At 39.4% G+C, this 135406-nt stretch overlaps 1 protein-coding gene across 1 annotated transcript; it reads right to left on the minus strand.

Moving 5' to 3' along the window:
- Positions 1–13481: 13481 nt before the first annotated feature.
- Positions 13482–83992, minus strand: PRRX1 (paired related homeobox 1). Its single transcript, XM_082864607.1, has 4 exons — positions 83296–83992; positions 28204–28379; positions 23322–23503; positions 13482–13743 (listed from the first exon to the last, which is right to left on the minus strand). Exons 1-4 carry the CDS (start codon positions 83534–83536, stop codon positions 13605–13607), a joined length of 738 nt encoding a protein of 245 aa, XP_082720733.1. The 5' UTR covers positions 83537–83992; the 3' UTR covers positions 13482–13604.
- Between the last annotated feature and the right edge of the window lie 51414 nt (positions 83993–135406).

Genomic DNA, 135406 nt, shown 5'->3' on the forward strand with positions numbered 1-135406 from the left:
CTCAAGATTGCTTTGGCCATTCGGGGTCTGTTGTGTTTCCATATAAATTGTTAAATTTTTGCTTCTAGTTCTGTGAAAAATGCCATTGGTAGTTTGATAGGGATTGCATTGAATCTGTAGATTGCTTTGGGTAGTATAGTCATTTTCACAATGTTGATTCGTCCAATCAAGGAACATGATATATCTCTCCATCTGTTTGTATCATCTTTAATTTCTTTCATCAGTGTCTTATAGTTTTCTGCATGCAGGTGTTTTGTCTCCTTAGGTAGGTTTATTCCTTGGTATTTTATTCTTTTTGTTGCAATGGTACATATGAGTGTGTCCTGAATTTCTCTTTCAGATTTTTCATCCTTAGTGTATAGGAATGCCAGAGATTTCTGTGCATTAATTTTGTATCCTGCTACTTTACCAAATTCATTGATTAGCTCTAGTAGTTTTCTGATGGCATCTTTAGGATTCTCTATGTATAGTATCATGTCATCTGCAAACAGTGATAGCTTAACTTCTTCTTTTCTGATTTGGATTCCTTTTATTTATTTTTCTTCTCTGATTGCTGTGGCTAAAACTTCCAAAACTATGTTGAATAATAGTAGTGAGAGTGGGCAACCTTGTCTTGTTCTGATCTCAGTGGGAATGGTTTCAGTTTTTTGCCATTGAGAATGATGTTGGCTGTGGGTTTGTCATATATGGTCTTTATCATGTTGAGGTAAGTTCCCTCTATGCCTACTTTCTCTAGGGTTTTTATAATAAATGGGTGTTGAATTTTGTCAAAATTTTTTCTGCATCTATTGAGATGATCATATGGTTTTTATCCTTCAATTTGTTAATTTGGTGTATCACATTGATTGAATTGCATATATTCAAGAATCCATGTATTCCTGGGATAAACCCCACTTGATCATGGTGTATGATCCTTTTAATGTGCTGTTGGATTCTGTTTGCTAGTATTTTTTTGAGGCTTTTTGTGTCAATGTTCATCGGTGATATTGACCTCTAGTTTTCTTTTTTTGTGACATCTTTTTCTGGTTTTAGTATCAGGGTGCTGGTGTCCTTGTAGAACGAAATTGGGAGTGTTCATCCCTCTGCTATATTTTGGAAGAGTTTGAGAAGGATAGGTGTTAATTCTTCTCTAAATGTTTGATAGAATTCGCCTGCGAAGGTATCTGGTCCTGGGCTTTCGTTTCTTGGAAGACTTTTAATCACAGTTTCCATTTCAGTGCCTGTGATTTGTCTGGTTATATTTTCTATTTCTTCCCAGTTCAGTCTTGGTAGGTTGTGCTTTTCTAAGAATTTTTCCATTTCCTCCAGGGTGTCCATTTTATTGGCATATAGTTGCTTGTAGTAATCTCTCATGATCCTTTGTATTTCTTCAGTGTCAGTTGTTACTTCTCCTTTTACATTTCTATTTCTATTGATTTGAATCTTCTCCCTTTATTTCTTGATGAGTCTGGCTAAAGGTTTATCAATTTTGTTTATCTTCCCAAAGAACTAGCTTTTAATTTTCTTGATCTTTGCTATCATTTCCTTCTTTTCTTTTTCATTGATTTCTGATCTGATCTTCATGATTTCTTCCCTTCTACTAACTTTGGGGTTTTTTTGTTCTTCCTTCCCTAATTGCTTAGGTGTAAGTTTAGGTTGTTCATTTGAGATTTTTCTTGTTTCCTGAGGTAGGATTTTATTGCTATAAACTTCCGTCTTAGAATGGATTTTGCTGCATCCCATAGGTTTTGGGTCACCATGTTTTCATTGTCACTTGTTTCTAGGTATTTTTTGATTGCCTCTTTGATTTCTTCAGTAATCTCTTTGTTATTAATAGTGTATTGTTTAGCCTCCATGTGTTTGTATTTTTTACAGATTTTTTCCTGTAATTGATATCTAGTCTTATAGCATTGTGGTCAGAAAAGATACTTGATAGTATTTCAACTTTCTTAAATTTACCAAGGCTTGATTTGTGACCCAAGATATGATCTATCTTGGAGAATGTTCCATGAACACTTGAGAAGAAAGTGTATTCTGTTGTTTTGGATGGAATATTCTATAAATATCAATTAAGTCCGTCTTGTTTAATGTGTCAATTAAAGCTTATGTTTCCTTATGTATTTTCATTTTGGATGATCTGTTCATTGCTGAAAGTGGAAAGTCCCCTACTATGATTGTGTTAGTGTCGATTTCCCCTGTTTTGGCTGTTAGCATTTGCCTTATATATTGAGGTGCTCCTATTTTGGGTGCCTATATATTTACAATTGTTATATCTTCTTCTTGGATTGATCCCTTGATCATTATGTAGTGTCCTTCTTTGTTTCTTGTAATAGTCTTTGTGTTAAGGTCTATTTTGTCTGATATGAGAATTGCTGCTCCAGCTTTCTTTTGATTTCCTTTTGCATGGAATATCTGTTTTCATCCCCTCACTTTCAGTCTGTATATGTCCCTAGGTCTGAAGTTGGTCTCTTGTAGACAGCATATGTACGGTCTTGTTTTTGTCGACATTCAGCCAGGCTATGTGTTGTGGTTGGAACATTTAATCTATTTACATTTAATGTAATTTTCTATATGTACGTTCCTATTACCATTTTCTTAATTTTTGGGTTTGTTATTGTAGGTCTTTTCCTTGTCTTGTGTTTCCTGCCTAGAGAAGTTCCTTTAGCATTTGTTGTAAACCTGGTTTGGTGGTGCTGAATTCTCTTAGCTTTCACTTGTCTGTGAAAATTGTAATTTCTCCGTCGAATCTGAATGAGATCATTGCTGGGTAGGGTAATCTTGGTTGTAGGTTTTTCCCTTTCATCACTTTAAATATGTCCTACCACTCCCTTCTGGCTTGCAGAGTTTATGCTGAAAGATCAGCTGTTAACCTTATGGGGATTCCCTTGTATGTTATTTGTTGTTTTTCCCTTGCTGCTTTTAATGTTTTTTCTTTTTATTTAATTTTTGATAGTTTGATTAATATGTGTCTTGCTGTGTTTCTCCTCAGATATATCCTGTATGGGACTTTCTGTGCTTCCTGGACTTGAATGACTATTTCTTTTCCCATATTAAAGAAGTTTTCAAGTATAATCTCTTCAAATATTTTCTCAGTCCCTTTCTTTTTCTCTTCTTCTTCTGGGACCTCTGTAATTTGAATGTTGGTGTGTTTAATGTTGTCCCAGAGGTTCTGAGGCTGTCCTCAATTCTTTTCATTCTTTTTTCTTTATTCTGGTCTGTGGTAGTGATTTCCATTATTTTATCTTCTAGGTCACTTATCCATTCTTCTGCCTCAGTTATTGTGCTATTGATTCCTTCTAGAGAATTTTTAACTTCACTTATTGTGTTGTTCATCATTGTTTGTTTGCAGTTTAGTTCTTCTAGGTCCTTGTTAAACATTTCTTTTATTTTCTCTATTCTATTTCCAGGATCTGGGATTATCTTTGCTATCATTACTCTGAATTCTTTTTCAGGTAGACTGCCTTTTTCCTCTTCATTTGTTTGGTCTGGTGAGTTTTTCCTTGTTCCTTCATCTGCTGTGTATTTCTCTGTCTTCTCATTTTGCTTAACTTACTGTGTTTGGCGTCTCCTTTTTGCAGGCTGCTAGTTCATAGCTCCCATTGTTTTTCGTGTCTGCCCCCAGTGGGTAAGTTTGGTTCAGTGGGTTTTGTAGGCTTCCTGGTCGAGGTTACTGGTGCCTGTGTTCTGATGGATGAGGCTGGATCTTGTCTTTCTGGTGGGCAGGACCACTTCTTGTGGTGTGTTTTGGGGTGTCTATGAACTTAGTATGATTTTAGGCAGCCTCTCTGCTAATGGGTGGGTTTGTGTTCCTGTCGTGCTAGTGATTTGGCATGGGGTGTCCAGCACTGGAGCTTGCTGGTCATTGAGTGGAGCTGGGTCTTAGTGTTGAGACAGAGATCTCTGGGAGAGCTCTCTTCCATTGATATTATGTGGGGCTTGGAGGTCTGTGGTGGATAGTGCCCTGATTTCAGCTCTCCCACCTCAGAGGCTCAGGCCTGACAGCCAGCCAGAGCACCAAGACCCTGACAGCCACATGCCTGGAGAAGGTGGGCTATGAGTTGGGTGTCAGCCCTTGCCCTGTTGTAGCTCTGTCCCAGCTGTCTCCAAATGTCACCCAGATACATTGGGTTATTCTACCATTCCTAAGAACTTGTACATGCCAGTCTAGGATTTGTAGATGTCCTCCTGATACTCTTCATTGAAATACCTTGCATTCATGGTAGTGAGAGATATGCTAATAGTGTTGGTTCTCTTCAGTTCAGAGACTGGGACAGTCTGAGCCTTCATGTGGCCAAGGCAGGAGCAGCAGGCCAACGGTCCCAAAGTGATAACATGTCAGATTCCAAGAAGGCTTTCTGCAGTGCCTGAACAGTATTCCCAAGCAGCCGCTCTCCTCAGCTACAACACTCTGACCGGGGAACTCAGTGGGACCCTCAAACGAGATTTTCTGTCGGCCCTAGAGCCTGAATGCCAACCCAGGCAAGAAGGTGAGCAGAGCGTCTCCCGGCCCCATCTCACCAGAAGAGCAGACACCTTCATATTTTTTAAGAAATGAAGTAGTTCTGATTTACTTGAAGCACTCAGTGTGCCCCTTCCAATCCTATGCCTTACCTCCTTACTCAGAAATTGCCTTTTCTGAAATAGTATTCTGAAATTGTTTTTCATTTCATCTTTTTATTTATTTATATGTATGTGTATTTTTACCACATACATCTGTGTTTATAAACAATATATGATTTTAGTGTGCATTTTTAAACTTTATATAAAGTGTCATATATCCTTCTGCAACTTTTATTTTTTCTTCTCACAGTTATGATTCTGAGAGGTCCCCAAGTAGATATGTGTAGCCATTTCTCATTTATTCATTTTTTATTTCTGAATAATATTCCATTGTCTGAATATATCACAGTTTTGTTTAATCTCTCTTTGATGGACATTTTATTTGTTTCCAATATTTTATTATTGCAAACCGTGCTATAATGGACATTTCTGTTCACATCTTTCTGTGCACATGTGTGAGTTTCTCTAGCTGTCCAGGATCGCTAGCCTTATTTTACCTCTGAGTAACTGAGTGACACTAAGCAAATAAATATGTGACTCTAAGAAATAGTTTTCAGATGTCTTCAATTTGTAGATGACCTGGCTATCTTACTTTCAAGAATGCTGCCTTTTTATAACTAGAATAACATTTTGAGATATTTTCCAGGAACTCCAGAGTGTCCGGCACTAATTTATTGAAAGTGATATTTAGTGTACTCATTTACTACAATATTCAATTAATTAGGTATTATCCAAAGGGCACAAGATGCTATAAAACTATATAATATTCAAATATCCAGTATGGGAGAATAAGAATGTGTGCTCATGGAAAACAGTAAGTCAGTGAGTTACAAGGATCTTGAAATGCATGTGATATTGAAGGAAGGAAGAATGGAAAGGGAGGAGAAAGGGGGAGGAGGTATTAGGTTGGGCTGAGTTGCAGTTAACAAATAAACCTTGTCATGTAATAGATTGACAGAACAAAACTTTATTTCCCCACCATATAACACTCCAGAATGTTTCCAGGTCAGCAAGAGTTGCAGCGTTGCTTCCTGAAGTCACTTTTCCAAGTCCCAGGTTGACTGTTGCTTTACCATCCTTAAAATGTGGTTCCCAATGTTGATCAGAGGCTGTCATATCAGGCAGCCAGAGGGAAGAAGAGCAAAGGAAAGCATAGATGGGAGCTATGAGCCAGGACTGAAGTTGTCAAATACCACTTCTCTCATTCCATTGTCTGAAAATTAGTCACAAGACCACACCTTACTGCAAGGGATGCTGGGGCATGAGACCTACCCATGTGCACAGAAAGAAGAGTAAATGGACTTTGTTGAAATGCTAGCTGTCTCTTCTACAAGAATGAGGAAAGGAATTGGTATGATTTTAACTGAAATATTTGCAGCAAACATTTGCCAACATTAGTGAGAAGAAAGAGTTAATACCAATTGAGACGGAAAGCAATTTACAGTCAAAAATGTTTCTCTCTCCTTCCTTGCTCGGGACAACCTGTCTGTGTTATCTTTATCTGCCTACATTTCATTTCCTTCTCTTTCATCTGGTAACAGCAGGTCCCCAATACTCAATCCACATAGTTTTGGGGAGGATGCCCCTAGCAAAAGAGAATAGAGCTTCGTATTAGTCAGAGCCCTCCCCCCACCCCACCCCCCAAAAAGCACAGATGGAGGTAATGGCTGACATGCAGGTATTTTATTTGGAAAATGATCCCAGGTAGCAGGATTGAGGAGCTTAGGGAATAAAAAGGAAAAAAGGGAAACCAACACAAGAATCCATTATCAAGGTGGCCACCACTGCTATGGGGACTGATGTCCAATAATTGTATGCCTGAAAATGAAAGTGGGGAGCATTTATACATTGGCTTAGTTTATGTTCTGTCTACAAGACTCTGGAAATATGCTGGGGACTGAGTGTTTCACTAGTGACTAGAGGTAGAAGTGAGGACAAGAGGAGTTGCACTGATGCTCAAGTGGTACCTGAAAAAGGCAGACACCCCTGGTCTGGAGGCTCAGTACACCTCCACCCCCAGGGCACAATGATTGGGTCATGAGTGTGCGTACATCAAGCCAGGCCATTAAAGTCCTCTCCCAGGACATTTATAACAGGAGCTGGTTTCTCAGATCTTTCTGCTAAAGCTGAAGGGATGTAAGTCTGCCTCTGCCAGCCGTCACTTTCCTTACTCCATGGAGAAAATTTGCCTGCAGAGATGAGAGACAGAGGGTTCTGGTGATGTCAAGTCTCTTCTGGTAGCTGAGCTTCTCAGAGCTACCCTGATTCTCATGGCTCCTCTTTTCTTCCTCTGGCCTACCTCCCATCCATCTAATAAACACCCTAATTAAACTGCCTCAACCTAATTTCAGTTGGGTTTCTGCCACTTGCAGCAGAAATGTACTTAACAATATAGAAATGGGTAAGTAAAAGAGGAGTGTCATTTATTAGGGGCCCTCAAATCTAGAACTACATGACCTGAGGTATTCTGTACAACCAGGAGGATCTCAACCCATTGCCAGATCTCCAAGACTCCCGAGGGTCAGACCATAGCAAACTCTGTGAACTGTAACAGAAATGTCCCCTTTTTAAGCAAAGTCAGGAAGTTTGGAACACAGTGGAAAGTACATGGGCTTAAGAGGAGCTAAAGCGATAACTGAAATCTCCCTTCTCGGCCCTTTCTCAAAGCTCTCTGCTGTTTTCTCTCCCCATAGACCTGATGTAAGGTATCAAACCCCAACCCATGTAAATCACAACAAATTGGGATGTTGGTTGATAGGGGGCAGATTAGCTCTGTTCAGAACTCTCCTGTGACCCTGTCCCAAGGAAGATTTGAAAGAAGACTTCAAGCTGAAGTCCTACAGATGCATAGAACTCTGAGTCCTATTTCTAAGAGAAAAAAAAAAGTGGGGTCAGGATGGGTTCAGATTCAAAATTTATGACGCAAAAAGCTTTCTGGCACTGATTTCTAGTTAATGGAGTCTCCAGAAATTAAATCAAAAGGCAGCCAAGCCAGGTCTCTCATCCATGGGGGTGCTAGAGCCATACCCAGGCAAGAGTACAAATGAAGGTCCGCATAGTTACGTCCACACGCTTATATTATAAATCAGGCTAACAAACCGCTAAACAATTATGTTCCACTCTCCTCCATTAATGAATCCCTCCATAATGACCAGAAAAGCCAGGTTCACATCCAGAATTCTCAGACTGTTTGCTTTGTAATTTCTTTCAGAGCATGGCAGTGTAGGGAAGGGCCAGGACCTAGCCCCCAGCCTGTGGCCTACCCACTTCCCTTCTCACCTCAGCCCCATCCCACACCAAAAGCAGACATGCGCACACAGGTGGCAACTGCAGCACACATATCCTAGGACAACGTACAAACCCCATCCCCCAAAAACAGTGGTCCCAGGAAAAGAGGCCTATGGAAACCCTGAAAGCAGGTTCCAGATCATTCTGACAGGAAATTCCAAATCCCAAGTGCCCGAAGGATGGTCTACAATGAACGGTGCAGATTCCAGGTGGGCACATCCATCTGGCCCCCTAGACTATTTGCACAGTCAGAGGAGTGCTAGTGAGACCCAAGGCAGGGTGTGTGGACTTTGCCAGGTCTAAGGGTATGGGCCTCATTACAGTGTCTGGGATCCCAAGGGCTACTCTGGCTCCAGCAGTATTTTTCTGGGTTCAGTGGGCAACCCTAGTGTCCTTTAAGTAAAGCTCTTTGTAATTTGAACTAGTGCGATAGGTTTCTGCCACCTGCCACTGAAAGGATCCTTATTAATACACTTTCAATGCCAAAAGTCTCAAGCAAGTGGTCTACAGCCACTGCTTCCATTTTTTAAAGCACTTCTTCTTACCGTAACTTGCCAAAATGTACCTTCTTCTTTCAGCACTCTAGTACACTGTACTCTAGAAAATCACTAATCCAATGGCCTTTTCCCCACCCCCAGTTAGCTGGTCTGTTCTACAGCATTTGAGTATATTAAGCATTCCCTTCTTTTTGAAAACTTCTCTTTCCTTAACTCTGGGATAACAAACAAGCTGACCTCTCTCCTATTTCTCAAAAAGCTCCTTGTAAATTGCTTTCAGTAACTCTCTCCCTAATTGGAGATGTTCTTCAAAGTCCTGTCTTTCTCCCTGGGCTAAACTACTTCCAAAAGCCACTTATTAAAATATTTATTTGAGTCACAATGACACTTTCTCTTCTCGAAGAACTTATTCACACTTGTACCTCAAGGTGTCACCTCCTTACAGATGAATCCCAAACTTCTATCATCCTTGACCTTGGTTCCGAGCCTTACTTCTTCACTTACTGGACACTTATATTTCAGTTTTTTGTTTTGTAGTTTTGTCCATGCCACTCAGCATGTGGGATCTTAGTTCCCTGAGTAGGGACCAAACCCATGCGCCCTGCAGTGAAAGCGTGGAGTCTTAACCACCGGACTGCCAGGGAAGTCCCTGCATTTCAGTTTTCAAATGGTACAATAATATAATACGTCTAAAACTGCAATTATCTTCTCCTGTAATTGGGTCTCTCCCATTTTTGTTGATTTTTGTCGGTTTTGTCAGTGATTCATCCCCCTAGTCCCCAGGTTTCAAATCAGGGTTGTCTTTGATTTGTCCGTTCTCTTTCTCCCATCATAAAGTCCTACTGATTCTTTCCTTGCAAGATACTTCCTATCCATCCTTTGTTTTTTGTTCCCCTTCTCTCTGTTCTGCTTCCGGTTTCTGTTCTGCGCTAGTTTACCTTTATTCCTTTACCACAATCCTGCTAAAGAAGTACTTTTTCATGGCATTTTTTTTTCCTGCTTTATAATTTTCAATGAATCTCTATGGCCTGAGGAAAAGTCCACACTCCTTTGTCTGACACATAATACCTTGCAAGATGAAGGCTCAGCTTCAATCTTCAGTGTTTTCTTCTACTCCACTTGAAAATAAACTCTCCATCCCATCTAGGCCCATCTTTTTTTTTTTTTTTAAACATCTTTATTGGGGTATAATTGCTTTACAATGGTGTGTTAGTTTCTGCTTTATAACAAAGTGAATCAGTTATACATATGTTCCCATAGCTCTTCCCTCTTGCGTCTCCCTCCCACCCTCCCTATCCCACCCCTCCAGGCGGTCACAAGGCCCATCTTGCCGTGCTCCTGAAACAAATTCCTCATTCTCGTATCCCTACCTTCATCCTTTCTTATGCATACCATTCCCCCTACCTGAAAGCCATCACTTTCCCTTCTCCTGACCAAATCCCTGCTGATGAAACTCAAGTCCCAGTTCCTCTGTGAAACCCTCTCCCATTCCAGTTCACAGTGTTTTCTTGCTTCCTCTTCTGAACTCCCATCTGCTCTATTTCTTTGACACATTAATTTATTGTCTTGAACTACTGCATAAATTTGTTCATGCTGTAGTTGCCTTTTAAATCATATTTTAATTTGTATGCAAAAACTCGCTTCCTATTTCGTTTTTCTATATCACGCCTCCACCAGTTACCACACACAATGCTATAACAATAGGTGCTTAAGAAATGCTACTTTGTTACTTCTCTTTTCTAAAAGAAAAGGCTGTGCTTTATATAAAATCTGTTTTGTCTAATGATATCTGTTATTGTGGATACTAAAGGTGTGGATGAAAAATAGCAAAACTCTCCTAAAAGATCCACTTTACACTTATCCATTATACTAAAAAAAAGTCCCCTCTTTCTCCCACCATTTGTCTTTGTTTGTGAGAACAATAGATTATTTCCCTTTTTTAGAAAATATTATTACACTCTGATAAAAGTTCTCTTGTTCATAAATCCCTCTTACCTTCACTCTTTTCTGAGTGCAATTTTAGATCTCAGCAGATGTGTTTTTGAAGGTCAAAGAGAAAAGAACCAGCAGACTCAGCAGACATAGTAGTATCCTTCTTTCTTTTTATTGAAAAGGAATCATTTCTATTCTAGCGCAAACAATGTATATTTTACATCATAAAGCAAGATATAATTTACATATTACATTTCTTATGAGATCTTTATACCCTAAATGTCATTCCCTTTTTTATCCGGTCACTTCTTCCTGCTTGATTTAAACTGCCAAGTACCCTACAAATCAGCGCCTTATTTTGGTGGTGGGGGGGACTGGGGACACAGACAGTTTGTATGTAGTCATCTGTTATCTGGGTATAGATGATAAGGAACAGGGATATGCCTTTGAATTTTGTGTCCCTGAGGCCCTCTGTTGACACCTGGTTTAGGAGCCAGAAGGCTACTCCTCCAAATCACATATCAAACTTCTATTTTTTTAATCAATAACGAATGAACAAAATTGAGTGCTTGTACCCTGTTTACATTTCTCCATCAGATGCTTACATAATAGGTGTCTGTGGTATTGATTCACTAGCAATAAAAGCTCCTGTGGCAGACAGCATTGGTTACTCTACGATATTCCTGGACAGCACTTGCCCAGGTGTTGGGTAAAATTGCCTAATTTCATCCAGCACTGGGGTTATGGGTTCAGGCTTTTCTCTTCACCACTGGAAATGAATGTCAGGATGCAAGTTTCAAATGACCTTGTTTTACATGATCCTCTATCTCTTTACTCCCTCTTCTGAGATTTCCCCCTTTTTAGCAAAATCTTTTCACCTATGATGTCTCTTCCCTGCACTATATAACCCAAATCCTCTTTTAGCTGTTCTCCCCAAACTCCAAAAGTTCACCAATTTCTTGGACTGCACTCATTTCACAAAGAATGTTTTAATCTGTTAGGATACACTGTTCCTTTGAAACTTGATAATCTGCAGCAACTAGTGGGACAAAAGAATTAGTTGAAGAATACTTTAGGAAGCAAGTAATGTGTGTTGTTCAGCCAGCCTACATAAACCATTCAGTAAGAAATGTTTTAATAGTATGTTAAGAGAGAATCAGCTGATGAAAGCAAAATGCATAAGATGGGCTTCCTTCTTAATAAAAGAAGTTCAAAATCAACATAGGAAATACATTTTCAGATTGGTGGCTGTTTGACTGAAAAAATACCACCATTAGCTTAATCTGATATGCCAGGGAAAATAAAAAATCTGTACTGAAAGTGCATCTTAAATCCCAAATCCTTGCCTGTCACTCAGAGTTGGCATATTTGGCCAAAATCAATCTAAACCTTTTCAAATTACTGATAAAAATTATTAGAAATCCAAGTTGGTCAGGATGAAAACATAAGTCAAAGATATGTCTGTTCTGTGTGTCTTAAATTATTCTTTGGTCAAATGATGTGATTTTTTGAGAGGTCTGCAAATATAAACCTATTTCTCATTTCCAAATACAAGGTTATAAGTATTTACAGCAAGGTAGCATTTCCTTGCTAGAAAACAAGGCTTCTGGGTACAGCAGCCTTCTATTAACATGGTATACTTTTATATTCCCTTTCCTCCCATGGCTACAAAGTGCTGGACATACAGAGAATACAGGAAAGAATGAAAAAGCAAATGATTAGAGCCTCACAACACCCCTGTGAGGTAGGTAAGTATTGTTAAACCCATTTTACAAAAAAGGTAAACCAAGGCACAGCATGGTAACATGGTTTGGTCAAGTTTACCTGACAAGTTACAAAAGCACGGGTGGAAACAAAGAGAAAGAAACAAAGAAGAGGTCAGTCCTGGCTCCCAGCCCTAGACACGAAACTTTATTTCAATATATTAGAAGATAAAAATAGCCCACAATTGCCTTTTAAATTTTTAGAATTTAGATAAACCTTTAAGTATTCCACCTAAAGGCGTATCTTTCAGATTTCTGTTGAGTGGAAAAAGGACAGATGACGAAACGGCTTTCCCTCTTCTAAGTGTAATTCGCGTGATAGATCAGAATGTATCAGCATTCCACCAGAGTTCAGGTGCCAAACTCAAGGACATTTTCATAGCCTCAAAAAGTTTCTAATTTATTTAAAACCCTAATGTGAAAATTAGACCTGTTTTCAAACAGCTGCCCTATCAGTTGCTCTGTGGCCGTAATGAGAATTTTGTGTAGAGAAAGAAAGGAAATGAGATCCCTAATAAAAAGTCTTATCACCGTAGAAATAAAGACACTGGTGATGGTGTGAAATTTGCTCTTTGTAGTGTTTGAGAAACTGCAAACTCAAGCTTGCAAGAATATTTTATATATATATAATATATAAATATATACAGTATATATATAAGTGTGCATCTGACTACCCTTAAGGCACCAAAGAGATATAGGCCATGCCTTTCACAACTTAGTCTTTGTTTTCCTAGAGAAATGTCTCTCCCTCTCTCAAGTGAAAAATGTATCTTCTATCAAATAGCCCATGACAGCAAATCATTCAAGAAACAACAAATATCTTTAACTTAGGATGGCTGATTGATTGGATAGGGGTGAGGGGTGGTAGTGATGGTAATATTATCCTCTATAGTTTAGAGCTTAAATCTAGAGCTTAGATCTAGAACTTAGAGCTTAGAATTAGCCAGACATAGCCAATCACACTGGATCAGACAGGCCAGTGACCAGATGTTGTATACAATTCCTTTTTCTTTCCAGTAGCTGATGGAACAAGCTTACCATGACCAACAGAGATGGAGACAATGAGAAAGGGAATTATGTCTGGCACAGATTCTTCAGAAAGACTTTGGCTTTTCAGAAGGTCCTAGAGCTTCTGTACAGAGAACTAGGAAGAAGGATAGTGTAAGACACTGAGGTTCAAACAGGTCAATGAGGAGACTATAGGCAATTATTCTGAATATATATACATATATGGTTTCTTTGGCTGCTGTAGATTCTTTTAAAACCCATACAATCATGGGGGTGGGTGGGCTGAACTTAACTGAAGAAGCTCAGAGTATATCAAGCAAAGCATATGAATAGAAGGAAAAACAAAATTAACACACACAGAAACAAGTGGTGGTGGTATCCCAGAGGGAGGAGGAACATTTGTTAACTAATTTTCATTTTGCTCCTCTCCTGCTTTTCTCTGCCATGGTCCCAATAGTTTATTTCTGTGTTTGTTTGTTTGTTTTTATTTTTTTCCAGCAGATGTAGAAATGACAGAGCAGGATAGGTGTCTTATGGTTTTTGATTTCTTCTTAGGCCTGTTTAATTATTTTTTTCCTCAGTTGACTGTTGGCACCTGGTTCCTCTGTAAACTATATTCCTTGGCCTTCAGTCTCAGGTTGGCAATGCTGTTGGCCATGTTGATGCCCTGTGCAGGGCTATTGTTGGCACATGTGGCAGAATAAGTAGCCATGGCGCTGTAGGGACAAAGGAGAGAGCAGGGAGAATAACAGGCATTAGTTTCATAAAGCTGCAAGTCTGTGCCCCAGATGGGTACAAGTCTCAGGATGGGGGCAGGTAGGGGCAGGTGGGTTGGACTACATGACCTCTGAGGTCCCTTACAGCCCCAGATTCCATTAGTCTAAGGCCCTTGGAAAAGGGTGGCAGTGTTTTGAAGGGCAGGGAAAAGCAGTGGAGCGTGGAACAAGACGAGGGGAAAAGTATTTTCTGTGTTGGATACAGTGAGTAATGATTTATTTCTGGGGTGAGAGAAGAAAGCTGCTTATGGTGGATAACAGGTGTTTCATCAGTTGACCAGTTAAAACAGTGTTTAATCTTGTCCTGCCTACATCACCAGCTTGTGGGAGTGAGGAGGAAGAGAAGGAGGCAATTGAAAAGAAACTACGGGGCATTTTTCATTCCTCATTCTAGGTAGCTGACATTAATCCTAACATATTTTAGATAATCACTGAATACCATATTAAATAGTGTACTTGGAGAACCAGTTAAATAATCTAAGATGACTTCTCTGCCTTTGTTGATCCACTGGTTGATAGTACCAAGCACTGCCAAATCAAGAGGTTTCCACTCCAATTGGCCTTGATTTTATAACTTATTCAAAAGTACTTGAGCAGCTTACACTGTCTTTTGGGTCAGTTATTTTGGAAATGTTTAAATCTCTTAGATAAACTAGCAAATGTTCCAGTTTCGGTATTCCTGACCTCAGAGGTAACTGTTTCTGACCGTTCTTATTGCTGAGAAAAACCCAAAGTTGTTTTTCATTGTCAGAGACTGTAATTAAGACCTAGGAATACCACTGGGCAGAAATTTGTAATTGGTGGTTTTCTGTTAATTGTATCCATGAATTTCTTTTAAAGGAAAAGTAAAGGTTTCTTAGACTTGGATGCAAATTATCCATTACTTGATACTAAACAGCTATAAGGGAACTCATTTTAATTCAATGAAAATATTCCTAGTTGTTTCTAAGATTAACAAAATACCTTTCATCTGAGGGCTGAAATGAGATAGACTTATAAATGGAATGACATGTGCTCTTCTGGTGCCTGCATTCCTATGCAATTTTGTCAGCCACACAGGAGTTTGTGGTTCTGGGGATCAAGTGACAGACCAGAAAGAAAAAACTAAAGCTACTCTACAAATAGAGAGACTGTATCATTAATACTTATTTGGGACACCACATAGACAAGATTTACGTCAAGACTTAGAGTCAAGACTCACAATAGCCTATATCAGCTCAGTTACTAGCAATTAACCCAGGAAAATTGGGTTAAAAAGTATAATTAGGTCTTTCCAGAAATATAATCCTTAATTTAAGACCCTTATAACACTGGTATGTGTATGAGTGTGAGTGTCTATGGTTGTGTCCTATGGCAGGGGGAAGACTCAGAAGCGTTCCAAAATAACCCTACACTCTTCTATTTCATTGTTGTGTGTTTCACTCTTACTCATCTCTGGGTGCATGATCTTAACTGTCTACACAAAGTTAGATTTATCTATAGCACCCTGTACTTATTTCAATTCCTCATACTATAAGCCCCATAGATGAGATACCACATCTGCCTTGTTCACCACCGTGTCCCCAGATAGAACTACCACATATCTAGCACGTATTTGGCATTCAAGAAAGTATTTAATGAATAGATAAGTAACTGACAAATATCTAGATATTGTATGATTAAACTGATTAATGCTCAATATCAGTGATCTCTGTCATCCTGCTGTGAGTAATGATTTCTAAAAATATTTTACCAACATGCTTTTATTTTAAGGAACCAGTCCTTCCCGTTAATTTTGCTATCTTAATCAAATGTGCCAAATCAAAAGGGACATGACCAAGGCAAGACTGATGATTGCATATTCTTAATCCACCATAAATGGCTTTTAACAGTAAAAAGTGAACAAATATTGGTGCAGGTTAGACTTATAGAATAGACTATTACTTCTACTACTGTCTACCAAAAGACAAAGACAGAAAGAGTCCCAATTCATGTAGGTTTCAATTAGGAGTGAGATAAATAGTCAGAACAACCTGTTAAAATGGGACAAGTTTTTTTCTTTGTTACAATATACCAAGAAGTCTCATTTATTTTCAAAACCCATATACATATTATCATTTAAGTTCTGTATGAATTACATGCTTCCATTCAAGACCCTACCAGAAATATATGCAAATCCATAAATCCCATACTCAAGAAATTTCTAGGATATACTGAAATCTAAGATTTCAAAGAAATAAAAGATCTAAGTAGCTGAGAAAAAAGATAATTGGATTTGGAAAATGTACCTGTGTTATAGATTATGACATCAACCAAATCAGCCTTTCTCAGCCAGATTTCTGTGAGAGAATTAAGTCCTAAAGATGGTACATAGTATAATTTTAAATGCATAGGAAAGAAGCTGAGATTTTGAGTTATCTGTATTATTTAAGTACTGAGAATAAAATTAAATGGCTTCTGAAAACAGGAGGCTGAAACTTCATGAGAGAGCAGAAAGAAAACAAAAATTCTCTGATGGCAAACTGTAGATTGTCATAGAGTATTGTGCTTTTACATATTTGGCCCAATTTCTCGGGGGATATGTTTTCCCTCCTTTGAGATTCTGGACAAGCAAAGTCCTATTTAATAGAGATTCTCTCTTTTTGTGATGATCAAAGGTGTGGCCACTTTCCTTAGCAGACAAAGGGAATTAGAACCATGGAGAATTAGTTTACTGAAGATGCTGTTACTGTTTTCTAGAAATGTCTACTGTATTTGCGATTTCAGTTTTATCTATTATATAACCATTTTGCTGCAGTTACTTCATAATTTGCTAGTATCATCTGGTTTTCTAGTCTGAAGACTTGGTATGGTAACACATATCTTGGAAACACTGAGATTTTCTAACGCAGGCCAGATGTTAATATCCCAGATGAGATGAATGTTGATCCACTTCCCATCTCAAAACCAAATTAATGAAATTAGGGTTATATTTTACACAGGAGATTGGATTTTCACTGAGACATTCTTCCTTAAATAGCAACCTGTGTTTGCAGAGTTGAGAACAACACCCTTGTCTAATTGTACTGTGGTGCTGTTAAAGGACACCACTGTGTTAGCGAGACCATGACAATGACTCATATGTAGCTCTCAGGTTAGAGGGATGTGAGAATAAAAAAGCAGTTGATATTAATGAATGAGTTTTGCAATATCCTATACACTTGATAAGTGATAAGCTTTTCACTCTATAAACGTTTAGGAAAGCTATAAACTTTCAAAAATCGGTCTAACTTATTTCAGCATCGCATAGCCATAAGAAATAGGATAAAAGAACAGAGACCATCTTAATTCACAGCCTCTAAACAAACATTTAGAGTACATAACTTTATAGGTAGAGGCTAAAGGGATATTGTGTGCACACACTAAAGAAAACGAGTATGTTTTCCCTCCAGTAGTTTGACATGAATCTAGTTTCTCAACTTAAACTAAAACTACCATTTAGGCAAGTAGGGACCAGTCCTTTGACATACCAGTAATAAGCAAGACGTGTTACAGGTCAGAAAAGACAAAATTAATCCAAGAGCAGCTTAGTCATGCTTTAAAAAGGCATTAGAAGTATGATGGAGAGGACCCACTTCCAAAAGTGACAACAGATGCAAGAGAGCCTTGAGTGGCTGTCAATCTGAAAGATTGTTCATGACCACCTGTTTTCCATGTCACCAAAACTTCTAAAGCTCTGTGTTAGGAAAAGAACGAGAACCCTGAAATGTTTTCTCACAAGACAGAAACCAGTGAGGTTAATAAGCTGTTTTCAACCAAATTAATGGGGCCATTCGCACCATGTAAAATGACCTCTCCTTCCTAAACAGGATTAAGCTTCCTGGGCTAAAAAGATGAGGTTGAAACTAGGTAATTTATTAAGCACATGATAACACCAAGAGCCTGCTTTCCAACACGTAGAGATCCTGCCCATTGGTCTTGCCTTCTGCCTATTCCTCTAACAGGATGCAGACATGAGATGAGTACTAAGACTGGGCTTATAGGGTTTGGCCAAAGCAATATTTCTATTTAGTTTTGAAGAATGTAAAATTCTCTGTGTCTGTGACCAAGAAACGACATTGCCGTGTACAGGGCATTGAGGAATTAGAGATGAAAAAGAAATACTTGTATCCTATCTGTTGATTCAGCAGATCTGCTCTGGGACTTGCACAGAGCTGACACATTTAAGTAAGCTTGAAATTTTTCCCTCTCCTTATTTGGAGATTCCTAACAGTTGGAGCCCAGCCACAGACAGCAGAATGCTAACCACCAGCAGGGTTAGAGTTCTGTTTTCACTGTGGACAAATCATTTTTGATAATTTCGACCTACCTTGAGAGGTTGTCGTGAGGGATAGTGTGTTAAAATGACTGCCAAACACCAAGGAAGTATGGAAAATACTATACATGGTATGGTTTTAAAGCCAGGAAACTTATGACCGTCTCCCCCTCTGCTTTCTAATCACCTGGAGTGTAAATCCCACAAATCACGAAACAATTGAGGAGAGCTGGGGGAAAAATACTACCTGACTCAGTTTTCAACTCTAACTTTGTTTTCTATTTGGCCCTTTTGGACAAATGATGACAAGCTATGGAAAATTTCACCCCAAAGACAGATCTGTCAGCCCAAGAAGTCTATGTGTCTTCCTGAGATCCTAAGGCTTCCCAGCTTGGGATTTTTCGAAAGGCTGTAGAGCTTGAGGTTTTCATGACTCTGTCTGTGACGTGTAGAGGTTGGAGATCATCTCTTTGGTTTGTTCTTTTGTCAATGCAAGAACAGCAGAGGTATACTTGCTTCATCTAAGAAAATTCAATATGAGTTTTCCTAGGGAAAATTTACTGTTAAAGAGAGACCCGATAAATCCTTTTGGAAATGATCTTTTCGTGATTTAAATAATCATTTCCAACTTCTGTTTTTAAAACTCAGAAGTTGATTTTTTTAAACGTACATTTAGCTCTTAAAGTGGACACATTTGGGCCATATTTCATTACTAAGCCTTCAGTTTGCACTGCATGTTCAGTGATGCTTCCACCATTTTAAACTTTTCTTTCTAGAAATGTTTTATATATGAAGACTTGCATCTTTCTGTTGTCTCAATGATTTTTGTTTCTCTTTTTGAAATGCACATTGCTTAACGTAGGTTCCAAATGCCCCTGTGTGATATATAATAGGGAAACTATTACTAGCTCAAGCTTAGATACAAGGTTACGTAGATTCACGACCCAACTGGCCTGAAGAACAACAAGAGCCAGGACAAGAACATAGTTCTTCTGACCTCTGTCCCATCTCCTCTAAAACCTCACTATTCAAAGTATGTACCAAGTGTCAACAGCATGGGCATCACATGGGAGCAAGTTAGAGGTACATTTCCCAGGTCCTGCCCCAGACTTACTGAATCTCATTCTGCATCGTACCATGATTCCAGGTGATTCATACGCCCAGTAATCTTTGCAGAGCCGTGCTCTAGGCTATCAGACTACCCTTAACTCTATGGACGTATTTTCTTGCAGTTTTGGTTTCCAATGGTGTTCCCCACTTGAGGACCTCACTGCTTTCATTTCTAGGACTGGTAAGCCCCACTTTCTTGAATATACTTAATTCCCATTTAAACCCTACCCCCAGCAGCCGCCCTCTTCCCCCTCTGACAAGTTACCTTTTCAGTGTCTTCCGTTAGAATCCGTTATGAAGCCCCTCGTGTAAACAACATCTTGGGAGGGACGAGGATCTATTTTTGAAAGTGTGAAAGGGAGAAATGAGCCAAATGCGTTCAGCAGATGTCAGGCAGCACCGTGACCACGATCAAATGAGGGGAGGAGGAGAAGGTGGGGGGAGGGAAATTGTGGATAAGGATCGCTGGCCTCTCTTTCACTTGTCATTAGTTTTCTTTGAAGCCCAGCCCTCCCTCTGGAAATGGCACTCCAGACCAACACTGCAGAGCTAGGCCATTCTTTATCTATCTTTCATAGGAAGGGATGTCTCTGCAGAAAGGTTTCTTAACTACTTCATCTAAAACAACAGTCAAAAGTCCAGGACTTGGTAAATCACTGCCACCCGAAAGGCAAAGCAGTACAAGCTAATGAGTCTTAAATAACTCTAGTGCTTGTGTGTGCTTTCATTTGCATAAGGAAACAGTTCTCAGCTAAGCAGTGAGCATGTGCGCCAAAGACAAGCTTCTTTCAACTGTCTAGGCGTAGATAAAGAAGACACCTGCCAGGACAGTAGTGTCCTGTTAAGGAATGCTTTGTTCCTTCTGGTGACTCAGTTTCCTACCTGATATTATCACCTCTAACACCCTCGAGGGAATGAAGGAGGTCATGACATGCTATAAATAGAGTGAACCGTAAGTCTCAGTTTGCCAGGGACAATCCCAGTTTATGCCTGTTGTCCTAGTGTCATTATTAATAGCACTCCCCTTTTACTTCAAAAGTGTCCCAGTTTGGATGATAAATTATACAGCCACCACTCTAGATATAAAAGACACCCAGAAAAAAATATGTTGGCTGTTTCCCATCCCATAATTCTGACCATACGCACGCTCTCTGCTTTGAGTCTTGCTTTCCTCCTGTCTTCTTCCACAGTTTGCTGTGGAAGTGAGCAAACTGTCCTCTTTGGCAAAACTGTCTGCTCCGCTGTCCCTGGGTTGCATGACCAAGCTGCCTCACTCATCCCAGGGGTTACCCACACACCCCAGAAGGTGGACCTCAGTCGCAGGCATGCTTCACAGATCTGAGACAAACCCTGAATCAAACAGGCATGTTTACGTAGTTTCCTAGTCTTATACTATTTACTATTTTCAATATCGTGTAAGATTTAATTTGAATGAAAATATGGTTATGTGGCCTAATACTTTGGACAGAAACAAACAGGGATCATGAGCCCTCGCTCTAATTCTGCTTGCTGAAGGCTTAAACTTGGGCAAGTGTTGGGTCTGTTCTTTGGAACCAGATCAAGGACAGAGCTGCCACACAGGTGCGTCCAAGGATTAACCAAGAGAAATGCCTTTTAATGAATGTCACATGTGAGATAACTAATTTGACATAATAGTACCAACAGAAATAGCAAGTTAATTTTCCATAACACAAAAGGTCTATCATTTCCTCTGCTTTTCATCACTTGGTTTTCTTTTATATTTCCTTAACAAGACTTATATTTCCTACCAAGCTTCAAAATGTGAAATCATAATGTATTTTGGTTCTAAACATAGCAGAAAAATCTCTAAGAAACAAAATAGCTTTGTGCCACTTTTAGAAATTAATCAAAATATAAACACTTCAGTCAACATTGGGTCAAAAAACATTACTGTTGCTTAAATTACTGCTTAAACCATCATTTTTCTACTTAAATCTGGAGCTGAATTAATTCTTCATACAGAATACGAACAATCAGATTCTATGAAATTTTTAATTAATTATTTTTTACAAACTCTGTGTCTAAGAGAGAAATGATATAAAAGTATACCATGAATTGAGTAAGAAGTACTAGGTTATATGATTTTTAAGTGAAAGGAGCAGAATACAAAATAGTATTTATACTAAGTCTATACTATATGAAATACTGAACTCTAATTGCAAAAATAAACACTAATTATCTCAAGATGGTGGAATTATGAGTGTTTTTTTTTAAAGTGTATCTAGTATTTCTACATAATCATTCAAAATAAAATAGAACACTTCCCCAGATAGCACACATAAATTGCATAATAATTTCAATTAGATGCCCATATACATAGTATGTATAATGCAGGCACAGGATTTGAACTTCTGCTGAGGTCCAGGTAATCTAGCCATTAATTCAGGGAAGATTTCATCCCCACTCATGCAGTGTACTGCCCTCCGCCTCTCACTGGTAAGGACCACGTGACAGCCATCTGGGTTATTACAGCTGGTATGAAAACTTCCTCACTAGGATCCAGGAAGAAAAAGGAGTTGAACTTCCTGGTCGTGACCAAATTCAAACCAGAGACCTTGAAACATCAAGCTCTGATCCACATCCATTTCCCAAGCCATTTAATGAGTCTATGAACTATCAATATTTATCTGAAAAACAAAGCAGTCTTCTACTTTTTTAAAATATTAAAGAATATATGATTTCACGATGGTCTTCAAAATATGTTTTTAGTAAATCCTATGGGAGAGGAGTCTAAATTTTAAATAGGACACACAGATAGGACTCATCTTTTGAAATCAGCAAAGCATACTATGTCTGAGAGCAATAGAAATTTCCAGTTTCCTATGCATAGAGTCTCCATGTACTAAGACCAAAGCAATTCAGGCTAATTTCACAATGGGGAATTTAAAAGAAATTTTCAAATCCATTTATGGTGTTTCTTTCAAGGAACTGATTTGGAACAGAGAGAATATTTAGTTGAGGTTTTTTGCTTTGATTAGAGTGATCAACTTTGGAAAGTATTTGCATTTCACTAATGTTGCATTTCACATCAGTAGCTCAGCATCAACTGGGAGATAATCTTATAATTAGTTTAAAACCTCTCTTTAAACTTTTAATTAACCTTAGCAATAAAAAGGTACACAGAAGCATAATAAATGAATTTGTAAATACTTCCTCCTCCACTGCAATCAGCCAGAGAACACATAGGCTTGATCTGGTTTCTAAGAATACTCAGGTTTAGGTTCAAATAAAGACACTTTAGACTGATGACAATGCATTAGGCACATGTGTCTCAGCTTCCCTCTGGCGTTAATCTGTATTTTCTGGACAGCATAATAAATGGAGGTTAAAAGCCTTTCCAAGCCATTGAAATAATACTCTGTTATTTGCTTCCTTAATATTTTTCACCTTTTAAATATAAAAATTTAGTGTAAATTATACATTGTTTTTATATATTTAAAAAAACACACACACACATAAACTAACCCCTCAAAGAACTTCAGATAAGTAGACAAGAATTAGCAATAGATTAGGAAGGCATCTTGGATCATAAGACATCCCCACCTACTAACAAAGAACTATGGCCATGAAAGTTATCTGAATGATCTTGGGTTTTTTCCCCTTCTCTCTCTCTCTGTCTTTCTCTGTCTCTCTCCTTCTTTTTTCCCTTCCTTACTTCTTTTCTTTTCATTCAAAATCAGTTTTATTGTGAAGTTTGCCTTTGGTCCTACACTTAGAGCCTTACATGTTAAATTCCTACTTGCATATAATCAAACCAATCTATCAGATTTGGAAATGGAGTGAAGTTTTGTTCCAGAATGATTACAAGAGGGACTCTGGGCATAGCTTAATGATCTTTTCTTTGAGATTCTTCCCCATCTTTGAAACCTTTGCAAGAGTTCCTGAGTCCAAGAGGAGATTGCTGATGGCCTGCCCCTCTCTCTTCTGCCCCAAACCCTGCTCCTGGGGCAACTAGTAATCTCCTGTGAAAATCTGGGGATGTCAGCAAGTTGAATGTCTCTGAAGAGGTTAACCCAGTAAGAAATGTCAGCCAGCTGCACAAGCAGCTTTAAACGTGACCAACCGCTGAGAAACGTGTGGAAGCGGAGCAAGGGAGAGTGGGCCAGTCATTCACCTGTACGGAGAGGCCGTCCCCCAGGAGAGATAATCAGTGGGTCTTGGGGCAGGACGAGGTACGATGGGCTGCTCCACAGCAGTCACATCTCCTGAGTAGGATTTGAGGAGGGAAGCGTTTTTATTGGCCAGCATGGCTCTCTCATTCCTGCGGAATTTGGCTCTTCGGTTCTGAAACCACACCTGGAAGATTGTCGGGAGGAGAGAAGAGCATGAGGAGGGAGAGAAAAAAACAAAGAAGAGGTTCCATGAATAAAGTCCTGGTTGATTTTTACCATGCAGTACCTTCCCATGGAAGATCTAGGCTAAGTATGGAATTCTTCCCAGAACAACAGAAAACATGCCATAATCCTTCCCTGGTGGGCCATGTTCCAGGGCTCTTAAGCACAAAGACTATTAGAACAGGACCATGAGGTACTTCCAATAATCAAGCCACCGGAGATGCGATCCATGACTAACCCACGTGACAGCAAAATATGGATTATATTCCTTGTTGTAATTGTAATAAAAAAGAAAAATCTCATTAGACTTCTGCACAGATACAATGGCATCTTAAAAGTTTTTTCAAAAACAGAAAAATCTCGTTAGATTTCTGCACAGATACAATGGCATTTTAAAAGTTTTTTTAAAGTTCTTCAAAAGGCAAAAACTTCAACTGGTTTCATAATACTTATTGGATATGGAAAGAAAACTCTCCATCTTCCCAAAAGTAGACCCTGCGACAAGGATTTAAGAAGCAAATAGTTTATCTGGGAGGTGCAAGGAATATCAGTAAGAGAGGGAGGAAGTAACAGAAGAAAAGCAACCTCTAACTGTGCTACTGAACCAGCTTCCTCTGTGGGAGCTCAGTCCTTAAGGGGCTCTAAGGACTGATGCAGGGCACACACCTCCCACCGGAGGGGTGAGAGAATTGTGGATTTGTACACTGGCTCCTGTCAGTCATTGATCATAAATGTTCCAGCACTTCTGGCGTGTCTCCCGAAGTTCTAGAAAGAAACTTGTGAAACAGAAATGCAGATACTGAAAATCGGAAGTTGGCTGGAGTATATTTAATTGTAGGGTTCCAAGGAAATGGGCAGTACTGATATCATCGACTACAGCTAATAATAAACCTACCACTTATTAAGTGCTATTAGGGCTAGGAACTTATATAAGCACATTACCTACATTATTTCTAGTTATCATGACAATTCCACAATTAGGTATTATTATTTCTATTTCAGAGTTGAGGAAACCGTTTCAATGAGATTAAGTAATCTGTTAAAGTTCTCACAAGTAATAAATGGCTGAGTTTTTGAGCTTAAGAACATCTGACTCATGATACTACAACTCTTCCAGACTGCCGTGGTATTTTATTCATTCATTTACTCATTCAAGAAGTCTTTTTGGCGACTGTGTTCTAAACCCTGGCCTAAATACCGGGAATGGAGAGGTGAGACTTATTCTCTGCTCATAAGCAGCTCACAATCTATTAAAAGAAGATAGACATGTAAATTTGAAAAATTACAAGAATTTTAAGTGCAATTATGGAAACGCATGACCAGGTGTGGGAGAAAGAAATCCTATGGTGAGGAGTGGGACAATTTCACAGTTCTAGTTGGTAACATTCACATAAAATACCACGTGATTGGTGCCCCATGGAAGACCAGGGTGCAAATCAGTAGAGGCAGAATCTTTTCTGGCTTCACCTCTTTTGTTTCTAATGTGTCCTTCATATTGCTATTAGAGTTATCATTTTAAATGCAAATATAATTGTATCAGGGCTTCGCTTTAGCTTTATATCATCCTCTGACTCTCCATCACCCACAGATTAAAATCAAAATGTATTACCATAGAACAAAGACTGTTCAAGAATTAGCACACTGTCCACCAAGTCAGCCACATCCTGTATCACTTGAATCTCATGCACTGGCCCTTCATCATTTCCAACCCTACCTGGGCTTAAGGCTCCCAAATATATTTGGTTATTTTCCCACCTACATGTATTCACACTGAATGTTCTCTCTGCCTGCGATATTCTTCCCTTTTGTCCACATGCCAAAGACATGTTTTTTAAGATTTAACTTTAATATCACCTTCTTTGTGAAATGTTGTAGTGGAAAGAACATAACTTTAAAGTCTAACAGAGTTGGATAAAAACACTGGCTCCATGACTTTAAAGGTTTGTCCTTGGATAGTTATTTAATTTCTCTGATTCCTTGTCCCCCAATCAAATGAAGATAATTATACCTACTCACAGGTTGTTGTGAGACTTGGCTCAGAATGGCTGCTTAATGTTCATGTATTCTCTTTTTCCCCAGGAAGATTTAATCATTCCCTCCTCTGGTCTATCACTCATTCTTGAACATTCCTTTAGTGTAGGAATCATCTTACTCTATGATAATAGTATGATATGCACATCTGTCTTCTCTGCCCCCAGTCTGTAACAACTTTAAGGAGAGAGGCCAGTGTATTATTTATGCCCTGCAAACCAAAACCAGTTCCAAGCGAATAACAGATGCTCAATAAATATTTGAGGGAAAAAAGTGAATTTTGCAAAGATGATAAGATATGGCTTCCATCCAAGAGGCCTTCACAGTCTAGTTGGGGAAGCTGGCCCACATACAACTCAATATAATACATGTCATGTTGCGATAAAAGCCATAAATATAAAGAAGGCCAGAGTCAGAGGGAGTGGTTCACACTGGCAAAAGGTAAGACTTCATGGAGGAAGAATAAAGTCACGGAGGGAGAATTCTGTCCTGCTCACGTGGGAAATGTTCACAGCTCTAAAAGACATTAGAACGTAGTAGGATGGAAAAGGTGGAAGATAAAATAGTTTCAGCATATAAGAACGTCATTTGCTCATTGTTGTGATGGGGCCAAAATAGCTCTCAACCCAAAATTGTTCTTTCACATTTTTAAAAAAATTTCCAGCATTGCCCTGTCCAGGTTTCCTTATTTAAAATTCAGATCGCCATGGCAAAAATGGTACTTTCAGGAATTGTGGGTTATTGGCCTAAAATTATTTATTAGGCCATGGCAGGCCAAGCCTGGGGTATAAAACATATGGGGTTTTTGAAGGAGAGGAAGAGATTTAAGAGTAGAAACGGAGAACGTGTTTGGAGAACTGTGGTGAGCAGCATGGGGGAAGAGGATGTTGGAAGGCAGACCTCCGAGTTCTGCTTTGGACTGCAGGACGGAGAGAGCAGAACTGAGTTTGTGCCTGTAGACCACTCTCATCTGAGCCCTGAGAGACTGCCACGCAGTAACATACGCATCCTCACGTATGCCTTCTCCTCACCTATCCTCGGGGGCACCACAGTGCCCAGGCAACTTTCCCCTTTTGTCAATGACATTTTTTTTTCTCCTGGGGAACACTTCTAGGTGAAGTCCCTGTTTCCCATGGGGAAAACTCTTGCACACTCTCTTCAGGCTGAAGGGACCTCTAGGACCCTCTCCCTCAACTCAACGAATGTCTCTCATAGCATAGGGTACTAGATACAGTTCCTACCCTCCACACCCTTTGAGTCTAGCTCTAGTCCCCATCAAGAGGGTTATTATTTGCAGAAAGAAACCCTTTAAGCCCAGACTGAACACAGATATGCAAACAATAACTCATTCGGGAAGACAAGACAGATTTGGCCCACAACCCCTCTTTATCAAAAGAGCAGCCTACTTGGACTTCCCTGGTGGCGCAGTGGTTGAGGGTCCACCTGCCGATGCAGGGGACACGGGTTCGTGCCCCGGTCCGGGAAGATCCCACATGCCACGGAGCGGCTGGGCCCATGAGCCATGGCCGCTGAGCCTGCGCGTCCGGAGCCTGTGCTCCGCAATGGGAGAGGCCACAACAGTGAGAGGCCCGCGTACCACAAAAAAAAAGAGCAGCCTACCACTGGCAATATGGAAAATAATAAAATCTTGACTCTCAGCAAAGACAGCAAAGCACTGCTTGAAAAAGCATTTAGCCAGAAGACTCTTACTTATTTAAAATTTACTGTAGTGCTTAAAATCGTGAACTCTGAATCTGCATATCTGTCTTCAAATCCTAGTTCAGCCACTTCCTAGCTGTGTGACATTGGGGAAACTACTTTAACCTCTGAGTCTCAGTTTCCTCATCTGCAAGATGAATAATGTTATCCACCTCAGTGAACTGTTGCGGGATTAGACAGATTAGTTTATGTAACTACAAACACTAGTTGGCATGTAAGGGCTCAACTAGTGTTAGTTATGATTATCATCATTATTATTCCTAATCACAGGTGGTATTATTTCTAGATGTCTGGCTTGTAGGTGATGTCTCATGGCATTCATATTAGAAACACATGTGATTCTCTTTCCCCTGTCTTACATGCCCTTATCCTTCTTTACTTCATAGAAACACAAAATCATCTATTTGAATGTGCTCTTAATGCAGTTCCTATGGGCAAGGTCTTTGGTGTGTTCATTTCTCACTCCCATCCATGTCCATAATTGTGTGTATTTATAATACCTTTCCTGAAGATTTACATATTCCCAAAGTCTGGGGAGGAAAACTGAGATGGAGGACAGAGAGTTCATCTCTCCGGCCACCCTACAACTCAAGTCGAAATCTGGGATGAGGACGAGGGAGGGTGCAGAGTCAAATCCTCCAATGGACAATGTTTATAACATGGATCTGGAAGGGTGAGAAACATTGGGAGGAATGAGACCTCCAGCAAGGCATTTTCTGCCCTACTGAAAGGCATTCACTTCAATTTTTAAAACTACTCTGCTGCCAAAAGAAACACAATTAGAAACGGATTCTGTTCTCATGCTGTCCATTTATAATTCTTTTTAGTATCAGCTCTGGTCTGAAACCTACAAGTTGTGTTTTTCAACAGTCTTCAGAGATGTGCCTCTAAGGAGGGGAATACTCCGGTTACCTGCACTCTGGCCTCGGTGAGGTTCACCCGGCGGGCGAGGTCTTCTCGCACAAAAGCATCCGGGTAGTGTGTCCGCTCAAAGACACGCTCCAAAGCCTGCAGCTGGCTGCTGTTGAAGGTTGTCCTGTTCCTCCGCTGCTTTCTCTTTTTCTTTTCCTCTGAGTTCAGTTGATCATCTGGAATAGAAGAAATTGATGATAAGGAGCTAAAAAGTCATGTTGGAGGTCCCGGTTTACACTTCTGTACGGTGTACCTACAGTGAGATTGTTTCCTTGGCTCACGTGCTTATCAAAGTGCTATAGCCAAATGCCACTTGCAGTGTGCACATGCAGGCATTGGTACAATCAGGTTCATATGCCGAGAGCCCGCAGCAGTCCTCCTGCTTGGTTGTTGCTTCTAAATCTGGGACCAGACCTGAACTGTCAGAGGGATATTTTTTGTATGCTGAAAAAAAAACATTTTTTTGAAGCCTGTTTTGTCAAAGAGGGCTAAAGGAAAATTTAACTCCTCTCCATATTCTCTGGAGATGGGGGAAGGAGGGTAGATTGCTTTGTACCTCACTTGTCTTAGACAATATTAGAAGGATCTCTGTTTTACCATGCATTTTCCTGGAAACAGCAAGTAACTCATAACTGTATTTGCTCAAGGCTCCATGCTATTGCTGAGGCAGGCTTCAGGGGCCTCAGCCTAGATCAGAGCTAGTGCTATAACACCATCAAAAGCTGACACTGACCTGAGACTCACCCTCTAAGAACTCAATAACAGTCCTGAAACATCTCTGAAACAGTTTCACTCCAAATTTGAGTTCTAAGGCTTTGAGCTCTTGGGAACCTTTGGAGAATCATTTCCCCATGTTTTCACCTGTCAAGATTCCTCCTTGGTTTTCTCTGAGTGCCCCCAAAGGCACCCTGGCAAGCTGATCATCCAGGTTGCCCATGGCAGTCAGAGAGTAGTGTGCTCCTGTCCTGCCACCCTCCTTCAGCCCAGGCAGGAATGATGGATGTGTGAAGCTGAGCGGAATACCAGTTGTGCTAACACCACCATCAAGCCCTCACCCTGACGCCCAAGCCACTGCAGAGCCCGTGTAGCACTCAGAGGTTTACAGCTCAAGCTGCTCAGGCCCAAGTCACATGCTCAGCCTGATGAACTGAACTCACACTTCCAATCACTTTCCCCACTCAGCTCAAAGAAAAATATGAGGAGTGAGAGTGAGGATGGAGAGAAAGAGGAGCATGGCTGCTAGCTCCACATTCAACAGAAAGTAGCTCTCAGCCATTTTTTCCAACATGTAAAGTCTCCTGATCCTCTCTGACTATAAACACACAAAATACTCAAAAAATTACTAACATGAATTCTAATGCCCCGAGGAGAGTGACCCACCCCTGAGCTATAGTAGTAGTATTACAAATTGAGGGCATGTTCCAGATTTGGGTGGGGATTCAAAGTGCAGCTTAAATCTAGGAGTTCCTAGCTCGGATCTCTCAGTGCCTAACTGAGGCCTCCAAGACTTTTTGATGAGAGACCCCTTCTTCATGAGTGCTGCTTCATCAGTGGAGGATGAAGCCCTTGGAGCTCAGAAGAGAGACTGCTCATTCCTTCCTGATAGTTAAAGCACCTAGATATAGTAGGTGCTTGTTGAATTTGTGTCCAGGGAAAATGTGAAACTTTTCCTGTCTTTAGAAAATTGTTTCTGTAGGAAAAAAAAAAAAAAAGCCGTATGATGTCAACCACATTCCCCCAGCTAAGAAGCTGCTGACACCCATTCTCTCAGCTTTATGGCTGTGTTCAGAGTTGACCACCTCTCTAGTTTCTTCCACTGTGGTACCTCAACAAGGAGCCCTGCTTTGAAGGCAGTTTTGTGACACTCTCAATAAGAAGGTCAGATCAGTGGCATCTTGAGAATGGAGCCAATTTAATTATCATGATTTCTGGGATCTATCAACGCCTGGAATATTCCATCCAACAACCCTGATTTTACCACTATTTAGCTATTAGCAAAATTAGTTTATAATAATGTCAACACTAGAGTTCACAAACACCTAGGATCATACATCTTTCAGCTGTTGCCTTGCGTTTGTATGCTCCTTCCTATTTGAATATTTGAAGGCATTCCTGTTGCTCCCATTCTCTTTCTAAATCTTTTTACAGTTCTATGTCTTGCACTTCAGGTCTCTCTCAGTCATTCAGGCCTTTTGACAGCACCACACCTGTATTTCATGCTCCTATTAAACAGAAGTCTGCAAAAAATATTTAGCTTCCATACCAACCCTAGACAGATCAATTAGACCCTAGGCTATTTTAATCATATAAAGGAAATCCCTTGTTAAGCCAATCCCATGATTTGCTTTCTTTCCTCAAAGAAAATGCTTTCTCAGGTATAACCACAAATTATAAATCCTTTACGCTGTTTGGTAAGCCCATTTCTTCTTGTACTGCCAAACTATGATGGAGAACAAGAATTTTTTATGTTTTGTTGTTAGTACTACAACCTGCTCCATAGCCTTTCAGTAGTTCTTTGAAATCTTCCACTCTTCACTCAAATTCCACTGCCTGTCCACCATAAACCACCAACTCCCCTGACATGGGAGCAAGGGAAATGGAGAATTATAGTTTATGACAGAGAATAAATAGCTATGATGACCTGAAATGATTCCAGCAAAAGTTTCCCAGTGAATGTTCTTGTTGTTTTTAACAAATGAAAACACCAGTCCAGATCATGTGGAAGGTGAGAAAAGACACACAAATAACAGGGGTCCAAGGAGTGTATCTGGCAAACGTCCTTCAGAGCACAAGTATAACAGAAAGAGACAGTGAGGGGGCAACAGAGACAGCTTGAGCGGCAGCCCTTCGGCTCGTCTGTCTTTGCTCACTAATCACCAACTATGAGCTCCCTGTTTTCCCCCAAGAACACAGAACAGGATCAGTACAATCTCATCAGCAGCATGAGAGAAAATGTGAACATCGTACGGGTTTCCAAATGTGGGGTATTTGAAACACCTGGGATAAGGACTGTTATCAGATTCTGAACTCTGGTTGAATACAGGGTAGAGAAAGTAGTGTATTTTTATCATTGCTGGAATATCATCTTTCTTATAAAAACAGCTACTGTAAAGGTTGATTTTGAAAGATGCTGTCCAAGGATGCTGACAGCCAATTGGCCATCAGGAAATAGCTAATTCTTTGGAATTCTGAAATGGGTAGGATTCACCAAACTGCAGGATAACCACAGGGTACATGGATACATTTTTATCAAAATCATGTTTCAAATCCAAGGTGTTTACAGATTTTATGGATGATTATGTATGTTATGAATGATTGAGTAAATTGTAAGTATGCAGTTACTGCCATGCTTTCTAATAAAAATAAGAAAAATGATCTTATTAGCAGGTTAATTTTCACTTGGATTCATGAGTCATAAAATATTGGCACCCCATGAAACCAGAGAAATTATCTAATTCAACCCTTTTATTTTACAGATGAGGTAAATGAGGCTTAGAAGAATGAAGTGATTTGCCTCAAATCACAATACGAGCTGTGACTGAGCCAGAGCTAGAAGCCAGGACTTCTTTTTTCTTTAACTTAAGGTATAGTTGATTTATAATGTTGTGTTAGTTTCAGGTGAACAGTGAAGTGATTCAGATATATATTTTATATATATATATATAAAATATATAAAAGAATATATATTCTTTTTCAGATTCTTTTGCCTTGTAGGTTATTACAAAATATTGAGTATAGTTCCCTGTGCTATACAGTAGGTCCTTGTTTGTTACCTATTTTATATATAGTAGCGTGGAAGCCAGGACTTCTAATTCCACTCTACTTTTAAGTGCCAATGACAATATACACCCTGTGCAGGAGAGGGGCAATGACTCAACACAGATATAAATAAAAAACCACTACCCCAGGAAAAAATTTTATGGGAAAGGTAGGTTTAACCAAACTAGCTGTATAAAGAGGGTCTCAGGAAGAGGGTCCACGTGTATCACAAGCTGTTATTCCTGCCAGAAGAGCCATTACAAAAATGCAACCATTCTCATCTAGGACAGCAACTTTGATCCAGACGTCCTTGGATTTCACTTTTCAAAGGCCTCTGTAAGTGCTTGCTTCATCGATTAAGTGTGTGCAGGGTTACTTTAGCACAGTAGTAAACCCTCACCTTCCATCTTCTCCTCACATTCATATTAGTATTTCCCTTTCTTTCATTTTAGGACACAGTTCAAAATCTCTGTCTCCTATGACACATCTTAATCCTACTTTCTCTATAAAACTTTGCTGATAATGCCAGTCCATATTGATTTCCCCATATCTAAATTCCTAAACATATTTTAGTACATAATCAAATACTTTTTTAAAATTATGGTTCATTTCTTTTTATGTAAATGTTTTGTCACCTCGCTGCGCTCAAGTATTCCTATATAAAAGACATAAGGTCTTTTGATACATTAAATGACAATAAAATTTGAAAGAGTTATAGTAGTATTGTGGTACAGAAGTAGTCCTAGAAAATTAGAACCTTGGTGATTGACGTAAGGTTTTGGAGGGCTGAAGAACTTCTGATTCCAATTATTATTTTTAACAGTGCATAGTAAATAATTAGATTAACATTATCTTTTGTCCCTGGATAATTTTACCTGTGGAGGAAAAAAAATCTTTTTACCATGTTTCTTTTTCAAACAGGTTCACCACCAGATTTAGAGAGATGGGAGAAAGCTGGGTGGGTCTGACTCTTCCGTAAATGAAGGAGCTGGTCCTTCTTTTTTATTCCCTACAAGAAAAGCAGATCTAAGATAAATGAATGATTTCAACAAACAGGAACACGCAGGGGGAAGAGCTGCTAAAGAGAATGGTGTTTCCTATGGAACAGGATGTTAGAATACTTATCAAGCACTTCTTTAGGAAAGAAAGCCGTAAACTCTAGGGAGGAGACCCCTCACACTTTCAAGTAGAAGTTAAAGAGAACAATAGCTCTGTCCTTGGCTCTAGCTTGAAATTCACTGTGAACTTCACTCGCGGCTGCTGAAGTTGCACTGAAGGGAGGGTGGAGAAGACAGGGAGGAGCGCCATCCTCAAGCGTGAGGGCAACGCAGCACACCGCGGTTCCTCCTCACTAAGCTTTGCACTCACTGTGCAGGCTCCAGTTAACTCCCAAAGGCCCTTACGCTCTCCTGCTCTGTACCTTGTGGGACACTTGAGATTCCAAAATCAGTCAGCCAAATGTAATTTAAAGGTACAGCAAAAACATATTTTAGGAATAAAATCTGAAGAAAAAAATGTGTTTCGTATGCCTGAGTCACATCAATTTGAGAAGAAATCTGATGCAAGAAGATAAAACGCCAGCTTCAGTAGCAGAAACCAACCATCACATCAAAGCTTGTCATCTGCCTTTTGGCTGAAAACATGGCAGGCAAGCGGATCTAAAGAGCAGCCGGCTGATCATTTTATGGGCATTGAAGAATGTTTTCAAAGGAACTTATATTGCACAACTACTTACTTTAATGGGATTTGTGTGGTTCAGGCCCTGTAACCTTTGGAAAATTGAAGGGAAGTATAATTGTAAAAGCCACTAAAAACTGTTTAGCTTTTATTGCAAGGTTTATGAAAAGCAGTGAAATACAGCTATGGCATTCATTTGAGTTTCTTTGGTTACACTAAGCTCCAATTGTAATTAGGACAGCATCCTTTCAATAAGTGCTCCGATCAATGGCACATAGGTCCTCACCGGGATGAGTGTAGACTGAGTTTAGCACATCCCACTGACCAAAGCCAAGTTCAGCAGCACATCCGCATCGTCTCTGCAGCATACCTGGTATCCTCCACTGCTGAATCCCAGCAACTGTCAAGAGTGACCAGGTTTCAGCCAATACAAATGCCCAACTGTACAGCTCTTACTCACCTTAGGGTCATGGCTGCCAGAACCTGAACTTTGCGTGATGGTCTTTGATGAGTATATTTTTTCCCTTACTGTCAACTTGGCATAGACATGGTTTATTTTTGGTCAAGTATGAGTCTTAAACCTTAGAAAATAGCATTAAAACACCTTAAACATTTGGGGGAATATATGTTCTTTGGAGAATAAAATGCTCTAAAAAGTTTGAAATAATGTTATTTTGAATGGTTTTCACCCAAAAGATGGATCAATGGCTCTGTGTAAAGCTACAGTGGTTTCAAGCAGATACAGCTCAAAGTTGAGCTCTCTGAATATAACCAACTCTCATTTGAAATGGAAAATACTGGAGAATATGAGGTATCATAATACAGTTTGTACTGCTTTTCACTTCTTCTTCTCACATATTTGCTTTCACCTCTGTAGGACCAATACATTTCCATACAGTCAAAAATATCAACACAATCCATATCATCTTATCTACTTTAACTCTCGTAAGATATTTTTCTGAAAGGATGCCTGACCAGAACCTTGAGGATATCCGATACAAAGCAAGCCTTCTGACGCAGCCCTATATTGGAACCCTAGCTTTCTTCTGGGACTATATTGACAATTTTCCCCATGTTATCATTTTTCCATGTGACTCTGGGTCTATTTTAGACTATAACTTCAGAGTACAAAGTTTACATGTATATTTAATTGAAGCTCTTATCAATGCTCAGTGAATACAAATTAATAGACATAAAATATTCATATATTGGAATTATTATCATAGGAGTTCAGTTACTGCACAAAATACCTTCTCTTCGATAAAGACATAAAATTTCAGCTTCAGATATGTAACCTACTCCCAATTCTCTATGGATGAATCACTTATTTACTCATTTTTCAATTCATTTCTGGATGTCGAAAATAGTGGAAAATGGGAATGTTTTACTCAGAGCCAACTACACTATAATCAGGAGGGAGTGCAGTGGAGTAGAGAGAAAAGTTCACTGGCTGGGCAATCAGAATGACCTGTGTTCTCCTATAGGCCCTGCTACTTTAGTAGCTGTGTGGCCTTGAGTAAGACACTTCACTTCTCTGAGCCTCAATTTTCAAAACAATAAAATGGAAGTAAGACTACCTACTTCCTAGGGTCACTTGAAAATATAATGGACACAGAGCAGGCAGATAGTCTGACACATAGCAGTTGTTTTGTAAGTGGTAGATTTTAACAGCTACCACTGCTGCTGCAATTTCTCCTTGGAGGTGGATTGTCAAAACCACTGCTGTTCTTCCTTTTTTCTTCTGTTTACTGTTTGTTGGTATCTAACTATTCACTAAGATCTCTATCACAGCATAACTGGGGAGATAGTGAGAAAAACATTCAAATATGTTGATCTGGCTTAGTTAGGTTTGATGGAGGGCATAGTTGAGATCTAGGGAGCATGAAAAATGAGTAAAAACTTTATAAATTAAAAAAGAACTGAAACATGACAATAGACCCAAAATTGCACATGGAAATCAGTGCAGTTTGGGTCACTTTTCTACTGCTAGTCAATTCCTAGCTTTCTAACAAGGCAATCAATTTTCCTCTCTCAATTAAAATTTTGAAAAGAAACTTTCAGAAAGCAGGCAGATTCTAAGACTCAAAGACAGCAACCTTCTCCTTTAACAAGTAATCTCACTAGAAACAAGTTTAAAAAAAAAATACAGCAGAAAGGAAGAAGACAACCAGGGGCTAAACCCAGGCTATGAAAATTCAATGATTTCGCAGCCTGTTTGCCTCGGGTTGACTAATTTGGTTGCCACATGTCTAAAAACACAAAAGTTGGGTCAATACTACTCAATATTTATTCAGTGACTTTTTTTTTTTCTAAATGTCTGAGCATTTTGGTGAATTCCAAAGGGATAAAAAGAAACCAAGGAAAGCGAATTCTGGGAAAAGAGTGAGTTCTGATGGAGATTTTAAAAGCTTTCTAAACTTGCAGTATTCCAGGTGTGTGGTCCCCTTGGAAGTGCCCTGTATTTCAGTAGGATTACAAACAAAGCTCTAGAGGAGTTATAAGCTCCTGTCTTCTTTGGGTAGCATTTTCCCTTTGTAGTAAGACTTGTTATTTTGTAAAAGACACAACATCAGTCTTAACGTTAGCAGTGGAAATTGGTGTCTCCATGGGAGGCAACCGCTATAAGTCATTTTTTTTTAATGATTCATTTTTCGGGTAATAAATTTTAATGTCCTCAAGAAAAATATGGTAAAAAATACATTTTTTAAAAAAACAAACAAACAAACATAGCTGGCAGCAGATAGTAATGAAGGAGATGTACATGATTAATGAGTCAGCTCAGCTCTTGAAAGGACAGTAGTGGTGGAACAAGGCTCTTTTACTTGGATAAAAAGACAATTATGAGGCTTGAACACTTGAGAATAGAAGCATGACTAGTCTTTCCTTATGCTTTTTCATCTCAAGTTAAAAGGACAGATGCCTATAGCAGAGAAAGCCACAGAGAACAGAGAATTAGCTTTTCATCACAATAAAGATGGAGCCAAGGATAACTCTGTTAACACTGTATAGAGTAAATGAAGAGGGCTAAAGAGGAGATTAAAGCCCCTCTCAGGTGTTACTCTGGCCTCTGACATCAAACTAATATAAAGACTAAAATACACCAAAACGGTCAACATAAGAAGCCTGGTATCTTTAAACAATGTTTAAGTGAAAGGAAATTAAAATTCTCTTTCAAGAATTAGAAAAGCCAAAGTGTCAACGGTGGTTTAAAGCTTGACATATTCTGAGAAATGTATCACACTGTAACATCTCTGGATTTCAACTTTCTTATCTGTAAAATGGGGTTGCTTTAAGACATAAACAATACATGTTTTTTAAAAATTATAACAACTAGGTATATACACATTTCCTTCTATTTTGCTTTAAATTCTGTTATGGAGCAATTGTGGAAATTGGCAATTAGGGTGTTAGATTGGCAATCAGGAGGTTCAGATCCTAATTCAGCAGGATTGCTGACCAAATATGTGATGTTTGGCCTTAGTGTTCTTACTGGAAAAATTATAGGTTGGACTAGGCAACTAAGATCTCTTTCAAATCCAGCACTGTGGGTTTTTCGGATTGTTTTTGTATTTTCGGTATCTAGCCCAATAGAGAACTTTTAATAATTGTTTGTTTAAGGCAATGACTGAATCATGTCCTTTGGTTGTTATGTGTTTGGTTTTGCTTTGTTTCGTTCTTGTCTATGTTTTGGAAAACCTTTGGCTAGATGACATATTGGATGAAGACTATTCTGTAATTACTCGTGCCTGGAGGAAGCTGAAGTGATTGACCCATTCCTCTATGTCCAGAGTACTCTGCAGATATGTCTCCAAACTGAAATTTCTGTGAATCTTTATTCTAAAAGAAATTAGTTCACCTATAATCGCAGTCAGGAAAAAGAGGAAACCTGAGAGGTTTCTAAGAAACAGTTATTCTAACATTTAAATTTACTTAACAAAAATGAGAATAACTGCTATTTCTATTATTACTTCTACTAGCTTTGACCACCTAACTGTGGGTTGGGTGACAGTACACTTGCTGAAAACACTGTCTATGTCAACCACTTTAGACTAATCCCAAAACTGGTGCCACTAACAATGGTCACGCTTATTCTTGACCTTCACAATCCTGTCTCTATCACCTTATTCATTCATTTGAACAAATATTAAGTGTGCATCTACTACACACCAGGCAAGTAGGTGCTCTGAGAAATAGACAAATATTACATGTAGTCCACCTTCAAGGAACTTTATAATCCATTTGGGAAATGAAGCCATGAGCACTTGAAAAGTAAAGTAAAAACAGAGAAAAGAGATTCCAGTAGATGTGGTGGCCATCAGAGCCAGTAATGGGCGAGGGAGGAGGACAGAGACACCAACGTGGGTGGCAAGTAAGAAGACACAGTCAGCATGAGCCTCCCTCTGTCACATGTGAAGTTCAGCATCCTTTTTTCAGCTGCATTACGACTTGTCATTCCATTCACCCCATTCTGGTTGTTCAGCTGATGATGGTGACAAATCATGCCTTCCTCATGTGTCATTCATACTCTTCTTTGACCTCGTCTGTCTTTGCCTAACCACACATACTAGGCCTTTCCCCTACCCACTGACTATATTGATGGTACCTTCTCCTCCTCCAAGTCTCAGTCAACCTCCATAGTTAACCTCCTCCTGTCAGCTCTGCATAGGGACCCTCTTTGATCACCAAGCAGAAGTAGCCTTCCTATAACTATTCCCCTTCCAGAATCGGAATGAACCATCGGCTTTGCAACTTATGACAAACTAACAATTATGACAAATAATTATTGCTGTTGATTGGCTCACACACTAGAATATGAGTTTCGTGGGGGCAGGAACCTTTTCTGACTTGTTAACTGTAGTATCCCAGCCTCTAGCATTAGTGCCTGGCATACTTTAGGCTCTTTTCTTTGAATGACTAATGAATATGCTAACTGTGCTTGGTGAAAATGCCTATTCTGTACACCTGGTTGATTCACACTCAGCCACAAAACCTGACAGCCCTTTCAGGGCTGAGTTTCTATAAAGTCTTGGCACAGAGACTTTCCTGTTATGAAGGGTTACTGCAATCTCTACAAGGCACATAAATTCCAGGAGCATGCGTTACCCAGGTCTTTCATGCACTTTCTTTGCACATGACTTTGCATCAGTAATTATCACCCCAGTTAGAAGAGAGCCTTGAGGCAGGTGAATAAGTGTGTAGAACAGAGCCCTATATATCTCAGTAACACTCATGAAATCTTTGACTTTGGTAATGATGACACATTACGGAATTATTGAACATTTCAGTGGTGACCTGATACAGTTATTTCTGTTCCAAAAATATATATTTTTAGCTTTAGGTTGTATTCTCTTCTAGTTAGTTATTTCTGTGTTTTCTGTTCCTTTTCACTCGTAAAGGAGCTTGGGCAAAAGCATGACTAATTCATTTGCCAACATACAAGAACATTACTGTCTGTCAACCACACCTAAACCTTAATTATATGGCGATTTCCTCTCCAGGGATATGTGACTTTTAACCAGTAAGAAAGCTGATGCACTAAGGTCATATGAGAGAAAAAAGGTTTTGGGCAAAGCACTCAAAAATCCATGTGGGATAATCTTATTCCACTGAATCATGTCCCCTGCTGTTGAACAGCCCTAAAGAACTCCTTGTGAGTAGGTGATTTCTGTTTGCCTAGAGTGGAAACCTATGAGTAATCTATGTGTCACTGTGAGTCATGTCATGGCCACCACTTCCAACTCCGCATCATCTGAAAGTTGGCAAGGAGACTTTATACTGCTCAGCTCATAACAGGAAGAAGCCAGGATGGAGGAAAGACCTAATAACAAGTTTTACTGATTAAAAAGAAGGTAACTAGAAAAGGAGGATAACCAAGGGTAAGAACAATGGCTTTTTAGTCACCACCTAAATCATTCTCTTCTTTGACACCTGTTCCCAATGTGCATCCATTGCCAATACAGCCTTGCCAATACAGCCATTCTTCCTCCCACATCCTTGCATCTTTTTACAGATTTTCCCTACCTTTAGATTTTTTTCCAACCTTTAAGTTATTTTCAAGAAAGGACTCTGATAGCAATATGTTGAACCAAGAGGAAGGATAAACCAGGACAAACTAGTGTTTAATTCCACTACAAAACTAGTGCTTAATTCCACTACAAAACCATTCTTCAACTTTCATTTGCTGGCTTTCTTCTTATTTCTTCTCTATTCCTCTGCAATGTTGATAAAATGGCACAGGGTTTGACGATGTGGTTAGCTTACTGGGAAGGCAGCACCTTTAAAATAAAGCATCTTAGGAATAAACTGGAAGATTTTATGAACTCAGGTGACTCACAAAAAAAACATAATATGGATTAGGTGTATAGATGGGAGAAGCGGTTTTAGAAAATAAGATTTTAAAAAAATAATGTTTGCCATAAATTTGTTGAAGGACGTGTGCATACAGTAACTGATCTGGGAAAGTGAGACCATCCTAAGCTGCAGTTTTATACTTTTTTATCTAGCCAAAGAGGGAGTTACCTACAAGGAAATCAACTTCCTTCTTGCTCTTCAGTTGTGTTTTGCAGACCCCTGCTGGGCTCCTTCACTTTGTTCTGTTTGGTTGTTTTCATACTAAGGTTTTCCAGTAGTGGTCATACCTCCCTTGAGAGCATAATTAAACTTCCTTCTTTACTACAGGTCTGTCAGTTTGGAAGTAAAGCTCCTTGGCTAGAGGATTATCATGATTTTCTTTCCTGGAGACTTCTAGTTTTAGCACCAGTCTCAGATCTTCCCAAAAGCCAAAAGGGCACTAACTTTGTTTGCCACTAAGCCTAGGTGGTCACCGAATGACATCAGTATAATTAACTTCTTGACTTGAGAGAGTCTAGTTTTATATCAAACTTTATCTCTAATTAGTCATAGCCCCAGATCAGATTTTCACGATAGTGATTTTATACCTTTCCCCAGAAATCCAATATTTATGTCTTCATAGAATTTTATTATAAAGACAGTTTTATATAATTGGTGGGGGCAGGGGTGGGGGAGGTACTCCAGTGGATTAAAAGTCAGACAACCTGGGTTCTTGACCTGTCTGGTACTAAAAATCATGTGATTTTTTTCCCAGTCATGTAATCTTAAGCATGTAACTTTGCCAAGCTGGGTTTCCATTTCTATTGTTATCAAATGTGGCATGTTATTAGATTTTTAATATCTTTTCCTGATTTTAAATTATAAATTCTTCTTCAAATACTTGACCAATGAATAAATCTGTGCCCTCAAAGAGGTATATAGTAAAGAATAATATATTTACTTACTAATTATCTCCAATTTTGGAATCTATGACTAACTAGATATTATACAACTCCACGGATACACATTTTTGCAGTCAAATCTGCAGTGTTCTTGATGTTTTAAATAACATTACTGATGACCTTTGTGGATATCAGGGTTATTTCAGCATTGCGTAGATGCTTATTTTCTTTTAGATAAACTTTAAAGAAAATGTTCAGATTTAGCAAGTATTCAAACAGTTGAGAAGAGAGCAAAGATGAAAAACCATTTTATAAAGTTCTGGAATTTTAAAATAATCTGACATTTAGAGGTGGGGGGCATATTTTTTATAAAAAGTCTGTGTGCATGTGCATGTGCGTGGGTGTGTGTGTCTGCGTGAGTGTGTGTGTGACTCAGCTCAGAGAATCCTGGGTTGAACTGCAACAGTGCTATAAACATGAGAACCAGAAGCAGATCCAACTGCCCACAGTGGAAAGGACCAACCTTTGGCATTGTGAAAGATTTTACTTGTTTGGGCTTTCTGTGTAGCCCACTAAAACTGTTAAGACCTATCATCATTACCTAGTCTCATGTCAGCTATATCTGGTAACTCACTTTGACATATTAGTTTCTAGGTAGGAGCTCCCCGACAATGGCTCATGTGATATCAGTGCCAGCTGGACTCAGCTGTAAACAAAAAAAATCTTAAATAGATATTTCAGATGTTTAAAATTTAAAATTTAAATAAACCAAGGCAGAGTGTGTAAGTTTCCAAGTAAGTCAATTGCCAAGTTGTGCTGGTTGGTACAACCAAGTGCTATATCAATGGGGTCTTAAATTGTTGCATAATGCAGACATAGAGGAGGGGAAGTGGCACAAAAGGAGTAGGAGTGCATTAAAGATGAATCACTAAGGATGCTCTTCCATTAAACTGTGAGTGTTTATACATTAACACCATCCCACTAGGACCCAAGTAATACGCAAGCCTTTGGAACCATTTGCAGTATATGTTTCAAAATCCAGACCAAAGCCACTAGGTAGATTTTATGGGTCCCTCTACAAAAGCCGTTTCTTGTCAGGGCTGGAAAAATAATGTTGCAAAGGATCCAGTAACAACAGAATTTAGGCCTGTTAGTTAGATTCCAAGTTGATGCCTCTTCCAAAAGGAGAGCATTCAGAAAAACAATTTACTTCCCAGGCTGAGAGAAAAACTCTGACATTTAGGATTAAGAAGAGTTTGGTGTATAGTCTATTATACACAGGCAGATCTGTTGGGGCAAATCTGTCTACCGTTTTATTTGTTTCAACAAAGACTATCATGATGGCGAGTTCCTCCAAGATCATCCCTTGTGGGAGCTCAGGACAGGAGACAGGAAGATGTATGTCACTGGCTTTCCCAAGTCTAGCTTGCTTCTCAAGGTGCCTTTAAGAATATAGTACAGCTAAGAAGGCAAGTTTGCATACAGTCCTATACAATGACTCCAGTGACCAATGGCCAATAAATCAATTACATCTTTGTACCCTACTTAACCTTTGGATATGACAAATATTTGGAGTGTGTTTTTTGTGGTCTCAAGCCAAAAGTTAACCACAGCCTAGAGATTTTTAAACCTCAGGAATAGAACTAGAAATCTATGTTCCCCACTTTATTCTCAGTGCAGTTGGAGAGAACAGAATTCCATTAGAGAGAGACAATGTAATTGTATTCATAACTTCTGAGGGTTGAGAGGTTGCATTTTTATGATGCCTTTCTTCCAAAGATCATAAAACACCTCACATATGCTATTTCATTTATAGTCCAAATGTGTTTACAGTATAAGAAAAGAGCACTTAATACAATTTTAAGGAAAAATATATTAATAATTTAATACAATTTAGCAAAACTAAGTAAAGTAACGTTTACTTAATTTAATGTACAAGAGAAACCAATGTTCAGTAACATTCAGAATTAAAAATGGTTAGTGGGTGAGTTCACTGTTTTTATTTCTAATTAAAAATTTTATTTTACTTTTCCCGACTTCTCAAGATCATATGAGTTATTCTCTTTTCTTAAATTGCACTAAGTGCTTGATTCACACAATTTAGCACATTGTTATACACTGTTACATTGTCTTCTTTGTTTTCTATGTATTTTAGTCTCAATAGCTACTCAAAGGGAGAGACTGGTGTGTATTAGAAATGACACTAACTCAAGACAAGAGCCTTGAGTGCCCGACCTGTGTCTGCCCCTCACTGTCATTCAACAAACTCGCAGCCTTACTATGCTCCAGTTTCTTTACTAACAAATGAAAAAAAATCTTAAAGGATTGTTGTGAGGTTCAAATAAGATTTTTTTTCTAAAAACTACTATGCATACAAATAAGACATTATTATTGTAAACTCTGTGAAGGCAGACACAGTATTTTGTAACTGTCTTACCTACTTTCCAGGATCTAATGTGATGTTGTGCTAATATGATTTCCCAAGTAAGTACTTAATTAATATTTCTTAATAACGAACAATTACTGAGTACTTACTATTTTCCAAGAATCACTGTTAAGTACTTTACATGGAATATTTTATATTTCATTACCTTAATAGGTCATGTTATTATTATGCTCATGTTGCAAATGAAGAAGCCAAGGCTGAGAGGGATTGAGCAGCCTGACCAGGGGCACATAGCTGACACTTGACTCTTAGTAGTTTGGCTACAGAGCCCAAGTTCTGAAACTCTTTACTCTGTTAATCTTTCATAGAACCAGCATTCTTTCCTGAAAGAATGCAGAGGTTATAAAATGTCCTTCCTAAAACGATCAAAAAATGAAAGAACTTTTAAGAAGTGCATAGGAATTTGTGAGCATATGTTGGATATAATTTTAACTCAGAATTTGAAATAAATAAATACACCAACTTCTTGATATATATGTGATTGGGTTGCAATCATATGATTTGTATAAGAGGTGTTTCTTTCAGAGAAACACTTCTGAGCATTTGACTTGGCAAAATGTTAAACACTGAAGTTACAGCCTACAAGATGTTTCTATTCTTCTCCTGATCAACTAGTTACAAATTCTTCCCAGAATCATGGGAGCATAAATCCGATTATGCACAAGGCCAGTGGGAACAAGATAATTGCACAGATCTAGTACCCATCCGTTACACTCAGCATCATCAATCACTGAAGTGCCGCGACCTCAGCTTTCTGGAATCCCCACGTTGTTTGAAATACTCTACTATTGCCATTTATGGAAGAACCATATTATACTGTCTTTGCCTTAAGTGCTATCAAAATAAAATTTAAGTGTTTATCCTTCAGAGGGTGCTCATGAGATAGAACAACGGAAAACATGAGAAAAAACAGCAAAATTCAATATCATCTGATGTGAACGTAGATAAGCACCTCAATTTAAGGATCCGGTGAGCCCCACTAAGAAATTAAGTTGGGTAGTTCTCTTTTTAGTTCTTTTGTGATGGAAACGACGTTTGTTAGAAGAAATGTGCCTCTGCTTTTCCCTCACATGCACCTCACACACAGACCAACTCCACAGGGGGAGTCTGACAAATGAGTGATTCTTGAACAAAGCAAGCAAAGCATTTGGCCTGAGTAGAGATGGAATGATCAGTAGCCCACAAATTAAACTGAGTTCATGCCCAAGGTGTATACGCGCCTGTAAACCATGGAATTAAAATAAAGTTGCAATGATGAATCAGTTCAGGTTTCCTATCTTGTGTTTTCTTTCTATTCAATGTGACATATGTTTACTGAACACCTAGGGGCTGGTGAGTATGAAAGGTCAATGGCCTTCACCCCCACAAGGAGCTCACAGGTTAGTGAGAAAAACAGATCTATAAATAGGTAACTTCAAAAAAAAATGAGCTAAGTAAAATAACGGAGGCATACACTGCAAAGCTGTGGAACAAAGGAGGGATCAACTGCATCTCAACGGATGAAAAAAAAGAGTCACAAGGCTTCCCTGGTGGCGCAGTGGTTGAGAGTCCGCCTGCCGATGCAGGGGACACGGGTACGTGCCCCGGTCTGGGAGGATCCCACATGCCGCGGAGCGGCTGGGCCCGTGAGCCATGGCCGCTGAGCCTGCGTGTCCGGAGCCTGTGCTCCGCAACGGGAGAGGCCACAACAGTGAGAGGCCCGCGTACCGCAAAAAAAAAAAGAGTCACAGAAAAGGAGAAACAAATTGCACTAGATTTTCAAGGAAAAAAATTACACTTTGACCGGGGGGGATGACTGCTTGTAATGGATGGAGCAAAGTTATAGAAAGCAGTATTACTCATTCCTAATAGAGGATTTTCACTTCATTTATTCCTCATTCCAGCCCCATGAAGGAGCATGCCATTGTCCTAATTTCAGAGTTTCGGAAAAGTAGACATCTCAAGGCAGGGCTGGCAAGTGATATGATCTTGACTTTCCTGTGTTGCTGAAGCTGAGCATTGGGATCTTTGAGAAGAGGAGAAAGATGGAGCTGTAGGGAAAGCAGGGCCAGATGGTGGAGGGCCTCCTAAAATATGCATTTGGACTTCATCCTTTAGCACAGGGGAGTCAGTAATGAATTTTTCAGCAGGGGAGTGGGTGACAGGAGCAGTTTTGCCTTTCAGATAGCATCCTGCTAATTGCATAGAGTGTGGTTTTGGCTGGGCGTGAGGCAAACATCAACACTTTATATATTCAAAAAGTCAGTACTAATAATGTGGCCCATCCTGCTGCTTTTAATGCTCAGGATGCTTTAGGCATCTCTGATTCTTAAAACTTCCACCATAATATCTCTGTCCATCATCTCTCACTCTCTCTCTGGTATGTACCTGTTTTTAACTTCCCTGCTGATCTTTCTTTCAATCTATTAAGTATATGTGTATCTGAGTTACAAAAGATTCAAAGTACAAATTCAGGACACGAAGAAGGGAAACTTTTTACTGTATGGCAGAGCTCTGAAGGACTTTCCAAATGGTCCAAATGTATATCCAAAAAGTCCACGCACCCCTCCACTAGGAACCTGCAGTAACACAACCCATCAAAGGCTCTATACTACCTGGTATTGCCTCCACCCTCCAACATTCCACCTGAGACCTACTCAACTTCCCAGGCTCCTGAGGAGTCTCACTTTAAGCAACTTGATTTATTAAAGAAAAGAAAGAAAATTTCCAAAAATATAATATCAGATATGACAAAATATTGACCACAGGGTATTTTAAAATTGCTAACTCTATTGGTATATTTTAAGTATAATTATATATATATGAAAACCCCAGAAGTGCATGCATTTGTACTTTGAGGCAAACTGGCATTTCTCATCGTATTTTTGTGTTGCTTTGTGCAATTCAAATCCAAGCAAGCCTGTCTCCTTCTGAGCCCACGGGAACCCTTATTTCTCTTCTCTTTGCCATTCTCCAGCCCTTTTTATTCTAACTTTTCCTTCAGTCTTGAAATGGGCAGACCCCCTCAAGATCCTCACCCCCAACCCCATTGCTCATAGTTCATTTTTCTGTGAACTGAGAAAGTTGCCTTCTTGCCATTTATCTGGCGGAGCTATGTGCGCACCACGGCTCCAGAATGGAACAGAGAAAGAAGTGAGACACATTCAGAAACTCAAAGAATCCCTCTCTTTTCAAGGAACTAAACATGTAGCCCTCTGAAAGTGTTTTATACAAGAATAAAAATCAGAAGTAAAAAAAAAATAAAAATAAACAAGCCTTATTAATGTTTGCTGGAGAAACAGAAAAGCTTTTTCCACAAGAAAAGTCCTTTCTGTACTGAAGTTGGCAGCCAGACGGCCTGAGCATTTATCTCCTGCATAGAAAGTGCTCTGTCAGGCAAGCTGTGATTAACAATAAGCTGAAAAACACGCCCCAGACTTCCACTATATTTTATTTGGCAGAGAGAAATTATTCCTCAGCACAAAGTATTTGCAACTGGCATCAGTTAAACAAGAAATTATAACCTTTAAAAGCCCTATTTATCATTAGCTGCAAAAGTGCAGACTTCACCATCAATTACTCTGACAAAGGATTACAGACCATCAACACTGAACACAGGATAACACCAGCCTTGGCGGCCAGTGGGCCACTCTGAAGGGAGGATTAGAACATTAAACACCAAGAGCCCCTTCCCCAGAGACCCCCCTCGACCCTTCCTCGCCCACCCTCTTCACTTTTAAAGGCTGACTCTCCCATCTCTTGCACTCTCTCCCTTCACCAGCAAGCTTTCAGCAAAAAGATGCAATGGTTGTGAAAGGCCTTACTTAAGAACCTTTGGCCAAATCAAGTCAGCAGCAACTTTGCTCCAATTCTGCTCTGAATGAGCTCTGTTGATAAAAATGGAAATGACAAGATTGGTTTCTGAAAACTAAAGAAATAATATGGTCTTATTCCTCTCAGCTGCTTCATTTAGAGGCTAACTGGTCAGAAAAATAGTGAATTTTAATAAGCAAAAGGCCTCTACTGTGATTCTAAAACACCCTCCCAAACCCTGAATGGTGCCTATGTATTCTCGGAAGAAGCCTTTTTGCATTTCACTGAGGCATTAAACCATCTTTAAATGATTTCATTCCTTAGGAACAGAAAAACAAAGAGATGCTTTGTTTACCAGACTTTAAAATTAGAAAAAAATTTAGTCTCAAGTGCATATATGTGGTACGACATCTCTTTTTCAAGAAACATATGTGTATATCTTTATTTAGATTTAACTTTCCAGAGAAGTATGAGGTCATTGTCAGTATTACTATCACCTTGTTGCCAGTTAATTTAATTTCAATGATCCTGGAGTTTCTCTCAGAGGCTTACAGATTAATATTATTATTCCTTCCAATATTTTGCTTTTATTGACTATATTTGTCTCAGTATACAAACATCGGTATTCTAGCAGAAGGAAGTAAAATAACAGACTATATGTAAACCACTTATTTTTTGTTTAGTGTATAGTGATCAGTAAATGAAGATAATGATGCTGTTGGCAATAATGCTGATAAAGATGAGGAGGGGGAATATGCAGTATTAAGGTTTGCGTTTATAAAGCCTTTTCAATGTTATGAAAGAACGCTTGTGAACATATATATCCATATATATACGAATGCAAGTTATACATCTGGTATATTCTTAACTGTGTGAAACAATATTCAGCAAAAAAAGACTGGAAGGAGATAAATCAAAGTGTTAAGAGTATTTACCTCTGAGTGATGCAATAATAGATACTTTTCTCATATTGTTTTTTTCTATACTCTTCTTTAATTTTCTATGATGAGCTTGTCTTACATTTATTATGAGAAAAAAACAGAAAAGGTACAGGCAAGAAAAAAATCAAAACTAAAATATTAGGCTTGCAAGGTGATTGTGAATGTATATACTTTTCACATCCAGTATGATAACCTTTTGACTGTTCCCATTTTTACAATAAAGTAACTGAGTCTTAAAGAGATTAAGTGATTTGCCCAATGGAAACCGGGTAGGTACCACAGCCAAAGCTGAGACACGGTTTATTCTACTTCTAGGCCTATGTGCTTTCCCTTTCTCCTTGCTGCCTCCTGCACTGATATGTGTGTGTGTGTGTGTGTGTGTGTGTGTGTGTGCATGCACACTCAGGGACACTTGCACATTCACATTCCATATCTTTCCCAGTTAATGTGGATTTAAGAAGCGGGTCTATTCATATATGAGGCTCCTAATCTCTCCAGATTAGAGCATGTTCCTTCACATTTGGTCTGCTATGTTCATAAAAACTATCACAGGCCTATCACTTGTGGGTGACCTCCTCCAAAAATCACAGGAGTTTGGATGGCTTTATTTAGCTCTATTAGGTTCAAAGAATGTACCAGGCAGATTCTCAGTCCAAAAATAATCTCCTTTTATTAGTGCTCTAAATTAACTCATGGAGGAGTGAGCCGAGCTAAATTAAAGCTTTCATACAGCGAGGCCCCAGGATTTTTACTGAGTGGTAAACGTTTTCTCTCCCTGTGAGAACTTTACTATTTCCTTCCTCTAAGAGAGGCTGTGCTTAGATGCAAAGAAAGTTGCTCAGAGCAGATCTCAGAGAATTCATTTTGTTTGACAAAGACTCTTAGTTTGAGTCCCCGGTGTGGAATATTTAAGATTTTATAGGTTTTCCTAGTTTTTAAAGTAATTTGCATGTAAATAAAGAGATACTAATCTCTAGCACAAATGGCAAAATGTGTTCTTTGCCCTTTTTTAACTGGAAAATTGAATCATAAGAGCAGCTCAATATCAAAAAAACAAAAAACCCAATCCAAAAATGGGCAGAAGACTTAAACAGACATTTCTCCAAAGAAGATATACAGATTGCCAACAAACACATGAAAGAATACTCAACATCATTAATCATTAGAGAAATGCAAATCAAAATTACAATGAGATATCATCTCACACCAGTCAGAATGGCCATCATCAAAAAATCTAGAAACAATATATGCTGGAGAGGGTGTGGAGAAAAGGGAACACTCTTGCACTGTTGGTGGGAATGTAAATTGATACAGCCACTATGGAGAACAGTATGGAGGTTCCTTAAAAAACTACAAATAGAACTACCACATGACCCAGAAATCCCACTACTGGGCATAGATCCTGAGAAAACCAGAACTCAAAAAGAGTCATGTACCAAAATGTTCATTGCAGCTGTATTTACAATAGCCAGGACATGGAAGCAACCTAAGTGTCCATCAACAGATGAATGGATAAAGAAGATGTGGCACATATATACAATGGAATATTACTCAGCCATAAAAAGAAACGAAATTGAGTTATTTGTAGTGAGGCGCATGGACCTAGAGTCTGTCACACAGAGTGAAGTGAGAAAAACAAAAACAAATATTGTGTGCTAACCCATGTACATGGCATCTAAAAAGAAAAAGGTTCTGAAGAACCTAGGGGCAAGGCAGGAATAAAGACGCAGACCTACTAGAGAATGGACTTGAGGATACGGGGAGGGGGAAGGGTAAGCTGGGACAAAGTGAGAGAGAGGCATGGACATATATACACTACCAAACGTACGGTAGATAGCTAGTGGGAAGCAGCCGCATAGCACAGGGAGATCAGCTCGAGGCTTTGTGACCACCTAGAGGGGTGGGGTAGGGAGGGTGGGAGGGAGGGAGACGCAAGAGGGAGGAGATATGGGGACATATGTATATGTATAACTGATTCACTTTGTTATAAAGCAGAAACTAACACACCATTGTAAAGCAATTATACTCCAATAAAGATGTTAAAAAAACAAAAAAAGAGCCATTAAGTGAGGTATTTTTACTTATAAAGAACTTCAAGTGGCTTATATCTTAACCACATCCTTTCCGGACTGCCAGCTGTACTTATGCTATCTTTTCATAACCATTGGAATACTATGGCACATTCCTCTCTGAGAACTGCACACTAGGGAACAGGCAAAGTAAGACAAAAAATATGATATTGAGAGCCAAGTTTGCCTCTTTTTCTCTAATACAGACAGGTCACCGCTGGCCATGACTAATAATGCATTTAGCACCCTTCCCGCTGAGTTTCCAAGTCGCTCTAGAAAAGCATGCCAGGCTGGTCTTACTGTCATGTGGCCCTGGGACTTTTCATGTGTCACTCTCTCCTTTGCTCCTGCCTAGCTGGCACCTTGCATGAGTGACCCGTGCAGATGTGAGGTGTGGATGCTCTCTCTCTTTTGTGCTGGATTTTGGACACATACCACTACAGGGAGAGGAAGCTAAAAGCTCAAGCCTTTTATGTTGAAGTCTAGAGGGAAGCAGGTCTATATTTTATTTCTCCACACTGAACATCTGGAAGGTCCCAGAAAAATCATCCTAAATTGCTCTAAGCCTATGCTACATTACATCAACTGGGGTTCCAGATAAGGGCCCAGAGAATAGAGCAAAAAAGAGCATATCCAGGAAAAGAAGTGAAAAGAGAAGACGCAGTTAGGATAGCTGGAGGGAAAGGTGTGATTTCATACCTCTTATAGATTTCTTGTTGACTGGAGGTGTGACTTTCTAACAGGAACTAACAGGAAGTGATTTTTTTTTTACCTTGAATATATATGCATTTTATTTTAAAAAAATAAAAGATCAAGTAAACAAATAAATAAAATAGTTTCAGGACCTTAAATGCATCTAGTTTTATGTTTTCTTTTTATTATTTATCAGTAACTATTATTCTTATAATACCTAATGCCAATATGAGGCTATAAGTTCACACATAAAGACTTTAAAAATGATTCCTCACTGAATAGAGCAAAAAAGCACATCCATAATTATTAGCCACTATTAATCAAATCACTGATTATGTGTTGCAGATTTAATATTTTAAAATAACGAACCAGCACTACTTTAGTGGCTCTCTTTTTTTAAACACAATCCAAATCTAAAAGCTTTGCAGCAAAATTTCTTTGATGTTTGACTCTTGTCAGCATACAAATCCAAAAATGTTGGTGGCAATAGTCTCTACTTTCCTTTTTGAGTTTTTTATTTATTTTTTAATTGAAGTATTACAATATTATGTAGTATTGAATATAAGTATTACAATATTATGATAGGAAATGATTTGAACTAATAGGAAATATAATTGACTGGGAGTTGATATGTCCAAGTGAAAAGAACTCAAGCACAGCTGGCAGTATAAAGACTTCTGATTCTGACTCTGAAGAAGGAAATATTCTCCTCTATCTAACTGTGGCTGAGAATCTCATGCATGTACATATTCCCAGCATGAAAGAATGACCTTTCCACCCAAAGACAAATATTCCTTCACTAAGCGTATGTGAACAGACACATGACACTAGCGTCAAATATATTCCAGAAAGGTTTCGCTAAAAGGTCGCGGGGGGGACAATTGATTGAATATTTAGGTATGTAGTATTTATATAGCATCTTATTTTGAGTGGTTACAACCAGAAGGCAGCTTTGGAAAAGCCACTGGCGGAACCTAATGGGCATTAAACAGGCGCTTCAGTTGCAGACACAGTTCTGCCACCAGCGACCTGATCTTGTGTAAATCACCTCAGATTCCTCATTTTGCAAATAAGAGGTTTGGAAGGACGCCCTCTCCAGACCCTTGTAGCTCTAACCGTCCATGGGGGTAGAGTTATTGCATTTAGCCATTCTAATATCAGATATCTTGTAAATCAGGCCACCAAAGACATCCCAGTGGGTGAACTAGACTCTTCCATTGCAAGTTCTTGCAACTACATGCAGGTTCAGAGAGCCCCAGCCTCTCTCCCAATGCACTGCATTCTTAGACTCTGCCAGTTCCTAATTTATTTAACGAAGAGGCTGAATGACAATTTAGAAGAACTGATGCCCTTAGTCACCACTTAGTTTCCCGCATCTATTGTTATTCTGACAACAACAAAAAATCCTTTGATGTTATCATACTTAAAATTTTTTATCTATAGAAACACTTCAAGCACAGCTGCTATTCATTAGACTCCAGTGGCTGAAAGCATTTGGTTACTACAGGAAAAGGAAAAAAGAAAATCAGTAACGTTTTATTTACAGTCTGCTTTCATTGTGAAATAGTAGAAGTTCCTGAGTTAATAAAAAGATGTGCTTGGTACTAAAAGCCTAAATATGCTTTCTTAAAAGAGTGGTAAATACTGCGGGCACATTTCCCAGTTTTTAAGCACTATTCCAGTTCTCTTATTTTCCCCATAAATATGCTCACACTTTTTAGCCCATGTGACTAGCTTTTGAATAAGAAAATGAAGTTATATAGGGAATATGCCTCTTCTAAATGGGCATATGTATAATACATGCACACAAGCATGTACATGTACAAAATTTTCATATAAATTTTATAAAGATAATTTCCACCCTACAAAGAAAACAGTTCTGTGAGATAGTGCACTCCTTAGCTGTGAAAACCACTAAACAAGCCCTGGATTTTTTTTAATCCAGGAATACCAGAGGAGGAATTCCAGATCCCAGAATAGGTTTGATTCAGTCACTTATAAACTCTCTTTCAACTGTGAGTTCAGAGATTCTGTAAGTTACCGTTTTCTCCTTAATTCATTTTAGAAATTGACCCAACCTCTTTACTGTGTTTCATTTGTTGGCAGGGACTACAACAAACACAAGTGAGAAACTAAAACCTTGCGGTGCTGAAATCTGGATACATTTGCACCTGGGATTTTGGACACATTTGCACCTAGAAACCAAAGTACGTGGTAGTAACATCCTTTGTGGCGGCAACCTTCTTCCAAAAAAACTGCAAAGTGCTATATAAAACTAAAACTCTATGGTATCTATGTGTGGTGAACAATACTATTCCTGCTTCTCACAGGCAGAAAACATGGAAATTAGGAATCAAATGTTTGAAATAAAATGGAATTATTACTCCCAACCATTTTATTTTGTAGACAAAAACTCACCTGCAATTTATACTATGTAGACTTGTTTCTTTGCTACTACTGATACATCTCACTTTCCTCCAATCAGATCAGATTTCTGATTGTCTCATCTCAAAATTTAGTCCAATTCAAGATCTGATCTTCTCGTCTTTTTAATTCAATTTCCAAGAAATTCCAGGTAATAAATGGCCCCATCAACCCCATTACCCATCCTCCATCATACCAACTGTACTATCAAACGTCTCATTCCTAAAAGTTCTCCTTTTAAGAGTCTGGCTGAGCAAGTTCTACCTAGCAACACCAATTTTTAAATTATTTACAATGGTAATTGTTGAATTTAGTGGGGGTTAGGGGTAGGGGAAGAGGGGGATCACAGCCCAGCAAGAAAGTTAACTGTTGTTCTTTCCTGGTCCCCTTCGTAAGTAAGGCACTGCTGTCATATCAAATATCCTGTTTCCTGAAAACATGACTCTGAGATTGGTATGTGCGGGAAGTTACATCATAGCAGAAATCAGTCTTGTTGACCCTAGGTGCACCCATATTCCAGCTTTTGCCCTCTGGCCCCACCTCCTTAATCACATTTGCATGCTGTCTCCACTCTTTATAGTAATATTTAGAACTTTTCTACAGCATATTTTATTGTGCAAGTCATTTATCAATGCTATTTCATCTTTTCTCACCCTCGTTCCTTTGAGGTAGAGCCCCGTGATCAGTAATAATAACAAAACCATGCTATTTGGCTTTTCTATTGCTTCTGTCTCCTGAGAACTCTACACATATTAACAGCACACACTGTTCTCCCAAATGGCTTAGGTCACAGAAGGAGCAGGGAAGAATGCTATGACTAGCCTAAGTGGAATAAATTGAAGGTTGGGTTGGAAATGAATCAAGATGCTGGTGTTAATATGCCCAACTATTTAGGAAAAGTTCCAGGATCACTTAATGATGAAAAGCAATAAGGCTGTCAAAATTTGCCTGGAATACATATAGGATTAAGCAAGCTCCTAAAGTTTCCCAAGGTACCTCAAGGTCAAGGGCTTTCTGCAGAAGGTAAGGCTTTTTGATGATATACAAATTCCAAAAGCCCCAAATGCAGAAAAATGTAAGAGAGGTAGGGGTGAGTGTGTGTTGGGTGGTGGTGGGGAATTAATTAGTTAAAGATTCCTTTAACTTATTTCCATGAAAGTTCTCTACTGAACTCATTTAAATCCTCAATCCTTGTCACAGACTATCATTTTTTACCTTGAAAAACAATGATTCCACAACTAGGACAAATCTAATTCTTAAATAATAAGAGAATACTAGCAACCTGAAATAAAATCAGCTTTGATTTTTCATCAGATACATGTAATGCATAACTTAATAATAAGGTTATAATGTAGGGTTATAATAATAACGTAAGGTTATCTTTTAACTACATTCTAGAAAGTTAGCTACATTCTAATATATAATTCAACAATGAATCAAGGAAGAATATTCCAACAGTCTTACTAACACCATTTATTGGGATTTTTAAGGCTCTTCTCTTGAGTTAAACCCTTCAAATTAAGAATTTAATCAGAAATATTGAAACTATGGAAGAATAATTAGATTTTTAACCCATAAAGATTGTCAGTTATTAGGAAGAACTTCCTGATCTTGGACAATCATTAATATAAATGCATATTCTTTCCCAGAAATATAAATCCTACTCCAATTTTGGACTTCCAAGATAAAAATAACTCCTGTATCAAATAATTTGTTCCTCTCTTGTAACATCACTTTCCATTTAATATTATATTTATTTTGTGTTTATCTAATCTAGAGCCTAGATTCTAGACCCATCCATCAACTCAAGTTTCTTGAGGGACAAAGAACTTTGTGTTCTCAGAGTGCTTAACACAGTACCATGTACATATGTTGGCGCATTAAATATTTCTTAAATTAATGTTACAATAAGGTAGGTTTAAGTGCTGTAATAAGGCATTGCTTCCCCCACCCCAACAGAAGGTCGAGTGGTCTGCTGAAACCTGCAGCTAGAACTCTGTCAGCCACCAGAGCACAAGGGTTAAAATATTTCCATTTTACATTAAACCCTTGGGGCTGTGCTCCTTTAGTTTATTTATTTTCAATTTTATGTTTGTCACTCACACAAGAATAGGGGAGGAAAAAGAGGGAGAGGAAGGAGAAGGGGGAAGGAGGAAGGAGAGGAGGAGAAAAGGAAGGGTGGGGGAGGGAATGCAGAAGAAAGGGGGGAGAAAAAGAAGAAAAGGGAGAGAAAAAGGAGGAGAGAGGAAGAAAAGATGGGAACTGGGGAAAACAAAATAATTCAATGTACCTGAAATAATAGGAAAAACATGAGAAAGAAAAAAAAGGAAAGAAGGAAAGAAGGGAGGGAGGGAGGGAAGGAGGGAAGGAAAGAGGGAGGAAGGGAAGAAGAAAGAAGGAAGAAATGAATGTAATTTCTTCTCGAAGTCAGAATTCATTTGAATGGCAACTCTATAAAAACAAGTTGGTTCTCATTACTTGGGTTAAATTTGACCTGATTAAATCCATTGGCAATGTCTAAGACATTACTTTATATTTCATGCCTAAATTGGCTAATAAACATTTTTTAACCCAATCTGAGTCTGCTTGCTGTCACCCAACCCATCTGCTTTATTTCATTTATTCAACAAATGCTTTTTGAGGAACAATTTCCCAGGTCTGTGATGGGCATTGGAAAAATAGTGGCGAACATAACATGTCTCTCACTTGAACGGATTATCTGACTCTCTCCACAGCCATCTGAAACCCAAACTAGTGCTAGTATCCATCCCCAAATTTTGTCAAGCAGGCATCTTTTTCATCACATTATCCTCTCTAAATTCTTTCTGTCTGCCCAGACAAAACCATTAGTACCTTCTCCCTGCAATCAAACCTTTTCTAATGGACTATCTCTGATCAATCCCTGCAGTCCCTGGTTCTGACCCCAATGGCAGTAGCCAACTTACTATTCTCTCTCCAGGCTCTTACATCTTCTGAAATTTCTGACTCTCTGAATAGTTTCTAAATTTTTTTTATTCAAACTCTTCCAAGAATCACACGTCCAGACCTTTCTGACACAAAATCCAGGTGGCCCATATTTAAACCATCCTGACCCTGTAAAAACATTTGAATGTTTAAACCCAATTTATATTACAATTACTCTTATCACAAAAATTCTCATATATAGGAGGAGGTGGCGGGTTTTGCCAACAGTGTATTCTCCACATTTTCAAATCCAAAAACTAGGTTACTAATGTTAACTACCAAGTTTGCTTTTGGGTATGACTATGATTAACTGCTAAGGCCCAACCAACTTTTCTTGCACATACCACACATACTTGAACTGTCTGTGGTGGCAAAATGGACTGTTATGTATAAAGGGAATTCCCTTCCCCCAATCCGTTCTAAGTGATTAACATCTGTTCATCTTTCATTATTCAGCCCAAAGTTCGCATCTTCCATGTAGTTCTTCCTTAGCCATTTATTTGGTTGACAACTTCATCCTTTGTGACTCTTCTTTATCCTGCCTTGATCCTGACTCCATCCTAGAATCCATGACATGTTGCTGATTTAGGATTCATATGTCTGCCTCTTCTAAACTATGCGGTCCTAGGGGGCAGGGCCCAGACCTTATTATACAACACAATATTTCTAGTGCTTTTAACAGTGCGTGCAACTCTTCTAAACTATGCGGTCCTAGGGGGCAGGGCCCAGACCTTATTATACAACACAATATTTCTAGTGCTTTTAACAGTGCGTGCAACACTGTAGGTACTCTGTAAATGTTGAATGAATGTGAGAGATGGGAGGAGGGCAGGTCTTGTATATTATGAAATACTAATCAAAAATGGCTAGCAGAGGACTTCCCTGGTGGCGCAGTGGTTGAGAGTCCGCCTGCCGATGCAGGGGACACGGGTTCGTGCCCCGGTCTGGGAAGATCCCACATACCGCAGAGCGGCTGGGCCCGTGAGCCATGGCCGCTGAGCCTGCGCGTCCGGAGCCTGTGCTCCGCAACGGGAGAGGCCACAGCAGTGAGAGGCCCCCGTACCGCAAAAAAAAAAAAAAAAAGTCTAGCAGAAGCTACAGACCTTCTGGTAGCTCCTGAATTTTCCAAGTGAAATATTGCCTGAAATCTGGTGAGAAAAGTGTTTCATACCGATGATGAATGCCAACCTAGCCTTTCTCAGCCAAAATACAGCCAAATCGTTAAAACGCCTTCCCTTTTTAAATTTATCTGTCTTGTGACATAATCCAGCCTCAGGGCCCCAAGCTCCCCACATCTCACCTCATATCGCCACCTGGTGTCCGAAAGCAAGAAAAATATCTAAGAAATGAAAAGGATTTGTTTTGAGCTGATAAATATCAGGACCTTAGAATCATATACTGAAATTTAAAAAAAATCACATGCTTCTTGGCATAGACTTCTGGTCACAAACATAAAGATTAAGTGCACAAAACTCCCTCAAAGCACAGCCTCTTTCCACTCACATCTTCACACAAGAAAAGAATGCTGTCAATCTTTTCAGTTCCATGGACTACCTTCCCCCCACCACAGATTCCATGTTTTAAAAACCTTACCGGGAAATAAACTATCATTTGTTATTTTCATTAAGTAAACTCAAAATTGTCAGTCTAAGGTGTCGTTTAGCCTGTGATAGCCAGGAATATCATCATTCATTATGCGTTCAATCAGCTCTTTAATAAGTCCCTACTGTATTCTAAGAGCTATACAATGTTCCACAGAGTGACAGTAACTTAATATCAATCCAATCAAGAAATCGTAAAGTTTTTTCTTTGTCTGTAGAGTAAACATATATTTTCATTAGGTGTTTTGAAATAACTGAAAATTAGTCAAGTTTTCCTATCACTGTCCCTAAGAAGCTGGGGAATCTGAACTTGGGTACCAGTGGATAAGGAAAAAATAGATCCTGATGGATTGAGTACAGCTTCAAATCAATAATTCCTGAAAAAAAGTCTCAAACGTCTACTTTTTATTCAGATTATCTTTCATCTGGTTTTAAATATGTAATTGGTTGTTAAGGCATATTGATGATAATTTTATTGTCACAGAACTAAGAACTGAAAATGCATAAAGAATATGAATTTTACTTGAACTAGGGTCATCACGAAATCATCAAATGAGTTTCAATAACAAAATCAGCAATCATATAGTGAAGATATAGGAGGCAAAAAATACCTAGATCAGAGATTCCTAGTCAACAGTCCTCAGAACAAAGCTTTCAAGGTTCCAATATAAAATGGGGAGGAAATAAGTACAAAGCAGCGAGTTTCTTCATAAGTTAAGTGCACCCATATGTTTTATTCTGAGATTACAGTCATTTTATTATTTTGGTGTTATAGTATCCTTTTCTTTATGAAACGATATAGTCAGAAAAGAGTAGGAAGTTTATATAAATGTCCTTATGTGGCTAAATAAGAATGCCCAGAATTTTCTGAATAAAATTTTACAACTAAATAAATTTCTAAAGTCTAGATTATCCCGAGCATGAATCTGAAATTAATTTTGAAGGGTTAAAAGTTGGGAACCCTCAAACCACACCTGGCTTTGTGTTATCTTTAAGAGCAAAATTTAAAAAGCCAATTGCTTTTTCAAATGGATTGGTTAAAAAAAAAAGGCAATGTCTAAGAAAAGTAGAAAAAAACCCAAATACCTCCATTTTTGCAAGTATAGCCCAATTCCACAGATATCTCTTTACACTGTGTAACATTACATTTTTCTGATCCACGTTGTCCTCTGAGTGCTAATGTTTCCCTTGAGTGATTTTTACACCGCTTCGAGGTCCAAATTCAGCAGGCAGTTCTAGGCTTTATCTCCCAAGATCTCTAGGTTAATAGATTTAATAATAATAATAACAATAATAATTTTTAGAGAGGTATTCCACTGGATTTAGAGGTCACTCAGCAAATAAACAGATATATAGCCTAGATGCTTTGACTTTTAAATCATAGAATAAGCAACATGTTGCTTCTCAAACAAAATATGCTTGATCCTTAGCTTTAAGCAAAATCTATTTCTCTCCCACCCGTTCTCTTTTTCCCTCCTTCTTTTTCCCTCTCTCTCACCACAAAGCTTTCTGGATTGAGTAGAAGTATTTGGTCACTTGCTCTCTGACCCCAGAGTCTCCTGAGACTATATATTCATTTTAAGAATGAGTCCCTTTAGTTACCTAAAGTGTCCTCGGACTAAATTGTTTCCAGATGTTTACAAATATTTCAAGGAAATATTCACACAGTTTTTATGGCTGAGTGATAAAGGACTCCACAGTGTCTGCTCAATTGTAAAATAAGGATCAAGTGCTTATTATAAAATAACTTCCATTCTGCAAGTATTTGCTACATGCCAGGCACAGCGCTAACCACGCTCAATACATTATCTCACTGGATGCTCACAATAGCCCTATATGGGAGGTTTTGTACTCCTCATTTTGGAGAAGACAAAGGTGGGGCTCAGAGAGTAACCACAGAACATGAAGTGAGGGAATGGGCTGCTATACTAAGTCCACATTTTTAGCCGGTGGGCCCTGCCTCTCTCTCAGAGCAAAGCTCTTCTCCTGTTGGCTTAGCACAGGATCATACAGAGGAAAGAATTCACAGAAGTTGTGGAGCATCCCTGAACATCCAAATAAATTTCCTTTAAGAGGTGAGAGAGGAGGGTTTGTAGACCAAGAGTCCTCCTTGTTTAACATCCATGAGTACTTCCCACAGACTTGTTCACCAAATATAGCAACAGACTGTAAATGTATGACGCCAACACTTTCTCACTATTTAAAAACCAGGGCTTCCCTGGTTGCACAGTGGTTAAGAATCTGCCTGCCAATGCAGGGGACACGGGTTCGAACCCTGGTCCGGGAAGATCCCACATGCCGCGGAGCAGCTAAGCCCGTGAGCCACAACTACTGAGCCCACGTGCCACAATTACTGAAGCCCGTGCACCTAGAGCCCGCGCTCTGCAACTAGAGAAGACACCACAATGCGAAGCCCACGCACTGCAACGAGGAGTCGCTCCCCCTTCGCCACAAGAGAAAGCCCACGCGCAGCAACGAAGACCCAACACAGCCAGAAACAATAAATAAGGTAAAATAAATAAATTTATTAAAAAATAAATAAATAAAAACCAGCTTTCACGTATGGAGTTTGAAATTTGCCTGTTTAGTGTTTATATTGTTCTTCACTCACAATATTCTGACCTGTAAAAAAAAGAATCCTAAGTGGTCAAGGTGACCTTTCTAAAAGAAGCTCTTAATATCATAGAAACTATGCTTTTTGTTTAACTTTGTGTTACTCTGGAAAGAGCCTAGTATTAATTAAAAAACGCTTAAATGACTTGTATTTGGGGTGGGGATGAGGAAGTGTCCAATCAATTATTGATTGTTCTAACTAATGGAGAGAAGCAAGCCATGACCATTTACAAGGTACTCAAAGAATGTTAGTTCCACTCCCCAAAACAAAAGGTAGTCCAGAAGCCTTCTGTATTTACCCCTGAAAAATATTATATAGTTTCTTTGTTTTCATTTACCTAGGAGGTATACATTTCTAACAAGTTTTGCCTAGGTTTAGTTTCCAGATGATTTTGGGTTCTCAACGTGCAGTCTCTGGGATAATGAAATGAAGTACCTCTGGAGTGTGCAAGTTCGAGACAGCAACCATCGACATTAAAAGAATCCACCAAGTGGGAAATCCATATGCAGGCGATTAAGAGGTGACGCTGTTTGCTCTGGAAATGTCTCTCCTGGAATTGAGCGCACAAGCTGCTGCAGCTGCCTGTCTCTTACCGATGTTAAATGTCATCTATTCATGCCACTTCTTCCCCTGTTCTCATCAAATAGCTACCCTCCTAAGGCTAGAATTTGAATGAGTGTCAGAAATTGCTGACCTTGCCAAGTCACATTTTCCTTAGTCCCACTCCCCAAGGCACCACAGAACTCTCAGACTTTTGACCTTGCTGAAAACCATGGGATTATTTGAATGAGTTCTCTTCCCCACTTCTCTCCTTCCCCCCTTTCCAGGGTCTCCAATAGCTCCTTTTAAAGAAAAGCTGGGTTATAAAATGCAGAGCTGCCCGCTTTTGCCCTCTTAGGTTTTCTGGTCCTCTAAAAGCCAGCATGTTTTCCAAGCTGCCATTCTCCACTCACCAGACCATATTTTTTAAAAAGTATCTGGAACACAAACAGCAACTTGTTTTTTGTACCCTTGACTAAAAATCTACCAGGTTCTTTTTTTTTTTTTTTTTTTTAGATGTAATGTTGTTTCAAATCATTTTTAAGTGAGTTTAATGCTGGTGAAAGGTGCCTAGATTGACAGCCTGGAGGCGGAGGGTCTACGTTTTTAACTGTAACAGAGTGAAGCAATGTCAGCTACTGCCAAGGAAATTCACAGGCCTCACCCTTCTGCTTGCAAGCGTCCTTGTGGGATTGAACAGGTCCATGTCCATTTGAAATTTGCTTGCTTAGTGTTTATATTGTTCTTAACTCACAATGTTCCAACTTGTAAAAAAATTCTACTACACCCAAGTCCCGTTCAAATGCTGCTTTTTCCAGGAAGCCTTTCCTCATGTATCCCTGCTAGTTTGAAAAATCCACCGTCTGATTCCCTAGCAGTTTGCTACCCTTCTGTTATACTAGAGTTTTATAGTAGTGTTGATCAGACCTCAAACCACATACATCTTTTTTCTTTTAATTTTTATTAGGGTATAGTTCGTTTACAATGTTGTGTTAGTTTCTTCTCATATACATCTTTTCTTCCATGTTGTGCCCCCTTCAAGACTCCATAAAAAAATAAAAAAGAAAAATCAAGCATGCATTATCATTCCATTTTACAGATGGGTAATAGAGGCCAAGAGTGGCACACATAGGCAGGACTGAAATCTAGATGTTCTGATTTCAAATTCCATATTCTCCACCTACCAAAACAAATATTTTTTAAACTTCCTAGTCTGGATGAAAGCACTGTAATTCCCGTATCATCTTCCCTCTTAACTGTGTCTTGCAGATTGCCTCCATAAATCCTCTGGCTTGGAATCAGCCTTCTGAGAACTGCTGAGTTGTTCCCTAGTCAGCTACTAGTCAGGACTTGAATTACCCTTTGACCAACCTTCCCAGGTCTGAGCTGACTATGACCAGGCTTGTCAGGCTGCAGGGCTTCCCCACCTCACACTGTCCTCTGTGTCCCCCTGCATCAGGAGATGTGCAGGGCTAGTTCCAGCCACCACTGGTGTAGAATGATTTATCCTGACCCAATTTCCTCTGCTCCTTTTTTCAGATCATTAATAAAGACATTAGTGGAAGCTCAGAAGAAATGAGAAGCCTAATAAAACCTCAAATAAGCCCTGTTGCAAAGCCAATATTTCAGCCTCAGGAAAAATATTGTCTAAATTCCCTGTGTTAAGAAATTAATAAACTGTCTCTGAATTCTAGTCTCAAAGTTAGGGGACTGTCATCTTGTTCCAAGGTTCAGTTTATATGAAGTCCAGTTTTTCTTTCCAACTACTGAACTTTTCTGTGTGGTCTGTTTAATTGATCGCATACTTGTACATTTATGCTGACTATAACATCATTTGCCAAATAACTTGAAAATCACGAGAAGTGTTAGAAGGTTTAGAATGCTGAGGAAGATGAGATAATGAGGCATTTCTTAACTCTCGTGGTACTATAAGCTGCACAATGCTTAAAGTACTGGAGGTTCAAAATATTCTTTAAAAGCAAGAGGAGATATTGAAAACATATTTGTAGTTACCAGGGGGTAAGGGGGGGGAGGATAAATTGGAAGATTAGGATTGACATATACACCCTGCTATATATAAAATAGATAATTAATAGGGACCTACTGTATAGCACAGGGAACTCTGCTCAACACTCTGTAATGACCTATATGGGAAAAGAATCTAAAAAAGAGTAGATATATGTATAACTGATTCACTTTGCTGTACATCTGAAACTAACACAACATTGTAAATCAACTATACTCCAATAAAAATTTTAAAAAATAAAAAATAAATAAAAGCAAGATGTATCTATTCAAAGTGTCTTCTTTCCAACTAGTGGTTTCTTTACATGTTGAAATTCTTCCTCCAGTTTAGAATCACTTCCAGGTCATAGAAAATTCCATCTGTAAAGAACTGGAAGGAAAGATCTGATCAAGCCCCTGTGAGACAAGATGTCTGCCCCGAGAAACAGGCATGTAGAACAGAAGACAGGAAGGAGTTGCAGTTGCTGTTGAAAGTTTGAGCTGGCACCACCTGGTAGCCTGAGGTACCCTTGAGTGATGGGGAAAAGAGGAGGAAAGGTATGGAGGACTGGTGATCTCAGGATTGGACATGTTAAAATTACACTGAAGGTGAGCTATGTGAGGGCCAGTAGTAGATTCATCTCACCAATTAGATGATTGGCTTTTTTTGGCAAAAGCTTATGTCATATGCATCTTTAGTATCCTCCAAAGTGCTTGACATGGTGCAGAACACAATAAATACTTGTTAGCTGGATGACCAGTGGTAGGTAAAATGTTCTGATTTGAGCTCATCTGAACTCTGCGTACTATTTCATTGTTTGGAGAAAAGACCTCACTGGCTTCTGACCTTTGACTGCATTAATGCACACACACTAAAGGGGAGGAACTCCAACCGAGGAAATACAAAGAACGTCTCAAGGCATTTCAGTTATCACGTATCTGAATTGTGGTTGTTAGTAACACTACCTTCTGATGTTTTGTTAAATTACAAAGAGGCTGCTTTTGAACTTAAACTTAAAACAGAGTCCTTCCTTTCTGGGAAAATTACAGGCAGTACCTGAATTACAGGCTCAAAATTTCAAATCACAAACTCGAGAAAAAAATTGCCCACATTTCACACTGCACTGCACCCAACCACTCTCCCTCTTCTTTGTCAACTGATTCCAGGGAGCTCCCTGAGAAAAGGCTTGCAAGTTCGAGAGAAAACCTGGTTAAGGAAATACAGAAAAGATGAGGCTAAGAAAAGTAAGCACCTGGGGTCAGTCCTCCAGGCAAGGCCTCTTTTATCTACTAAGCCAGCTGGCTCCCATCAGCCTCCTACGCCCCTATAGTAAGCGCAGTCTGGGTGAATGCCACCGATGCTCAGCTCTTCATCCATACAGCTGGTTCAAAACACCATCGCCCCCGACCTGGCCTGTTGCAATAACCTCCTAATTGCTTCTCCTTTCCCCTCTAATATCTATTTTCCATATAGCAGTCATATTGTTCTCTTAAATTCATCAATCAGATTACAAAACTCCCCAGCTTAAATATCTCCACGGGCTTCCCACTGCCATCACACGTAGAATATAAGCCCAGCTCCTCACTGTAACCGACAAGGTCACTATCACCTGGCCCCTACTTATGTCTATGATCTCATCTGCCAAACTCCTATCATTTGCTATCTTCCAGTCACACTGACCTTCTTTCTGTTCCTTGGACCCATCAAGTTTGTACCTATTGGGCTTCCCTGGTGGCGCAGTGGTTGAGAGTCCGCCTGCCGATGCAGGGGACGCGGGTTTGTGCCCCGGTCCGGGAAGATCCCACATGCCGCGGAGCGGCTGGGCCCGTGAGCCATGGCCGCTGGGCCTGCGCGTCCGGAGCCTGCGCGTCCGGAGCTTGCGCATCCGGAGCCTGTGCTCCGCAATGGGAGACGCCACAACGGTGAGAGGCCCGCGTACCGCAAAAAAAAAAAAAAAAGTTTGTACCTGTCATAGGGCCTTTGCACTTGCTGTTTACTCCCACTGCCTGAGAGGCTCTTTATTCTCATCTCCTCATGGTTAGCTCCTTCCTTTCATTATATCCTTGCTCGTATAATCCTGTTCATTTCCTTTATAGGACTTAGCATCATGTGTAATTGAATCATTTATCTAGTTGTTCGTTTATGTACAGGTTTATCACCTTTCTTTCCCAGGAGAATGTAAGGTTTATGAGAAGAAACAATTTGTCTTTTTCACTGCTTCATCCCCAAAACCGAGAATAGTGACTGGTACACAGCAGGTACTCAAAACATAGTTGTCAAACATGAGGAAATGAGTGAGAGGAACAGAAAAGACAATGGAATGGGAGTCTGTTCCACAATCATGACAGACTTAAACTTAGGCCTCCAACTTTGTTTCATCAGCAAATCTCAGAAGATGGGGCCTTGGGCTGCCCGGGGTTTATTGAGTGTTGGTCCAGATGATGAAAATTCAGTATATCATTTCCCATTAAACTACTGTTCTGTGTGTTTATCACTGGGAACTAAGAAAGAAGAGGGGTGAGCAGGAAGGATGATTGAGGCACCAAAACCTCAGTCGCATTCTTAAAGAAACCGGGCAAAGAGACCACACCATAAATGACATGAGAGCACCAGGAGAGAAGGGCTGAATTCATACATTGGTGGTCAGAGGGTAAGTGCTAAAGAAGGCTGCTAGAGATAAAATTCATCCAGTTCTAAACTTTTCCCAGCACTGGTCTATACCAGTAAAGAGGGAAAGACAGCCCTTTCCTCCTCACTATTGAGCCCCTGAGACAATTCCTTCCAGGACACAGCCCTCTGGATGCCTCCATCATCACTACTGTTCATCTATATCATACTTTTACTCGTCTGTTGGAGGCTTCCTGGGACCCTAATCACCACTTATAACTTTGCATCTGGAAAAATGAATTTCCAATTCCAAACAACCAAATCAGACTGACTCTTTCAAATAAAACCCTATTCTTTGCTATAAAAAAAAAATCATTTCCATAGCAGGAAAGAATATAACCAGAAATTTTGGACCTGTCATTTTGTTTCAATATTTTAATCCAGTATTTAATCCAGTATTAGGCCTGACACAATTGAAAAGATGTGTACCACTCGTGAGATAAGGTAAAGAAGATCCATATATACCTGATTTAATCTTCAATGGACTTGTAAAAACTATACCGATATGCTTTCTATTTGAGAGGATTATAGCTCAGAGGGGCTGGGTGGCATGTTCAAGGTCAGAGCCATGATCAAAATCAAGTCCTTATCTTGAGGAAAGCTCTCTGGCTCTCCTAATCTCTTCTCTGGTACTATCTTCAGCTCACCCTTTCAGTCAAGTTCACTGAGCCCTGTAATTAACCTCAACTTTGCTGCTTAACTGTCATTGAAGTATCCAGTGACACGAGGGGTTTTCTTTGCAAAACTATAATTTTCTAAAGGACTATTTGCATTTTTTAACTTGTAAGCCCAGTGAACAGTCCAGTACCCCAGTTACAGGAGTCCTGTGTTCCACGGACTAAACGTCACAGAAAAGCCATTCAACTCAATCATCTTCTTCCACTTTTCTAGCCACTGGAGGATAAGTGATAGGATAACAGAATATGGGTTACCAGAGGTGTCAAGACAGGTTCTGGTTTTGTCAGGATTAACTTTGAGGCTTTAGGCAAGTTGCTCTGCCCCTTCTGAGTCTCAAAATCCTGTTTGTAAAGTGGGCATGACAATATCTACCACTCAGCATTATTGTGAAAATTTAAACAGTATTAAGTAGTATAAATCACCCAGCACAGTACCTGGTCATGATGAGTGCTCAATAAATCCTAATTTCTTTCCCTTACCTCCCTTCCTCCATTGAAAGATGGTAGCATCTCTGAGCCGCAGGGCCAAACACAGAGAAATATAGAGACTAATCCAAATTCCCTTTGCTAACTCAAGAACCTTCTTTGTTATATCATTGATACATTTAACATTCTTTTGGGTTAGTAGGAATAGAAACACATTTTACAGTTACATCATAGAAGTTAATATCACATAGAGGATTATCTTTCTATGGAAGCATTATGCTTGCTACTTAGAAAACTGTATTTAAACCAGGAAGCCCAGCTGTCTTTGGTAACTGTTCAGCCCAAAGAAAAACTCATTGAGAAGGTGAGTCAGCAGGGCTAACTTTCAGGACAATCACAACCAAGGCCAGCATCTGCAAGACCTGAAATATGGGATGTTATGACACTGGGTGAATTACTTCTTACGTACTTAATTATGCAACAAGATTTGCAGGAGCACAACCACATAGTTCCCCTGAGTATACTGCCAGTATGCTCCACAAATGATTAAATATAAAATAAACAACAGCTAACTGTAAATTATGAAGTTGTAATTCCACTAAGGGGGTGCCAGTGATGTCGTAAACCACTAGAGCAAAGTTTAGGTCACCAAAGGATCCCAGATGAGCTTAGAGGCCTGTAACTCAGCAGTGGTCTCTGCTGCAGATATGACTCCAAGAAAGCCTTTCCCCTTGTTTTTTGCCCCTTCTCATCTCTGCAAAGGTCCTCCTTTCTTGTTCTCTTCCTCTGAGCTTTCTAAGATCACACTAACCCTGACTTTCTAAATGCAGTTCCTTTTTAACTGAATGGTCTGTCATTTAAGAGGCTATCCACATCTCCTCCACACTCTTTGAACGGCAAGCTATGAATTAGATATACTTCAGTAGAAAAAAGCTAAGCCTGATATTTAGCAGAAAAATCCATTTAGGGCAAAAGCCCTGGAACACACCTTAAAAGGAGATATTTGAGATGTAACTTTAGTATGTGCCAAGCTAATGTATGTGCCCACTAATGGAATAAATTTGTCTCTAAACATGGCAAACTTGGAAAAGTTATGTTGAAATTTCAAAATACAACCTTCCCACAGTCAATGTCTGAAAAAAGGGTAAATTAAAACTTGGCTTTCTCAGACCATGTAGAAGATAAGTACACAAAATTGCATATATATTAGAAAAACTGTACTTTATCAACCATCAGAAAGGAAGGACTTTTTAAAAAAAAAGATACAAAATACTGAACTATAACTTTCTAAATGTGGCATGCTTTCATCTGAAAACTTACTTAAAACTAAAGTGAAATTGCAAATATTAGTATCTGTGTGACAGATTGCCCCTTCTTTAACATTTTTCTTCTAGAAGAAGAGCTGAGATAACAATCACTGAAAATTTATCATAGGATTTTTACAACCCCCAATAATTGCCTCAAACTGTTTTTCTTTGTTTTATGTGAAGCATTTAAAACAGTGCCAGGCACCTAGTGAGTGCTTTATGTGTGCTCTTTTTATCTCCCACTTTGTTCATGCATTCATTTATTTAATAAATGCTTTTTATTAAGCCATCTACAACATGAAAAGCACCATGAGAAGCACTCTGAAGTTAGAAAATACCTGCCTCTCTGCCCTTGTCTTCAAAACTTTATACACCTGGTTGAAAAGATAAGATTGACACTTAGGGAGAGTTAAATAACAATGGAACACATAAAACACAGTGGATGTCACAAAGAAACATCATTCAATACCAATTACTAGGAGAGAAAGTGGTGTACGTCAGTGTTTTCAAACTTTGCGGTATATAAAAATCATCCAGGATATTTAGAATGCACATGATTGGTAGATTCTGATTCACTGGGTGTGGGTGGGGCCTTGGAATCTGCATTTTAAGGTTCTTCTTTCTGATGCATGCGGGTGAGTTAGGGATCACACTTTAAGATACACAGGATTAGATTGCAAGTGCATTAGAGAAAGAATCCGATTACCTGTTATTTCTCTTTATCCTTTTTCTCTAAATCATTAGAAATGAACTGCACATGGGAGAGACATATATAGGAGAAAGAAAGGAAGAATATAAGGACCAAAGCATAATTTTCCTGGATGAGGAAGGACTCCATGCTCCCTAAAGGAAAGCAGTAACCCAGTTATCTACACCCCCAATTAGAGACTACATAACACTGTAAAGCACGCAAAGCATTTTTAACAAACACACAAACACTTTTCCATATGTCGGAACTGATATTCCCAACAAAGCTGTGCTCCTAATCTCTGACTAATACCCACTGAGCGTGTTTAAGAGATGATCTGCCTCTCATCTATCATGTGCAGAAGGTACATGGTACCCTGCTTCTCTAGACGGCTAGCACACGTCTTGCAATAAACCGTCTTCAAAGTGCCTCACCCACAGTGACCCATTTTCTCCACATGCACCACAAGCATTAGCCATGCTGTTCTATTACAGAAAAATGCCAGGAAGATTTCATCGTTAATTGCTTGGCAAAAAATAAATAAAGAGTCCTGGATGCTTCATGATATAGCAATGCAGTCTGTATGTCTTCCAGGTTCATCAGATTTCAAAGCCATACATATGAAAGCAGGTCACATATCAAACTGAGAACAGAATGTTTATCTTACTCAACTGGTTAGGAAATCTAAGTTGGCAAAAGAATGGCAACTTTATATATAATCACATTTAACTTAGTATTATTCATGTACAAAAAAATTAAGTAAACCCCACAGAAATCTCAGAGGAGTGGTATGACAGTGCTATGTTAGAGATATTATACTACAGAGAAAATTTAACGTGATTGGTCTCCTGGAAACTTACTGGCTGTGTCAGGTCTGGGATAAGAAGTCTTGACAGCTGGTAGCCTAAGCATATGTCATATATTCTCCATTCAATTCAGTGTCTAAATTGGGGATGGGTGTTTGTCTGCTTCAGTCACGATAAAGTCTTCAGTGATGGATGAAGCACGTGGAAATATGAAAGGTTGGTCCCATCTCAAAGTTTAAAAAGATGTGCAATACTGTTTCATGCTAAAGAAGGGGAGGGTGGCCTGAAAGAGGTGACCGTAGTCAGGAACATCTGAGCCAGACTCCTGGCTCTGCCAGGAACTTATGGTGTGGTCTTAGGAGTGTCCCTAAAAATCCTAAGGCATCAGCTCTGAACTGTTGATCAAAAACGGATGTCTCCCTAGTCACTCGGTAAGTGACATGCTGTAAGACTGTGACTTTGGAGGATGGGAATATTCCTAATTTCAGTGACATTAAATGACCTCCAGCATGGATTGGGAAACCGTATTGAATACATAACTGAGCCTGAACTTGAAAGAGAGGTCGTAGAATTAGAGAACAGGGAAAGGGCAAGCATTCAGGGTCTTTGTTTACATCATCTCATCATTCCAAACAATAAACCTGTGTGATAGATATTAATGTGTCAGGTGTTTAGAGGAGAAAATCAAGACCCAGAGACGTGTCTAAAGTCAACCAGTAAGTAAATTGCAGACCCATCATTTAACATGGATTTGTCTAAAAACAAAGTAAAATGCTTTGAACCTCCTAGTGCCCCTAAATCTAAATTGAGTATTCTTGCTTTTGAGAATTGGATATAAATGTATTGAAATACATTCTTGTTTTTTATCTTTATTTGATAACTTAATTTAGAAAAGCCTTCATTTGATTCCTTATGGTATACTAATGCACATAAATTTAGCCCTTTATTTCCCAAATATTTTCACAAATGCAGTGTCCTTTTGGCCTGCTACATTCCCATGAGGAAGATGGGCAGTTTATAATGAAGTTATATGCCCAGTTCATAACGAAGAATAAGAAGCAGAGGAATTAAAAGAGATTTGTGCAGCACGGCAGTGTGTCATGAAGTGGCATGCTGGGGTCCCTCTTCCTAACTCAGCGTTGTTTCTCTAGATAATAATGTATCTAAAAGAATCTGGTTGACATCAAAGGTGGTGGGATACAATGAAAAAAATTAAAATGGGATCAGGAGAGATTCCTGATCAAGATTCAAGTCACTCAACAGTAGCTCACTAAAATTCTCCAAGCCACAGTTTTCTTATCTGTAAAACAAAAATAATTATGCTACCCCTACCTACTTCTTAGAACTGCCTTTATAAAACATAATAGCACTGGCACATGTTCTTAGAGTTTGTGAAGCAGTTTCATATTTTATCTCACTTTATCATTCCTATTATTAATGTTATGAATCCTTTAAGACAAGTAAGGCATCAATTTATACAAGTAATAAGGGAAAAGAATTAAGCAAACCAGCAGCCTGAGTATATTAATTCAGTTTAAACAATTGTACTTTTAAGGCTTTACCCAAGCACAGCTGGAATTTCCTGGCTGTGCAAGGTAGCCCTGAATCTTCAAACACACACACACACAAAAGAAAAATCCAAAACAGTGCAGACAACAGATATTCTCATCACCCTGAGAAAGGAGAATGTTAGGGTAAAGGAAAAAAAGATATAAATTTAAATAACACTTCATATATTCTGAGTAAAAAATGATCACGCACGGAAAAATCTCTTCTTCCCTGAGGGAACGCTAGAACAGACGCATAACAGTCAAACGTGCAGTGATATTATTTTCTTCTTCTCTTGTCAAAAGGGATTCAGCCTTTGAAATATATGTAGCGAAACTGCAGATTTCAGTTTCGTGATTAATGAACCAAATTACATTTTATTTCTTAAATGTGTTAAGGATTCATCCTGTGTTCTTCCCTCGAACTTGAGGATTAGAGCAGCTGAACAGCACATCTGGTTATAGGCAAAGAGCTCTCTGGGTGGTTCTCCTTCTTTTCTCCTTTAAAACTAGGCAATGTGGGAAAGTGCAGAAACTTTTATTGGGGAAGAGTGATTTTTAATCCTCAAAAATGATGATTACTCTCCCTGTTCCCCCTTTTTCATGAGAAAGAGAAAGATTAATTATTAGCTATATCTAATTTATAATTTTAAAATTTTGTTCTGCATGATGTTATATCATTTGTTAATACTTTCCCTAAAGAAAATATTTGCATTCATCAGGCAAATGTTTCAACATCATTTTGCCTGGGAATGATTTTTACATAGACTTCATAATAACAATTTATATTTTCTCTGCAATTATCACTTTAAATAAGGGCTGGGGACTGCAGACTTTCATATCTGGATAAATGCATTGTCTTTGATTTTTCTAAGTGCTTCTTCTTCTGCCAAAAAACACTACCGTGTCCTGGAATATGTTGCTATCCAACCTGATCATGATTCTGCAGGGTACAGAGAAATATATATCATTTTCCTCCTCTTTTTTCTACAAAAGCATGTATGAGTCTTAAAATATTTAATAAAAGAAAATTCAAGATCCAGGGATCTACAATAATAGAAAAATTTCAGTCCCTTAAGATATTTTCTTCCCAACTTGCTTTGTGGCACTTTTCTTACTAAATCATGTAAAAATGATTTTTTTTGAGCAGTAGCTCTCCAACTGTGGTCTTGGAATGTCCTTTAGGTATTATGCAGGCTTTTCCAATTTCAAAAGGAGACATGTGCTCATGTCTAGGGAAGGTTCCCAGCTAGAACAAGCAGAAAAGAAAAAGAAACTGTTTACTCTGAAGGTCTTTACTGCTGGAAATGTACCCACTGGAACTTGAGAACGCTGGGAAATAACTGTGATGTCACAGCTCTCATCATTCTTGGAGAACTTTTGTTTGTTGTTTGTGCGTTTAACTTTTCTGACGAGAGCAAGTGGGTTCAACATGTGTGTGTTTGCTTAATTTGGGGGAAACACAGTCTTTGAGAAATTAAGAAAAATCAGCCATCAAGAATGTTGTACATGGGTTTGCCTGGTGGCACAGTGGTTAAGAATCTGCCTACCAATGCAGGGGACACAGGTACGAACCCTGGTCCGGGAAGATCCCAAATGCCGCAGAGCAACTAAGTCCGTGTGCCACAACTACTGAGTTTGCGCTCTAGAGCCCACGAGCCACAACTACTGAGCCCATGCGTCACAACTACTGAAGCCCATGCTCCACAAGAGAAGCCACCTCAATGAGAAGCCTGCACACTGCAACGAAGAGTAGCCCCCGCTCGCCTCAACTAGAGAAAGCCCGCGCACAGCAAAGAAGACCCAACGCAGCCAAAAATAAAAATAAATAAATTTATATTAAAAAAAGAATATTAATACAAACATTGTGTAAAAAATAAAAAAGAAATACTTTAACATCTAACTGTTACCTGTGTCTACCTCAGGGTGGTGAAATTTAGTTGACTTTCCCATTTAAACTTTTTAATGCAAAATAATACATTCTCTAAAATAAGCATGTATTGCACTTTGGTATTACTCATATATTAAAAATTACTTGCATTAGAGATTGCATAAACAGAAGAATCATACAATACCTCCCTAAAATTATCTATTTGATTTATTTGCTTACTACAACTGTGGAATAAACCCTGCCCAAAAAAGTCTCTAATCTTAAGAAAATTCTCAAGGTAAATTAACAATTCAAAATATTTATAAAAGAATTAAACAGTACTTGTAGAGGAACTGATTATTTCTACAGTAAGCATTGAGAAAAGGGATTTGCTTGGTCTAAAAGAAGCAGACAAAGAAGATGTCACAAGGAGGTGATGGAAGCAGAACCTTGAAAGGTAGCATGGGTAGGTTTGTAAAAAAGAGGCATGGAGCAAGGACATTTCAGATCAGAATCAAAGAAGCAGAAAAGAGACTAGAGCACACGTACTAGCTTAACTGGCATACTAGGGAAAAGCAGGGGAATGGTTCGAATCAGCATTTGTGTGTGAATGAGCAGGTTGCTGGGGCAGAGATAAAAATATAGATTGTAGGGCTTCCCTGGTGGCGCAGTGGTTGAGAGTCCGCCTGCCGAAGCAGGGGACACGGGTTCGTGCCCCGGTCCGGGAAGATCCCACATGCCGCGGAGCGGCTGGGCCCATGAGCCATGGCAGCTGAGCCGGCGCGTCCAGAGCCTGTGCTCCGCAACGGGAGAGGCCACAACAGTGAGAGGCCCGCGTACCGAAAAAAAAAAAAAATATATATATATATATATATATATATATATATATATACAGTAAAGAGTGATTTTAAAAAAAGAACAGGACAAAAATTTGGTCTTCAGATAGAAAAGAATGAAAAGCAATTGTGAATTCTAAAGAAGAGGAGAGCCATGAATTTTTTAAAAATATATTTGTAAAAAATGCACTAGCATTCACTCATTCATGCAACCAATATTCTTTGAAGATCTATTATATCCACTCTGCCATCATGTACACATAGAGGAGGACAAGCATGGATGCAGACAGACCCATTTAGTTAGGAGGCTGGCTTAGCAGTGCAGGTGAGGTATTGTAAAGATTTAAAAAGGAGATGAATTCAAGTGATTTTAGAAGGTAAAATTGTTGGGATTTGGAGTTGGATTGGACAGAGACATAAAGGAAGGAGTCAAGGATGAGTCTGAAGTTTCTTAGTGTTGCACCCACATGTTTTGATACAGGAAAATAAAAAAGTTATGAGAGGATCAGACTGGGAAAAGGAGCTCATTAGTGCCATGTTTAGGTTGTTTTTGAGGTTGAAGCATTTTGTGCTGTTCAAATGGAAATGTCCAATAGGTAGATGCATATATAGATCTGCAGCTCCAAGCGGGGGGGGGGCCTTGAAGCTATATCCTGGGAGTCATCAGTATATAGATGGTTACTAAAGTGGTGAGCCTAGAGGAGATCTCCAAGGCAAAGGGTTTAGAGTGGGAAGAGGAGGGGAGGGGGCCTAGTACTTATGCTAGGTTAGAAAGGGGATCCACTAAACTTAGGGAGCTCATTCTATCACTTAATAAGCATTTACTGAGCACAGACAACAGTCTGGCACCTGTCCCAGTGGTATGTGACTGCTGTAATCCAGACCAGTATTTAGGGAAGTAGCACTGGTAGAAAATGGAAAGAAAAGTCACAATGTACATAATTATTTAATGTCACCTCCCAGTTTGGATTAATGGTGATGTATGTCAATGTCCAGGTATAAAGATTTAGATTCAATGCCTGTTCCCACTAGAACTTTCAACTTCATATATTTATGAGTTACTTGGAAAAGAAGCAGAATAGTAACCAGTTTCCCGAACCTCAATCCCCCAGAAGTCTCTAACTGGCTATTATAAAATGAATCACCAGAGAGGACAAATACATGAAAATACCTAGTACATTACATATTTTGCTCAAAAGCCCTCTCCTTTTCTGAGGATTCTAGAACAGCATTTAAGAGGCTTCTGTGGCCTCTAGCATCAGTTTTCTCCACAGCAGACAGATCTTGGACAGCCAGTTGGGGCACAGGGAATGAATGCAAAGAAGAAAAGGATGGTGGACAAGCTCAGGAGGCCGGGGCACTGACTCCCTATCACTCAACAGACCCAAGCCAATTCTACCAAGACCTTTGCAGACTACCACGAATTTGTGTGGATAAATACAACGGAAACTTGAGAAAACATGTTCTCTGTATATATCTGAAGTGCTGGCTAGGCCTTTCACTTTGCCCATAGTCAAGCTGATTGAACTTAGCATATCCTGGCTCAAAAATTGATTGAGTTGAGCCCCTTGGCCTTTAAGTTGTATATCTCAATCGTCTTTGAATAGATTTGGCCTCCGCATGTATATTCGGAGTACTGGAAGAGTACTCATCTGTGTTTATGCTTATTTATAACTACACCACCTTCCAGCACTGTGAGGTCCTTTAAAATATAATGACATACTGATGATGAGAAATTAAGTGAATGGGGTGAATGTTCTCTCAGACAAACGTTTGAGGGAAAGCAATTTCCCTTCCAGTTCTGGCCTCATGCTTCTGTTTCTAGTGAACGCCCAAGCTCAAGATTATCTTGGAAGGTGTGTATAAACTACCATCGAAGCTACAAAGACAAAATATTCATTCTGTCAGTTTGTTGTTCCCAGCATTGCCTTATCCTGTTGACCCTCCAATGTCAGGGTGAGAAACAGACCAAGAGAGAAGTAGAAGATCCCAAGTTGTAAAAGGGTGTATCCTCATCTGTCCTGTAAGTCTCTTGAAACTCTTGCCCAAAAAGGGAGGACCAGTGGAGGCCAGGAGTCAGATTCAGGGGTTGGAAATGGTTGTGAGTGCCCAAGCTGCAGGCACATAAAAGACGGCGGGGGCAGCTACTGTTCTTCCTTTGAGGGGAAGAGGCTTACCCTAACCCTAGGGCCTAACTCTAAGGTGGCCAATGTTCTGCCCTATCCAAGGACTTCAGGTACTGGGGGTTTCTGTGGCAGTTTTGCAGCATCTCACTACTACTGCCAGCTCTCCGTCTCTCAGAACTGCCCCTCTTTCTTTAAATACTTGGAGTTCATCTACAGAAATGTCTCACCCACCTCCACAAGGACATTCTCCTTCCCACTGGAACCGAGGCATCAGCCCTAGCACCCACCTATCCAGGGTCATCTAGTCCCACTCTTCTGTCCCTTCCTGCTAACCCTGGAATACTGACCACCCTCGTTTCAAAGTAGAGGAAGGCACAAAGCCTACCAGCTGTTAGCATGTTTCCGTTAAAACTTATGTGTAGCATATATTTATGCAGGCCCCGCAGTGACTTCACGCTATTGATATTTCCCATCTTTTGCTACTTGTGTAGAGGGGTCTTCCAGCACATTTCTCTCTCCTGCGGGAGTCCAAGGGTTTTTGAAGGCCGGGGTTAAGTTCCAGCCCCGACCTGGGAGGAATGCGCCCCCTTTCGGCGAGAGAGAGCAAGGAGAGGCGCGTCTGGTAAGGCTCGCGAGTGCGTTCCACCTCGCCGAGCGCTGCGCCCCAGTGCCCCTGGAACTGGGAGGAAAAGGGCGGAGGTGGGGTGGCGGTTTTCGCATCTTCGTCCCGGCCGGCAGAGATGGAGAACATTAAAATCTAAGATACTGTGTCTTTATTTTACAAGTTAAAATTCTTCACTGAATTACTGAATTAATTCTCCCTCGCCCCACGTCTTCCGCCCCTCTTCCCCCAAATAGATGAGCGTCGAAGAGAGCCTGTGGTTCTGGCCGGGTGCGACCGCCATTCCTGCAAGAGAGTTTCGGTGTAGTCTCTCCTCATGCGGCAGTTAAGAGCATTTCCAATCGCTTGCAAATAACTCCTTGAAAGCAGACAAAATAGGAACCAGAGGACCTGTCCTTGTTCTTTCTCATAACTCGGGCCTTGGGGATTCAAATTAATACACATTTTTCAAATGCATTCCTCATTTGGAGCTGAGTCTGGGGAAATCAATAATGGCAAAAATGAGGACCAAAGTTCTTGGGAATTAGAGCTCCCTCATTACGTGGTGCAGCAAAGCGACTAGGCTATCCAGTGCCCGAGAACTGCATTCTGGTCCTAACTCAGACCTATATAAATTCCTGTATTTGAGAACTCCGGGAACAGCAGAATCCTTGATTCTAGTTTTACTCAGACTCTTCTGAGAAGTCACTTGTGTTTGTGATTGATTTGTTCTGACGTGTTTTCTTTATTTTCTTTCATAAAATTTCCCTAACCCACCACCATTTCTGCTTTTGTTCCCCTCCCCTCCCCTAAAGTGGCTTGCCCCTGTAATCGGCTTCCCAGATATTTTTTTCACCAAGAAAAGTGCTTCCAGGACAAGTGAAATGTAGTGATTTTTCTTTTTTGTCTTAAACCTAAAATTGATGGGCCATAATTCTCTGTACGACTACTTCCTTGAGGCTGCCTCACTAAATTAGACAAATGACAATGCCAAGAATCTACTAATATCCAGACCACGGTGGAGGTTCCTTACTCAAAAACGTACGTGTGTTTGGAAAACAAACCCACTGACCCTGAAACACCGATGACTGTCCCTCCTCAGACGTCTCAGCAATGTTTCTCCGCATTTACTGATTTAATAACAAACAGCATTTCGAGAAAAGGAATTCGTGGCAGTTTGTTGATATTATTATTACTTTTTGAGATGGTTGGTTTTTAACTGAGTGTTGTTAGCCTGCTCACCAAACTATTGGATTTTACAAGAATCCAAATTCTTGTGGATAAATAATAATGCTGTTGACATATGCATCTTCTCTGAATTGTCGAAAAGGGAGTTAAAAGTGTACCAAAACTATGAGAGTGGCACTCGCCCCGCTTCAAATTAAAACCCAGAATTCGACAAAGAGCGTCCAATCGGATTACAATGGCGCGCAATCACAGGTAGTTCTGTAAATGTTTGGACGCGAAGTGGCAACAGGGAGTTGGCCCCTTATCCACCCTCAGGGGGACAAAAGAAAAAAAGAAAAAAGGAAGCCTTATATTCTTTTCTACAAATACACTCCCCCGATTCCTAAAAATTGTACTTCTTATGGCTTTTGCTGACTCCATCTCTCCTAAAGGGTAAAAAATAAATATATATTCTCAGAGCCATTGAAAGTCCGCACCGCCAGGAGCGAGAGGCACGCGGGGTTCGCCGCGCACGCACAGGCGCGCACGGATTTGCAACTTCCTCGTACCCGCGTCCCTGGCGCCCCCGCGAAGGAGAGGGGTTCTCCAGGAGGTGGAGGTCTGTTTTGACTGTCGGCCCTGCTGAAGGAGGGAGCAGGTAAACAGGATATGGGAGAGGAACTGTAAAAGAAACACATCTTTTAAAAGAAAATTCAAATGGGTCTAGGGATCCTCATCGTTGAAAATCTATAGATGTTATTTAAAACTGAAAAAGGTTCCCGGAGGTGTCTGCTGACCAGAGCGGCTTCAAAATTCGGATCTGAGCTGATCTAAGCCAGTGGAATAGGAACATCTCCTTGGCTCTGAAATTGCTGGGGTTTTTTCGCAGGGGGCTGGAGGGGGGTGACATCTTGTTAGTTTGAAGATGATTTATTTACTCGTGTTGTAAAATCTAAAATGACGCCCTTGGGAAGACGAAGGAACTGCAGGGACCCGAGTGACCTACTGCTCCGCGTCTGACGCCCCTACGCTCTGACCTGAGCTTGCCCGGGGAAGGTTAAGGTCGCCGAGCAAAAATGCAGGTTTGCGCGACGCCCAAGGTGCGGGAAAGGCGCTGCGGAGTCTTGGGTAGGGCCTCCTCAGTGAAGTGAACGGTGGAGCCAGTGACTCACTGTCTTCTAGACCTGGGGGATCTGGAGCCCCAGGGAGTATTGGCAGCCGGGGCCTCGGACTTTAGAGGCTCCCCTCCCCGAAGCTTCAAACTCCAAGCGCCCTTCGCTCCAAAGCGGGAGGGAGTCACTAGGCGGTCAATTTCTCCGAAACGGTAAGAGGAGGCCATTAAGGCCCTTGCTTCTGCATGTAAGGTAAACAGGATTCTCAACCTCTTTTCTGGACTTGACATTCAACCTTGGGGACTCAGTGACCTCCCTTGATCCTGGATTTCACTGCCTCCTCTAAAGAGAAAAAAATTCCAGGCTACGCTTAAAACGGTATATTTCGTTCGCTCCCTCCCCTGAATCGAGATAACTGAGGCCCAAATTCAGAGTGGCGGCACCGGCTCCAGGGCCCCAGGGTGGTGCCGCATAGTAAAATTTCTTGGCGCTGTAGGTGTTGCAAATATTGAGACTCCAGTGGAATTGATGTTCCGATGTGAATTCCAAGCAGGGAGCGCCCTATAGAACGGTCCCGCTCTCCTGGGCGTTTCTCTGGCCTAGAAGAGTCGGCAGAGATGGGCCCCCGGGAATGTGGCAGGCGCATTGGGCGGGTGATTCCTTCGCGCCGCGTTTACACCTCTCCCTTTGTGACAAATCGATTTTCCCGCGCCGCTGTTCTGCATTTGCATCCCGCCGTGGCCCGCGGTCCAGCTGCGCCCGGTGCACACTTAGAACAGCCTTGTGAATGTGTGCTAGTGTGCACGCGTGTCTAATTGACTTTCCGTCTACCTTTTTATGACTACATGTGTTTCCAACGAAAGGTCTTATTAGGACAATCTGGTTTCACTAATTTAGAGGTTGGGAACGTGGAAGGCAGGCGCTTTTTTTTTTTTTTAAGAGTTTGCAGAAGTTCAGATTAAGAAATGACAGCGGGATGCACCGTCCTCCTAGAAGTAGGTCTGCCTATTTTTATGACCTGTTTCTCTTTCCTCTCCCTGACTACCCCTGTTCTACCACCACCCCCTTCTCACTCCACACTCCCCCATTAGCCACTGGATTTCTAACCGTGTTAAAGAACCGTTTCTTTAAACACTTAAGATATTTGAACCGAGAAGTTTGAGAAATTTACTAGGCTGGGAGTATCAGTAAAAGGAGAAAGAAATCCTTCAACAGAGAGGAAAGTGAAGTGAATAAAAAAGGGGGGGGGGGACAGAATTGTGGTGTGGAGTGCAGGAGATCAGCGGGAAGCCTTCACTTTGGACAGTACGTGGCTCCTCTTTGCTAAGATGGGTCCAGTTTGTAATTCAGAAAAATTTGCAGTATTAATGATCTAACATTGCAAGTGTAAGTAGAGTCTGTTTTACTTATTTCAGCTGAACAGAAAATTTAGGAAGGACCTGTTTCTATATAGCTCTAAGCGGAAAAGGTGTCTTTTAAATGTTCCTCATCTCTGCAAAGGAGATTATGATTTCTCACTCTGGAGCAGACTCCCAGCAGGCTGCTCAAAGCGCGTGACTCTCGGTGCCCTCCTCTGTGTCTTGCAGCTGGCAGCCTAGCTCTAACACCCTGCCTGGAGACTCCTCTCTTCTCTGATTCACAGTCTGACCCTCACTGTCCACAGTGGACTGGAGGCCCAGCAGGGCTCCACTGGTCCTGACTTCTAGGTAGCTCATGACAGGTTCCTTGGCATCTCCTGCTTGGGGCCCAAGACTAAGGACAAAGGTCCTCCTGGACACTTGCTATCACTCAACTTACCAAACCCTCTTATTCTCATCCCAGAGATGGGGAAGGAGGTTGAGGAAACACTGCTTCTAAAAGCAACTACTATTTGTTAGGATAGGCCCTGGTCATCTCCAGAAAGCAAGGCCTGTGGCGTGTGTGTGTGTGGGGGGGGGGGGGGGGTTGGGTGTGTGTGTTTTCCCGGCTACTTTCTCAGCCCCAGGTGTCTGTCCATCAGCTCATTCCCATCACCTCGCTCTGCATTCTGCGACCTCCCTCTGGAACTGTTTGTCTACCATTCTTCCTCAAACACCCTCTCCCCCAGAATCTGTTTCCTTTCTGGGGTCACTCCCCACTAGGCCTCCTTACTACTAGAAACTCTGTGATGTGCTCAAGTATCAAGCAGGCAGGTTCCCACAGGTGTCATCCCTTTCCCTCGGGACAAACGGTCCCCAACTCTGCCTGCTGCCCTTTGCCTGTCCCCAACCATCCCGCGGTTGTCACGTGCTCAACGCAGCCTTAGCTGTGCCAGGCCTAGGTCTTGAAAGAGCCATCCCTGGGCTGCCTCCCCACCACTGTGGCCTCGCCTCAGCTTGGGGGTGCTTCCCAGCTGGGCTTCTCAGCCCAGTGTTGCTCTGTACCCACTAGAAGGCCACCATGAACTCGAACTCCCCTCTCTTTGTGTCCACTTAAAGTCAAACGACAGGAACCGTCAGCATCTCTCCAGCCCTGGCCTGCGTGGGCCCTGGGCTTGCTGCGGCCACTGACCCTGGGCCTGCTTTACACAGTCCTCCGCTTGCTTTTGTGGCAAAGCAGCCCTGGCTGATCTCCCTTGCCGCACCCTGATTTTCTATACAGCAGTTTCTTCACAACGTTGTTTTCTGTTGTGGCTCCAGCCTTCAGTTCTCCGAATAGTGACAAACGTTGTGATTAATAATTAGCCATGGCAAAACAAAAAAACGGCGGAATTTGCAGAATTAGTGAAGCTGGGTAATAGGCACATGGAAATTCGTAACACTATTCGCCCTACTCTTTGTATGTTTAAATATTCCCTAGTAAAGTGTTTTAAAATAATATTATTTTGCAGTGCATTTTCTTGAGCTACAAGTGCCTACGCCTTCGGTGGTTGAGTCATGCTGCCTGGCTGTGCTGGGCCTGAGCAGCTCCCCAGAAAGCTCCCCAGAAACCAGTAACCTCAACAAGGAGGCCTCTGCACCTAGGTATTATCCGGGACTTGGGGACACGGGGTCTTCACTCCTCAGAGTTGCCCAGTTTTTCCCTAGTGTCAGGCAAGGTCAGACTCCCCATCACCCTCTGCCTCTGCGCGTCGTAGGGTGGATCGGCCCCAGTTTGCTTTTGGCTAAAAAACTATAAGGGGAGCCCAGGCCTGGACCAAGGTTGCAGGGCGAACAGCAGGCAGCCTGCAGTAGAGATGGGCTCTCCCTGCGGCCTGTTTCAGCTTGGCCCTCCCACCATTTTTCACAGGCCTTGCTTCCAGCTGTTTCTAAGTCCCGTTTGCTTTGCTATCTGTTTTCTGAGAATCTGACCTTGGCACTGTTTTTGGAAAAGCACAGAATTCCAGTGGACCCCCTGGTTCCACAGGCTCCAGGTTCCAAGGCGAAACAGCAGTCAGCAAATAATGGCATGGAAAGGGATCAGCCTCATTTAAAACCTTCCAGCCAAGTTCTGACTCTAACAACCTTGTTTAGGAAATATCCAGCCCCATGTCACCTGTGATGAGCCAGGTGACAGGTCTGTTATAGACTCCAGGACGTATGGATACACTTGGAGTCACGTTTTTTGAGGTACAGCTAATAACGCGAGGTGGGATTTCCTTGGGGGCACGATAGCAATCAGGTAGGTTGCGGAAGGGAGATTATACATGGACTTTTCTGGAAATTTTGGGGCCAGTAGGGAGAGCTCCTTCAATGCGACACAGTACTCCGCGCTTCCCCAGCGCATCTCTCCCGTGCGGGCTCATGCGGGGCGGCAGCTCGGGTTTCACCCCTAAAGGACACTACCTTTGCTTCGCCTTAGTCTTCCCGTGTCATTCAGGCCTTTCATTCTACCGGGGGTCTCAAACCCTTATGCAGGTGTCCGCAACAGCCGGGGACAGAGAGTGGCTCCGGGGACAGAGAGCGGATCCGGCTTTCTAGCCGGGCGCTCCGGCGCCGCCTCTCCGGCACACCCGGCCTTCGGAGCCCGCGCGCGGTGCCCAGCCAGAGCAGCGCGGGTCTAGCTCGATTTACGCGGTGCCCTCTGCCACCTCTGTCCCGTCTGCCCTCCAACCCGCTTACGACACCCGGAAGAAGCCCTCCGAACTCGACTCAGCATCTTTAACCCAATGCTTTCCCAAACAGGGCGGGCTCCCCGAATTTGCACCGCTCTGGGACCCTTTTCCAGCCCAGACCCGTCGCCCCGCAAGCGGGAAGATCTGGCAGCCGCACTCGTTCGGGACGGAGAGGCAGCGCCGTCGGCTTCGGCGAGAGTGCGGCGGGCAGAGTCCCTGACCCCAATCGCAGGGCCTCCCTCCAGCGTCCGCCCTGGCTCCGTCCTCCGCGGAGCCCTCCTTTTCTCATCCTTTTCCCTCTGTCTGTGACCGGCCATTCCTCTGGCCACTGCCACCAACCCCTCCTGGTTCCTGACTTTCTCCCCCTGGCCCCAGGCGGGCTCCAGCCGCCCAGCCCGGACCCCCGCCCTCGACCCGGGACACACACCCCCGCGGGCATGCGCCCCTCACTCACTGTCCTGTTGTGGGGTGTCGCTGCCGCTGGTGAGTCCCGGCGACTCCAGTAGGCTCCGGCCGGCCTCGCCCACGCTCTCATCCGCCTGCGCCGCCACCATGTCCCCGGCTTCCTCCAGGTCTAGCAGGTGACTAACGGAGAAGTTCTTTTTCGCCTGCAGGGTGTCGAGGTTGCCCGGGCTGTCCAAGCGGCCGCCCAGCGCCGGTTGCCGCTCCAGAACGTGCCCGTAGCTGGAGGTCATGGTCTCCCCCTCCGATCCCACCCACCCCCCTCTTCCCGCTCGAATCAACACCAAACGCTGTGGGCGCGAGGGGGGAGAGGAGAAGAGTGGGGAAGAGAGGGGGGGAGTGGAGAGAGAGAGAGAGAGAGAGAGAGAGAGAGAGAGAGAGAGAGAGAGAGAGAGAGAGAAGGAGGGGAAGAACAAAAAAAAAGTGGAAGGAGGGCGGGGGACCCCCTTGTGTAGAGCAGAGCGTTCTGCACCAGCAGCCTTCGACAGCCTCGGTTGCCTTCCTGAGGCCAAGTCCGGCGGGGTCCAAAGAGATAATCCACACCAAAAAATAAAATTAAAAGTCACCCTATGTTCAAGTCAGGAGAAAAAAATCCCTTCCAGCTCTCCAAAAGCGTCCACGCGCACACACTAAAAATAATAATAAGGGGGAGAGAGGAAAGGGGAGGCCAGCAGGGCGGGGGAGTTAGGCAAACAGAAGAACAGAGAAGAAGGGGTGGGAGAGAAGAATCAAAGTGGGTTTTTTTTTTTTAAGGTTAAAAAAGTTATTCCCAGGCAAGAGTTCAAGCACCAACAGAAGAAGGCTTGTTCCAGCTTTAAAACATCTTCAAGAAAACGTGTTCCCCCTCTCTGCACTCCTGTGGATTCTCAGGAGTGACTAAAGTTTCAGGAGGAGAGGGTGATGTCTTGCAGATGTATTGGAGAGCAGGATTCTCACTTTACTTTTCGTAAGGAAAAAAAAAAAAAAAAAAAGGGCTCCAAGAGTCCGAAGGAGGGTGGTGGTGGGTTTCCCCGTTCCCTTCTCCCTCTCCCCCTCTTCTTGCTGAGCTCCTTTTTCCTTCTCAGTTGGATCAAGAAGCTCTCTGGCACTTCAAAAGGCACAAACTGGCATGCAGAGGAGGCTTTGTAGGGAATACAAGAAAATTGGAGACCCCTGGGAGGGCAGATCTCGACTTAATAGGAGCCTGTAATTACGTGGCAAAGCCTTTGTGTGGTGCCTGACGTTTTACAGACCCCTTTTCTCCATCACAATCTCCTTCTTCCTCCTTTCCCTCGGACCAAAAAAACAGTCTGATTAAGAAAACCCCCTTTGCCAACTTCTGAGCAAGAGAGAAGGAGAGAGGGAGGGAGCGAGAGAGGGAGAGAGGGAGGAGGGGGAGAAAAGGGAGGGAAAAGAAAGCGCGAGAGCCCCTTCAGATTTTTAAAGTAAAGGTCTAATTATCATTCCCCTGCAATAGTATCACGGGGAGAAAAGACAAACTGAAACCCATAGTCACTTCAAACGGGCTGATTATTTTGCTTCGGCATTAACTCCTCCAGATTTGTTTAAGATCCTGTTGGAAAATCTCATTTGCATGTTTTGATAACAGCTGCGGGGAAACTTGTTGGAAAAAATCCACAACTATCTCAATCAAATTTTCTTCTCCCTCTGCCTTTTTTTTTTTTTTTTTTTTTTTTTACGTTTCCTGCTGTTCTAACAATTTTTGGGTGGTGGGGCTGGAAGAGCGTCTGAGAACAAGGGAGACAGCAAGCATATTAAGGCTGCATTTGGCCCTGTAGAGGCAGCCTATTAAATAATGTAATAAAATGACAGGAGTGATCATAATGGAAGGCTCTCCCACGCTTCCTCCGTGGACTGAAGGCAGGTTGGGGGAGATCTAGAAGGCACTGAATCGATTCGAGTCTTTCCGCGCCGCTAGGAATCCCGGGGCCAGGCAGTAGGAAATTTACATATTTATTTAGCTGGAAGAAAGGACTCTAGGAGTTTGTCATAATTGCTCCCCTTCCCCCCACGCTGGCCAATTTCGTAACCTCTTTGGTGCGGCCAAGGTCGCTTCCCCAGGCTACGACGCTAAGCCGAGAGGGTCGCGCTGGCCAGATGCGGAGGAAGCAGGGGCACTCCTAGAGCCAGCTGCGGGCGGAGGCTCCAGCGGAGGTTCAGGGTACAGTCCGGCTGCCCTGGGGGTGGAGGAGGGAGGAAGGACGGAGAGGGGTGGACGAACCCCCATCTAAGTCTACGGATAATGCTTTGTCGTTCTAATGCTGAGCCCTAACTTGACAGAGGACAGAGAGGTGCTGAGCGATTTTTTCATGACCTGTTGGAATTTGGTACAGCTTTAATAGTCTCATTAGAAATGAGTTACTATATGACTAGTAAGTAAAATATTAAGTGTTTATTTGTGGCGTTTTATGTTCGTTAAACACACACACATACACACATATTCCCTCACTCCCTTGATTACTAAACTTTTTTTTTTTTCTTTTTTTCCCTTTTTCTCCTATAGCCCAGAGGCTCGACTGGAGAGAAAGAAGGGTCCGAGTGTGTGTAAATGGTTTCTGGGCTCCAAACGGCCACAGTTAGCCCAGAACTTCCAGCCCTGATCTAGGAAAAGAACATTTGATGCCATCAAAGGGCTGCAGATTGAAACCAGATGTGCTCGCCTCGGTTCTTTCCATGCATTTAATTAAGGAGCCGGGATGGAGGAGACTTTTTCATCATTAGCCCACCCACTCCCTCCCTCCTCTTTCCATCCCTTCGCCCTCCCCCGCGGCCCGCTCGCACCCGGACCGGGAGCCCCAGAGCCCAGCCAGCGCCGCGTGGTGCGCAGGGCCCGTCACTCCGTCTCCCCAGTGGTCGGGGCTCTAAGCAGTAAACATCTGTCCGCGTCTGGGCTGGGGCGAGCTGCGCGGCAGGGCTAGCGGGATGCCGGTGGGAGACGGCCGAGCTCCCAGGTGGGCCCGCCGGAGTGGGAGCGTTGCAGGCGGGTGCCTTGCGCGGAGATTTCCAAAACCGTTGGTTGCGCGCGCCTAAGCCGAGCGCACATGTGTCAGTGCCACCGGCTGGAATGGACGGGACTTAATCGCATAGAGAGGTTTTCAGCCGGCGTCCTGCTGCATGAGCTTAGGTGAAAGGGCTGAGGGGCCGGCCGTTTCTCCCTTCTCTCCACGCCCCGCGAGGCACGGCTGGGAATGTCCCCGCAGCCGAGTCAGCCTCTTCGAGTCTTCCCAGAAATGGAGCAGGCCCTAGCCTTTCCCTCCTTCTCCACCCTCATTACACAGTTGTATTTTAATGTTTCTTTTCGTCCTTGATACCAACCGAACTGCCTTTTGTGACAAAGGTCTGGATAAGGGACTAGGGGCTTCTGACACCCCCAGGACTTGCCGCTTCCCCTGAAGACACATTGATCTCAGTCATATGAGGGGAGATCGCCCTTCGGAGGAAGTTGCCTTGTCCAGAGTGTGCCGTCAGCCTGGTTGGTGACCGAGAGGGAGCGACAGGGGAGATACGGGCAGTTGGAAACAATCAGATGTCTCCACTTGTGTTCCGCTGTGTTTTCCAAGGGGATCGGGCGCTCCCTTTACAGCATCCACTTGTCATACTCATAATAATATCAACCAATTATACCAATACCAACTAAGATGCTAACGGTTTCAACAAAAACACCGGGCACATTTGCTTAGCATTTGTCGACCAAATTACATATACATGCATATATATGTGTGTATATGTACACATATATACATCTATAAATTTCTATGCACAATATTTTCCCAAAATGTCTTCCGGAGTGAGAGTTCAAATACCAGCAGACTGTGTGGGGTTGGCCCAGCTGCCACAGCGCAGCTCTCGGCGCTGCGCTAGAGTCCTGAGGCCCCGGAGTCCCCCTCCAGGGGTGGCATTTGAGGACTACGTGGCAGGAGAAGGGCTGACAGAGTGTCCTCCAAGCCCAGAAGAAGTTGGAACTAGGGGGCAGACTCCCGGGGTGTCCAAGGGAAGGGAGATGCCAGCTTGAGACAGGGTCTGGAGACAGGCGGCAGGGCCCCTCTGGCAGCCCCGGCATGCTTATTTTGGAATCCTGCGGAAAAGGCTCCGGGGACTCTTCACCGCTCCAGAAGGCCATTCCTTCCCAGGGTATCCGTAGTTCTCACCGCAGGGAGCTGGGGCGGCGGGGTGAGTTGGGAGGACGCTCTAGGAGGGTCCCCAAGAAAGCAAATCCTGGAGGCATAGACCCTGCAGAATTGGTATTTTTTTCTTGTTTAGGTCTTTGTGGAGTTTTTTAGTTTTTATTGTTTTCTATTAACAATTGCTAGTGGATTGGATCCACACCCTTATTATGTTTACACAAAACATTTGTAATTTGTTGAGATTCTGGACTGTAATTAAAAACCAGCCGGATAACCCTACAGGGAGATTCATGAGCAAGGAGCGCATTCACCCGGTAAATGGTGAAAGGCGTCGGTTCGTGCTGCCAGCTGGCCAGGCGGGAGAAGGCTGACGCGGAACCCTCGGAGCCAGCGCAGACGCTGTACCTCGGGCACACAGAGGCGGGCCACGGAGCTCCTTCTCAGAGTGCCAAGGGTCTCCACGCCTGGCCTCTCCCTGCGTCCAGGCGCCAGGCCCTGCTCGCCAGAGGGGTGGAGGGAGGGGGAAATTGGTGGATCAAAGTTCTCTCGGCTCAGGTTGCAGGAACCAGGAGGGCCAAGCACCTCTAGAATTAGAGAATGACCATCTGGCAGAAAGATGTCAGGGGAGGAGAAGCTGTGGCTGGGAGCACATGCTCATCTCCCAGGCAAGCGGCAGGCCTGGCCTGGGAACTTAGAAGTCCTCAGAGAATGCTGTGGCCTGTTTAGTTACCTAATCACTACTTTGTTTTCACCATGTGACTTCCTTTGGGGAAAAGTTAGAAGGAGAGCATTTCTAACTCAAAATCTCTAAACGTGTGTAGGTCTTTCCCTGGCTTTTTCTTTGACTTCCATCCATCAATCAATGATTATTAAAATGTGAAGCCCTGGATCATGTAATTAACCAGAACCCTCTTCTTCATGTTCCCTCCAGGATCTGCGAGTGGCTTTCCAACCCTTCCTTCTGCCCTATCCTTTTAAAAAATAACTCCTGTTTCTAGATTCCTCCCCAAGTAAGTGGGAGCAAAGCTCGGACTAGCAAGGAAACTTGCCAAGAGATCAGACCAAAGTAGGAAGGAGGTTTGGTTCCCAGTTATGTGCTCTTGTGTGGTCCTATTCATAGTTAGGTTTGGTATTGATTATTGTCCAGGATTTCCCTGGCACTGGAAGCTAGCAGAACTCTGCCTCATCTGGCTAGCAGAATGCCCCCCCACCACCACCCTAAGCAGTTTCCCCTCTGAGGTGGAAGCCAGGAGTTGTACTCTCTGACGTGTTAATAAGCTGACATGATAATCACGTGTGACAGGTCGTAGGTTCCATGACATGTAAACAAGACAATACCACCCTCATGCAAATAACATGCTATAGGGGTGGAAATGCTTTCCTGCTCATGGTTGACATTCTAGTATATATTCATTAGCAATAAAAAAGGGGAAAAGAGTAAAATGCAAGATAGATTCTTCAGGGTTCTCATATTTTAGTGTTTCCGAGGAGATTTTATGCCAGACTTGAGAAAAACTCTCCTTTGCCCGCCCCGTTCTGGTTCTTCTTATCATAAGTAGCATCTCAGGAACATTTCTCCTATGCATGGGTGAATGCTCTCTACCCACGCCCACCTCCATCCAATAGCCCTATTGGATTATTTTGGCATTTTGCAGTAATCAAAGGAAGTAGGACTAAAAACACATTTCCAGGTAGCAAGCTGGTAATAGGTTCATTTTGTTGCAGTTTGGGAGGGCTAACATATTCACGTAGGACCTAGTGCAGTTTCACTTAGAGCTGTCTCCTCCTCAAACCACTGGACACTGACTTTGCACATGCTACTGAAGACACCGGGGACCTGCACATTGGCAAATGCAATGAGTACTCTCAGACTTTCCTTTGCCAAGTGCCTTCGCTCTAATTGACAGTATTGAGCACTCTCTTTTTGAAATTTCTTCTCCTGGTTCTCTGTTTCAATGACCACTTCTTCTTGGCCTTCGTAGAGTGTTCCTTTTCATCAGCTTACTCCTTAAATATTGATATTATCCAGAGTTCTGTCCCTTATCCTCACTGTCCTTTCCAGTAAACAGGTCGTTACTAAAAGATCTCATATACGTTCATGGGTCAACTACTACTTGTTCATCAATGAGTCTAATATCTAAATCTTAAGCTTTACCACCTACTCACTGTCACCTTGGGCAAACTGGGCAAGTTACTTACCTCCCTATGCCTCAGTTTACTCATCTTTCCAATGAGATAAACCATGCTCCTACCACATATATTCATGAGAACTAAATGAGAATGCATGCAAGCCATTAACACAGTGCTTACCGTACAGTAAACCCTGGGAAAAAAAATAGCTGTTTTCTTGATGGACATGCACTTCATTAAGGAACCTTAAACTCAGCATGTCCAAAACTGAACTCAACCTAATCTTCCCATGCTCCGCCTTTTTCCCCAGTAGGAAACCTAGGAGTTACCCCAAATTCCTCCCTCTTTGACATGACCTCCAGCTTATCCAGGTAACCACTAAATTCTGCCTGTGTTATCTAACTAGCATCAATCCTGTCACTAAGTCAATAAGTGCTTGTCGAATTGCAACTGAAGATTAATTAACACTGGAGCAAATGAATAGGCAACATTACGTGGGAGTGTGTAGCTATAATATTAGAGTGTGTTCACATTATATTAACATAATAACAATTAGTAGTCAGGATGACTTGCCAAACGCCCTCAGAGGAAATATGAATGTGCAGACGCCATACCTTCTCTGTCCTGAGGAACTCAAGCCTTACTCACCAGGCAGATTCAGACAAACCACAAATGGCTTTTGGGAGGATTAAGAAAGAAAAAAACCAAAAACATAAAAATTGCCTTATCATAATCATCATTTAAGAAATGTAAATTCCCTTCCTCTGCTCTGTTAATTCCCTTCTTCAGATGGCCCTGGTTACAGATTCCTTTGAGTTCCACGGAAAAATAGGATGTTAAATTCTTGCTGTTTTCCTATTTTAGAAAAATCCTGGGCAAATGCATGTGACTGAGAAGCATAAAACTGGGAGTGGTTCTAGGCAAACAGCAGCACACAGCGCTGCCAGGGAAACCATTGCTGACCCTTCAATACTGTGCTGGAAATGCTCAAGCCTGGTGGATTTTTTTTTTTTTTTTTTTTTTTTTTTTTTTTTTACCACACTCTGATAGTTAGAGAACCTGCATGCTCATTGGATTCTTGGCCCTATGTAAGACACCAGAGCTGAGGTCCCAGGCTGGCTTATTGCCTCTGCAAGTTCCTAAACGTTGGGGCCCTAGAGCTCTGTTTCTAAGCCAAGCAAGAGTGGGGTGGAATCTTACAGGATAGATACAATACGCCTTGGGCCTGGGTAAATTTGGCCAATTTAAAACTTATGAGGCTCTTCAGCTGACTTTAGTGCTTACCCAGTGGGCATGACACTTAGGATTACCTTTTTGGACTTGCTGCTCTCATAAATCTGGAGCCAAGCACAACCCATTCTCCACCTGCTTTCCTCTCCTGAGTCCTTCCATAAATCTCTAATTTTCTAAACAGGTTTCTCACTTCTTGTCCCCCAGTTCTCCACTTTTCCTATAGTACTAGCTCATAGGTCAAAAACCAAGCTGGTTGCACCTTCTATTGTCTATTTACACTTGTTTGGTTAGGTATATTATTGTTTGGTTAGATAAAAATTTTTTATCTGTCATGTTGAACACATCCAGATATACCTTACTTCAAGTTTTGCTCCACAGTAAATAGTGGTAACAAATTTCAGTGACATTTTTTTCTTGCCTGCCTCAAAAGGATGCTGTGAGATAATGTGTATGTATAATACCCGTTGCAGTGATTATTACCTCCAGTTGTCACATTTTCCTGCCATTCCTTTCTTGCTTTTCATCACTACAGATAAGAAGGAAGTATTTACATAATGGAAGTTAGAAAACTGATTTTTTTAAAGTCTAAAATAATGTAGTGTTTCAACACTTTGCAGATCATGAACCTAATACTTCAACACTTTGTTAAGTCACCATTCACCTCTTTTATACAAATACAGCTTTGCTTTTCATAAACCTGGTGTCCAGCTCTGCATTTAAAACACCAGAACCACTTCTCACCAACATACATGATTTAAAAACAAAACAAAACTTCCTTTTGCCACTCACCTTTTATCTTTTCCTCCTTCTGTAATTTTTCTTTTGAGCATCTTCTGCTCCTTTAAGCCAGAAGTTTGAATTATTTCCTTCAAAATTTGAAGGGTAAGATTTAGTGATCTCTCTAATTTTCATTACTGTTGGGTGTCTTGCTTTCCTTATGAAAATTATGATACAGGATTTCAGATATCCAATTTTATGTTATTTTGGACCAAATGGCATAAAGCAGGAGTCTACCATTAACCTGTAACCATTACCAGATAGTCTATTATATTCCATGTTGAGTTTAGTATGATGGAAAGAGTAGAAGCTTTAAAAACCTTGGAAGTATATTTCTTGATTCTGCCTCTTAAAAACTTTGAGCAAGTTATGCAGTCCCTTTGAGTCTCAATATCTGAGTCTCAGCATCTAAGGTACTGCTGAAAAAAACAAGTAGCATAACATAGTAAGGATCTAATAGAGTGCTTGGCAAATAGTAAATACTCAATAAAAGTTCAAAATTTCCACTTTTGTTTATTATATAGTAACTTGTAGCAGAACAGCAATGCTCCCTCTAAGAGCAACTAGAAAATCTGAAATATTTATATCCTCCTCACCCCAAATATCAAAGAACTTCCAAGGCAGTCAGGACTTGAAAATCGTGTTCCAGAGAAGAATGCTTTTGGAAGTAAATCAAACTTTCTCTATTCCTCCTTAATTGTTGGGTAGTCTGCCACTTTCTGCCACATTTTGGACTGGACTAAGAGACTTAAAAAAGAAAAGAAAAGGAAAAAATGTACCTGCTAAGAAACAGATAATCCAGCAGAGCTTTATGCATTTGTATGGCCATGGAGAAAGACAAATTAGAGTTTGGGGCAGCTGAGATTTCATAGAAAAGTGAGGCTGAGACAAATAAGAAGAGTAATACCATTTTTCCCTCAAGGTGTTTGCTAATTAAGTTGCACAAGGCAAAAGGCTCACTATAACATAATGTGAATAAAAAGCAGATCAGCAATTTTGGCAACCCAAAAGGGCCAGGAAGACCAAAATTGAAGTTTATGACATATCAAGGAGGAGAATCCACAAGAACACTTCGGGCCCTCTGTTAGGAAACATAGAAAGCTACATCCCTAAGAATGCAAGAAACTTAGATGAAGACTGAAACTTACCAAAGACTGACTTCAGTCCTAGATTAAATTGAGCTGATTTGCCTCTCTCTTGCCTTTTAAAATAGGTTGAATCCTCCCTGGAGGAATATAACACCCAGAGTCACTATAATTTTCATATAAAATGCCCAGCATTTTAGTTAAAAAAAAAAAACAGGGCTTCCCTGGTGGCACAGTGGATGAGAGTCCACCTGCTGATGCAGGGGACACAGGTTCGTGCCCCGGTCTGGGAAGATCCCACATACCGCGGAGCGGCTGGGCCTGTAAGCCATGGCCGCTGAGCCTGCGCGTCCGGAGCCTGTGCTCCGCAATGGGAGAGGCCACAACAGTGAGAGGCCCGCATACCGCAAAAACAAAAAAAAACAAAAAAAAAACCCCAGACATATTAAGAAACAAGACCAAGAGAAAACATGCACAACAGAAATAGGTGTCCCGGGTATTGGACATAGCAGACATGGACTTAAAATTAACAATAAACAATATAACATTCCACTACTGAAACTATAAGAATCAAGTGGAATTTTTGGAACTAAAAAATGCAACAGGTGAACTCAAAAATTCAGTAGATGAGTTTAACTGGATATTAGATACAGCTTAAGAGAGAAATAGCTGAAAAATAGATCAGAAGAAAATATCCAGACTTAAGTATGGAGGAGAAAAATAATGAGAAGCAGAGAGAATTCTGGGGAAATGGGGGAGTAGAAAGCACCAAGAAACTGTCTCTCCACCTTGACAACAATTTTGCTGGCAGAATCTGTCTAATATAATTAATTTAAAACTCTGGAGTATATTGAAGGCTTGCAAGTTTCAGGGGAAGGTTTGGACAGTAAATTGAAGTTGATTTCAGTTAATTTTACCGCTTAGCAACTTAGCAACAGTAGCAACTACTACTCATACCTTAGCCTCAGCCCTGTGGCACGCAGCTGTGCACACATTGCTGGAGCAGCTACACACAACACACAACTTGTGGAAGCCAGGGTAGGCAAAAAGGACCTTACTCTACAAATATCAGGAATCAGTGCTCTAATTGCTGATCACTGATTCTGATCTCAGAAGTGCAAAAAGGAGGATGGTAATTGTTGTAACATTTCCCCCATTGTTCAAGCTCCTCCCCTCAAGTGAAAGTGATTCTAAGGGAATTAAATGGCCAGTGCCCTTTCTCCCCACTTCATTTTTTCTTTTTTCCCTTTTGGGAGACAAACACTAAAGCCTAAGACATTCAAAAGCAAGTGCACATACAGGGAAAATTAGAAAGTGACCATGCATGGGAAAGGTGAAGGCTCAGAAAAGACCTGAGGAGATTTTAGGTTTACACCTCAGGCTGATCCTTGGAACAGAGATTGCCCCAAATAAATAAATAAACAAACAAAGAAACACATACATACAATCATGAAAACAAGCAAACCCTAGGGAAAAGGGAGAATCTGATTTCCAGAGTTTTCACCTTATTAGATTCAAACATCAAGTTTTCAACAAAAAGTCATAAGGCAAACAAAGAAACAAGAAAGTATGGCCTATTCAAAGTAAAAGATAAATAATCAGAAAGTGTTCCTTTAAAATACCTGATGGAAGATTACCTGGGTAAAGAAATTAAAATAACTGTCTTAAATATGCTCAAGAAAATGATGTATAAACAAAATGAAAATACCAATAAAGAGATAGAAAACATAAAAAGAAACCAAAAAGAAATCCTGGAGCTGAAAAGTATAATAACTGAAATGAAAAATTCACTAGAAGGATTCAAAGGCATATTTGAGCAGGCAGAAGAAAGAATCAGCAAACTTGAAGACAGGACAATGGAAATTACCAAATGTGAGGAATAGAAAGAAAAAAGATTGAAGAAAACTGAATAGAGCCTAAGTGACACTACCAAGCAGACCATTTATTCAGTGTTAGAGTTTCAGAAAGAGAAGAGAAAGAAATGGGCAGAGAGGATATTTGAAGAAATAATGGCAAAGAGCTTCCCAAATCTGAGGAAAGACATGAATATAAACATCCAAGAAATTCAACAAACTCCAAGTAAGATAAACTCAAAGAGATCCACACTGAGGCACATTATAATCAAACTTTTGAAAGCCAAAGATAAACAGAGAATATTGAAAACAACAAGAAGAGATTCATTACATACAAGGGATACTCAATAAGATGATCAGAAGATTTTCTCATAAGAAATTTTGGGGGCCAGAAGACAATATATTCAAAGCACTCAAAGGAAAAATGAACTATCGACCAAGAATCCTATATCCAGCAAAACTGTCCTTCATAGTGAGGGATACATTAAGACATTCCCAGATAAATAAAAATTAAGAAATGTCTTTACCACTGGAACTTCCCTGTGAGAAATGCTCAAAGGAAAAGTGAAATGAAAGGAAATTAGACAATAAATTGAAGCCATGTGAAGAAATAAAGATCTTGATAAAGTTAAATACATGGTGATTATAAAAGGTAGTATTATAACAATGGTTTGTAACTCCACTCTCTATTCCACATGATTTAAGAGACTAATATATTTTTAACTATTGTCTAATAGTTAGTATTATTGTAACTTTGGTTTATAAATCTACATGTTGCCTTATCCATAATTTAAGAGATGAATGCATTTGAAAGAATTATTAGTTTAGGTTTTGGAGCACACAATATGAAAGATGTAATTTCGTGACATCAGCAACTGGAACAGGTAGTGACAGAGCTGTAAACAGCAGAGTTTTTGTATGTTATCAAATTTAAGCTGGTATAAATTCAAATTAAGGTGTTGTAACTTTAGGATGTTAAATACAATCCCCATGGTCACCACAGAGAAAATAACTATAGAATATATACAAAAGGAAATGAGAAAGAAATTTAAATGTCTCACTACAAAATATCAACTAAACACAAAAGAAAACAGTAATGCAGGAAATGAGGAACAAAAAAGCTGTAAGGAATACAGAAAACAAATAGCAAAGTGACAGAAGTAAGCCCCTCCTTATCAGCAACTACTTTAAATGTAAATGTACTAAACACTCTAATAAAAAGACAGAGATTGACAGAAAGGATAAAACTACATGATCCAGCTATATGCCATCTATAAGAGACTCACTTTCCAAAGACACAAATAGGTTGAAAGTGAAAGGAAGGAAAAGGACATTCCATGCAAATAGTAACCAAAAGACAGCAAGGGTAGCTGTACTAATATCAGAAAAAATAGACTTTAAATCAAAATAAGTTAAAAGAGACAAAGAAGAACACTATATATTAATGAAAGTTTCAGTACACCAAGAATATGTAAATATTATAAACATTTGCATACCTAATTACAGACGTGCAAAATATATGAAGCAAAAACTGATGGAACTGAAGGGAGAAACAGACAGCTCTACAATAATAGGAGGAGACTTCAGTACTCCACTCTCAATAATAGATAGAACAACCAGAGAGAAGATAAGAAAGGAAATAGAGGACTACCACAATAAACCAACAAGATCTGACAGACATACAGAACACTCTACTTAACTATAACAGCATATGCATTCTCCTCAAGTGCACCTGGGGCATTTTTCAGGTTAGTTTCAATCGATTTAAAAAGACAAATATTATTTAAATTATATTCTCTCACTACTACAGGATGAAATCAACAGCAGAAGACTTGAAAATTCACAAATTTGTGGAAATTAAACAACACACTCTTTGAATCACAAACAGTGGATCAAAGACAAAACCACAAGGGAAATTAGAAAATAGAGATGAATGAAAGTGAAAACACAACATACCAAAAGCCAGACAAAGATACTATGAGAAGAGAAAACTACAGACAAATATATCTTATGAACACGAATAAACAATTCTCAATAAAATACTAGCAAATCAAATTCAGCAGCATATCAAAAGGATTGTACATGAGGACCAAGTGGGATTTATTCCTAGAATGCAAGGATGGTTCAACATATGAACATGTACCCAAAGAAATATTTTTAAAAAGTATAACAGTACTATTTATGACAGACTCAAAGAGCAAATAACCCAAATACTCAACAACAATATCATGGATAAATAAATTGCTATATTTATAGAATTAAATACTTCATGCAACAATATGGATGGGTCCACAAATATAATGTTGATGGAAAAATGCCAGCCACAAAGAGCACATTTAGTTTGTTCCATACATTTTTTAAAAAGTTGGTTCCCTCCATTTCCATGTCACAAGCTGAAGACATATCATATTACGTTTCTTACAGAAACTATAATTCAAGCAGGGGATTGGAGGCCCATTTCTTGCCACTCATTTACCATTTGTCTTCCACAGAGAATTTCTGTAAGAATAAGTAGCAGCATAAGAAAAAAATGCTTAAAATATCACTTGGTCTAAGAAGCATTAAATATTTTCACAAATTGCCTTCTGATATTTAGCAAAATCTTAACTATGCTTTTACGTGTTCAATTAAATGATTAAAGTATATAGCACTGAAAACAGATGTCTGAAGTATATAAGGACATGACAATTTTCTCCTAGCTCTACAGGTGTTCATGATGATCTCAACTTCATAACCTCAGAACTGTAATAATAGTAATAATTGCTACTATTTCATGAATATTTACTATGTGCCAAACACCGTGCAAAGTGTTTTGTACCCATTATCTCATTTAATCTTTACAATAACCCTGGAAGGTAGGTTTTACTCTCTCCTTTTACAGATAAGGAAACCAAAATTAAGTAATTTTCCCAGGAGAGTCACCCAGACATGATTAGTATCTGGTTCTCTCTGACAGTCAGGCATGTGCTCTTAACTACCTTGCTAAATGGTGTGTTGTGCAGGTGTGCATCAGTGACATAAAGAAATGCCAGTTCAATGGTCTGAAACTGTAAATGTAAGATTTAGTGTAAAGCTATTTCCAAGACTCCCTCTGTTTCCCTACCTTTAGCCTTCAATTTACCCTCCTGAGTCGCCCTACACCACAGTGGCAACTGAAAAACTAGAAATATCATGAGGAAGAAGAGAAAGTCTTTGCCTGTCCCTTTGCCTGTCTCACCAAAGTGTCCATATTCCCAAATAAGATACCACTGAATGTTTAGGGCCCTGTCTTTGCTTTTTTTTTCTGGGGATGGAGTTAAGAGAGAAGTTGTATTGTAGCATTCAGGCTTACTATTTTTCTTGGCAGAACAATGGAAAAGAAAGAATTATGAAATGTATGCTTAGATATCCTATAAATCAAAGGATAGTCATACTTAGATTATTTTTTCTCTACATTCACACCCACCCCATTTTTGAAAGGTGCCATGTTTCTGTTTGCAGTGAAAGATTCCTTTGCCATGTCACATCAGGATGCATATTGTCATCAGCATGCTCTTCAGCTGCCAGGAGCCAGATTCCTATTCTTAGACCATAGGGAAGACTTGTTATTATGACTCTGCCCTTGGATTGTGTTGGCGAAATATGTTCTTTCTGGAGATAACAGCTTCAATTGAAAAATGAATCTGTACTTGTACAGGTTGAAGAAGAATTTCAGCTACTGCACCCTGCTGCAGCAAGAAGACTAATAAAAACCTTGAACCCATAACTCATGTATGAGGTAAAGGGAGCCTTATTGAAGATCAAATAAAAAGTATAAATAGTGAGTCAGACAGCACATGAAGTGAAGATTCCAACATTCTTTTTTTGCTTATGTTGCTTTCAATGGCATTTGGGATTAAAGGTCAAATAGAATTCAACACAGTAACCCTTGTAAGGCTTGATTTTCTATATTTGAAGATTCATCTCTTCATCCAGAACTTCACTTCTCAAGATGTCTGTCTTCATTGCACTTTTCATGCCGTTTACCTCAAATCCTAACCAGGAAAATGGGTACTTGTAAAACAATCCCCCAGGCCTTTCTGCACTAGATACTCATTCATTCACTAATTCACTCACTTAACATGCGCTGAGTGCCTACTAACCCTGAAGATTTAAAAAGACCAAACAACAAAACAGGTCTTCCCACAATACACTCACTATCTAAGAGGGGAGATAAACAGATATTAAGAAAATGTTTTGTGTGGCAGAGTTGATGATTGAACACTGTATTTTTCAAACTGAAAAAAGTAATTTCTTTAATTTCTAAAATTGATCTATTCCCCTAGTCCTTCATCCAGTAGGACCAAAAGAAAAGCTTAAATTCAATAAGTAATGGTATCTCAGACTCTTGGCGATTCAATAGTTTCTCAAAGATAATTCGTTATCCTTGAGGATGTTAATGCTCAATCTTTCAGCTCGTTTTCCATTCCCCTGGCTTTCTTCTAGGTTAGCATCTGAGAATGTTAGGAAGGGGTTTCAAGTCTCAAAGAGGCTGGAAAGAGAGTCTAAGATCCACAAATAAGATCTATGGCCCTGTGTTGATTTCTAGGTCCTGTATGACATAGCTTCTGGTTGGAATTTATTCCTGGCTTCCCTTTCACAGGTATTATTGATGAAGGTGTGCTTTTGCTTCTCATAGCTGGTTAGGCCGCAGTGGTCCACCCTGGCTCATTAAGCTCCAGTTTGACTCTAGCATTGCACAACCCTCTCGGTTTTAGCTCACTGTGTTCAGCTTCCTAGGATTAGGATCCTTTTGGTTAAGTCCTCTCATCCCTTGTCACAGCAATACCATACAAGCCCAACGGCTCAACTGCTTTCCTTACCTCCCCTCCCCTTGCTTGCAAATTTCTGGATCTTTTTCACACACTAAAGGAGTTGACGGAGTATTTAGAGGGCTAGCTCAAGTCTTATAAGCAAACCAAGCCTTTCCATTGTTTTTTGTTTTTGTGTGTGTGGTTTGTTTGTTCTTTATTTTTGTTTTTGTTTTGGTACAAGACAGCACCCTGTGAGATCATCTCTTTCAAGAGTTGCAAATAGGAAGAAGGGGGAAAATCTCTTGGAGTTGGTGGGAAATGGAGGGGGGTTACTTTGTGGGGGATAATGACTGAGGAACTGAACCTCCTCCCATGTCTTTTAAACTTTTCTTCCCACAACCTTTTAGGCTAGAAGAAGTAGAATTTGCTCACTTTCCTGTATGGAAAGGATATATGTCTTCTGAATTCTCTCTACCCATTGGAATTTGATATTCAGGTCAGCCTGTCCTGCTTCTTGATGTTTTAAAAAGAGTAGAAAAAAATTAGAGATTTATTTTTTTCTTTCCACAATGCTTGGCTTCTAAGAATACTGTCATAAAAAAAATGACTCAAAAATCCCATTTTGGTAGTCAGTAGTTGAATATCCACTACTCTTTTATTTTCCATTTCTATTTGCCATTTCCAGCAGATGGATATTTCCAAATAAATAGAAAGTTAATGGAAATAGGGGGAAAAAGGTTTATATTTTAATGTTTATTATATATTATGTGTATTTATTTTCTTATGACATTTAAAATAGATTATATATTTGTAGTTTTATAACATATTATAAAACTATTACATAATATTTAAAAATTCATTATCCCTATTTTAGATGCATAAGCTACAATGGAAACACCAAGAAGGAACACACAACTGTAGACATGTTAGGGTAAAAGAACGAGAAAGATAATTAAATTGATATAATTGGCTTTCTTTTGGAAAACTGAAGCAAGAGATACAATCAAGTTTCTTGCTATTATTACTTCTCAGGATTTTCACTGATAGAACATAGGTTTTCCAAGGACATGTCTAAAATGTAGAGTCTATTCCAATAAGCCATTCAGACTGAAGGAAAACCAGATGGGGAACTATAATACAATTTATTAATTAAAGAAGAATCTTTAGAGGCTGTAGGACAATGTTGCTTTATCATCCTTAAAATCAGTACAAATTAAATAGTATTACTAACATTGAATACTTTGGAATATATTTGGAAGTGCACACAAATACATGCACACATACACAGGCCTAGAGAAGCATATTTCAGGTAGTGCTTGGTGATCCATTCAGTCATTGATACCCTGTACATTTCACCCTATGCCCAGCTGACACTGTTCTCCCTTTTCCCAAGTGGGAAGAAACTCAACTATATAGTATGCTGAAAGAAGTTTGACTAATAAAGTTTAACGGTAGAACATTGTTGAATGAATAGAGTCAGGTTACAATTCACAATTCTCTTTGATGCTAGTGATAAAACTTCGAGTACCCAAAATATACTTGCTGAAACTTACAGACACTGAAGGCACACACAATGTTGCCTGATATTATATTTTTTGAATTTAGTTGCCTCTGTATCTCAGGCAGGAGTGAACTAACTTGTTAACGAGTGTACAGGATTCTGTTAACAGAAGACATAAATCTTAGGCAGTCAAAGATTGGCCTCTGTGATTGATTAAACAAAGAAGAGTTGAACTGATTGCGGTTATCACAATCAAGTGCCGATTATGACTGTAGTTTATGACAAAAAGAATGCCACAGAAAAGCAGAAATAAAACAAGTCTTTTATGACAATAAGATAATAAAGTTAGAAATTACCTTTTGAAAAGTATAAAAATAAACTACAACTAATAGAAAATTAAAATTTGTTAAAATACATAACCTAGGCATAATTAAAACTATAACTTCAAAATATTTAGAAAATTATATAGACTTCTGGTAAACAAGGCAGGCTGAGTAGGCAAACTCGATACCAAGGAGAAAGGATACTTGGAGTCAGAAAGGAGGCCCTAAAGAAGTCTCATGAAAAGCAACATCCACTGAGTTTTCCTCTGGTTTTTTGATCTTCCCTTTGCCTTAAATTTCCTGAATTTCACTACTATTTGTGTAAATGTGGGCTTGTTTTATATGCACCTTCTATGTTCCTTCCTTAACTTCACTTCCAGCAATCCTTCTTCCATTGACTGGACCACTGTAGCAATTTCCTAACTGGTTACTTTATGGACAATACCTGTCTACCCTGCCAAGAAAGTAGATTTCTTAAAATGCAAATATGATTGTATTTGTCTCTTTCAACATTATCCAGTGGTTCTGTATTGCCTACAAGAGCGAGATTAAACACCTTAGCATAGTGATGGCATGCACTTCCTTCCATTAACTAGATTAACCTTACCTCCCACCCTTCTCTTCACATATCAGGACCTATGCCATTTACTTGTCTCTAATGGTCATCACACTTACTTTGCTTAAGATTAGCTTTTGTTCATTCTTCAATGTCATTTTAAAAGTCACTTCTCACAAGAGCACTTCCTAGACTTTAGAGAATATTTCTATTCCTCCTCACGTCTCTTTCTCTATATCTATCTTAGCTCTCACTTTTTTCTTTATAAACACTTAAAATTTGTAATTATATATTTATTTACATCGTACTTTAAAAATCTGCCTCCATCACTATAAAGTAGTCTCCATGCAGGCATAGGCTGAACACATCTCGTTCACTACTCTAAGGAGCTTGTTTAACGAATGAGTATATGAATGAACCCTTATTCCAAATGGAGCAAGCTCCAGCAACCTGAATGTATCAAGCTATTTCAACTTCTGCCTTCACATTTTCAGTTTTCTCTGTCTAGAGCATTTGTCATTCTCTGAAAAGTCTGGGGAGTATATCGCCATATTTCATGACTCAGCTCAAGCATTATAGAAAGCCTGGTAGGGTTAACCACTCTTATCTTTGGACCCTGCTGAACCATCGTTCACCTCATCATAAAATTGATCACGTTCTATTACTTTTATTAGTTCACATATCTATTTCCCTCTACTGGAATGTAAGCTCCCACTGGGACTTGTCCTTATCTCTATTCTCCCAAGGTTTAGCACACTTCCCTTCATTAACTGGATTAACTTTACCTCCTACCCCTCTCTTCACCTAGGCCATTTCCTTGTCTATAATGGTCATCACACCTACTTTGCTTAAGATTAGCTTTTGCTCTTTCTTCAGCTGTCAGTTTCAAAGTCACCTCAGCAATTAATCAGAGCTGGTTGGATGAATGAATGAATGAGTGAGATTTTCTGAAATGCTTCATAGCACTTGTGATTGATATCTTCATATTATGCCAAATGATTCTTCTTAAAAATTATCACAAGATTATTTACTTTATAGTAGGAAGAAAAAGTAAGAGCTTTCCAAAGGGAACTTTGAAGGACATTCCATCTCTGTATAATCAATGGGATTTTAAAAAATAACATCTTTGACCAATACCACCGATAACTACTACAGGAAATAATAGTCAAAAATAAGGGTTAAATTCACTGACATCACCAACCTCAGTCAAGCACCTTACTGTATTGCAACTTCATGGCCCTTTGAAAAGGTTTAAATTGTACATGGTCTGGAATTCACAAATTTTTTGTTTGTGAAATGTAAAAAATAAAATATATGTTTTTAAAAACTGCACTGACCTAATCTCGGGTCACTACCTCTCAACTGGAGTCATTCTTGGCCTTGATGGGACCAAGCTTGGGAAACTCGTTCTGTCTCAGTAGGACTGGTCACTTTCCTCTTTTGATTTGGGATCATCATAGTGCTTTCTACCTCCAGGCCCACAGTAGTGATGTTACTTCCTCAGCTTTAAACTTACACAGTTATGCGTGGACCGACTCTGGTGCACAAATGAGCATAAAACAGCCATCACTGCAGCTGCAGAGTTGCTTTTATAATGAATTACTGCCTCCTTACTGGAACCAGGAGAGACCTGCTGTGTTTGTCACTTTTTAGTTATTAGGAAATGTCTGCAAGCAGTCAAGATTTCTACTCCATACTTATGCTCTTCTGGAGCAGAAAGCAAGTGCTATAACAGCTGTGTGTGTATTTGTTTTCTTTGGGGCAGAGAGAAGACAAAGAAACCACAAAACAGTCTAAATTACAGCTCTTCCTTCCCTTATGTAAGGATTACAGGAGCAGGTGCAAAGTGTTTGTTTCTTCTGAGCATATAAGGTTTCTAAGCTTTCGTATTAATACTTTATAAGCAGTCTATCATTATTGTTTTATGTACAGTTTGAGTGCTGTCTTAGCTACGCTATAGAGCTACTTTAAAATACACACCTGATGGGTATTGTGGCTCTGTAACCTGATTCGTATCAATATCATTATTCTTACTCTGAGGATCTGTGTCTGAGGATCCACAAAGTGAACAGTCACAGCTACATGGTATGGGCAAGATCTATGATGAACTGAAATCCTCATTCTAAATGTCCCAAATTCCAAGGATCCAAGAGGGTCAAACAGAAAATATTTGATGTTTTAGGGATATTTCTCACTCTATTCTACTCTTGATTATTCACTAAGTTGAAGAACAAACTGTCTCAGAAAGATCCACATCTTGAAGCACCTAAAGATTAAGACTGGCCTTTTTCCTGATCTTTAGACAATCCAAGCTTGCATCCACCTTCAGGGCCTTGTGGAATTTCTTAGTCATAGATTATCATTACATTTCTAATTTTCATAGATATTGCCAAATTGTGAAACACTGAATTTCAGAACAAGTTTCTCACACAGGATTCCATGTAAGGATATGGGTGATGTGGTGAACAGTATCTTTAACAACATTGGCTAGTAAATACAACAGTGAATTATGTGTTTTGGAAGAGACTGATAATTATTACTCATATATAGGCATAAAGAAAAATGTTCTTGAAGCTCAAGGTGTGGCTATGTTTACTTCTCCTGATAGGGAGCATAAGGAATATTGTTTTGCTGCTGTGTTTTATGCGGTGGGACATCCTGCATTTGGCTTCTGTGCCTGGAGCCAAAGAACAATGATCAGAAGCAGCATTCCAAGGTGATGTCAGATGAAGATCAGTGTATCAGTTTGCTAGGGCTGCCATAATAAAGTACCACAAATTGGGTGGCTTAAACAACAGAAATTTGTCATCTCGCAGTTCTAGAGGCTGGAGGTCTGAACTCAAGGTGTCATCATGATTGATTCCTTTCAAGGGCTGTGAGGAAGGATCTGTTCCAGGGCTTTCTCTTTGGCTTAGAGATGGCCATCTTCTCCCTGTGTCTCTTCACATCATCTTTCTTTATGTTTCTGTCTCTGCATCCAGATCTCCCTTTTTTATAAGGACACCAGTCATATTGAACACCAGTAATTTTGACTTGATTACCTCTGTTAAGACTCTATCTCCAAATAAGGTCATAGTCTGAGGTACTGGGGGATAGGACTCCAACATATCTTTGGTGGGGAGGGGAAGCAGAGAAATAAAATTAACCCATAACAATCAGGATGGTCTGAGGTTGGGTTATCAACAGCTGAGCAATCCCAGATCCAAAGGCAAGGGAGACTGGAGATTTAAGAGAACCAATTTGTGAGGGAGTTCAAAGAGTCCAGGATGATAGAAAAAAGTTAGAATAATTACTAAGCTGAAGTGCCAATGATTGCAGCAAATTTTTATGTGATGCCCATAGCAGCTGTAATGTTTGGGACAAGAGAATTTGAAGGGGCAGGAACATTGGACAGTAAGAGGACTACAGTAGTAATGAGGTGTCACAAGGCTAAGTTGTGACACAATTAATAATTCGGAGCTCATAATGCTGGTAAATATTAGCATTTTTGACCCTTCTGAGTTTCTTATTTGTTATAATTTTGTTGTTCTATCTTGTTCCTGTTTAGTTTCATACTGAGTTATTTAGATTGGGTTTAATCCAAAGTGGTTTTTACAGCAATAAAGTCTAGTTTGCCTAAGTCTTCTGTGTTCCATATTTATTAATTTTCTGGAAGATGAATCCTATTAAAAGAGAATTGGAGAAACTTTCTGAAATCATTTGAATGTAGGTATGTACCCTCTGTTTTAAAGAAGAGCATAGGGATCTAATAAAAATGTGAATATGTCTACAAATTCAGGTTGGAAAGAAATGTTTTCTCCATTGTTATTTTTTTTTTTATTTTATTTTTTTTGCGGTACGCAGGCCTCTCACTGCTGTGACCCCTCTTGTTGCGGAGCACAGGCTCCGGACGTGCAGGCTCAGCGGCCATGGCCCACGGGCCCAGATGCTCCACGGCATGTGGGATCCTCCCGGACCGGGGCATGAACCCGTGTCCCCTGCATCGGCAGGCGGACCCTCAACCACTGCGCCACCAGGGAAGTCCCCCCATTATAAATTTAAAAAAAAGTTTTTAAATTTAATTTTCATTTCATATTGGAGTATAGTTGATTTACAATGTTGTGTTAGTTTCAGGTGTACAGCAGAGTGATTCAATTTTACATATACATATCTATTCTTTTTCAGATTCTTTTCCCATATAGATTATTATAGAGTATTGAGTAGAGTTCCCTGTGCTATACAGTAGATCCTTATTGATTATCTATTTTATATACAGTAGTATGTATATGTTAATTCCAACCTCCTAATTTATCTCCCCCTCCCCCATCTTTCTGCTTTGGTAACCATAAGTTTGTTTTTTAAGTCTGTGAGTCTGTTTCTTTTTTGTAAATAAGTTCATTTGTATCATTTTTTAGATTCCACATGTAAGTGATATCATATGATATTTGTCTTTGTCTGATTTACATCACTTAGTATGATAATCTCTAGGTCCATCCATTTTGCTGCAACTGGCATTATTTTATTCTTTTTAATGGCTGAGTAATATTCCATTGTATATATATACCACATCTTCTTTATCCATTCCTTTGTCAATGAACATTTAAGTTACTTCCATGTCTTGGCTATTGTAAATAACACTGCAATGAACATGGGGTGCATGTATCTTTTTGAGTTATGGCTTTCTCCACATATGTGCCCAGGAGTGGGATTGCTGGATTATACGGTAGCTCTATTTTTAGTTTTTTTAAGGAAACTCCATACTGTTCTCCATAGTAGCTATGCCAATTTACATTCCTACCAACAATGTAGGAGGGTTCTCTTTTCTCCACACCCTCTACAGCATTTATTGTTTGTAGACTTTTTGATGATAGCCATTCTGACTGGTGTGAGGTGATACCTCATTGTAGTTTTGATTTGCATTTCTCTAATAATTAGTGATGTTGAGCATCTTTTCATGTGCCTCTTGGCCTTCTGTATGTCTTCTTTGGAGAAATGTCTATTTAGATCTGCCCATTGTTTGATTGGGTTGTTTGTTTTTTGATATTGAGCTGCATGAGCTGTTTGTATATTTTGGAGATTAATCCCTTGTTGGTCGCATTGTTCACAAATATTTTCCCCCATTCTGTGGGTTGTCTTTTTGTTGTTTATAGTTTCCTTTGCTGTGCAAAAGCTTTTAAGTTTAATTAGGTCCCATTTGTTTATTTTCATTACTCTAGGAGGTGGATCCAAAAAAGTATTGCTGCAATTTATGTCGAAGAGTGTTCTATGTTTTTCTCTAAGAATTTTATAGTATCTGGTCTTACATTGAGGTCTTTAATCCATTTTGAGTTTATTTTTGTGCATGGTGTTAGAGAATGTTCTAATTTCATTCTTTTACATATGGCTGTCCATTTTTCCCAGCACCATTTATTGAAGAGACTGTCTTTTCTCCACTGTATATTCTTGCCTCCTTTGCCATAGATTAATTGGCCATACGTGTATGGGTTTATTTCTGGGCTTTCTATCCTGTTTCATTGATCTATAAGTCTGTCTTTGTGCCAGTACCATACTGCTTTGATTACTATAGCTTTAAAGTATAATCTGAAGTCAGGGAGCCTTACTCCCCCAGCTTCTTTTTTTTTTTTTCCTCAAGATTGTTTTGGCTATTCAGGGTCTTTTGTATTTCCATACAAATTTTAAGATTTTTTTTTGTTCTACATCTGCAAAAAATGCCATTGGTAATTTGATAAGGATTGAATTGAATCTGTAGATTACCTTGGGTAGTATAGTCACTTTGACAATATTGATTCTTCCAGTCCATGAACATGGTATATCCTTCCTTCTGTTTGGGTCATCTTCTATTTCTTTCATCAGCACCTTATAGTTTTTGGAGTACAGGTCTTTTGCCTCCCAGGTTTATTTCTAGGTATTTTGTTCTTTCTGATGTAATGGTAAATGGGATTGTTTCCTTAATTTCTCTGTCTGATATTTCATGATTAGTGTATAGAAATGTAACATATTTCTGTGTATTAATTTTGTATCCTGCAACTTTACTGAATTCACTGATGAAGTCTAGTTGTTTTCTGGTACCATCTTTAGGATTTTCTATGTATAGTATTATTTCATCTGCAAACAGTGACAGTTTTACTTCTCCTTTTCCAATTTGGATTCCTTTTATTTCTTTTTCTCCTCTGATTGCCATGGCTAGGACTTCCAAAACTATGTTAAATAATAATGGCAAGAGTGCACATCCTTGTCTTTTTCCTGATCTTAGAGGATATGCTTTCAGCTTTTCACCATTGATTATAACGTTAGCTGTGGGTTTGTCATATATGACTCTTATTATGTTGAGGTATGTTCCCTCTCTATCCACTTTCTGGAGAGTTTTTAATCATAAATGGGTTTTCCCAATCATAAATTAATATAATTAATATTTTAAGTCTTCAACCCATAAGGCAGAAAACATAAGCATTAGGCTTTCCTGGACTTCTCCATCCTGGGTTATGTCACAGTTTGTAGATTTTACATAGGGTGAAGATATTGGGTAGGGGGCATGTGGTCTTCAGTCTTTCTGCCACATTGATAGCCACTTAAATGTCTGCTGCCTGCATGACCCTTTCAATACCAGTAGATTCCTGCCATACATATTTGGAGCATGGAACCCTTTCTTGGTGAGATTACCTGTGCTTCTATCTTCCTGAGCACCACTCAGCCATTTCTTCTTGGAAGTATCAGCATATCCCCTGTAGTTCTACTGAGAAGCAGTAGACATTAAAAAAAAAAATTGATATCTCTAAGGAAACCCAAAGACAACAGGGAAGACAACTGTAAGTCCACCATAGGAAATTTTAGCCTCTGACATCTACAGCTACAGCAAACAGTAAACACAGCCTAACTCCTAGTATGATAAACATAAAACCTCACAAAAAAGCCTACTTTCCTCAGTTTCTTTTACCCAGTACACCATTTCTAGCTTTCAATAAAAAGTTATAAGGCATACTAAAAGACAAAAAGTACAGTTTGAAGAGACAGAGCAAGCATCAGAACCAGAGTCACGTATGACATGAATGTTGGAATTATTAGGCTGAAACTTTAAAACAACTATGATTAATGTGCTAAGAAATATGCCCTAAAGAAAAAGGTGGGTGATTGCAAGAACAGATGGGTGATGTAGTCAGGGAGGTGGAAATTCTAGGAAAGAATCAAAAGGACATACCAGAAATCAAAAACACTGTAGCAGGAATGAAAGGTGCCTCTGATGGGCTCCTCAATAGACTGGACACAACTGAAGAATGAATCAGAGAGCTTGAAGAAACATTAATAGAAACTTCTAAACTGAAATGCAAAGAGAAAAAGGAATGAAAAGAATGGAATGATACCAAACAGATACTCAAGAACTTTGGGACAGTTACAAAAGGTATAATATGCATACAATGAGACTATCAGAAAGAAAATAAACAGAAAGGAACAGATGAAATATTTGGAGCAATAATGACTGGGAATTGTCTAAAATTAGTGATAGACACCAAACACAGATCCAGAAAGCTCATAAAATACCAAGTAGGATAAAATAAAAAATCTACACATAGGTACACAATATTGAAATGGCAGACAATCAAAGACAAAGAGAAAAATCTTGAAAGAAACCAGAGTTTAAACACCTTACCTACAGAACAGCAAGGATAGAAACTGCATCAGACTTATATTCAGAAGTCATGTAAGCAAAAGAGTAGAGTGAAATACTTAATGTGTTGAAAGAAAAATCCACCAAAATAGAATTCTTTATTCAGTGAAATTATCCTTCAAAAGTGAAAGACAAATAAAGATTTTCTCAGACAAACAAAAATTGAGGGAATTTGTTGTCAGGACACCTGCACTGCAAGAAATATTAAAGAAATTCTTCAGAAAGAAGGAAAATGATGCAGGTCAGAAACTTGTATCTACATAAAGAAAGGAAGAGTGTTAGAGAAGGAATATATGAAGGTAAAATAGATCACAAGCTATGAGATTCTTCAAAGGATGAGCTTACATACTTAAATCACTAAATATGCAGAATTGGAGTTTTTCTCAGCAGAGAGTCATGAATAATAATGGTGGGGTTTTCCTTTATTCAAAATGTTATTCCCCTATCAATAATATAGGCCATTCCAGGTAATTCATATATCTGTTTAATAAATAATTGTTGGATATGTACTAAATGCCAGACCCTGGTACTAGGAAAAAGAGATTAAATGAACTATTTCTGCCCCAAAGAAGTATACAGTTTACTGAAGATTCAGAAATACTACTTAAAATTTAATAATACAGTAAGATAATAGCTGTAAGTGGCATATACACAAAGTTAAGTGGTACTTCCAGGGAAGCACCTGACTTTATCAAGATATGTCTGGCAAGGTTCATCAGAGGACACAGCATTAAAGCTGAGACTTAAAAGGTAAGAGAACTTTGAAAAGGATGACACCAGTGTGTGCAATGTTATAAAGAAGCATGTTATGTATAGAGAATGCAAAGTGATTTGGTATTACTAGAATTTAGAGTGAGAAGAGGGGGAAGTGAATAGAGAGCAGTGGGCAGGGTCAAATAGTAAAGGTCTTACATGCCTGGCAAAAATGTTGTTTTGTGCTGTGACATATTTTTGTTTTCCTATAAGCAATACAAGTTCATTGAAGAATACTAAGTTCTAATAAAATAATACTTAGTAACATATATTGAGTGTCACCATATCCCAGGCTCTGTTCTAAATGTTATTATTATTCATTATATTAATTCATTTAAGCCCCACAACAATCCTCTGTAAGGTACAGCATGGTTAAGTTACTTGCCCAAGGTCGTGCAGCTCAGTGGCAGAGCTGGGCAGAAGTATAACATAATAGCACTTGTGTTTAGAATTATCCCTCTGATAGACATGTAGAAGATGAAGAGGATGGAGATAAACTAGGGCAATGGTCATGGAGATGGGGAGGAAGGGCAAATATTCAGAAAGTAGAACTGACAAAATTGGGTATGCTAGAGCAAGGAGAAGAGAAAGATTTAGGATGACTCTGAGGTTCTTGGACTAGAAAAATAAAAGGAGATGGCGACTCCATTCTGAAAATAGGGAATATTGGGAGGAAAGCAGTTTTGAAATTACTTCATTCATTCTTCTATTCATTTATTCATCTCTTCAGTTGTATATTATGGTGTGAGAATGGTATAGAACTTTAATTAGAAAGACTTGTGCTAGAATTAGCTTTCCAAAGTTCAGAGGTTGTGCAAAGAACACCTGGATTCATTCATTCATTCTAAAAGTATTGAGAATACTATGGTGAAAAGATGAAATCCTTGATCTCATGGAGCTTACATAGTGGTAGGAGGGTAGAGAGCATGAAACAGATAATAAAGAAGCAGTGGTATTGCTTTGATTCTGGACATGGACAAGATGATTTAGGACAGTGATATATGCCTGAAGAAAACAAATCAGGTTGATAAAGATTTAGCATTTGTTAGGAAATTTAATGCTAGACCAAAGGATCTACCATCATGAGAACATGGTACATGAGTTATACAAATCCAGAAAATCTGCATCAGGAAGAAACGAGCTGAGATGACCAAGGCTGAGTGCTTGGCAAGAGTTTAAGGGAGCACCGAATATCAAAACCTCTAAGTTTAAATGTCATACAAAAGATCAGATTTGGGGCCAATGAAAAGAAACGGAGTCAAGCGTCAGAAGCAAATTGTATCTGGAATTGAACAAGAATGGGGTTGATAGGCAAGCAAAGTGAAGTTACTGTAAAATTTCTTTGGGGTCATTAACTGTGTATGGTGAATGGAGCTGTCAAAGAATAGAGATGGGGCTTGACATTAAATACAGAAATACATAAATAGTTGTAGAAAGAGGCATAATATAAATTATTTGCAAGGCATATAATTGTCAAAGAATTAGTATCTATAACATATTAAGAACTCTTACAAATTAATTTAAAAAGTCAAAGAACCCACTGGGAAAATGAGCAAAGGCTATGAATAGGAATACCACAGAAAATGAGATCAATCTCACTATAACCAAGGAAATGTAAAATAAAACAACAGGGCTTCCCTGGTGGCGCAGTGGTTGAGAGTCCGCCTGCTGATGCAGGGGACACGGGTTCGTGCCCCGGTCCGGGAAGATCCCACATGCCGGGGAGTGGCTGGGCCCGTGAGCAATGGCCGCTGGGCCTGCGCGTCTGGAGCCTGTGCCCCGCAATGGGAGAGGCCACAGCAGTGAGAGGCCCGCGTACCGCAAAAAAAAAAAGTACAATAAAAATGAAAATCAATGAAGTGAACTGTTATTAAATAGTATTCTCCCCAACTTACACACACAGGTAGACCAATTTTAGTGATTATAATGATTAAACTATACACACACACACACACACATATATATACATCAACTTGAATAAATGTTGAAAACAATGTGGAAGGTGAAAACAAGTAGAAAAGAATATGAACAACATCATACCATTCGGGTAAAAATTTTAAATGTGCAAAATTATGCTGCATAATGGGTTTTGATATAACCACATATAATGCAGTATGAAAACAACAACAACAAACACAAATACACAGCAGTTTCCAATTACTGGTGCAGACAGAGGAGAGGAAATTAAATGCAGTGGTGAGGGTGGAGAGTGGTGTTCCGTTGTGAGCTTCAAATGTACCTGCCATGTCTCCTCGTAAAAAAATTAGATCTGGAGCAAATATGACAAGAGAGTAAGGTTTGAAAAATGTAGCTGGTGATAATATACCATTTCATCTGTGCTGTTTGAAATATTTAATAATCACTTTAAAACATTTGAAACATAAACTATATGGTATATTAACATTTAATTTCTCTGTGGAATAATTGGGGAAAGCCACTTGTTCAGATATGGCTGTGGGATATGTGTCTGTCCTTGTCCAGTTTGGCTCATATTCTCATTTAATAGACTTCTTCTGTATCCAATGAAGTTTTAGTCCTTTACCTTATGATTTAAATGTTTACTTCTATACATCAGAATTTCAATATTAATTACAGAAAATTCTCAATTTCTCCAGTTATTTCAAAGTGCACATAGTAAGTGCAGTGTTTTAAAAACAACTACAGAAGGATATTTGCTTACCTGGTAACAGGCAGTTTCTGAAAAATACTGATTACAACACTCCGTCATTTCTCTCATTTGAGTTTTCAGTCTTACTCTCTTCTATGTTGTAATGGGAGATGGAGTTTTTTTTTTTTAACTCTGGTGGAAAAAGAACAGTGATCAGTTTGGAAAAGTTCTGAAAGAAGGCTCATTCAGTGTTCAGAAATTATGAACTTCATGATATTTTATTTCTAAAATTATTTAAACACCTAGCATCCTAGGATAGAAGTGTTGGTTTGTCCCATCGCCACGTGGGCTATACAATACCATCCAAGAACACAAGGACGTAGCCTCCTGGAGCATCTCGTGAAAGAGATACCATCCTTAAAAGAATTAATATGCTTTTGCAAATGATAGGTTGTTAGCTAAGAGCATATTTTGTAGCAATTTAAATGCCAAATCAAATGCTCCAGTATTAAAAGGCAGCTCATTCTTTCCCTATCTTACTCCCAGAGCTCCTAGCAGTAACAGTAATTTTGGAAATTGCTTCCAACATGATTTTGCTCAATTTATTACTAGTAAAACTTGATTTCTTCTTCTTAGAGACATCACATCCACATCAAGCACGCATGTCTCTGAATAAGCTCAGGGCTTTGGCTAGGGCAACCTGAGCCTTGTTTTCTGCCAGGCACACTGGAATGCACAACTCACAATGGTTTCCAGATATATCAGTTCCCTTCCTGTCTAGGACACTGCGTTGCCACATGACCTTTGCCAAGTCACTTCTTTCTGCTCTCCCGTAACATAAGGTTGTAATTATGATGATCTCCCTCATAGAAATGTGATGAGAAGCTATTCATAACAAAGACTGTAAAAATTGCAAACATGATGAGAGAGGCAGATATTAAACGTATGAAAAAGTTCTAAATTGAATACCAATTTCCTCCCTGGCTCAATGTGTTCTTAAAATTTATTTGTAAGGACAACAGTAGCAAGAGTGCCTCATTAGGCCCTTCTATTAATGTTATCCACTAAGTCTATTTTTTTCTGATCCCAAATATGGCCTTGATTTTTAGATAAATGATCTTTGTGTGTGTGAGGTATCTTTTCATTGTTCTCTCATCAGCCACATGGACTTTCTTTTTTCTTTCCCCTCAAAACTGAGATCATTTCTCTAGTTTTAAATTGGCAATGTGATCTTTTTCAGTGCCAGACACATGACGTGTTCTAGTAGCCGTCTGGACTTGGGGCTGGGATCATATTCCTTTCCATCCCCAATATATGTTCCAAACACTTGTGAGTGTGCTGAAGGGCAGAGGCTTAAAGAGGTGAGATGAGGCCAGGCTGGCATCTACTCTGTAGGATTCAGGGACAGAGTCATACTTCAAAGTGGTGTGAGGGAGTGATTGACAATGTACCAGGGCTGCTCATGGTAGGTGGAAGGACAACGGGAAAAAAAATAAGCTGCCTTAGTACATTTTTTCAAGTTTCTGTTAATCTTCCATCTGTAGACTCTTTAAGCTGCCTTCATATTTGGATGTGGACATTGAAGTATTGCTGACCAATGCCAGAGTCACAGGAATATCCTGCTGTGCTTTTGATCTTCCCATATGACTAGATTTCCTGAATCATCATGTTACTGCATGTGTGCACATATGTGCACACGTGAATCTTCTGGCACATCTCCCAGAAGAGTTAGTCCTGGGACAAAGGGTCCATTGGTGCTTTCAGAATGTAATATTGATCACTTTGGCTTTCCTTGGCTCAGAGCCAGATACTTTGTCTTTCACTGCACAAGATGGCTGCCAACTCCACAGGCTTGTCTCGATGTGACAGGGCTAGGCAGTGTTTTCTAAAGAGCAGAATAATTTTTTAGAAGCTTTGAAAAAAGTTGTTTAAAAACGGAACTTTGTGTGTTGCCAACTATAGGCGGTGCTTGGAGTTTGGCTCTTGTCTTTCAACCCTTATGTTCTGAGGTACATTCTATATTTAGTTACATTATACTTTCTAATATTCAGTCAAGCAGGAAAGTCAATGAGACAGAATAAATCACTAAGTTTTTTTTTTTTCTCTATGGTTTTGCGCAATTTGTTAACTAGGACTGGTCTTAGTCAAATCCATAATTTGTGGTTCAAACTTAATGATAATCAAAGGTCAAATTCACAAAGATAAGGTAAAGAAATCTCTTCCTAACTTTTTCAAAGTGTACCTTTCATGTATAGGATTATGAAAATTATAAAAGTAAATAGTTCAGAAAAGACCTTGATGCCAGTTCTTGACCTGTAAAATGATACAAATCATCAGTGGTCACTAGAATAGAATAAAAAGTTATGAATATCTTCAGGCAGACTTCCTTCACATTAAGAACATGGCTACAAATTTCAGGCCCATTGCAAGCTTCTAGATTATGCAAGAAAGATACACCAGAATCTTATTTTCTCCTTTTTTCCCAAGTACTATGTCTGGCATTTGACCTAAGCAGGAGACAAAATAGGGAGCATTCTCTCATTTCCAGATTTCCATTCTTTTTTTCAGCCCTGCTGCCTTCCACACACCAAAAATGTGTTGACTGCCTTTTCTCTCCTCTCATAAGAAGGCATATCCGATTAGTCACAAAATACCTGGATATGAATTTATTTCATGTATAAACCTTTCCTGTATTCCAGAGAAATAGTTTCTTTTTTTAAAAAAAAAAAAAGGGCATAAGGAAGAAACACTCATAGTAGACTTTTAGCTATCGTGGCTTCTCTGAGAGGGAATGGCTGAGAAGGCTTTCAGTCTTGCCATGATTTTGTTCCAAGAGTAAGACCCTGTCCTTTGCTTCTGTGGTGTGTTATGCTTTGTTAGGTGAATCAGCTGTTTTCATTAGCCTCTATTATATTTGACTCCTGAGAGATGCCACAGAGCAGATCTTTAATCCAGGCCAAAAATGGAATTTAATCTGAATTCCAAACATTCCAGTTGTAATGGAAAGAGCACATGAAGCGTTGGAATCAGGTAGACATGAGTAAGCTTCCTCATTCTGTCACTTACCAGCTGTTGGGGAAGGTATTTAACCTCTTTGAAATTTGTTGCTGATATACAGGATAAGAAAAATAATAATACTTAGTTGATGGGGTTATTATGAAGTTAAATGAGATAATGGATGTGGAAGGCCTAGCACAGCATTTTACACAGCTGATTCTTTAATAAATTTCCTTCACTGAAAACCCTTTTTTTTTTTTTTTTTTTTTTTGGCGTTACGCGGGCCTCTCACTGTTGTGGCCTCTCCCGTTGCGGAGCACAGGCTCCAGACGTGCAGGCTCAGCGGCCATGGCTCACGGGCGCAGCCACTCCGCGGTATGTGGGATCTTCCCGGACCGGGGCACGAACCCGTGTCCCCTGCATCAGCAGGTGGACTCTCAACCACTGCACCACCAGGAAAGCCCTGAGCATCCTTTAATGTCAGTAGTCTCTATCAAACTCCGTGGAGCTTATTTCTTAATGACAACTTAAGTAATCCATAAACTCAGCTGTGATATTTTTAAAAAATTATTTTCCATGGTTTTGATATCACCAGTGTCAAATTTAAACTTGTGGTGACAGCGCAGCTGTGAACTCTTTGGGTGTCATATCTTTGGAAGTAGGGCAATGTGACAGTCCTGGAGAAAATTGCCATATTTGGCATTTTTGGGGTACACTTAGATTCTCAAATTCCCAGACAGAAAGGGCTGATTGAATCTCTTTCATTTACTCTGAATAGCCCACCTCAAATCCTTTCTTTGAAAGTAGACAGATTATAAATAAATGTGTAATATTATTATACACAGTATATTTCTATCATGTATAAGTGGACCCAATACTCTTTGAGGTTAATAGTAGTATGTTTTCAAACTGTCAGAGAGAAACAAAGAAATTTTAAATTAGAGAGTAAAATGAGATGAGTTCAATGATAAATCCAGGATGGTCTGTTGACTCAGTAGAATGATGCTTTTTTTTTTTTTTCCAGAATAATAACAACAGCCTTGGAAGTCTAGACATTAATATTTTGACCCAGGAAATCACCCTCCATGCTCTTGAGGGAATGTGGTGTTTTGCTACAATTGTTCCGCAGTGTGCCTGTTACTGTCTATTAATCCCACACATCTTGATGTCATCCAGGAACACCAAAAGCAGGTTGTAATTGGGAATAGGTCTCAGGTTAATAGAAGAAGCATTATTGTGAGTGGACCATCAGAGTCCAATCAAAGATTAAGTAGATTTGCAATTCAAAACTTGGATTTTGGGCCTTTCTCCCTCCAAGTTTAAAATCATGTTTGAGTTCTCATCTCAGACAACCATTTCTTCAGCATTATATTATTCAGACTCCATGCTTGTATAATATAGAACAATGATTTTCTTGTTTTCCTTTCCTTACAAAGGTCTCATAGAGAAGCATGGCAAATAGAAAAATAATGAAAATCCGTGTTCCGAATTCATCCTCAGACTGCCTTACTAGACAAAGCTTTGCATTAAGGTGATTGTATGAAATCTTCACATCCACATGGTTGGGACAAAACTTTCTGTCTTCCTCACTCATTAAGCATTGCCCAGCTAACTCTTTGACACGGAAAAGTTGGACAGTTGAAAATATTCTGGTCTTGTATAAAACTTGTCATTGTACATCCAACTTACCTGAAAAGGAATTTCAGGGAATTTGTTTTTCATGACCCCATGCCTCATCCCTTTTACGTTTTCAGTTGTCACATTAGCAGCTTCCGTAACTGCAGTACTGTTTATTTTTACAAAAGCCAGAGCAATGATCCATTAGTCTCTGACGATGGCATCGAGAGTTGTCTTTCTTCATTCCATAAACATGTATGAAATGTCCTGTGCATACCTTATGCTGTACTTGGAACCTTGGGGAATGCAAAACTAAGTAGAGAATGTGGATCTGCCTCAAGGAGCTTGCCTCAAGAGAAGGCATGACAGTTTCCCTCCATGATGCAGAACTTCAAAGTCAGAGATACCCATCTGTTGTCCAGAGTACCATCTACTCCAGAGATCCTAACCTCGGAGCCTATAGGCTAAATTCAACTTACAGACATACATGTTTTGGTTCACAAAGTATTTACAAAATAAATTTTAACAAGTCATTGATATTTTGAAATGGGAAGATATTACATAAAATTCTGGATTTATGACTGCTTTTGAAAAAAATGGGGAGATTTGGCAACACAGGGTTTTCTTTCCTGGTTGGCAATAATTGAGTGGAGTGCCCAGTTTTTCACAGTCCTCATCACTCTGTCACTGTGTTCTCTCAATTTCCATAATTTTTATAGAAAATAGTGGGAAGTTTCTAGGAAGGTGGTAACCTGAATGTATCTTTTTTTTTTTTTTTTTCTGGCCATGCCATGCAGCATGAGGGATCTTGTGGCATGCAGGATCTTAGTTCCCAGACCAGAGATTGAACCTGTGTCCCCCTGCAGTGGAAGCATGGAGTCTTTTTTTTTTTTTTTAATTTTATTTATTTATTTATTTTTGCCGTGTTGGGTCTTCGTTTCTGTGCGCGGGCTTTCTCTAGTTGCGGGGCCACTCTTCATCGCGGGGCGCGGGCCTCTCACTATCGCGGCCTCTCTAGTTGCGGAGCACAGGCTCCAGACGCGCAGGCTCAGTAGTTGTGGCTCACGGGCCTAGTTGCTCCGCAGCATATGGGATCCTCCCAGACCAGGGCTTGAACCCGTGTCCCCTGCACTAGCAGGCAGACTCTCAACCACTGCACCACCAGGGAAGCCCAGACTCTTTTTATTTATTTATTTATTTATTTATGGCTGTGTTGGATCTTCACTTCTGTGCGAGGGCTTTCTCTAGTTGTGGCAAGCGGGGGCCACTCTTCATCGCGGTGCGTGGGCCTCTCATTATCGCGGCCTCTCTTGTTGCGGAGCTCAGTAGTTGTGGCTCGCGGGCCCAGTTGCTCCGTGGCATGTGGGATCCTCCCAGACCAGGGCTCGAACCCGTGTCCCCTGCATTGGCAGGCAGATTCTCAACCACTGCGCCACCAGGGAAGCCCAGAAGCATGGAGTCTTAACCACTGGACCACCAGGGAAGTCCCCCTGAACGTATCTTTTTCCCTTGTTATTTCAACTTTGTCTGGTCTGCTTTCTGAGCCTCCAGACCACTGAAGCTGATTGGTATATACTCATGTTTCAGTGAAACTCAAACTCTATGGGACATCCAGAGGAGAAATGTTGTATAGGGCTTTTTCTATATGGTCTTGGAAAGCCTGGAGATCTCCAGGATGAAGACTGAGAAACCTTGAAAGCACCTGTTTCTAAGACAGTATGGATCCTTGGAAGAAGTTTGGCATTAGTATCAGTGAATGTGCCTGGTCTTCTGGCCTTGAAGAGCTAAGGAGAAGCAAAGAAAAGGTTGAACTCTCATTATACCTGGGATTAGAAGAGAGAGAGGATAGCTGGAAGCAGGAAGGTTTTTAAACAGTCCTTCAATAAGAGTCAGCCTCTTGTTTGTAAAGTCTGCTTCACCTTCCACAATGCAAGAACCTATAGACAACTTGAGATAATCCAATAACTAGACAATGAGCTCATATGAGCTCATAATGAAAAGTGATCAGTTGAGGACAGCCCAACAATCTACAAAAAGAAGATAGATCATAATGCACAAAACACCCACACAGCTGCTGAAGGAGACAGATGACAATTCATAAAGATTCAAATGCAGTTCCGAAATACTTCCTGTATGTGAAATCATAATTTCTGAGCTAATCAATTCAGTAAATGAGTTGATGGAATTGTTGGCTACCACCTAGACTCAAATTAGTGGCCTGAGATGTCAAATAAAAGTAATATCTTAAAGCACAACATAATATTTCATAAATATGGAAAACACACACACAGAAACTTGGAGGATAGAGCAGGAGCCCCATATATGAAAGAAGTTCTAGAAGAAGAAATCGCAAAAGGAGGTGAAGCAATGAAACAAATATTAGATTTCCCTCAAGTTCAAATAAAGGTCTAATCTTCAATTAAAAGGACTGATGAGAAAGACATAAACCCGATAGGATTTTTAAAAAGAAAAAAAATAGGAATGTGATTAAAATTTCTCACAAAACTGCAGGAATTTAAAAAGAGACATCACAGGTTCATAAAAGATGAAAAACTTATAAAAGAATATTACATAAAACTTTTAACAACAAATTTGAAGTCAGGAAAAGAAGAATTTCCTAACAAAATTATCAAAGAAGACCCAGGAAAACTGCAATGGATCAATTATCACAGAAGAGATTGTCGAAAGATTAAAGACTTACCATTAAAAACAGTACCAGGAACAGATGGATTCATAACTAACTTTTTTTTTTTCGTTTTTTTTTTTTGCGGTACGCGGGCCTCTCACTGTTGTGGCCTCTCCTGTTGCAGAACACAGGCTCCAGACGCACAGGCTCAGCGGCCATGGCTCACGGGCCCAGCCGCTCCGCGGCATGTGGGATCTTCCCGGACCGGGGCACGAACCAGTGTCCCCTGCATCAGCAGGTGGACTCTCAACCACTGCGCCACCAGGGAAGCCCCATAACTAACTTTTAACTAGTCATTTTTAGAAAGTTTTCCACATTCCTTGATGGAAAGATCTGATATAATAAAAGTGTCAATTTTCCAAAAATTATTGTTTAAATTTAAAATAATCTCGGTTTTAATCCTTGCAGAGGCTTGGGGAAAATGAATAAAAAGACTTTAAAGTTTATAAGGAAGCAAACATTTTTGAGAATAGCCAAGCAAATTTTGATAAAGGTGAATAGTGAATAAGGACTTGCCTTACTATCAGAATATATTAGTAAACAGTTGAAATTGCATTAGTATTGTTATAGGCATAGGAAGAAACAAATATATCAATAGAACAAAATAAAGAGTCCCAGAAAATACATGATTTGATATATGAAAAGAAGAAAAATACTGAATTATTTAATAAATAGTGCTGGCACAGAAAGCTACCCATCTAAAAAAAATAAAACTGAAATCTATTTTATGAAAAAATTAATTCCATATGGATTAAAACCTTAAATAAGTAAAAAAAAATAAAATATGGCAAGAAAATCTAGTACACAACAAGTACAATCAAGGAGCAGAAGAGACTCAGCAGTATAAAAGACTTTTTGGTAATACAAAAATTAAACTTTTATTTTTAATTTAAAATTAAAATTTTAATTTAAACTTTAAATATTTGAATGACAAAATATCATATATCATATGGTTTAATATTAAATATTTTATATTATGCAGAAATATACCCAAAATGTTTATAAAATTTTATAAACATTTATAAAATTGATTTGGGAAATATATTTGCAATTCAGAAGATCACCAGATGTTTACTATGACAATGAAAAGTTCTTACTACTTGACAAAAATGTCATGTGAATCTCAATAGCAAAGAATATGAAGAGGCAACCAAATGGCCAATTAATATATGAAGATATTCTTACTTTAATTTGCATTTCCCTAATTCTCTTTACTCCCCATTAAATTGACAAAACTAAAATGTATTGAAACATCTATTGTCACATTCATGGAGACATGGGTTCTCTTATATATTGTACATGAAAATGTGAATACTTTCAGCCTTTATGACCACCAATCCGGCAAAGTATTAAAATTAACAAAACATGTACACTTCAACCCATTAAATCCCACTATTTAATATCTATCCCATAGAGGGGAAAAGCCATTAATTTCCAGAAATAAATTTCATTTGATTAAATATACTAAAACACAGTTGATACTGACAAAAAATGAGCTAATAAAGTAAATATACCTCAGTATAGAAATAGTAAATTATGGTACAAACACACCAGGGAATATTATGGAGTCATTAAAATGAATGAACTACAGGTCTAGAAGTTAATTTGGAAAGATTTCCAGTAGATATTTCTAAACAAAAAGAAAGATAAAATAGCATAAATATGATTCTATTTTTAGAAAACAATGATAAGGTTTTATATCTATGTACACACATACAATGATAAGATTATATGTATATAACTATAGCTATCATATATTATATACACGTAATCCTATCATTGCACATCCTTCTATATATAATACATTTATATTTGGAAGGATGTGACCATAAAGAAAATGTGAATGGTACAATACAAAGTTATTAGCATGCTGTGGAAGAGTTATTTAATCATTATGTCCCCCTTGTTTCTCCCAATTACTTTCTTATGTTTCCTAACATTTCCTATCTTTGGAGTTAGGTTGGGGCCACATGACAATCTTGACCAATGGACTGAGAGGAAAAATGAGGCAGTTCAGAAATGATGTGTTTCCTGCATTTCTCTCTTCCCTTGCCTTGGAAAACTTGGAGGCTACATGTTCCAGATGGCATAGCTACAAGTCTGAGGAAGACTGCCAATCTACATTAAACTTTGCATGAGGAAAGTTAAACTTATTTTGTTAAGCCTTAGAGATTTTGGCATTTTTCTCTTATGGTAGCTACATTAATTATCTTAATCCAGTGATTAATATTTTGAGATGAGATGTTGCTGAAATTAAAAATCTAAAATATATGCTTCATATTAGTGTGAAGCCAGCAGTGAGAAAATTGACATCAGAGGAAAGAAAGATAGAAATTGATGTTATCCAGTGTCCCACCCCCACCCCCAAGAAAAAGAAAAGGTAAAATGATCACTCGTGGTAACTTGGGCATTAGGCCAGACCTCATGCATAGCAGAAGAGATTAGAAAAGACAACAATTAGTAGTGAATATTGGCTACTGCTAATTGCTTTTGTCAGAATCTTATAAGAAAGTGATGAACTCAGAAAAAAAATTGGCCAATTTTCAAGCAGAAGTTAGAAGGATTACAGAGATGAGAAATTTGGGATCATACAAGGTTGGAAAAACTGATTGCTTATCAACCTCAAAAAGTGTAAGATAGTAACAAAAAAAAATTAAGGTCCTTGTTGGCATAAGTGATCACATTCAGATTTCTCACTTTTAAGCCTGAAAGCCTTTAGGTGGCTATTATTAAGTTGAGAAAGACAAGCGTAGAGATAAGAAAGCAAAGACATAAAGCAGATCTGAAAACTATGCCTCAATAAGATTTACAGTGTGGTTACTGGCACATGAAACTGAGCAAGTGGATGAAAAGCCTACTATATTTTTTAAGTGTTAAGCCAACCAAGATTTTAAGGAGCTACATTGCCAAAGAAACCAGTAGCTTAGACCAACTGTGAGATTTTGATCAAGATACGGAGACTTCTACTTACCATCCAAAAAAAATTACCCTCCCACATAAAACAACTAAGAAAACGAGAAAATATATAAAAAATTGATTTTCAAGACATTAGGCATAAGGCAATGAAGAAAACTGATCTTTGAGAAATGGGAGACAGAGTAGGTGAGCCCTACAATTGTTCCAGCTTAAAGCCCAGAAAAAGTTTCCAATCAGGGCACAGATGAAGGAGTACAGGTGGAGCATGGCAGTCTCCCTGAGTTGAGAAGACAGAGATGGGAGCCTGGGTAGTGAAAACGTGGCTAGATTTTGTAGGCAGAGTACTAGAGAGAAGAGAGCTGCACAAAGAGAAAATTCTGGACATCTGTAGAGGGTTCTTCTCAAGTATTCAGCTAACTAATGATCAACACATGCATGTAATGAAATACCCAAGACTGAGCAAAAAGGCACCTGAAAGGATTAGAGGGAAAATCCTGTGAGCAAGAGTGAAAAAAACTCATAATGTACAGAGCTTTGATTAGAGTACTCAGAAGGATTTTGTCTCAAGATAAGGAAAAATTAGTCCCTGACTCAACACCACTATGTCTAACAAAGCTTTAAGCAAGATCCAAAGAATTAAACTGCTCCCAAATAATTTAACAATGTCTCAGAATAAAGCTCAAATATATTTATAGGAAAACAAACAAATGAAAAACTCCCTAGCCATCAACAAAGTGAAATTCACAATGTCTGGCATGCATCAAATATTATCAAGCATGCAACCAATAATGGCTGATAATATGGAAAAAAGATCAATTAATCAAAATCAAATCATAAATGATACAGATGACAGAATGAATAGGCCAGGATATTGAAACAATTATAGGAAAAGAATCTGAAAATATATATGTATATAAATGAGTCTCTTTGCTCTACAGCAGAAACTAACACAACATTGTAAATCAACTATACTCCAATAAAATTTAATTTAAAAAACACTGTAAATCAACTATACTTCAATAAAAAATAAATTAATTTAAAAAGCAATTATAAGTACATTCTATATATTCAAGAAGCTAGAGAAAAGCTTGAATATGTAAATCAGAAACATGGAAGATATAAAAGAGAACCAAACTGAACTTCTTAAAATGAAAATTACAATGTCAAAGATGAAAAATACACTGGACAGGATTAATGGTAGATGAGATATTGCAGAGGAAAGGATTAGCGAATTAGAAGACATAGCAATAGAAACAATTCAAAATGAATCACAGAGAGGAAAAAAAGTTATTGAAAAAAGGATGGACAGAGCTTCAGTTAGTTGTGGTATAATTTTAAGCAACCTAATATACACGTGATTCTAGTCCGCAAAAAGAGGAGGGGAGGGACAGAAAATTTTTAAAAGAAATAATGCTAAAAATAATGGTCAAAACAATTACAAATTTGATAAAAATTATGAAAGCAGTGATTATATAAGGCGATGATACTTTAAGGCAAGAAATATTATTAGAGATAAAGAAAGACAATTCATAATGTTAAAAGGTGCTAGAACAATTGAAAATCCATATGTGTGTGTATGGTGGAGGGATAACTTCCATCCATATACATATTAAAATCACTCAAATTGATCAGAAACCTAAGTGTAATACCTAAAACTATACAACACTCAATAAAAGCAATGCATGGAATCTTTATGACCTTCAATTAGGAAAAGATTTATTAGATATAACATCAAAAGCATGATCTAGGAGCTTCCTTGGTGGTCCAGTGGTTAAGACTCCATGCTCCCAATGTAGGGGGCACGGGTTCCATCCCTGGTCAGGAAACTAAGATCCTGCATGCTGCACAGTGCAGCCAAAATTTAAAAAAAAAAAAAAAATTAAAGAAAACAAAACAAAAGCATGATCCACAAAAGAAAAAATTGAAAAATTGGACTTCATCCAAATTAAGAATTTCTGCTCTTTGAAAGATACTACTATGAAAAGACAAGCCTCTGGCTGAGTGAAAATGATTAAAAATCACATATCTGATAAAGGATTTATATCCAGAATATAGAAGGAACTCTCCAAATTCAATAAAAAAAGAAACAGCCCAATCAAAAAAGGCCAAAGTGTATAAATGACACTTCACCAAAGGAGAGATGTGGATGGCAAATAAGTACACAGAAAGAAGTTCAAAGTCATTGGCCATTTTTGAAATATAAGTCCAAACCACAAGAAGTTCACGTTACACACCTACCAGAAAGTTTGAAATTAGAAAGACTGACCATACTAAGTGTTGTGGAAGTGGAGAAATTGAAACTCTCATATACTGCTGGTGGAAGTGTAAAATGGTGCAATTACTTTGGATAACAGCTTGGTGGGATTTTGAAACTTAAAAACACAGCAACCAGGGCTTCCCTAGTGGCGCAGTGGTTGAGAGTCCGCCTGCCGATGCAGGGGACACAGGTTCGTGCCCCGGTCCGGGAAGATACCACATGCCGCGGAGTGGCTTGGCCTGTGAGCCATGGCTGCTGAGCCTGCGCGTCTGGAGCCTGTGCCCCACAACGGGAGAGGTCACAGCAGTGAGAGGCCCGCATACCGCAAAAAAAAAAAAAATACAGCAACCATATGACGTAGTTGCTCTACACTTAGGTTTTTAAGCAAGACAAATAAATTTATATTCCCATACAAAGACTTGTTCTTGAGTGTCATAGCAGCTGTATTGGTAATATTCAAAAACTAGAAGCAACCCAGATATCTATTAACAGGGGAATATGACAAAATACTACTCAGTAATAAAAAGGAATGAGATGTTCATGCCTGCTGTACAGCATGCATGAATATCGACATAATCATGCTGAGTAAAAGAAAACAGACCAAAAATAAAAAGTACACACTATATGTAAAGTCCATGTATATAAAATTTTAGAGAATGAAATGGTCTAGAAAGCAGATCAATTATTGCCTAAGGATGAGGGGGGGCAGAAAGGGGAGGTGGAGAAGAATTCTAAGGGGCTTGAGGAAGTTCTTATATGTCATGGATATGTTTATTGTCTGACTATGATGATTTCTCAATGTAAACATATGCCAAAACCTATCAACTTATATTTTAAGTATGGGCAACTTATATCTCAATTATATCACAATAAATCTGTTAAAAAACCAGGCAATTAGGGCCTCAAACTTCTGCAAGCAGAAAGTAGACTGAGAAAGGTATATAGTTCCAAGGACAGTATATTCCCTAAACGACTTTTTCAGGTGTAGACAAGGAGGATGTTCAAAAAAGAACTTTCAGATGGAAAAACAAAGGTTATTGAGAACAGTGGACAGAGAAGATTCAGAGAGCAGAACTGGGGGCTGACCAAGGTGCTGTCCTACACACACATCCCCATGCCAGCTAGGAGGACTTCATATTGCCTGCCCAGAGGACTTCAGAACTTCTGAGGACCAGTGACTGCGGTGTATGTTCCATTTTTCCCTTTCAAAATGGGGGGTGTTTACTGTTCCATTATTTATGAACATCTTGAGCAGCAGGGTTGGGGTATGAAGATGACTTGGGTATTTAGTTCAGAGTTCTCCAGTCTTGATGGAGATACTAATCTACATCCTGGACTCTGAGATGGAGGCAGCACCTGAATAGGACTTTTATTGTCTCTTTTGAGAAGACATTGACTGTGGAAAGGAAGGAGAAAATGGGCAGTGCTCACTACATACTCCATGAGCTGCCTTGATTTTGCAGCCTGTTTTACAGTTTAGCTGGGCTTTGTGACTAATTCAGCTAATGGTCTGTCAGTAGAACTTGTGTGTCACCTGCAAGCCAAAATAGTTAAAAACTCTTTTCTTGTATAGTGATCTTGAAGGTCATATGTTCCAGATGATATAGTTACAAATTGGAAGAGGACCACCTTACCTTCATCAGATTTGAAATAAGTGACAAATTTTTATTGTGTTGTCCCTGGTATTTCAATAGTGAATACTTTTTAGATTATTGGGGTGGGGGTGAGATTGGGACAGAGGAAAGTGGAGGGAGACGTCAAGAAAAAGAGGAAAATAATTAAGAATATCACTTTAAAGTGTATAAATATAATCAATCTAATAATTTCTATAAATATCCATACATTTACATAAATCAAATGTCCTTTGAAAATAATGGGGCTATAGAAATATTATAGAGAAATATCCCAAATATTTCTACACATATAAGTGCTTGTCACTGTGCACTATAGTAAATATATTATTGTTTATTATATTGTATATAATGTACTGTATAATAATGCTACAGAAACTTTGGACAATTGGGAGAAAAAAATTCCTAAACCAATACTCTTGTTAAAGTAATTTTGAAAGTTTCTATGCATTCTTTTCCAATCTTTATTCATCTGTACATACATTTCACCTAAAGTAAAAACAATGTAATGACACTTGTAATTTATTCACTTTATATTATATTACCACTTTTAGTAGTTGTAATAATATTTCACAGTGTGTATGTCAGCATTTAATTATTTATTTTCCCAATTTTGGCTAGCTCTAATGTTTTCAAACTTTTGCTATTGTGAATATCTTCCTGCACATAACTCTTCCCTCATAATTTTTTGTTCTAGGCTAGATTCCAAGAAATGTTTACTAGGTCACTTTATATCTTAACTTCCTAGACTCTGTCACCCCACCACTTTACTCACCATCTTTTTTAATCAAATACATGAAGGCTGACTACCACTTTGACCTATCTACCCTCTCTGTTTCCCAGCTTCAACTTGAACTCCAAACTATTTAGCATTTTGGCACATCTGGCACCCACTTTCCTTTCTTACATCCTCTATCTGAAAGCATGGAACAAGCTTTTTTTTTTTTTTAACTACTTAAACTATCCACCATTTAAAGAAAAATGTATCACTTCCTTTAAGAAGACATACTATATGTAAGCAACTAAAATATATAGAATTTAAAAGAAATTTAGATTCCACTGAGGAAAGGAGAGGTGAGAAATAGATTTATCAAGTGGAGAGTAAGTTAGTTTACTCAGGAAGTTTTCATGAAGAAAATAACCTTGAGTTGTGGATTCATATATATTCTGGACCTAACATATTGAGAAAAATAAAATAAGCAACCAAGTGTACATTTGTTTGTTTCCCCAATCTTTCCTTTTTATTTACCCTGTTTGGGACCCAGCAAAGTTGATAAAGAGATGTTGGTTAAGGAGTGAATTGGAGCCCAAGTCAGTGCAGAGAGTCAGATTGTCCAGAATCACATTCCTGACTGTAACACTCACTAGTTATGTGAAGCTGGGCAATTACCTCATTTCTCTAAGCCCTAGTTTCCTCATCTACAAACTGGGAATAATTATATTTACTCCATATGGTTGTAGTAAGAAGTAAAGTGTTTACATCTGTAAATTGCCAGGCCTAGTAGATAGGCAAGCAACAGCAGGAACGGTAACAAACTCCTCTCCTGGTGTAATGTGGGCTGCATATAAAAAATAAAAATGGTTGATGAATGTCATTGGTTATCAGATTTATCATTCACTATGAAGACTCTCTGAATGAATTACATTAGATCAATTAAATTAGATAAATAAAGCATATCTCACCAGTTCATTCTAGGTATTAACAAAGTCACCAGCTTCCACTAATAGTATCTTTGGGGAAATGCTTGACTTTTGCTTAGTGACTACATGAAAAGTATAAACAGGTGAAAGGGACCACTTCTGGTCTACAGAGGAGTTGAATTCATGGTTATTTTGTATTTCTTTGAACAAAAGGGAAAATAATGACATTTTCTAAGAGTTTAAAAAAATCACATGAACAAAGAAAATGATGTCAAGAGTAACCATCACAAATCACTTTTTAATCACAAGATGCAATTAAATAGTCATTAATGATTCACTTTGGGCCCTTGATTTTACCTTCTTAACGATTTCTAGCTAGTGTGAAAATGACCAAAGTATTGAAAAACTGCCCAGCAATCGGGGGGCCTGTCACTTGGACATTAGAAATGTCAACGGCTCCGAGCAGAGTCTGGATCTCATCCAGGTTCAGTGTCACTGAAATGGGAACCTGACCAGTAGGAAAAGTGTGTTCTTCTCCTGCCTCTGTGGATCTCTACCGTGGTTGGTGGGACAGCTGCCAGGAGCTAACTCTGTGTGTCAGATCTTCATCCCGTTGCCTGCAAGGCAACAGGTAGCACCTTACCTGCAGAACTGAACAGACGGACTTCTCTCGGCAGACTTCCAGACTGTAGCCTCCTACGGTGGCTTAAGGCTGAGAACCGGCCCTACCGATTTATTTTCAGATTTCGCGAATGAGAATGAAATTCAAAACACTTTTTAAATTGGATTTGATACACACGCATATGTTCAGTTTTAGTCCCAGGGGAAAACCCAGAGCTTGATAGGTTTTGATGCGCAATAACACCATTCTCCTTTCGAACGCCGATTTCTCTGGCCTCCCCTCTAAGCATTGCATGCCTTATCCCTGCCACAGAAATTCCATCCAGGCAGGATTGTGAATCTTATAGATTTTGCCTCCCTTCAGCAGCCCAGGAAAATAAACAGCTAAACTAAACCTCACCGTAAGTTGGCTTCTCCTGAGCTATGTAAATATAACAATACATATTTTTACCTAGATGTACTAAATACATAAACATACAAAGCTTTCTAACCTCCTTGTGTTGCTCCCAGAAGCTGAGTAAATGTTTTCCTGGGATCCGTTTTAGGAGTATGTTGTTTTCAGAGATGTCTTATGCTGACCTGTGTTAGTGATGCTTACCTTTCACCTTGTAAGCTATTTCAGTGTTGTGACATCATTTTAAGGGAAAAGAAAACACCAAACGGTTTTAATTTTTTCTCTCTTTTCTCATGTTTCTACTTCTCCATGTCCCACCTACACTAGTATTAAGCTGATTTCCTCCAGAACCCTTGTGAGTGTCTGTCTTCATTCTAAGTTTTCCCCTCCCCTATGCCGGATGGCTCCTTGGTATTGCCAAAGTCTGTGTTCAAGCCTTCTCTGCCCTCCTTGGTTTGCTTGTTTGTATTTTCCTTGCCTGAGGCTGGACTGACTGTAGGGCTTTCCACAGAAGAGGTAGGAGTTTGGATAAGCCAGCAGTTTAAGCAGGTTTTATGACCAGCCAGTGTAATAAAATGCATTCAGGGGTCACCCGAGAAACTTTAATCAGCACCAGGGGTCACTGGATAGCACTTCTAGACGGGGGAGACAGAAATGAGGAACAGAGACTCAAAAGAGAGGACGAAGAGTTGGGGGAGGGGGCTAGGGATCGAAGGTTCTCAAGTTATCAGAAATAACTTTAAAAAAAATCAATGTGTTTTGCAATCAGAAATGGTAAGAAGAGACATAATTGCCCAGCGGAAACTAGGGATCTGCTGCAAATTTAGATGAGAATTTTACCCAAAGACCTAATTTTTTTCCCTTGTGCAGTTTGCATGAAAGTTTGGCCTTATGATTGGTCTCGGGATGGATATCAGATATCTCACCCTGAAGGGAGAAACATTCCCACCAAATCCTTCTCCCCTGAAAGGAAAAAAAAATTTTCTGCATCCAATAATCAGAGCCTGGGCAGACAAATTGGCACCACCTTTTTTTTGCTCTCCAGCCTCCCTTTTATTTTCTGCTAGAAATAAGACTGCAGACTTGAGTCACAATTCACAAATATTTGGTAGTATTATGTTGTAAGGAACTGGGGCAAAAAAAAAAAAACCCGGAAGAAGGTAATTCTTAAAAGCTTTGCTTTCACTCATGCAAACAAACTTTATGCTTCTCAATAAATCTCCTGTTTTGTAAGTGGCCATTAAAATAACAGATCATTTGATTAAAATTCTGTTTTCACAACAGTCCTTTGGAGTTCTGGGGAACCTCCAAATGTGGTCTTGGCCATGATGCCATTAGCATTTTATTAATGCATTCAAAAGGTTAAAAGCTCTTACTTTTTATAGGACTTTTAAAAGCAAACTTTTGATTGTCTCTTGCATAAACTGACTCTGAACCCATTAAAATGTGACAACTTCAGAACCGACCGGATTTAAGGGTAAAAAATTGATCAAGGGTTTGCCACATTTTTAATTGCTTTGAATGAGGTGGAAACTGAACTGAGGCCAATATGTTGGAATGGAAAGAATTAAATCCAGTCCAACACCTTTTGATATAATAATGATATCTTTTAAATTAGGGTTGTTCCCTTTTAGAGTTGAATGATTCTTTATGGCACAAAAATAGTTCATAGTTTGAAAGGTTTATTTTTTCCTCTTTTAGTCCAGTCACAATGCAGTTTGTCATTAGAAATAAGATGGAAATATTTTTTTTAAAATATGTTTCAGGTGGTTTAGCCTAAAAAAAAAAAAAGCTCAGGGCGGCAACTGTAAATCTACCTTTGTTGTTCATTTGGATGAAAAAGCACGTGTGTCTGTGCAGATTTGAAATGATGTTACCAAAAGTTTAGGCTCTTACTTGTAAATTAGGCACTTTTGGGAATTAGGTAATAAACCCACAATAAAATAATAAAACCAGTGGTCCTGAAGCCATTTATTGTTATTTTCCATTTTGTCTCACTCTCATCACATATATTTTTAGGTTGGAATACCCCATTTTATTGAATGATATTTTGTATACAAAAAAGAAAATTCCTGCTCCCCCAACTTGTCCTCCAAATGAAAATGTCCATTCTTATTATTTCCTACTTTTACATCACTGATTGTGAAGTTTTCAACTTACCTTTATTGTTTTATTCCTTTATGTTTTAGTGACTGATCACATTTCTTACTCTAGTACATTCTGTTTTTCCAGAGTACATTAGGTCTTTATTTTTTTCTCCTTCACAAATGAACTACTGAAAAACCATCTCCCTGGGCCTTTCTTTTTTAATTGCTTCTGTGTTCTGAGGCATTGGGGGAGCTACATAACTAGCAGAAGTAGATCAGTAGATAAGCTTGCATAACACGCACTTAATTATACAAACAAGTCTTTCTGGAGAAAGTCTTCTGACAATTACCTCCCGAAATAAATATACCTCAGTGACTGTCAATAGTAATAAAACCCGCACAATCATTTCTTAAAGCTTTTATTGTTTGCCTGTAATTAGCATGCTGATGTGATTAAAGCTACTTTTGACTTTTGATAAACCCCAGACTCCTATAGATAACATTTCCAGCGGTTCGAAGCTGCTTTCATTAGAAGCGATATTTATCTGATTTGTAACCAATCAATTGGAAATAAAACTTTCCTGTGGCATGCCGTTAAAACGCCTGCAGCAGCCCTGGTTTCCCGAAGCCCCTCTCCTCGTCTATGTCCTTGAGTGAGATGGATTCCATATGGTTTGGCGCAGGAGAACTGGCAGGGATTGAAAAGGTAGGGAATGCGGCTCTAAGGAGAGCCCCTCTAGACGTCCTGCCTTATTTCTACATGTTGCTATTCGAAGGCACGGGTAACTGCTGTAACCAATTTTCTTGAAAAATACACTTTTGTGTAGCAGCAGAAAAGCCTGCAGAACTGGGGTTTGTTAAGGGCATTTTGCGATGTTTACTCTGCTTCTATATTTTTAAGTTTATGTTGGATTCTTTTATCAGACCCCTTCAATTCTGATCTTAATTTTGTCCTTTTTGCCCTCCCCCCAAATTATTTCTCCCTCTGTTTCCATACTATTATTCTCATTTTATATCTCCTTTCTTCCTTTCTTTCTGATTTTTGTTTTTGTGTTTGTTTTCTATAACATTTGACTTGCAACCAGTTTAAATTTCCTTGTTCAAAATTACAAAGCACTAAATTTTGAAGTTTTGAAAAGTAGACAAATAATGACTTTCAACAGTTTATCTGACCCAGCAAACATGCTGAATACTTTCTAAATGTTCATAAGCGATAGAGGAACACGGACCTAATAGTATTTATACATTATCACTGCAGTGATGTTACAGCCACCATCTCAGTTTCTGTATAATTTCTCCTCTGCACTAAACTACTAATCTATTTATTCTTGTTCTCAATAGGAAGAAGAAAAGAAAGAAAAAGAATGAAAAGAAAGAAAGAAAGAAAGAAAGAAAGAAAGAAAGAAAGAAAGAAAGAAAGAAAGGGAGAAAGAAAGTGCACCTTCAGAATCTATGTATTTATTTAAAGCATTTCTTCCGTCTTATCCTCCACATTCACCAAACATTTCATACTTTTAGAAATGTAATAGAGAAAGGAAAATATTTTCTAAAATATTTTCTAAAATGGAGCCAGTGTTGACATGCAAACTTTTATGGATTTCCAGTAATGGATCATTAAAATCTGTCTTTAAATATATGGTAAACATGTGCATAAATGCTATATATGCCATGCTTTTCAAGTTGAGTTTTAAAGTGAGTGTACATAAACAAAATATTTTATTGCTATTAAAATGAAAACATGAAATCTATGTCTGTGAAGCCACTTACACCAATCTAGACATGTTCAAAGGTTTTCAATTTTTATTTAATTATGTGGCTTCTCAGTGCCCATTTCAAGCGTTTTCTTGAACAATGTAATTTATAACTTTATAAATAACCCTATACAATTCCAACCTTAATTAAGTACATGTATGTCTTTGCACAGATAATTCAAGTGTATTGTTTTGAAAACACTGATTCTTTCTAATCTTAAGATGACCTCAGTTATGACATTTAATATATTGGAAATGAATGCCATTTCATGTACATATTACCTAGAGGAAGTTGCATTTAAAAATTTAGAAAATAAGACGAGGAATTTTTCCTGTAAAATGAATAACTAAGAAGATAGCAAGATTGGGTGTGACAAGTATGTCTCTACTGGTGTGGGGTTTATGAACGTGCCTTATAGTTAGGAGAATTTCTGGAGACCGGCAGGCTCAGGGAAAAGGTTAGTAGTATGCTATGTGCCTTTTGAAAGCAGCTTTTATCAAATAGCTTAAACATTTTCTTTTCCATTTATTTTAGGAAATGTTTTAGAAATCATTAAATATCCATTTTAAATAAGTCAACTGTAAAGTGGTTCTTCACTTTAAATACATTCCCTTATTTCCCCATCTCCCAATTAAGAGACATTAAGGTAAGTCTGTTGGCAAATATATTATGCTACCAAAACACAAAATATTTATTCTCATCTTGATTTTGAATCCTTTAACGTAAGAATATTAATCATGTGTTCTTTGGATACAATTTTTATTTCTGTTGAAAAAACAGTAAGCATGTTTTAGAAACTGAAGCTGGGATTTTTTTTTGCACATAAATTGTCTTGTATTTCAGCAACCATATGATCACTAAAATAACAGAGAGGCTCAGAACATTCTGGATTTGAGCAGTGCCTTTAAAATATACTCTGCCCATAACTGAAACCACAGTGACAATATTTCAAGTGATAGAAAGAAAAATGGTTTGCAGATTTACAAAGAGAAGTCATGTACTTCTGCAAAGTTTTATTCTCATAGGAGTTGTCTGGTGTGTGGACAAATAAGATTGAGATAACATCACAACAAATAACTAAAGGTAGAGGGAAAATCTCACTTAACTGGATTTTTAAAAATTGCTCTTTGAGTGTATGTTTGCACCTGTGCGTGTTATGTGTTTGTCTATAATAAAGACACATAGGTGACCATGGCACGATGATTTAGCTGTTTACTTTATGTATCTTCTCTATAATTTACTTCTCTTGAATTACCTATCATATATATAACTTTCAAACTTTTTTTTCTGGTAAACATACACTTATCTAGCCATTGACTATAGCTACACAATGACAAATATCAGAATGAAAACTGAAAAATCTGAATTGTTTCCCTTTACAATGCCAAAGAGCTGAGTGTCTGAAAAGCATCAAGGCACTGGTGTAATGGTTTCAGTTTTTACCCAAGTGTTTGGCATCATGTAGACATGGTCACAGGCTCGTTCCCTCCCTGATGAGGGTGCTTTCATCTGTAGATAGAGGATATTTCAAAAGTACTCAGTAGAGCAACTGCAGAAGTGATTGAAATGACATCCTCCAGGCTGCATACTTGAAGAGGGTAAGTTTTGAACACTTTTTCTTGCAAGTAGCCAAGTCATTCCAATTCACATCTCTCATTTTATACCTCAGATGATTTTCTCCCACAACAGTCTTTGCACCTGTGTGTGTTGATTCCTTTATTTTTGTTTCCTGAAATTAACATGATTATTTTTTTAAATTCTATACATGATGGAGATTTAAATTTTGTTCATAAGTCCTATGCACATCATCAACAAATGCCTCTGTGTTTCTATGTCTCTGAAAAAACTGCTCCTAGAGAGGGAAAGAATCTTCTTATTTCAAGTTTTACCTGAAGACAGAGTGGGCTTCATGCTTCAGAGTTAATTCTTTCAAAGAAGCTGAATGTCCGTGAACTTGGGAAGGGTAAGACAGGAACAAATAGGCCAATTTCTATTGTCTCATTAGACTACAGTGCTGATTCAAGTTTAAGTAACTCTCAATTTGTTAAAGGTATTGACTTGTCTTTCTTTTTTTTTTTTAAATTAATTAATTAATTTTTTATTTTTGGCTGCATTGGGTCTTTGTTGCTACGCCCAGGCTTTCTCTA

The sequence above is a fragment of the Leucopleurus acutus genome (genome assembly GCF_964270905.1).
Source record: "Leucopleurus acutus genome assembly, chromosome: 2".
NCBI classification, from domain to species: domain Eukaryota; kingdom Metazoa; phylum Chordata; class Mammalia; order Artiodactyla; family Delphinidae; genus Leucopleurus; species Leucopleurus acutus.

Coding starts and splice junctions, on each gene's coding strand:
- PRRX1 (XM_082864607.1), bottom strand. CDS start 83,536: ATGACCTCCAGCTACGGGCACGTTCTGGAGCGGCAACCGGCGCTGGGC. Junction 23,504..28,203: donor TCACCGAGGCCAGAGTGCAG/GTAACCGGAGTA, acceptor ACAATCTTCCAG/GTGTGGTTTCAGAACCGAAG. Junction 13,744..23,321: donor GGGACGGCCTCTCCGTACAG/GTGAATGACTGG, acceptor TTGTCCCTACAG/CGCCATGGCTACTTATTCTG.